General features: G+C 42.0%; 3 protein-coding genes and 1 non-coding gene across 5 annotated transcripts; 2 read left to right on the top strand and 2 right to left on the bottom strand.

Annotated features, from left to right (window-relative positions):
* Window positions 1–24,267: 24,267 nt before the first annotated feature.
* LOC124045487 (ragulator complex protein LAMTOR5-like) lies at window positions 24,268–30,602 on the top strand. Its single transcript, XM_046364808.1, has 5 exons — window positions 24,268–24,358; window positions 25,619–25,816; window positions 25,907–25,968; window positions 26,774–26,891; window positions 30,185–30,602. Exons 2-5 carry the CDS (start codon window positions 25,743–25,745, stop codon window positions 30,243–30,245), a joined length of 315 nt encoding a protein of 104 aa, XP_046220764.1. The 5' UTR covers window positions 24,268–24,358; window positions 25,619–25,742; the 3' UTR covers window positions 30,246–30,602.
* A 1,073-nt stretch (window positions 30,603–31,675) lies between these two features.
* Window positions 31,676–80,001, top strand: LOC124045486 (monocarboxylate transporter 5-like). 2 transcript variants are annotated; one of them, XM_046364806.1, is made up of 10 exons: window positions 31,676–32,519; window positions 38,067–38,203; window positions 44,896–45,046; window positions 45,389–45,521; window positions 46,017–46,160; window positions 47,962–48,123; window positions 48,306–49,001; window positions 65,952–66,163; window positions 73,649–73,742; window positions 77,327–80,001. In XM_046364806.1, the coding sequence occupies exons 2-10, from the start codon at window positions 38,181–38,183 to the stop codon at window positions 77,551–77,553; spliced, it is 1,842 nt and encodes a 613-aa protein (XP_046220762.1). In that variant the 5' UTR covers window positions 31,676–32,519; window positions 38,067–38,180; the 3' UTR covers window positions 77,554–80,001. The 2 variants fall into 2 exon arrangements, with proteins under 2 accessions (XP_046220762.1, XP_046220763.1); XM_046364807.1 differs by having other exon boundaries at window positions 31,676–32,531.
* LOC124047034 lies at window positions 58,306–58,360 on the bottom strand. The gene has a single exon (XR_006841084.1). It is a non-coding gene; the product is annotated as a U7 small nuclear RNA (small nuclear RNA).
* A 13,564-nt stretch (window positions 80,002–93,565) lies between the features above and the next one.
* On the bottom strand, window positions 93,566–97,550 carry LOC124045485 (RNA-binding protein 15-like). The gene has a single exon (XM_046364805.1). It carries the CDS (start codon window positions 97,392–97,394, stop codon window positions 94,800–94,802), a length of 2,595 nt encoding a protein of 864 aa, XP_046220761.1. The 5' UTR covers window positions 97,395–97,550; the 3' UTR covers window positions 93,566–94,799.
* Between the last annotated feature and the right edge of the window lie 10,402 nt (window positions 97,551–107,952).

Raw genomic sequence — 107,952 nt, 5'->3', positions numbered from 1 at the left:
TTGATTTGATATAGGGAATAGGGTGCCATAGGGCTATGGTCTAAAGTGGTGCACTATATTGGGAATGGGCTGCCATTTGGAACACAGAAGATAACAGAACTTCAGATAAGAAAAGTGTGAAATGGTTACAAACATAAAACACCTTAGTAGAAAAAAGTAAATATGCTTTGGAACAATGTTAATGAACAGTCATTGTCTAATCTCGGGAAATAGCTGATACAAGTCTGAGTCACCATCACCCTTGTTTCGTAATTGAACAAAAATTACATTTGTATATCATCAAATAGTCTTAGGGACAAATTAACAAAAACATAAACAGTGGAATAATATTCCAAAGTGTGTTCCGTGTTTGGGGTTTTTTCACATGTAAATATAACTTAATTTTCTATACATACTGTATATGTAGGGGAGAGTAAGGTAAGTTGTGCCAATCGGTTAACAAGTCACAGAATACGTTGCATGGATTCACTCTGTGTGCAATAATAGTGGTTAACATGATCTGTAAGGACCCTCAGTCGAGTGATACATTTCAAGCACAGTCAAAAACCAGAGAGGTTTCTCAATGCCTCACGAAGAAGGGCACCTATTGGTAGATGGGTAAAAAAAAGAAGCAGATACTGAATATCCCTTTGAGCCTGGTGAAGTTATTAATTACACATTGGATGGTAAATCAATACACCCAGTTACTACAAAGATACAGGCATCCTTCCTAACTCAGTTGCCGGAGAGGAAGGAAACCACTTAAGAATTTCACCATGGAGCCAATGATGATTTTAAAACAGTTAGAGTTTAATGGCTGTGATGGGAGAAAACTGAGGATGGATCAACAACATTGTAGTTACTCCACAATACTAACCTGCATGACAGTGTGAAATAAGGAAACCTGTACAGAATAAACATATTACAAAACATGTATCCTGTTTGCAATTAGGCACTAAAGTAATGCAGAAAATGTGGCAAAGAAATGCATGTTCTGTCCTGAATACAAAGCGGTATGTTTGGGGCAAATCCAACAGAACACTGAGAACCACTCTTCAAATTTTCAAGCATGGTGGTGGCTGCATCATGTTATGGGTATGCTTGTCATTGGCAAGGACTAGGAAGTTTTTTAGGATAAAAAGGAAAATAGAGCTAAGCACAGGCAAAATCCTAGAGGAAAACCTGGTTCAGCTTTCCAACAGACACTGGGAGATGAATTCACCTTTCAGCAGGACAATAACCTAAAACACGAGGCCAAATATACACTGGCGTTACTTACCAAGAAGACATTGAATGTTCCTGAGTGGCCTAGTTACCGTTTCGACTTAAATCAGCTTGAAAATAGATGGCAAGACTTGAAAATGGCTGTCTAGCAATGATCAACAATCAACTTGACAGAGCTTGAAGTATTTTAAAAAGAATAATGGGCAAATATTGTACAATCCAGTTGTGCAAAGCTCTTAGAGACTTACCCAAAAAGACTCACAGCTGTAATCGCTGCCAAAGGTGATTCTAACGTGTATTGACTCAGGGGGTTGAATACTTATCTTGTCAAGATATAGTAGTGTTTTAATTTCCATACAAAAACATTAAAATATTCACATTTTCCTCAGACTTTGACATTAGATTATTTTGTGTAGATTATTTGACAAAAAAGAAGATAATGAAATACATTTTAATCCCACTTTGTAACACAACAAAATGTGGAAAAAGTCAACAGGTGTGAATACTTTATGAAGGCATTGTAGTTTTAAGATTGTTTTATACATCAATTAGGGTCTCTATAAGATACAATATGAGGTCCTAAACCTAGCATGAAAGTGCATCCTTGTAGCTGTCTGGCAAGTTGAGCCAATGGCTAATCAATATACCGCATACAAATGATGATCACATTTAGACAATTTTATATGTAATATGCATAGTATTTTGAAGACACCTCCCATTCGTGTGATTAGCCAGGTTCAAATTATGAAAAGCCAAGTGTTTTCTTCCAGGCGTAATGCAAAGGAATTTTTCGCTGGGATATGAGGTTACAACAGGGCCTGAGCCGATGGTGTGTTTTTTAAAAGTGTTAGAAATGTGGCCCTATGCTCAGTGATGCTGACTGTTAAGAATAGCTCAACATACCCCAATTCACCCCTAGTACTCAACGAATGACATCGCTTCTCAGAGCAACACGTTGTTATAATGGTGGACCATTTGCATTATCTTATCAAAATGTCCCATGTTTCCTTTTGGAAACTATGTAGACTAGCTTGCCATCGCCAAAGTTATTTCAGAACAGCATTCCACAAGAACATGGCAATCAACATATGAAAAAAAAAAGTTAGGGCTCTATTCAGTCAGATCCGCTGTAGCGGTTGTGTCGGAGGTGGAACTGCATTAGAGCCGTCAAATCCACAAGCGGCTCCTGACACTATACCTAAAGCGGACATTGCCATTGGCTGCACGGAACATTAAGCTAAACCCCCTTGCAGAATGTGAGATGTAACCTACACCTTGATTAGGCTGACAGAAATCTTCATTGTTTTGTTTAATGATTTTCAATCTTAGTGTCAATATTTCTAAAGCCCTCAAATTCAACTCTGGACATTGAAGTCAGTTCCACTGCTTTTTTTTGTTTGTTTCATTGTTCTCCTCTAATCAGGGAATGATTCAGACCTAGAACACCAGGTGTATGCAAAGCAGGTAGAACAAAAAAACAGCATAGTAAGAGTTGTATACCCCTGGCCTATAGCCCACACTTGCTCATTCTAAACTTACGTGAGTTGGACGGGTGTGGCTTCCTGACAATGATCAAGCACAGCTGCTTAACGATTTTGACAGATCCAAGCAGATACACCTCCAAAATATTAGCTACGTGAACTGAGGTCAAATTTGTTTTATATTGGATATTTGGTGGATATTCAGTCCTCTTGTTATATAGCTATTGAACCCAGCCAGACTTAACTCTGAAAATGCTATATTCTGAATCAGGGGAGGATGGACAAAAATCCTCTTAATTTGTTTAAATGTCTTTTATTAAAATTTTGAAAAGCTTTCATTCTTCAATAGCTCTTACACAAAGCCATAACTATGAAAACGATATATCAGGGGAGGATGTTGACATTTCACTTTTTTTTTTAGGGTGGTTTTCCCTCTTCAAAAGCTCCTACACAAAGCGTGCTGTCTATGAAAATGATACATTTTATAAAAATAAGTGGATTTTGTCCAGCCTTTTCCTTCATTTTCATAGTCTTGGCAAGATTATAAGATCGTATGCCGAAAATATGTTGTTCTTCGATATAAAAGTGGATTTCTGTCATTTTCATAGTCATGGCACGCTTGTCAAAGAGCTATTGAAGAATGAAAGGCCCCCCCCCCCAAAAAGCTGTTGATTTTGACCATCCTCCGCTGATTCACAATATATCATTATCATAGTCATGGTGCGCTTTGTGCAAGAGATATTGAAGATTAAAATCTGAAATCTTATTTCAAAAATTGGGTGGATTTTTCTCCTTCCACCCGAGAGAAAACCGAATAGCCACAGAATATCCAATATAAAACTAATTTTACCTTGGTGCTATATGCCAGTGTCTGCTATTGCCTTAGCGCTAGGCCTAAATGTCCCAGACAATATGTAGTATTGTTACGTTCCCCAGTTTCTGTGTTATGGTTTTGTTATGTGTGTGTTTCAGGATGGATTCCTGAAATTCCCTCAAGCAGCTGATTGCTAATTGGAGCTGACCCTGCACTCTCGCCAATTGATACAGCTGTCTGTAATTACAGACTCATTCAGAAGCTAGAAAAGCCAGTGTTCCTTTGTTAGGAAAGAGCTGAGGCATTGGTTGTTTCCTCAGATAGAGCTGGGGGTTGATAGCCTGTTTTGGTTGTTTCTCCGAAAGAGATTTGGTATGTACTATGCTAGTTATTGCTGAGAAGAGCTGATGGTTATGTTCTTTGTTAGTTTGCTGCTCAGTCAACTTATTTCATGACCTGTGTTATTTTTTTGTTAAATTGTTTGGAAAATTCTGTTTCATTTGTACCTGGGCGTGAAGGCACCTAGGGAGTGCTTAGGCAAGAGGCGCGCGGGCATACATAACCTGTAGTAGTCACTGTCTATGCACACTAGGTAAGACCTGGGCAAACCACCCCCTGTATTTTGGTTAGCGCACCAGGTGGTACTAGTTAGATAAGTAGTGGGTAGGCAGGTAAAGTAGGAGAGGGGGCTTTGATATTTACTTTCTTTGCTTGTTCTGTTCAGCCCCCTTCCCCCAAATGTACCATGTGCAGTAATACATTTCCAGTAAATGGTAATTCTCTGCTTTTGTCATCCTTACTCTCACTTACAATCCCACACCTCTTTCACTCCACGGGGAGTTGAGTTGTAGCAGGGTGTTGCTTTCCCTCTTCCTAGAGGCGTATGTAACAAGTATATTGACCAATCGAATATAACACAAAGTTATCTACAAGTCATTAATGAACAATTGGTCTGTAATCAGGCATTGTTTATCAGTTCATTAAACAAAAGGAGATCTACTGCTTCAGTATGTCACCCTCTGCAATGTAAATAAAACGCAAATATAACTGGGAATATTTTATCTGAATTAGAAAATGAGTATATACTGTATATTCTAAATAGTTTACAGTGCTATGTAATTAAATTATTCCTAAGTATGTTTGTCTTTGGCATCATTAAAGTGAAGGCTGTCATTTTATCAAATCAATTCTCTGTAATTCATATTACGTGATTAAACTAAACACGCAAATGTAATTAACTAGGAAGTCGAGGCACCAAGGAAAATCTTCAGATTAAAGTTATAATTTTCGTAACATAACTATTCAGATATTTTAATATCTGATCAATTATTCTTATTAATGAATTATTCTTTACCTCACGTTAGTCTCTTTCCAAACATTGTAAATTGTTGGTTATCTGCACGAACCCAGCCTTTACTATGAATCATTCATACATCAATTGTCTTAATCATTTATTTACTAACTAAATAATCACAGAAATGCATAAACAAACAGATATGGTTACAAGGAAATGATAGGGGAGGTTCCCTAGTGGGCTAAGCCGATAGGACGACTTGGTTGACAAAGGTAAGTGGGTGTGGACTGAAAAGGCAAAGTACAGAAGGAGTCACTACACAGTTGATAATTATATTAATTGAAATGCTAATCCTTTGCACATGAACGCTCACTCATTCGGGTATAATTGCAATCAATATATATATTTATGCCCAGTGTGTCGTCATGATCTCTGTTGGAGAGTCAGTTCATCATCGTCTCTCTCTCTCTGCCTCCCTGAAGATCAAAAGTATTTCCGTGGTTAGAACGGACACTTCAGAGTACTATTCAGAAATGTTCTCATAGAATAACTTTTGGCGGTTGTCGTTCTTCGCATCCCAGGTTGACATCATTTCTAGCTGCAGACTTTTAATTAGTATCTAAGATTTGCTCTTATTCTGTTGGGATTGATAGTCTCAGAGTTGAACCATTTCCACCTGTGTAGCCAATGCTCCACGTGGTATGGTTAGGAATTCAACTACCATTGTAACCTTAGCGGACATTGATTTTTTTTTTGTGGTCTGAACTCAACCTGCGCCCCATCGGTGTCCATCGAGGTACGCGTGGTCTGAAGAGGATTTCTTCAGGAGGGTTTTTTATTAGTAACAGTAGAAAAGGGCTGTTCCATGACGCCAGATCATGTCTGTGCTCACGGGGGCAGGCCATTGACTAGGTTCAATTTTAAAGGGAATACAATTCTCTTTCATCAAAGGTTTAACATTACCTTACATCATTTCACAAATAGTTTCCTCATTACTCATTCATTTTATAAAAGACTTAGATGCAAACCTCATAACGGAGGCACCTGTATAAACAGAGTTATGATAATGTATTGGCTGTATTCTCTATCATGAGGTCACAAACATGAAACAACATGGACCAGGTCGTAGCTGGCTTCTCCACCGACCGTTTACACATTCTCCAAAACATGGATATTGTTCAGTTCTCAAGTTCTGTGATGTAGAAGAAGTTCCTTTGTTCTACTGTGAAACTCTCTCTCTCTATATATACTGCATGGCCAGGAGGAGAGAGTCTCCTCCAGGAATTTACGGCCTGAGATAACAGAACCTGGGTGTAGGAGAGAGAGAGGGGGAAGCCACGATCTATACGCAGAAAGGGTCACGTCATGACAGTTGGTATACACTGTATTGTAATCTGTCACAAAATCCTCTTCCCTATTGCAGGAGACAGGATTTGAGTTTCATTATATTAGTGGCAGTGGCGGTCAGTGGTAGCCTAGTGGTTAGAGCGTTGGACTAGTAACCGGAAGGTTGCAATTTCAAACCCCCGAGCTGACAAGGTACAAATCTGTCGTTCTGCCCCTGAACAGGCAGTTAGCCCACTGTTCCTCGGCCGTCATTGAAAATAAGAATTTGTTCTTAACTAACTTGTCTGGTTCAAAAAATAAAAAATAAAAAGTGCCGTTTATGATGAGGGAGGACAAAAAAAAAGCATGGCCTTATTTCTATTACAGCATATTGGACGACTGTCATTCATATTCTATTCACCCAGTTCAATGTAACATTGTTAGGTTTAGGCTACTACATGATACTCATGTGGTAGTATTTTCCCAATACCAATCATGAGGTTGCTTCAACCTAGCCTATGAATGAAAGTTTACAATGTACACAAGTCAAGAGAAAAATTTGAGATGACAGACAGTGACACATGGACAGAGAGTGACACATTCAATACCGCCTTGCACACTCTTGCCTGGATCTAGCTGATTTGTGTGTAATCATTAATCCAACAGTTTCAAACGAGAGTTTCTATTAAACAAATTCCGGGTATTTTTTTTATTATCCCCGTTTCATTTGCTTCTGTTTAAGAAACGTTTTTCAACAGAATCGGTGGAATGACCCCTGATCACGTGTGAAGCACATTTCACTTTCTTAGCAGCCACGTTGTATTCAGTCTCTCACCTTTTCACTCCGTCGCGTGTGGGCTTCAATGCACAATATCAGCTGTATGTGACCATGAGAAAAAAACCTGCTTCGTTGTCACCTATATTAGCTAAAGTAACGTCCTAGTCAACATAGCTAATAAAACTAATGCGTTAGTAAACCCGCTACAATCATGCAGTAACGTTACAGTGTATAGTCAGTAAGCAGTTTAACATTTACACCACTGGGCCCCGGTGGCAATAAATTAATAAAACCAAAAGTATTTAATGTTTACATACCCTACATTATTCATCTCATATGTATATACTGTACTCTATCATCTACTGCATCTTTATGTAATACATGTATCACTAGCCACTTTAAACTATGCCACTTTGTTTACATACCCTACATTACTCATCTCATATGTATCTACTGTACTCGATACCATCTACTGCATCTTGCCTATACCGTTCTATACCATCACTCGTTCATATATCTTTATGTACATATTCTTTATCCCTTTACACTTGTGTCTATAAGGTAGTAGTTGTGGGATTGTTAGGTTAGACTACTTGTTGGTTATCACTGCATTGTCGGAACTAGAAGCATAAGCATTTCGCTACACTCGCATTCACATCTGCTTACCATGTGTATGTGACAAATAAAATGTGATTTGATTTGAGTGATTGCTTCCCCCATAAGAGCACAAAACGTGTACATTTCTCAACATCTTTGAAAAGCGAGTAAGGAAAAGAGCTTTTTTTTTTGTCTTAAAGGAACACTGTTGTATTTTGAGACAGCTTATTCAAGCCTAAGTAGCCAATAGGCAGAGGGTAGCATCATTTGTCAGATTCTTTGTTATAATGGTATGGGAATCATAATGCATTTTATTTTGTAATAGTTTTTTGCATCAAACAACAACAATATTTAAAGCCTTCTCCTTGTCTGGAGGACACGTGGATACACAGATTAATGCCAAGCCCTGCATGTTTTTTTTCCAGATGTCTCATGGAATGTAGGCCTACATTGAACAGCACACATTGGCTGCTACTGTAGGCTGAATGATAGCTGTTCTATTTCCATGTTAAAATGTTATGGGATGCATTTTCTCCAATGTTTTTGATGGTATGCCACTCTGGTAAGCCTACATTATGACCAAATAGCCACAGTAGCCTACTTGGCCACTGTTAAAACTGTAACATAAAGCAGGTACAGCCTCAGTGTTCACAGTAAACGTGCGCTGGAAGTTGCACAGAATTTTCACAACATTCAAGTTTGACGTAAGTGCTGAAAAAAAGGAGGGGGAACTTTGCTTGTAACTGCGTATGCATGTCGCACGTGGCTAGTCGAACACCGAACTTTTCATTGAGACAATGCTGAAACATCAATCCCTGGGTAAGTCAGTGCCACATGTTCATTGGTAGGAGAAATGAAAATGAAAGAAAAGTTATCTGGCTAGTTCAGCAGGCTTTATTTGACGACTTATCGTTAATTCCGTCTCCTTGTCAAAGAATGAGCACCTTTTTTTCCCCCTCCTGTCGTTTTTAAATAATTTTATCATAATAGTAATCATATTTGTCAGACAAACATTTTACTGTGCATGAAGTTTAAAATGCATTCTGTCATTATTAAATAATGTAATAGGTATGTTAACATTTTAGAATTATTTTAACACACAAAAAAACATTTGATTAATACAAATTGTAAAGTCCCAATGGAGTCAAAAACCAAACGTGCCTGTGTTTTATATACACTGAGTGTACAAAACATTAGAAACACCTGCTCTTTCCATGACATGGACTGACCAGCTGACTCCAGATGAAAGCTATGATCCCTTATTGATGTCACTTGTTAAATCCACTTCAATCAGTGTAGATGAAGAGGAGACAGATTAAAGAAGGATTTTTAAGACTTTTGAAACATGCATTGTGTATCTGTGCCATTCAGAGGGTGAATGGACAAGACAAAATATGTAAGTGCCTTTGAACGTGTGTGATTCAGAGGGTGATTGGGCAAGAACGATTTAAGTGGCTTTGAACCGGATATGGTAGTATGTGCCAGGCGCACCGGTTTGAGTGTGTCAGGAACTGCAACGCTGCTGGGTTTTTCACACAATGGTTTCCTGTGTGTATCAAGAATGGTCCATAAAGCCAACTTGATACAACTGTGGGAAGCATTGGAGTCAACATGGGCCAGAATCCCCGTGGAATACTTTCAACTCCTTGTAATTATTTTATATTTATTTAACATTTACCTAACTAGGCAAGTCAGTTATGAACAAATTCTTATTTACAATGACTGCCTACCATGCCCCGACAACTGAGGCTGTTCTGAGGCCAAATGAGGGTGTAACTGAATATTAGGACGGTGTTCCTAATGTTTTGTACACTCAGTGAATGGATGGAATAATCCTGTGATATTGTGAAAATAATGACGATGATAATGGCCTTTTAGTGTATGCTGTTCGAGAAGACGGCTGAAATTTCAGTCTGTTGTGGTGGGATGGAGTTTTGGCCTGCCTGGTGACATCACCAGGTGGTAAATTGTTTAATAGACAAAAAAGAAAAAGTTCCAAACCTCTCTGCCAACAGCTAGTTTTCAGTTTTTCCCTCCCTACTCAGACAGTCCTTGTTTGAGAAATTGTTCTTTGCCTAGAAGATGTTTCTTTTGACCATTTTAATTGAAAACAATCAACAGCAAAGTACTTAACTGTTATGGCTGCAATCCCGATACCGGGATCGTTATGACAACTGCCAGTGAAAATAGAGGGCGCCAAAATCAAACCACAGAAATCGCATAATTACAATTCCTAAAACGTACATGTGTCTCATATCATTCATATAATTTTAAAGCTATTCTCGTTGTTAATCCCACCAAAGTGTCCAATTTCAAATAGGCTTTTCAGCAAAAGCACAACAAACGATTATGTTAGGTCTCCACCAAACCACAATAAGCACAGCCATTTTCCAGCAAAATGTAGCATTCACAAAAACCAGAAATAAAGATAAAATGTATCACTAACCTTGAATTATCTTCATCAGATGACACTCATAGGACTTCACCACAGCCGCAAAGATGGCGTCAACATAAACAAGAAATTACATGATAAATATTCCCTTACCTTTGATGATCTACATCAGAAAGCACTCCAGGAATCCCAGGTCCACAATAAATGTTTGTTTTGTTCGAAAATGTCCGCTATTTATGTCCAAATACCTTTTGTTAGCTCGTTTGGTATACATATCCAAACGCTAACTCTGGTCAGCGTTATATCGGACAAAAACTTCAAAAAGTGATATTACCGGTCGAAGAAACATTTCAAACTAAGTACAGAATCAATCATTAGGATGTTTTTAACATATAGCTTCAATAAAGTTCCAACCGGAGTATTCCTTCTTGTCTTCGTGAGCCATGAGGAAAAAGTGCAATCACAAAATGGCTGCTTGATGGACATCTGCTATATTCTGCTCTCATTCACTCTCACAACAACATAGAAGCCTCATTATAATTTATATTGATGGTTGACCCCTAGGCAGTGCAACATCATTCATATCTCAAGGGGATTTCATTGGTGACTCTGGTGAATACATACAAGCTCAGATTTCTGACTTCCTGTTTTGATTTCAACTCAGCCAATATCAAATCAAATGTATTTATATAGCCCTTCGTACATCAGCTGATATCTCAAAGTGCTGTACAGAAACCCTACAGAAATATGAAATAAGAGTTCTGTTATACTCACAGACATAATTCAAACAGTTTTAGAAACGTCAGAGTGTTTTCTATCAAATACTACTAATAATATGCAAATATTAGCAACTATGACTGAGGAGCAGGCCGTTTTATATGGGCACCTTTCATCCAAGCTACTCAATACTGCCCCTGCAGCCATAAAGTTAATCAAAACTGATTCGTAGGATACCCCTCTGACTTCTAGGTAAAAGGATACTCTCTCTGTCTATCTTTAGGAAAAATGCAGCAATAACAGAAATCATCCAGAGACGTGAACCCTGTCGTCCTGGTTACTGGGTAAAGGTCAACACATGCAATATGAGCAGAGGTCGAATAACAGGAAGGATAGGGATCACCATAACAAATCATTGCCTAAAGGCTGATGGCTACCTCGAGAGCAAAAACACAGTGATATGATTAGACAAAAACAAAATGATTTACACACTGAGTCATGAGGCATAGACTGCTGTAGGCTATACACCAGTGGCGGTTGGTGCTATTTAAGACGAGGGAGGAAGATGTTACTGACATTTGTTTTTTAAATTATGACCCTGGCTTTATTTCCATTACAACATATTGGATGACTGTAATTCATATTCCATTCACCCAGTTCAATATAACAACAATAGATTTAGGCTACTACATGACACTCAAATGTTTCCTAAACCCATAATAATGAGGTTGCTACAACCAAGCCTATGAATGAAAGTCTACAATGTACAGTAGGTGCACAGGTCGAGGGAAAATGGAGTAATCAAGGTGCCTGTGCATGTATTGAATTTGATCTTGGTTGTAATCATTAGTCCAACAGTTGCAAACTGCAGGTATGTTTATCAAATCTAATTTTATTTGTCACATGCGCCGAATATAACAGGTGTAGGTAGACCTTACCATGAAATGCTTACTAACAAGCTCTGAACCAACAATGCAGTTTAAAAATAATAATAATAATGAGGGAGTATACAGGGGGTCTATTGCAGTGGTAAAGGTTAGTCGAGGTAATTTGTAGGTAGGGGTAAAGTGACTTTGCATAGATAATAAACAGCGAGTGACAACAGTGTCAAAACAAAGGGGGGGGGGTGTTAGATGAATTTATTTCTTATGTGTTCATTAACCAATTAAATTAAAACACTCTGTCTATTTCCAAGAATTTGTAAGGTTCTTATTTGCATAAAATGGACAGAGACCAAGCCACCAAAAATTTGCCAATAGCTACTATTACTACAAGTCCAAGGTCTCTCCCCTCCCTGGGTGGGGACAGAATAAGGAACACAGTATTCCAGCCGGTCTGATGATAGCTCCATTAGTTTCTAACAAGGAATATAAAGTCCTTGTTCTAATTCTTGACTAAAACTATACACATTATATTCAGTGTTATGATTATAATAAGATTCATACATTCATACAGTGACAGAGTAGTATTCTGTTTAGTTATAGTTCTACGTTAAATGTACACATCATTTAGTCATTATTCATAAAAATCCCATAACAGGGGGTCAATGCAAATAGTCTGGGTGGTCATTTGATTAGTTGTTCAGCAGTCTTATGGCTTAGGGGTAGAACCTGTTTAGAAGCCTCGTGGACCTAGACTTGGTGCTCCGGTACCGCTTGCAGTGCGGTAGCAGAGAGAACAGTCTATGACATGGGTGACTGGAGTCTGACATTTTTTGGGGGCCTTCCTCGGACACCGCCTAGTTTAAAGGTCCTGGATGGCAGGAAGCTTGGCCCCAGTTATATACTGCACTACCCTCTGTAGTGCCTTACGGTCGGATGCCGAGCAGTTGCCATACCCAGGGGGTCATGCAACTGGTCAAGATGCTCTCAATGGTGCAGCTGTAAAACTTGGGGACCCATGCCAAATTTTTTCAGTCTCCTGAGGGGGTAAAGGCATTGTTGTGTCCCCTTCACAACTTTCTTGGTATGTTTGGACCATGATAGTTTGTGAGTGATGACGACACCAAGAAACTTGAAACTCTCGACCCGCTCCACTACAGCCCTCCTTTTCCTGTAGTCCACGATCATCTCCTTTGTCTTGCTCACATTGAGGGAAATATTGTTGTCCTGGCACCACACTGCCAGGTCCCTCACCTTCCTATAGGCTACCTTATCGTTGTCGGGGATCAGGCCTACCATCGTTGTGCCGTCAGCAAACTTAATGATGATGGAGTCGTGCTTGGCCATGCAGTCATGGATGAACAGGGAGTACAGGAGGGGACTAAGCTTGCACCCCTGAGGGGCCCCCGTGTTGAGGATCAGTGAGGCAGATGTGTTGTCCAGGATTCAGTTGCAGAGGGAGATGTTTAGTCCCAGGGTCCGTAGCTTAATAATGAGCATTGTGGGCATTATGTTGTTGAACACTATGCTGTAGTCAATGAACAGCATTCTCACATAGGTGTTTATTTTGTTCAGGTGGGAAAGGGCAGTGTGGAGTGTGATTGAGATTGCGTCATCTGTGGATCTGTTGGGTCAGTATGCGAGTTGGAGTGGGTGTAGGGTTTCCGGGATGATGATGTTGATGTGAACCATGACCAGCCTTTCAAAGCACTTCATGGCTACCGACATGAGTGCTACAGGGCAGTAGACATTTAGGTAGGTTACCCGAGTGGCACAGCAGTCTAAGGCACTGCATCCCAGTGCTAGAGGCGTCACTACAGACCCTGGTTCGGTTCCAGGCTGTATCACACCCGGCCGTGATTGGGAGTACCATAGGGCAGCGCACAATTGGCCCAGCGGCGTCTGGGTTAGGGTTTCGCTGGGGTAGGCCGTCATTGTAAATAGGAATTTGTTCTTAACTGGCCTGCTTAGTTAAATAAAGGTTAAATAATTTTTTACAACTTTGCTTTCTTGGCCACATGGACAATGGTGGTCTGCTTGAAACATGTAGGTATTACAGAGGTTCAAAATGTCAGTGAATACACTTGCCAGTTGGTCGGCGCATGCGCTGACTACATGTCCTGGTAATCTATCTGGCCCCGCAGCCTTGTGAATCTTGACCTGTTTAATTAAAGGTCTTGCTCACATCAGCTAACGGAGAGTGTGATCACACAGTTACACCAGCTCTGTCAGGAGGAATGGGACAAATTCCTTCAATTTATTGTTGGAAGCTTGTGGAAGGCTACCCGAAACCTTTGACCCAAGTTAAACAATTCAAAGCCAATGCTACCAAATACTAATTGAGTGTGTGTAAACTTCTGTCCCACTGGGAATGTGATGAAACAAATAAAATATGAAATAAATTCTCTCTAAAATTATTCTGACATTTCACATTCTTAAAATAAAGTGGTGATCCTAACTGACTTAAGACAGGGAAATTTTACTCTGATTGTCAGGAATGTCAGGAATTGTGAAAAACTGAGTTTAAATGTATTTGGCTAAGGTGCATGACTGCTGCAGCCTACACATTATATACTGCTGTAGGCTATACACTATAGACTGCTGTAGCCTATACACTATAGGCCAAACACATGCATTTGGGAGATAGGGAATAGTTAGATGAAACTTGTAGATAGGAAAACTGTTCACCATTGTTATGAGACTTTATGTGCGGAGTCGGGATATACTCATGTCCTGACTGAACTCCAGTGACTCATCCCATGTTATAATGGTTTTAGCTTCAAGTCCTACATTTTCCTTACATTTACATTTACATTTAAGTCATTTAGCAGACGCTCTCAATCTTGAGTGGATGGACACACCAGCTATCTGACCATCCAACATAACTGATATCTGATGGGGGAGCGTGTGACATGTCTGCTGGAGGTCAAAGTGTACTATCATGTGTTGTACTTTTTTTCAATCACCATTCACTCCAGCCGCTAATCATCAGTCTGTTTCCCTGCACGTTGACATCTGTCTGCCTGAAAGCATCTGGTTCAACTTGGGTAACGGTGACTTTTCTCAGAATGTGTCTACGTGACATAATGGGTGATCTCTAACAAACAAGGTGAAGAACCAACCAACCAACCAATGGACAGGCATGCATGAACAAAGACTTGGTGATGAATTTATCATTTTCAAATGATAACTTCTACGGGTTAATGTTTAGTACTCTCACAGGACACAGGAGAAAAAGATATTATCATTGCTTATTAAAGTTATACATCAATCGGAAGGAGATGTGTACACTATACGGGTCAACTGAATGAAATGACACATTAAATCACATTATGTGTCACATGAGCCGAATACAAACGAGTGTAGACGTTAAAGTAAAATGATCCAATGGTCCTTCTGTAGCTCAGTTGGTAGAGCATGGTGCTTGTAACGCCAGGGTAGTGGGTTCGATTCCCGGGACCACCCATACGTAGAATGTATGCACACATGACTGTAAGTCGCTTTGGATAAAAGTGTCTGCTAAATGGCATATATTATTATTATTATTATATTATAGATTATTATTATTATTATTTATAAAGAAAATGGTGAATACAGGAATAAAATAAAATACACACAAATGTACTAGCTCCAGGTTTTTATTTGATTTATTTAACTAGGCTAGTCAGTTAAGAACAAATTCTTATTTCCAATGACTGCCTAGGAAACATGGGTTCAGGGGCAGAACGACAGATTTGTACCTTGTCAGCTCTGGGGTTTGAACTTGCAACATTGCAGTTACTAGTACAACGCTCTAACCACTAGGCTACCCTGCCACCCCATTAGGTAATAGGTAATTGAGGTAGATATGTAAATGAAGACATGTTAAAGTGACTAGGTACGGTGCCATCAGAAAGTTTTCACACCCCGTTACTTTTTTCCCATTTTGTTGTTGTTACAGCCTGAATTTAAAATGGATTAAATGTATATTTTGTGTCACTGACCTACACACAATACCCCATGATGTCAAAGTGGAATTATGTTTTTTTTTAATGTTTTGAAATGAATTGAAAATGAAAAGCTGAAATGTCTTGAGTCAATACGCTTTCAACCCCTTTGTTGTGGCCTAAATAAGAATTTTAAACACACTGCAAGGACCATAGAGGTTTTCCAATGTCTCGCAAAGAAGGGCACCTATTGGTAGATGTATAATAAAAATAATACAGACATTGAATATCCGTTTGAGCACGGTGAAGTTATTAATTACACTTTGGATGGGGAACTCTATGTCCTCAATACAAAGCTTTATGTTTGGGACAAATCTAACATAACACATTACTTAGTACCACTCTTCATATTTTCAAGCATGATGTGGCTGCATCATGTTGTTGGTATGCTTGCCAAAGATAAGAAGTTTTTGTTTTTGTAAAAAATCATCTGAATAGAGCTAAGCACATGCAAAAGATTTCTGGTTCTCACAGACCTGTAACTAAGCAGCTTGGTTTGAAGAAATCAACTGTGGGAGCAATTATTAGGAAATGGAAGACATACAAGACCACTGATAATCTCCCTCGATCTTGGGCACCACGCAAGATCTCCCCCTTGGGGTCAAAATGATCACAAGAACGGTGAGCAAAAATTCCAGAACCACACGGGGGGACCTAGTGAATGACCTGCAGAGAGCTGGGACCAAAGTAACAAAGTCTACCATAAGTAACACACTATGCCGCCAGGGACTCAAATCCTGCAGTGCCAGACGTGTCCCCCTGCTTAAGCCAGTACATGTCCAGGCCCATCTGAAGTTTGCTAGAGAGCATTTGGATGATCCAGAAGAAGATTGGGAGAATGTCATATGGTCAGATGATAAAGGATAAAGAATGCTGAGTTGCATCCAAAGAACACCATACCTACTGTGAAGCATGGGGGTGGAAACATCATGCTTTGGGGCTGTTTTTCTGCAAAGGGACCAGGACGACTGATCCGTGTAAAGGAAAGAATGAATGGGGCCATGTATCGTGAGATTTTGAGTGAAGACCTCCTCCATCAGCAAGGGCATTGAAGATGAAACGTGACTGGGTCTTTCAGTATGACAATGATCCCAAACACACCACCCGGGCAACGAAAGAGTGGCTTCGTAAGAAGCATTTCAAGGTCCTGGAGTGGCCTAGCTAGTCTCCAGATCTCAACCCCATAGAAAATCTTTGGAGGGAGTTGAAAGTCTGTGTTGCCCAGCAACAGCCCCAAAACATCACTGCTCTCGAGGAGATCTGCATAGAGGAATGTGCCAAAATACCAGCAACAGTGTGTGAAAACCTTGTGAAGACTTACAGAAAACGTTTTACCTATGTCATTGCCAATAAAGGGTATATAACAAAGTATTGAGATAAACTTTTGTTATTGACCAAATACTTATTTTCCACCATAATTTGAAAATAAATTCATTAAAAATCCTACAATGTGATTTTCTGGATTTTTTTTTTCTCATTTTGTCTGTAATAGTTGAAGTGTACGTATGATTAAAATTACAGGCCTCTCTCATCTTTTTAAGTTGGAGAACTTGCACAATTGGTGGCTGACTAAATACTTTTTTGCCCCACTGTATGATGAGTGTAAAAGTGTGTGTGTGTTTTTTTTGTATGTGTGTGCAAATCTAGTGTTTTGTGTGAGAGTGTAGTGTGTGTGTGAATGACTGTGAATATAGTGTTTATATATAGTCTTGTGAGTGTGCATAGAGTCTTTGCAAAGATAGGGTCAGTGCAGATAGTCCGGTTAATCATTGAATGAACTATTTAGCAGTCTTATTGCTATTTAGAAGTCTTATTGCTTGGGGGCAGAAGCTGTCTCGGAGCCTGTTGGTCCGAGAGCCGATGCTCCGGTACCATTTGCCGGACTGTAGCAGAGTGAACAGTCTACGGTTTGGGTGGCTGGAGTCTTTGTCAATTTTTCGGCACGCGTGATATAAAGGTCCTGGATGGTAGCGCGGTCGGCCCCAGTGATGTACTGGGCTGCCACATCACCCTCTAACTCTTTGTGGTCGAGGGCGGTGCCTTTTCCATACCAAGCGGTGATGCAGCCAGTCAAGATGCTCTCGATGGTGCAGCTGTATACATTTATTTGGGGGGGGGGGGAATCCAAGGACCCATGCCAAATCTTGTCAGCCTTCTGAGGGTGAAGAGGCGCTGTCGTGCCCTCTTCACGGGTGTGTGGACCATGTTAAGTCCTTAGTGATGTGGATGCCAAAGAGCTTGAAGCTCTCGACCCGCTACACTAAAGCCCTGCCTATGTGGATGGGGGCGTGCTATCCCCTCTTTCTCCTATAGTCCACAATCAGCTCCTTGATCTTGCTGACATTGAGGGAGAGGTTGTTGTCCTGGCACCACACTACTAAGTCTATGCTTTCCACTCTGTAGGCCTCTCTGTCTCATCATCTCTTTCCTCTCTGTCTCATCATTGTCGGAGATCAAGCCTACCACAGTTGTGGTGTCAGCAAACTAGATGATGTGCGTGGACACACAGTCGTGGCTGAACAGGTAGTATAGGAGGGGACTGAAAATACATTTGATGGACCAGCTTTTCAATTCTTTCAATTCAATTCTGTCTGATAGATGAGACTTGTTCAACAAATCTCATCTATCTTTCTGGACAACTTTCTGTAAAAAGTAAAGATAAACACAAAAAAAAGTAACTAACTAGCCTAAGCCTGGTTGAAATGTTGCTCTTCTCCGTCTACGCAATCTTACATTTACATTTACATTTAAGTCATTTAGCAGACGCTCCTATCCAGAGCGACTTACAAATTGGTGCATTCACCTTACAGGAAGAATGATATGATTCGAAACCTTGCATAGCAGTACTGTTGCGTATTTATAGGCTACTCATGAATGCATGAATCAATTTGCAAAGCCTATATGGATATTGACTTCATAAATAGAAATATATTTATATTATTTCATGTAGATATCTGAGGGAGGCTGAATCCTGAATCCTGAGATGAGAGTTCTTCAGTGTGAACTTATACTGTAAGTGAACACAAAGAGAGAGACATTGTTGACGTAGCAGGCTGTGTCACAGCAGTTGGCTAGCTTGGCCAGCCGGCTTTGTCCAGATTGCAGATAAGAATCAACATCCCTTTTCAAATATTTACCAGACACTTCTGTTGAGTTGAATAGAATATGTGTTTTTATAGCACCATGATAAGGACACAGATTGGTGGTGGCTCAGATATGATCCTATCATAGAAGATAACTGCCAAAATAAAGGAAACACCGACATAAAGTGTCTTAATTAACTCAGGAACAACACCCGTGTGGAAGCATCTACTTTCAATATACTTTGTATTCCTCATTTACTCAAGTGTTTCCATTATTTTGGCAGTTACCTGTACCTAAAAGCCCTGTCGAGCATCAGTTGAAGATAATTCCTCCCTCACCAAACATAGATGATATTTTCCTCCCTCGCCTATCATAGGTGATATTTTTCCTCACTCACCAAACACAGGTGATATTTTTCCTCACTCGCCAAACACAGGTGATATTTTTCCTCACTCGCCAAACACAGGTGATATTTTTCCTCCTCGCCAAACACAGGTGATATTTTTCCTCCCTCACCAAACATAGGCTAAATAATTATGCACATGTCATGTTGAAAGATTGATTTGTTGAGAGAAGACTTTCAAATCAAATCAAATTTTATTTGTCACATACACATGGTTAGCAGATGTTAATGCGAGTGTAGCGAAATGCTTGTGCTTCTAGTCTCGACAATGCAGTGATAACCAACAAGTAATCTAACTAACAATTCCAAAACTACTGTCTTATACACAGTGTAAGGGGATAAAGAATATGTACATAAGGATATATGAATGAGTGATGGTACAGAGCAGCATACAGTAGATGGTATCGAGTACAGTTTATACATATGAGATGAGTATGTAGACAAGTAAACAAAGTGGCATAGTTAAAGTGGCTAGTGATACATGTATTACATAAGGATGCAGTCGATGATGTAGAGTACAGTATATACGTATGCATATGAGATGAATAATGTAGGGTAAGTAACATTATATAAGGTAGCATTGTTTAAAGTGGCTAGTGATATATTTACATCATTTCCCATCAATTCCCATTATTAAAGTGGCTGGAGTTGGGTCAGTGTCAATGACAGTGTGTTGGCAGCAGCCACTCAATGTTAGTGGTGGCTGTTTAACAGTCTGATGGCCTTGAGATAGAAGCTGTTTTTCAGTCTCTCGGTCCCAGCTTTGATGCACCTGTACTGACCTCGCCTTCTGGATGATAGCGGGGTAAACAGGCAGTGGCTTGGGTGGTTGATGTCCTTGATGATCTTTTTGGCCTTCCTGTAACATCGTGTGGTGTAGGTGTCCTGGAGGGCAGGTAGTTTGCCCCCGGTGATGCGTTGTGCAGACCTCACTACCCTCTGGAGAGCCTTACGGTTGAGGGCGGAGCAGTTGCTGTACCAGGTGGTGATACAGCCCGCCAGGATGCTCTCGATTGTGCATCTGTAGAAGTTTGAGTGCTTTTGGTGACAAGCCAAATTTCTTCAGCCTCCTGAGGTTGAAGAGGCGCTGCTGCGCCTTCTTCACGACGCTGTCAGTGTGAGTGGACCAATTCAGTTTGTCTGTGATGTGTATGCCGAGGAACTTAAAACTTGCTACCCTCTCCACTACTGTTCCATCGATGTGGATAGGGGGGTGTTCCCTCTGCTGTTTCCTGAAGTCCACAATCATCTCCTTAGTTTTGTTGACGTTGAGTGTGAGGTTATTTTCCTGACACCACACTCCGAGGGCCCTCACCTCCTCCCTGTAGGCCGTCTCGTCATTGTTGGTAATCAAGCCTACCACTGTTGTGTCGTCTGCAAACTTGATGATTGAGTTGGAGGCGTGCGTGGCCACGCAGTCGTGGGTGAACAGGGAGTACAGGAGAGGGCTCAGAACGCACCCTTGTGGGGCCCCGTGTTGAGGATCAGCGGGGAGGAGATGTTGTTGCCTACCCTCACCACCTGGGGGCGGCCCGTCAGGAAGTCCAGTACCCAGTTGCACAGGGCGGGGTCGAGACCCAGGGTCTCGAGCTTGATGACGAGCTTGGAGGGTACTATGGTGTTGAATGCCGAGCTGTAGTCGATGAACAGCATTCTCACATAGGTATTCCTCTTGTCCAGGTGGGTTAGGGCAGTGTGCAGTGTGGTTGAGATTGCATCGTCTGTGGACCTATTTGGGCGGTAAGCAAATTGGAGTGGGTCTAGGGTGTCAGGTAGGGTGGAGGTGATATGGTCCTTGACTAGTCTCTCAAAGCACTTCATGATGACTGAAGTGAGTGCTACGGGGTGGTAGTCGTTTAGCTCAGTTACCTTAGCTTTCTTGGGAACAGGAACAATGGTGGCCCTCTTGAAGCATGTGGGAACAGCAGACTGGTATAGGGATTGATTTAATATGTCCGTAAACTTTATTTAAAACATTAAATAAGTGTAAATGAAATATGTTATGTAGGGGAGAGTGGGGTAAGTTGAGCCAAATGCATATGTTGAGCCACCCTTGTTTGATTTGACCAAATATTTAGGAAGAGGCCATCATTTCATGGAGTCTGTGAAGGAAGAAAACACATGGGAAAAGTGGTAAGCAAGTTAAGTCCCCAAAAAGTATTTTCGCCAAGTCAAATGTATTTGTGTTCGAGGTTTCATGATTGTATCTAAACCAAAGTAGACATTTTTAAGATTGTTCTATACATCAGTTGGGGTCTCTATAAGCTTCATTATAAGGTCATAAACCTAGCATGAAAGTGTATCCTTGTAGCTGTGTGGGCTAATATAGTAAAAATGTTTGCCTTGGGTTAAGTTGAGCCAATGGTTGAGCAAACGGCAAGTTGAGCAAATTTAAGTGTTTTCTTCCCAGGCGTAATATAATGCATTATTGCTGGGATATGGGTTAGCAATAGGGCCTATGTTAAACATATTTTTTTAAGTACAAAGTGTTTGGTCCTTCTGTAGCTCACTTGGTAGAGCATGGCGCTTGTAACGCCAGGGTAGTGGGTTTGATCCCCGGGACCACCCATACGTAGAATATATGCACACATGACTGTAAGTCACTATTGTAAAGTGACTGTTCCACTGGATGTCATAAGGTGAATGCACCAATTTGTAAGTCGCTCTGGATAAGAGCGTCTGCTAAATGACTTAAATGTAAATGTAATGTAAATGTGTTATACAACAGGTGGGTCTAGTCCTGAATGCGGATTGGTTAAAACCGCATTCCAGCCATTGTCTATTCCACAAGTTACCGCCGGCTAAATCTATTACGTTAAATACCTATTTGCTCTGTTCCATTTGACTGCGCAATACGCTGTCTCATCAGCCGCAATTTATAAACTTGATCTCCACTATAAAAACATTTGGACATTATCTCATTGGATAAAAGCGTCTGCTAAATGGCATATATCATATATATATCATTTATTTTAGACTAACATTTAGTTTTCAACAGCAGAGATTTGTATAAACCTTGCTTGTTTCAATTTTCAAATTCGATCTTTAGCTGTCCCATAGTAACGAGCGTGTCGGGAGTCTGGACGAGACAGACAGGCAGGCAGCTTTTCACAGCCAGTTGAAATCATGGATACATACAAATGGCATATATATATATATATACAAAGAAATGTCTATTGGAATAAAGGTCAAATGGAATAAAGGTCAAGTGAAACGAAGTGCAGATAGTTTGCAGTCTTTCCAGCTTCAGTTTGAAGTGATTGTGTTTTCTAGGTTGTTGGCTAGCTCCTCTGAACAACAGTGTCCTGATGAGAGAGCACATTTTCTATGCCAGGTTAAATCACACCTCATTAGCGCATTGTTATGGATGTATCCAACTAAATGTCACTAGAAAACAGCTTAAACAAATGAAACTACTGTTGTTATTGTCTGCACTGTTTGATGTGACTGTAAGTTAGCCGTAATTGGCTAGCTAGCAAGCAAGGGATAAGAATGTTGCCAGCCAGTATGGCAATGGAACATTTTGTCCATAGATACAGAACAAAAAGACTGAGCGCCTGGGTCACGTCTCTGGCAACCAAACCGATAGAACGAACAACCAGCCGGCTTGGGTAGCAAACCTAGATTTGTGTCGGGATTATATCTTGTGTAAATGTATCCGATGTGAAATGGCTAGCTAGTTAGCGCTAGTGGCGTTTCAATCGGTGACGTCACTTGCTCTGAGACCTTGAAGTAGTGGTTCCCCTTGCTCTGCAAGGGCCGCGGCTTTTGTGGAGCGATGGGTAACGATGCTTCGAGGGTGACTGTTGACGTGTGCAGAGCGTCCCTGGTTCGCGCCCAGGTCGGGCGAGGGTAACGGACGTAAAGTCTACACTGTTACATAAGAATGAAATAGTATGAATAAATTCATCAAAATAAGATTTTTAATTAAGATATGTCAATCATTATTTGAATGTGTTGGTAACCCATTGTATAAAAGTGATAATGCCCTTGAAGCCGGGGTGTTTGGAGTATATATTGACACAGTTTGCCGACCCTCGACTTCGTCTCTGGCCCAATAACACCCGTGCCAATATATCCTACAAACACCGGCTTCTCGGCCGTTATCACCTAATTAAACCTGTGTTTAAAAGATGCTTACGATGATTAAACGTTTTTAAAAAGCCATTGTTATTGTGTTGAATTGTGTTAGGGAAATAAAGAGAAACATGGTTTTAAAAAAGTAGTGGTAATATTCCCTTCTGTGCAGAAAAGTGTAGTTGGCATAACTTACCCTGTCCCGTGGCTCAACTTTCCCCATTTCCCCATAAGTTGTGCCAAGAGAGAACTTTTTTTGAACAAGCTATATTTTCGAAACTGTAATGTTTACATGAATTCTGATTATTTCCAGGGATACACAACATCCTGAAATATTTATAGATATATTTTTTTGGAGAGAATACTATATTTCCCTTGATGGTGTGATGCTGAAAATTTTGCTCATCTTACCCCACTCTCCCCTAGGCTAAAGTCGATACGGCAGGGTAGCCTAGTGGTTAGAGAATTGGACTAGTAACTGAATTGGACTAGTAACTGAAAGGTTACTGAGCTGACAAGGTACAAAATTTGTCGTTCTGCCCCTGAACAGGCAATTAACCCACTGTTCCTAGGCCGTCATTGAAAATACAAATTTGTTCTTAACTGACTTGCCTAGTAAAATAAAGGTCAATTTTTTTATATTTTTTTATTAAAACATCAGGGTGGCTGATGGCACTGCAGTCCCAGAGTGCTCTTCTCGTTTTGCTTACTGTAGCTAAATGCACAGTGTCAGCGAGGCTGTAACTCAGCGTGGGATATACACAGTATGCTCATCTATTTTAATAAAAAGGGTCAAATTAGAGTTTGGAATCATTTTCACTGAGTGAATCACTCTGTGATGTATGCACATTTTGTTTATTTATCAATCACTTAAGGCCTAGTTGGTAAAGGATATCAATCTTCACTGGTTCTCAAACATCTCCTCGGGGAGCCTCAGACTTTTCACAATTTTGTTGTAGCACTGAACAAGCTCAGTCATTCATCAATTCAAGGGCTTGATGATTAGGTAACAAGTTGACTCAGGTGTGCTAGCTCTGGAATAGATAAAATACATGGAACGGCTGGGGGATCCTGACTGAGGAGAGTGAGATTGAAAAAGATGACGGAAGCGGATGTTGATGTGGAGCGTGAATATAATGGCGGGGTAATCAAGGAGAATTGGAATATTGTCCAAAAGATTAGAAAACTGAGCAATTAGCATACAGTGATGAGAATGTCCCTTCTTATCCCGTAGGAATCCATTTTCTTGATGAGGAGCAGCTGATTGGATTACCAATTTTGAAGAATCTATTTGATTATACCCAAACTGGTGGAGAGAGTTTTGGGTAAAGTGAAGGCTGTGAGGATCACGAGAGGCCGGCTTGTTTAGATTTTGTTTTTGTTCATCTGAGGAGCAGAAAATATGTGTGTTGCGTCTCACCAGATTTGAAACGTTTGATGTGTCCTGTGTGTCTCTTCGGAACAGGGCACGTCTACAGGGGGTAATATCTGGCGTCTTTTGGGAAGTCGACGTTACAGAGATGGAAAATATTCCTGGAGTGATTGATGTTTGTTGGATGAATCGTATGGTCAATGAGGAGAAAGTGAAGAGTATTTGTTCTGTTTTTTATTTATTTAAATGGAGTCTCCCTACTCAAGTGCAGTTTGGCTATATAAACTACAGAGTCAGAGCATGTATCCAAAGGCCAATGCAGTGTGATCACTGTAAAGCTTTTGGACATGTTTTAAGTGTTTGCAGAAGGGAGAAGCCAAGATGTGGAAAAGATCATATCCTGTGTTTAAAAGTAATGAAAATGTAACATGTTGCCACTGTGGTGGGAACCATGAAGCCACATCTTTGGAACAAGCCACATCTTTGGAATGACCAAGAGTGAAAGAGAATGAGATGGCCAAAGACAGGGCTGTCCAGAGCATTTCATATGCAGTGGCTGTTAAAAGGGTTGAGGTTTTGAATGGTGCTCCTGAAGAATCCATGATGGCAGACAGACCTTCACTGAAGGCTGCAGGCATTGTCATTCAGCAGCATGACCCAGATATGTTAAAGGTTAAGTAGATGGCCTTTTATAGCTATGGGGATTAATGGCACTGCCATGGTGGAGAGGGAGTTCAGGAAAATGCATATCATTGTGGATGCGACGGAATGGTTCCAAGGACTGAAAGAACTTCTCAGTGGAGGAGTTGCATGGAGTATTGTCACAAGCCATACCACCCTGTCAGGTCATAGAGCCTGAAAAGGGAGATATGGAGATTTTAAGGAATAAGTGAGGGTTTTGGTTTTGTAAATGTGTTTTTTTTTGTTTTATTTTGGGTGGTTTAAGTTTTCCCTACCACGTATGGGTTATATTTTTTGCCTTGGTTTTCTCAACCCTGTCCAGTTGGTGGCGGTAACGCACCTTTTTGGGTTGTAGTCTGCCATAAAACCTACAGAAGAAGGGTCCTGAGGAGAGGTTTGAGAACCACTAATGTAAAGTGGGGGTAGCTTACCAACAAGAGTATATTGTTGTATGTATATTGCTTTTGGGAGAGAAGCAACTGTTCTTATTTTGTAAAGTTGTGTTCTTTCTCCACCCTCCTTTACATTCCAGGAAAAAATCAAAAGGAATCGCGTTTGGTGTAATTTAGCCTTCGATGGTTTCCGTAGGAATGCGCATCAGCTGACTGACTCGAGAAAAGTCAGAAAGCAGACAATCACAAACAAATTATCGGTATATGTCCCAGTTATTAATTGCAGATAACGCTATCATAACCATGGAGTCGACTCTCGAGCAACATCTGGATGACACGTAAGTGATTATTTGATCGAAAATTATTTGATTGTACCAAATCGTTAAATTATGTGAAAATATTCCTCAAATGTTGTTTTGATATGATAGCATGAAGAATCCAGCCATTGTCGGAGTTCTCTGCACGGACCAACAAGGACATATTCTAGGCTGTAAGTAAAGTCCTCATTTCTTGTTGCTGTCTTTTTATGTATCTGATTATTCAGCAGACAAAATGTTTAACTGACGACCACACGCAGTCGTCGTCAAATCAATAACATTTATTTCACAATGCCCTGTATCAGCAGTTGTCTCTGTGCCTATGCAGAGATACCCAGAGAACCATAGCGACTATGGACAAACTCCCTATTAAGGCAGGAACCTAGGAAGCAACCTAGAGGAACCAGGCCCCGAGGAGAGGCCAGTCGTTTTCAGGCTTTGGCGATAGAGTATATGACCATTAAGGCCAGATCGTTCTTCAAGATGTTCAAACGTTCATAGGTGACCAGCAGGATCAAATAATAATCCGTGGTTAGAGGGTGCAACACATCAGCACCTCAGGAGTAACTGTCAGTCGGCTTCCAGGACAAGGTACTAAGTAGCACATCCGGTGAACAGGTCAGGGTTCCATAGCTAGTCATTCGTCATTGGGGGAAATGCTGCTAGCTAGCTAAACTGTTTTTCAGCCTATGTCTGGTAACTGCCTCTAACATTTTAACACTTCAACAGAAGACTAACTGAATGTTTGAAAACTATGAAAATATATCCTTGAAATGGCAACAGTAACAAATATTAGACAATGCAATTCATCAAATAATAGTATGCTTGCTAGAGCTAAATCCTGTTATCTCTGGTGATGCCTAGCAATTGTGTCAGGTCCACTTTTGATACTAGGTAACTTATCACAAGATCAGCCTACATTTTGACATTCCATATGACTGAATCGGAGTCTACTTTGTCTCCTTGTGTTTATTTCAGGTCGTGGCTCTCTGTCTGATGAGCATGGGGGAGTGGTATCTGTACTGGCCAGACAGGCAGCCTCTCTCACCAGAGACCCTACAGACAGTCCCACAGTGTGCCTGGAGTCAGATTCAGGGTGAGGAATCGCATCAAGTTAATATTAGGGCAAGTTTGTTTTGCATCGCTTGGTGCCCCGGGTGGGTGGGATTTCACTTTAGGATCATCATGGGATTTGTAGTTCAGGATGACAGCTACATTAGCAGCTAATTTAGTATTTCATTTTTGGGGGGGTGGTAAAATGCATCAAATCAAGTTTTTATACAGCACATTTCAGACATGGAATGCAATGTGCTTCACAGAAAGAGAGAAAAAATGCACAACAAACATGAGGATTTAAAAACAAAATAATAACAATACAAACAATGGCTAAAAAGGTGTTTTAAAATAGATCTTTAAAGATGTCCACAGTTTTGGACCATGTTCTCTAGCAGGCTATTCAAGAGGCTGGGGGTGTAATAATTAAAGGATGCCTTTCCATACCTCTTGGGCATGGGCTTTGGGATAGTTAAAAGGCCAGTGCCAGAGGACCTGAGGGACTTACTGGGTACATAACTTAAAAGCATGTCTTGACATGTATCGGGATGTGCAATCTGGGATTGATTTTAAAAACCAATAGTTTTGCATTTTTAAGATTCTTCTAACAGGCAGCCAGTCCAGAGACTTTAAAACCGGTGTAATGTGTGCTCTCCGTCCGGTCTTTGTCAGTACCCGTGCTGCAGCATTCTGTGTTTTGCAGTTGACCAATGGCTTTTGGTAGACCAGACAGGAGAGCATTACAGTAGTTTAATGCTGCACCATGGCAATGTTCCTCAGGGAGTTAAAAGCTATTTTGGTCACATTCCTAATGTGGTGTTTGAAATTTGAGTTCAGGATATAAAATGACACCTTGGTTTTTTTTTAGCTGGTGTTGTATCTTTATTGCCCGTGAATGTACAGCCAGATTCTCTGTGCTTTGGCTCAGACTATTTTTTTTTTTTAAATCTTTTATTTATTTATTATTGTTTATTTTTGCTGTGCTGGTTACGAGAACTGGTTCAAACAATTTCTCCAGAATTTTTGCTATATAGTGGAAGGTTGGAGATAAGCTGAAGAACAATAGCTTGCGCTTCTGTTTTGCAAATAAAAACTGTTTTGAATATGTTGGTGGGGATCGGATAGAGAATGCAGTTGAAGGCTTAAGTTGTGATAACTTTCCTGAGCATGTCTGTGTCAACTGGGGGGGGGGGGGGATCCATAGTGCCTTTGCGTGGTAGGTTAGGACACGTCATTAAACTTCTCATCGGGTCTTGTTTGACTGATACCCAGCCTAATGTTTGTTGTCTTATAGGTTTGCGATGGTAGGATTTTATCTGGCTATCCATGGTCGAGAAGCACACTCAAATTATTGTGATTTATTAGTGATCAAGTTCGATATGCCAGACAGGCTAATCTTTCTAATTGACTTGTTATATACGCCAAGTTGCTCACTCAGAATATCATAATGGACCTGCGACTTTGACTTTCTCCACTTCCGCTCTGCCTTTCTACAATTTCCCTCTTAATGCATTTGTTTCCTCACTCATCCAAGGGCCTCTCTGTTTGGATGTGGACTTGTTCAACCTTACTGGAGCTATGGCATTAATGGTTGCCTTTCATTTGCTATTAAAGTTATCAACTAAATCATCACAAGAGGAAGGTAGAATAGGTGATGGAGTATTGTTCATACTCAGGTCTGTAGCAACTTCACAGGTAAACTGGCGTTTCTTAACGTGTTCAGTATTAACCTGCGCTATTGGCAACAATGTAGTAAAAAAAATCCACAGTGATCAGATAAAGCAACATCAACAATGGAAGCAATGTCAATAGAAAGCCCCTTGGTAGGGTGGGCCCAGTAAGATGTTGGATAAATCTAAAAATCTGTCGTTCTGCCACTGAACCAGGCAGTTAACCCACTGTTCCCCAGTAGGCTGTCAATGTAATTAAGAATTTGTTCTTAACTGACTTGCCTAGTTAAATTTAAGTCTACACTTGTTTGCAAAGCATGTGACAAATAAAATGTAGATTTGTCCAGTTCATTGACTGTGCTTCCACCTTGTGGATATCATAAGTATGTGCACAGCTTCATATTTATTTAACTTAACTAGGCAAGTCGGTTAATAAGAACAAATTATTATTTACAATGGCGGCTTAGGAGAAGTGGGTTAACTGCCTTGTCGGGGGGGACCTCGCCCAAATGTATACCCCCACTGGAAAATATAAATGTACTGTTTGAAAATGTAAAGAAAGAAAATACGCTATTGCACATACCCCCAGTTTGGGAATACCTGCTCAACATGTAAATTCTTTATGGAAATATATTCATAGTTTTATCATTGCTAATATTCTTGACTGTTCTACGATCTTCTAATAAGAAAGTTGTTAAAACCAATCGGTGTGTGCATCTTTTAAGGTCTTTGTTATAATCAGTCATTTGTACCCCCCCCCTAGCGTTTTGTATACTTCCTGTATGTATACTTTGTTTTCTGCAATTTAAAAAAAGAGCTAAAAATAAAGCTATCTAGTGGAAACAAGACGCGAGGCAAAGGAAAACCAAGTGAAGCAGTTTTTGGTGACAGTCAGGTTTGAAATCGGCGTATTATATGTGTTATGGTTTGCATATTATCACAAAGTATTACTAGGTAGTGAATTCAACTGTAAGCTAGCAAGGAAAGTTAGCCTACAATTTTAAAGCTGGAAGCTTAGCTACCGGTATTGTCTTACATTTATATAAGTGTTCTAGCCTGTATGGACATTTTGTTTTTGCGAACAGTTTCAACATTTCATGTTGCTTTATTCGAGTGTGTTAGATGCTGTGCTGCAGGAGTGGACTGGGGAGCTAATGCAGCGCCAACAACTCTAGCAATAAATTGGTACTTGGAGCAGGCACTTTGCTCTTCACGCTATAAAGAGGCTGTGCTGAGAGACTAACCTCTCAATCACGTGAGACATTTAACAGCAATACCGACCGTAAAACAAATTCCAGTTTTTAAAGTACCTATATTTCGGTATACCGTGTAACGCTAATGGACAGGTGGGAGCTGCTATCCTACTTTAAGACTCTTCATTAATATGGGCCCTGGTCTTTCAATACCATAGGCAGGTCACATGACATGTTTGCTGTGGCAACTGTTTCCTCATCTCTAAAACAATGCGAACAGTAGTAATACTATACTGCTTTTAATAGTGATGTTTATTTGCATACTGTTGAGTATTTTTGTTGGTTAGTGGTTTTGAATATTGCATTTTATTTAGTCATGTCTTGATTTGAAATGCAATTGATTGGCCACAGGCTTTTTACTATGGTAAACATTTTCATTGATTGTTTCTCTTCCCCCCCCACCCCCAACACAGGAATATTCTAGTGAGATCACATGGAGCCATCACTGTAGCTGTTCACAAGATGGCGTCATGAGGTCACCTAATGAAGATAGACGAGGCTGTTTTGTAAATCTGTTTGTCCACTAATGCTAAATAATCATACCCAATATAAAGTCTGGATCTGGGAGGTCACATTGAAGTTGCAGAATATTTTTTATGTGTTTTCTTTTTACTGTTTGGCCAAGAGTCATATTTAAAAGTAAAGTACATACATACCATTTGAGTTGTGTTTTGTATATGTTCAATAGGGTCTGATCTGTTTTTGGGGGCGACTTATTTCTTATTCAATAACTGGTTAATAATTTTTTTTGGGACATCTGAAATCAGGTCTGATTTTTCAAATCCATGTAGAAATATTGTATATGTTCATATTAAAAGCAATGTCACAGTTTGTAATGGTGTCTATGATTTCTGCAAAGTCGGGATTTGTTGTGTTTGTACTGTGCGTGTCTGGACTTAAACTCTTTTTAGTGTGGTATGTTTTCAAGTATAATGAAAAATGGGATACTGCAGTAAACTTGGCCTAGAGGTGCTGAATGTGGTAGTTGGTACTCTGTACTTCTATATTGTACTGCAGTATCTGGTTTTTAAATGGGGGGGGGGGGGGGCTCGTGTCGTACGGTATGTCAGTCTTCTAGGATTTTTAACTGTAGGGTGAAGCCTCTTCGCCCCCCCCTGATGCTGGTCTTGTCAGTTTTCCATTTCCCCCACTAAAGGGTTGACAGTAAGGGTTGCACCTATTGCCTGGGGCAAGTGAGCTGAGTGGTCATACAAGTTGAACCTGCTCTGTGATTGGCCCATTAGGCAGGTGATCTACCAAAATGCAAAGAATTCCAGTAAGTAAATATGACCTACAAACCTACAGGAGTTGAACATTGATTCTGGGCCAAGCCTCCAGTCCCCATTACAGCCAGAAGACTTACACCACCCTCACCTCTCACCAATCTAAAGGCCACCCTAGACTCGGAACACACTGACCTTTTTAATGCAGCTAATGTCAGAGGTCATTGTCAGTGATTCATTGTCTCTGTACCAAATAGCACTCTATTCCCTATATAATGGGCCCTAGTCAAAAGTTGTTAACTATATAGTGACTGGGGTGCTATTTGGAACACAAGGTGTTGACTATAGCACACTGCTCACTGACTTAACTTAGGTGTGTGTGTGATGCATCACATTCCCTGTAGTTTTATATATTCAAATACTGGAAAAATAAAGAAAATATTTACCCCGAGTTAACAGATGGAATTTGGTCACAAGTTCCTTCATAAAATGAGTTTCATGATGCCTCTGTGTGTGAGATGTTTATAGATGGGTCTGCTTTATCATTTAGCTCTCGCATTCGCTCTTTTTATCTCCCTCGTTTTAATTCGATCTATGTTTTACTACAGTGAGCAGGCATGTGAACTGAGTATCTCTTCACTGTCCCAGCAGGTGCACATGCTTTCAGTGAACGCATTTCCAGTTCAATGCATTTCTAGGGCATCTCAGGTCGATAAACTTTAACTGGGATCCGGTCAGTTTAATCTTCTGACCTTCGTGTCCATTTTCTCCTTTAGATGTTTCAGCATTTCTCTTGGCATCCTGCTGAGGAAATTCTGTGCAAATAATAGGCCAAAGTGTGGAAGGAACGTATTAGTTTTAAAACCTAGTCGTTATATGGTTTTATACCATTTTAATCTCTCATTATTACACAATTGGCTTTCAGGTCATACAGACCTTGCGCCAAAGTTCCTCTGCAGTGGATGGGATGTCCCGTTACATGCGGCGAGATCACTGCAGTCAGCGATAACGCCTAGGCTGGCTGTCAACCTGTAGAAAGACCCTCTATCTCCGATCATCTCTATAATCTCTAACTCTTAACATTGTTCGTGCTCATTCTCAATTTTTAGCCTTTATTAACATGCTGTTTTGACAGAGCAGTGAGACGTTTTTATACCCCTTTGGGAGGTTTTCAGGGCGATCGTTACGTGCCAGTCACGTGTCAGCCAGCCCCTGTGAGAGCTACTTTGGTTCACGCGACCCTTCTCAATAAATCGCAAAAGTTCTGTTGAACTCTGAGGGGGAATACACACAGTTAAATAAAGTTATGGCTCATTCATCCTCAAAGGAACGGGTCCTGCAATGTCGATGTATATGTCAAGGAAACTTCAAGTAGAAGCAGCCTATTAAGTGCACTATCAAAAGGACAGTGTGCACCTAAAATGTAGGCATCTCCCATCTAGCTCTTCGAGCGCAGAACACCATCGATATTTCTTACTATTGGAGATCAAGAGGAAACTACTTCAAAATCTGATGGAAGATTAAGGTATGCATATAAGTATGTTAAATACTGTAATTTCAGTTTTCATGAATCAATAGCTAAGTGTTCTATACTTTTTTTGCATTTCTGTATTTATTTTTATAGGGCTTTGGGGATATGGTTTTATTGTTTAAAAAAAAGTCACAAATACATAATCATTTATATGAGCCTATTTTGTTTTCTTGTTGGCTGTAGCCTACTGTTAATGATTGCTGCTACACACTACGTTTTATTTGTTGTCATTTCAATTTTGTGCGCTTTGGAGTTCACGGGCACTGCACCGATGTAGTTTGATCGAATCTATTAACCCATAAGTCCTTTATTAAATTAATTAGCGGTGACAATTAGTCGTGATTATCCATCTTGTGTGAAATACTTGGGGGGGGGGGGGGGGGGAATATATGTTCATATGGTCTTACATAGTAACTGGGATCTGGCTAAATGTCATTCAGTTAAAAGTCCCAAAAGTGATGTGCCAATCCCAGATTGCCCATTTAATGTTCAGTTAATTTCTGTGTTCTTCACCTGGTCACCTGGTTGTTATAAGGTTACTGTAACTGAATTCAAACATACGTTTATGACCTGTGTGTTTCTCTAACTGAATTCAAACATACGTTTATGACCTGTGTGTTTCTCTAACTGAATTCAAACATACGTTTATGACCTGTGTGTTTCTCGAACTGAATTCAAACAGCTAGTGGGTAGTGAGTTATCTATTTTTCCCCCCAAACAGAGTTGTGAATGTAGGTAGGGTGAGTGAGGGGCCACAATGCAACAATAAAACTCTGATCTAAAAGAGAGCAACTGGTCCAGCAGATTTGTATATGGTAAGAGACCTCTCTATGAGTTTATATTTACAATACTGCAGTGGTGTATGGTCCAGACCTCGGTTCAAATAGTATTTTTTATTTTATTTTATTTTTTTAACTCTCCCAGTTCAAGTCTATTTAATTATTTTACCAGGCAAGTCAGTTAGGAACAAATTCTTATTTTCAATGACATACTTTTTTTAAAATACTGCCTTGTTCAGGGGCAGAAGGCCATTTTTATTTTATTTTTTACCTTGTTAGCTCGGAATTTGATCTTGCTAGTCCAACGCTCTAACCACTAGGCTACCTGCCGCCAAAAGTGGAACCAATATAAAACCCTGACCACCTGGCAGGTGAGGACATGCAAACACAACGTATTTTAAAGATTTCAAATAGTACTTGAATACTTTGGCGTATGAGTTCACAATACTGTGGTGTGTGGTCGTTCCATTCTCCTTTTCAGGGATAATAAACTAAGCCAAAATCTTTTTCACCTAATCACCAAGCAGCTTCTTAGCAACTTAATCTCACCATTCCTCATGACTAATGCGGATTCAAGAATGTGAGAGTTTGCTATTAGTATTGTGTTGTATTACTATAATATGGAGTCATATGGGGAGGCAAAGCTACAGTAGTTGTGGCTACAGATTTATTTTATTTTATTTTTTATTTCACCTTTATTTAACCAGGTACAAAGTTCTCATTTACAATTGCGACCTGGCCAAGATAAAGCAAAGCAGTTCGACAGATACAACGACACAGAGTTACACATGGAGTAAAACAAACATACAGTCAATAATACAGTATAAACAAGTCTATATACAATGTGAGCAAATTAGGTGAAAAGGGAGGTAAAGGCAAAAAAGGCCATGGTGGCAAAGTAAATACAATATAGCAAGTAAAACACTGGAATGGTAGTTTTGCAATGGAAGAATGTGCAAAGTAGAAATAAAAATAATGGGGTGCAAAGGAGCAAAATAAATAAATTAATTAAATACATTTGGGAAAGAGGTAGTTGTTTGGGCTAAATTATAGGTGGGCTATGTACAGGTGCAGTAATCTGTAAGATGCTCTGACAGTTGATGCTTAAAAAGCTAGTGAGGGAGATAAGTGTTTCCAGTTTCAGAGATTTTTGTAGTTCATTCCAGTCATTGGCAGCAGAGAGATATACTAGACTAGAGAGATATACCTGCTGGAGCGTGTGCTACAGGTGGGAGATGCTATGGTGACCAGCGAGCTGAGATAAGGGGGGACTTTACCTAGCAGGGTCTTGTAGATGACATGGAGCCAGTGGGTTTGGCGACGAGTATGAAGCGAGGGCCAGCCAACGAGAGCATACAGGTCTCAATGGTGGGTAGTATATGGGGATTTGGTGACAAAACGGATTGCACTGTGATAGACTGCATCCAATTTGTTGAGTAGGGTATTGGAGGCTATTTTGTAAATGACATCGCCAAAGTCGAGGATTGGTAGGATGGTCAGTTTTACAAGGGTATGTTTGGCAGCATGAGAGAAGGATGCTTTGTTGCGAAATAGGAAGCCAATTCTAGATTTAACTTTGGATTGGAGATGTTTGATATGGGTCTGGAAGGAGAGTATACAGTCTAACCAGACACCTAAGTATTTGTAGTTGTCTACGTATTCTAAGTCAGAGCCGTCCAGAGTAGTGATGTTGGACAGGCGGGTAGGTGCAGGTAGCGATCGGTTGAAGAGCATGCATTTAGTTTTACTTGTATTTAAGAGCAATTGGAGGCCACGGAAGGAGAGTTGTGTGGCATTGAAGCTTGCCTGGAGGGTTGTTAACACAGTGTCCAAAGAAGGGCCGGAAGTATACAGAATGGTGTCGTCTGCGTAGAGGTGGATCAGGGACTCACCAGCAGCAAGAGCGACCTCATTGATGTATACAGAGAAGAGAGTCGGTCCAAGAATTGAACCCTGTGGCACCCCCATAGAGACTGCCAGAGGTCCGGACAGCAGACCCTCCGATTTTACACACTGAACTCTATCAGAGAAGTATTTGGTGAACCAGGCGAGGCAATCATTTGTGAAACCAAGGCTGTCGAGTCTGCCGATGAGGATGTGGTGGTTGACAGAGTCGAAAGCCTTGGCCAGATCAATGAATACGGCTGCACAGTAATGTTTCTTATCGATGGTTAAGATATCGTTTAGGACCTTGAGCGTGGCTGAGGTGCACCCATGACCAGCTCTGAAACCAGATTGCATAGCAGAGAAGGTATGGTGAGATTCGAAATGGTCGGTAATCTGTTTGTTGACTTGGCTTTCAAAGATCTTAGAAAGGCATGGTAGGATAGATATAGGTCTGTAGCAGTTTGGGTCAAGAGTGTCCCCCCCTTTGAAGAGGGGGATGACCGCAGCTGCTTTCCAATCTTTGGGAATCTCAGACGACACGAAAGAGAGGTTGAAAGATCTGTGGTCACAGAGCTTGTTCGTACAGTAAATCCTTAAAAAGGAAACTGATACATTATCTCAAGCTATTGTATTCAAAACATACAATGATCAAATATCTTAATTTGAGTTGTTTGCTCTCAATATTGGAAAACCCTTGAGATGAGAACAATTACTCTGAAATGAGAGAATCTTTCATTTTCCAACGAAACAATGAGTTCAACAGGTTTTGTTCTTTTAATTGAACTCTTATGGTCACCTGACCAATATCCTGTTTCAACCTGATCTACTCCAGGACAAAGCAATCAACATGCCTAGTAATTAATTGCAATTAGTTGCCTGTTAAGCCATTGTTGACGCAACACTCCAAAGGGAGTTGGATGCTGTAACTGAACCCACTGGGCATAGCCAATGTCAATTCGACGTCTATGTGATTACAAAGTGAAGGCAAAAAAAATGTCAATCATATCATTGGACTTCGGTTAAAAGTTGGGTGATTAATTATTTTATTTTTTTAACAATTCTTGAAATGAGTTTACTTTGGTGACTATTTGGTATATCCAATTTATTTTTCAGGAAAAAAAACATTGAATTTTAATTGAAACAACAACGTGGAAACAACAGCGATTCATCCAGTTTCTGCCCAGCGAGAAAGCTTCTAACTAACATTTTGGCTGACCTGAAGGTTTCCATCATAGGGTTCTTATATAGATAGACAGATGAGACCAGAGCCCCTTGGGAAATTAATATGCTAACTTAGCTATCCAGACATGCTAGCTCTTCACACAGAAGATGGATATGGTAGCTGTCCAGACATAGCACACAGCTAGCTATGTGGCGTATAATGTGACATACTATAGTATGTGTCAATAACTAGCACGCCTCCACCCCAGGGGTCCTAGCACTGCTCAGAGACAGAGATACTAGCAGCCTCAACCTCAAAGCCCTTAGTACTGCTCAGAGACAGAGATACTAGCAGCCTCCACATCAGGGCCCTTAGCACTGCTCGGGGCCAGAGATACTAGCAGCCTCCACATCAGGGCCCTTAGCACTGCTCGGGGCCAGAGATACTAGCAGCCTCCACATCAGGGCCCTTAGCACTGCTCGGGGCCAGAGATACTAGCAGCCTCCACATCAGGGCCCTTAGCACTGCTCGGGGCCAGAGATACTAGCAGCCTCCACATCAGGGCCCTTAGCACTGCTCGGGGCCAGAGATACTAGCAGCCTCCACATCAGGGCCCTTAGCACTGCTCGGGGCCAGAGATACTAGCAGCCTCCACATCAGGGCCCTTAGCACTGCTCGGGGCCAGAGATACTAGCAGCCTCCACATCAGGGCCCTTATCATTATCTCTGAGTTTCTATGCAGTGCTAAGGGCTGGAAACCCCTGACACACCCTACAGTCCCACCCCCACAATAGCTCATCCTCCTGCTTCTGAGCTCCTCCCTGGTATAACCCGACAGACTGAGCTCCAGGTCTGTGGTGGTTCAATACATGTCATGCATGCCAGAGGTGACATTTAGCTTACTTCAGCCCTGGCTTGCAGGAAGGAAATCCAATCCGGCATGATCTAGTTTGAACCTGCTCGCGCTCTTAAAGCAAAATGTAGAGTAATATTAAGATGCACTGTAATGACATGACAGTTTTTGTAGGACAGCTTCAACTGACTCTCCAATTTGATTTGAATAATATAACAAAACACAGTCTATAGATTATCATCATTGAATCTATAGATAATCATCATTTTTCAACCATTTTGGCTGATGAAAGAGTGCTATGGTCAGACTATTGCTTTAGATCTGTCTGTCCCCCTCGCCTACCTTATGTCTGTCTCTCTGTCTGTTTGTCCAGAGATGTCTCTGCTTTTTCAGAGTTTCTCAAAGAAAGATGGTCATTGTGCTAGTGGTCATCGTTGACATCTAGCCGAGTGTTTTTAAAAACGGGGTTCTTGCCCCGTTCATTATCTCAAGACTAGTTAGTCCTGATCCCTGTCTCCTCCTTCGTGATCTGTTCGATCTATTTGATTTCCCTGAAAGGAATCTGGAAAGGCAAGAAGAAAGTTGCATCATTCTGCAAAGGTGGTCATTGTGAGAACTCAATCAAATGGATCTCATTTAAATACTGTGTCTTCGTGCTTACGCTTTGATGGGTGGTTATCTGTGTACAACGCTTGCTGACTTCAACTTCAGTCAGGGAAAGTTTTTCTCTCAAGACAAGTCACACGGTTGCCATGAATTTCATTTCATTTAGCTTTTATCGAACCATAAAAGACCTTGAGGTTAAACATTTTCTAGGGTGATTTTCAAGTTATTTCTAACTTGTGTGTATGTTGTTACAGGTGCAAGGCTAACCTTGACACAGCTGTAGATGTATCTCCCTATCCAGACACACCAGAGGATGACGCTACAGTAGACAACAGATCTTTTGAATTCTCTCTGCTGCTGCTTTCACCATGCTACCTAAAGAACACAACAGGTAAAATGACACCTCCGCCTGTATCTGTACCTGTACCCACTAATGACTGTAGAGATCCTATGGCTGCTTTTAATGAATCTAATTACCAATAATAATATGTATAAAACAGTATAAATCAGGTCCTTAGGAAACTATGCAGTTATTTATTTTATTTTTATTTTTATTATTTCTTACATTGTTAGCCCAGAAAATCTCAAATGTTTTTACATACAGCCGGGAAGAACTATTGGATATAAAAGTGATGTCAACTTACCCAAAGCAGATCCTTTGTTTTTTAACTAGGCAGGTCAGTTAAGAACAAATTCTTATTTTCAATGACAGCCTAGAAACAGTGGGATAACTGCCTTGTTCAAGGACAGAATGACAGATTTTGTCAGCTCGGGGATTTGAACTTGCAAATCGGGGATTTGAATCACTAGTCCAATGCTCTAACCACTAGGCTACCCTACCGCCCCATCTGAGCTTCACCCTGGACATGGGATCTTATCTCAGAGGCTGACCCAAAACAACGTGGTCGCCGCAGGAGAGGCAGACAGAGTGGCCTACTGGTCAGACTCAGAAGGCGAGCACAGCATCCACCGCTTCCGAGCATATTACTCGCCAATGTCCAATCTCTAGATAACAAGGTGGATGATATTAGGGCACGAGTTGCCTTCCAGAGAGACATCAGAGATGGTAACATTCTCTGTTTCACGGAAACATGGCTCACTCGAGATATGTTGTCAGAGTCGGTACAGCCACCCAGTTTCTTCATGCATCGCGCCGACAGAAACAAACATCTCTCTGGTAAGAAGAAGGGCGGGGGTGGGGGTGCCTTATGATTAACGATTCATGGTGTAATCACAACAACATACAGGAACTCAAGTCCCTTTGTTCACTTGACCTAGAATTCCTTACAGTCGAATGCCAACTCATTATCTTCCAAGATAATTCTCTTTGATTAGTCACAGCCGTGTAACCCCCCTAAGCAGATACCTCGTCGACCCTGAAAGGACTTCACTGGACTCTATGTGAACTGGAAACCATACATCCTGATGCTGCATTTATTGAAGCTGGGGATTTTAACAAAGCTAACCTGAGAACAATACTTCCTAAATTCTATCAGCATATCGAATGCGTGACACAAGCCTCTAGCATTCTGGATCATTGCTACTCTAACTTCTGTGAAGCATACAAAGCCCTCCCCGCACTGCCTTCGGCAAATTTGAACATGACTCCATTTTGTTGCTCCCAGCCTATAGACAGGAAACGCCCGTGCTCAACCAGCATCATGTTCTGATCAGCTTGATCGACCTGTTTGCGCTCTCTTTTTCTCTGTCTTTCTCCTCTGTTTCTCTTTCTCTCCCTCTCTCTCTTTTTCTCTGTTTCTCTCTCTCTCTCTCTCTCTCTCTCTCACTAAAGGGTTCTACTTTCAGCTGGTGCTCAGGCGCTAGTGTCAAACGCACATTAGTTTGCAGTTCCGTCATGTAAAAACTGGCACACCCTGGATAGTTTCGTCAATTTACATCAGCTCGCTTGTACTGAGATGGGAGGGGCGGTAATATTTGAGGTTTGTCCTTAAAAACAATCACAAAAGTGACAATTTTAAGACTCACAAAAAGCAGGTTTTAACAGTAACATAGTTGAGAGTGGAAGTGCAGCCAATCCAGCAGTGACACACAGGGCCCATGGAAGTGGATGTTGTATTTCAAAAACATCAAAAATAGGAAAGTAGCCTATGCATAAAGGGGTTTTAAATGGTCTACTGAAAGTGCGTTGAGTTTTCTTTTTGCCTTCATGCTTTTTCATGATTTACAATTCACCTGCATACTTCATTTTGCTTGTTCAAGAAGGTTATCCATCCCCATTTTCAAAGAGCGCCCCTCGTCCGATTACCAAAGATACGCTCCTTAAAACTATTCAGTCCTCCTAAAATACCATATTAATGGGGGTGAAAAAAATAGGCAACGATACAGGAGCCTAGTATTTTGTATACAGTGCATTCGGAAAGTATTCAAACCCCTTGACTTTTTCCACATTTTGTTACGTTACAGCATTATTCTAAAATGTATTAAATTGATTTTTTCCTTATCAATCATCTACACACAGTACCCCATAATGACAGAGAAAAAAACTGGTTATTCTACACTTTTGCACATTTATAAAAACAAATAAGGGAATATGACAATTATTGAAGTACCCTTTACTCAGTAAAGGCATACACAGTGTTGCAGAGATGGTTGTGGAGATGGGAGAACCTTCCAGAAGGACAACCATCTCTGCTGCACTCTATCAGAGTGACCATCGGGTTCTTGGTCACCTCACTGACCAAGGCCCTTCTCTCCCGATTGCTCATTTTAGCCGGGCGGCCAGTTCTAGGAAGAGTCTTTGGTAGTTTCAAACTTCTTTCATTTAAGAAACGAAAGGGGATATCTAGTCAGTTGTACAGCTTAATGCATTCAACTGAAATGTGTCTTCTGCATTTAACCCAACCCTGCTGAATCAGAGAGGTGTGGAGGGCTGCCTTAATCAACATCCACAGCGACCAGGGAACAGTGGGTTGGTTAGCTGCCTTGCTCAGGGGCAGAATGACAGATTTTTACCTTGTCACCTTTCGGTTACTGGCCCAACACTCCTACCCGCCAGGCCACTTGTCACCCCCTTCCCCAGACCTGTGCCTCGACACAATCCTGTCTTGAAGCTCTACGGACAATCCCTTCAACCTCATGGCTTAGTTTTTTTGCTGACATACACTGTCAACTGTGGGACCTTATATAGACAGGTGGGTGCCTTTCCAAATCATGTCCAACCAATTTGATTTACCACAGGTGGACTCCAATCAAGTTGTAGAAACATCTCAGGGATGATCAATGGAAACAGGATGCACCCGAGCTCAATTTCGAGTCTCATAGCAAAGGGTCTGAATAATTATGTATGTTTAATACATGTTTTTTTTTTATCTAAAAACCTGTTTTTGTTTTGTTATTATGACTTATTGTGTGTAGATTGATGAGGGGAAAAAATATTTAGTCAATTTTAGAATAAGGCTGTAAGGTAACAAAATGTGGAAAAAGTCAAGGGGTCTGAATACTTTCCAAATGTACTGTAAGTAATAGTAAAATATGTTTCTTTGGAGAAGCGCATCTTTGGTAACCAATTTTGAGAGGTTCTCTTTGATGGGGATGGATACTTGACCAAGCCAAATGAAGCATGCAAGTAGGGCTGGATACTTGACCAAGCCAAATGAAGCATGCAAGTAGGGCTGGATACTTGACCAAGCCAAATGAAGCATGCAAGTAGGGATGGATACTTGACCAAGCCAAATGAAGCATGCAAGTAGGGATGGATACTTGACCAAGCCAAATGAAGCATGCAAGTAGGGATGGATAACTTGACCAAGCCAAATGAAGCATGCAAGTAGGGAAGGATAACTTGACCAAGCCAAATGAACTATGCAAGTAGGGATGGATAACTTGACCAAGCCAAATTAACTATGCAAGTAGGGATGTGTGTGTATGTTTTAGGATGTGCAGTATATTTTCAATTCAAGGCACTCTGACGAATAGCACAACATACAAAAAAAATATATTTATATTTTTCCCTTTCATGTGATTAAAAACCAAGCCCTCCATAGGATACCTTTAACCTAGGCCTAACTACTGTAATGTGTCAGGTCGTTGGCTTTTCCATAAAATGTGTTTAAATGGTCTATTCATCAAAGTGCCTTGAATTATATAAGGGTCGCATGAGGCAAAGTACCAACCGAGATCAACAGACACCAAAAGGAAGTGTGGTCAGGGATCAGACAGTATCCATCACTTACAGTGGGGCAAAAAAAGTATTTAGTCAGCCACCAATTGTGCAAGTTCTCCTACTTAAAAAGATGAGAGGCCTGTAATTTTCATCATAGGTACACTTCAACTATGACAGACAAAATGAGAAGAAAAAAACTCCAGAAAATCACATTGTAGGATTTTTAATGAATTTATTTGCAAATTATGGTGGAAAATAAGTATTTGGTCACCTACAAACAAGCAAGATTTCTGGCTCTCACAGACCTGTAACTTCTTCTTTAAGAGGCTCCTCTGTCCTCCACTCGTTACCTGTATTAATGGCAGTAAGTAAATGTTTTCCTTAATAAAGCAGCAGTCAGTGCTAGTGCTACTCATCTCATATATACTGTACTCTATACCATCTACTGCATCTTTGCCTATGCCGCACGGCCATCGCTCATCCATATATATATATCCCTTTACATTTGTGTGTATAAGGTAGTTGTCGTGAATTTATTTGATTATTTGTTAGATATTACTGCATTGTCGGAACTCAAAGCACAAGCATGTTGCTACACTTGCATTAACATCTGCTAACCATGTGTATGTGACCAATAACATTTTATTGGATTTAGTGAGAAAATACAAGTGCAAACTGCTAGGTGCTATTGAGGACTTGTTGTCTAACTGGGATATATGTTCCTGAGGAAGGACGTTGTTAGCAGCTGGGTTGGGCTGGCAGGAATCTTGGAAATGTGGAGGTGTTTCTTGGAATGCTTTTGTGATTAATTTACAGAGCTTCATCAACACAACCAAACATTGGCCAGGCTGACTTACATTGCAGACTGACATACCAGCTAACCACATCATATGATATACAGATGTAGGATCTGAATTTGAGCCAGGTTGCTACAGCAAAAGAAATAATCATGCAGCAACAGAAAATGTGGATTATAATTTAATTAAGCAACATTTTTGTAGGGGTTGATATGTTCTTCGTACAGGAAAATCAAGTCTGAAATTTCATAGGTAAAATGTCATAGTTCAGAAGCCTTTTAAACCTTAGGTAAGCTCTCCTGAAACAGGGTGATCAAATTAAGATTCTATATCTGTAGCAATCAGATGTCCAACAATGCGTCTGCAAAGTAGTTGGAAGGTACTGGTTTCAGGTCAAGTTTGTTTGCATGTTAAAGTGTTTTTTGTCTGGTTTATGGAGCGACCAAGTCCCGGCTTGGGCGTTTGTCCCAAATGTCAGCCTATTCTCTTTATAGTACACTGGTCCAAAGGGAATAGGGCTCCATTTGGGACGCACTGCTAGTCATTATCACCACACAGTTGGCTGGCAGTCATTATCACCCCACAGCTGGCTTAGACAGATTTAAAGAGTCATGAACAAGTCAATCTCCTCAACCACTCCTAATTCCAGGGAGAACCTCACGACACAAGGCTACGGATTCATGTTAGCAAAGCTGGGGTTTTACTTACTTACACACACACACACACACACACACACAAAGCTGGGACCTTGTCCTTGCTGGTGATCCATGGACACACACACAAAATCATATATAGCTAGATGGGTGATAAATGATAATTTACAGTCTCTAAGAAGAACTCCCAACCTCTCAGTATCCTTAACTCTCTATCTATAGCGTCCCTTGAGTAAAGCGCTGTCAGTAGCATTGCACTTGGCCAGTGTCTATAGGAAATGTACAATATCCTGGGACAAGTATAGTGTTGCTGACAGCGCTTTTACTCAAGGGACTCTATAGATGGTGCGTGTTGAAATATTAACGTGTGCTGCGACATACAGGCCGAGTTCCCTGGGTGGGAGGAGTTTACACATTTGAATTTAGACCATTCTATAGGTCCGAGTGTGAAATCTTCAAATTCACCCACAGACAGTCGGACCAAGGAGATCTACTGTACTTCAGACACGTTTTGTAAACACACCTAAAACACTAAAGTGCTTGTTAACCTGTTAACCTGTTAACTAGGGCCGGGACGATACCAGTATCGCGATACTCGTTAGTATCTTAGCAAAGAAATAAAAACACGAAGCGGACTTAACTTGTTAAAGAAACATCCCTATTGTTGGCAAACAAACATCATTATGATGTCATCCAGACATTATGACATTATGATGTCATCCAGAGTTACCTGTATTTATTTTCCAGGTTATAGAACACAATATGTTACATACAGAAGGTTTTTTTTTTTTAAAGGACCAAAGAGTTTGGTCTGCTTTGTGTTTTTCCATTTTTGCCATGAAAATAATAATATGGTACCGGTATCGTCACAGGCCTTAATGTTAACAACCCTGAAATAATCTGCCCAGGGGCTCTGTCTGCACTAACCAATAGGAGTTAGTAACCTCTCCTTATCCATCACTATTACCAACCGGAGTGGGGGGGGGGGGGGATTAAATAGTAGTCACGGTTGATGACTTTAAAACTATTCTTTAACATATGAAGACATTGCAGTGTCTCTGGTAGCTACTGTACAACTAAAGCTTTGTCAGTAGAGGTCAAATTAGATCAAATGAGCCACTACTTTGAGGTTTTTGTATTGATTACATACAGTACATTTGGAGTATGACTTATTTCATAAAACAAATAAAGTGCTTTTCTGACCACAGCTTTTCATGTGCAATATATACCAGTACAGTATACAGTAGATGATATAATTCTATACCGAACATTTTTCTTACGTTCTCATCAAGCGTTTAGCTGAGATTTACTGTATGGCTCATGATTAGGATTATTATAAGAATGTGCTGTGGCTGAGTAACTAAGCCCATAGATGTGGTGGTTTACAGTCCTTTGAAAGTGTTCCATTATGTTTTTTTTGTAAGCATTACATTGTAACATTTTACTTTGAAAGTGTTCCATAGCTATTGTTTACTTTGAAAAGTGTTGCATTGTTGTGGTATGTTTGCAGCGAGCCCAAGGCTGCCAAGCTCAGCCTGTTCAACAGAAATAACGCCCTGAATGCCTGTATGAAGAAAGAGGAGAATAAAGAGAAGGAGATTCATTATGAGGATTCCCCAGATGGTGGCTGGGGCTGGATGGTTGTACTTCACTGCTTCCTGGTACGACTTCTTCTTTCCTCATCTTTGAGTGTTTGGAGGTTCACCAAATGTTTATCTATTGGACATGTTTCTAGATTATTTATTTTTTTAAATATATATATAATTGTTCATATGTTATACAATTATGCAGAGTTAAGGTCAATTTCATTTAGATTCCAGTCGATTCGTAAAAGTAAACCGAATTCCAATTTGGAATTTCAGTGTACTTCCTGAATTGACTGCAATAGAAAGGGAATTGACCCGACCCCTGCCCTCCAACCCTGCATGTTGTAGTGTGGCAGATCTTGCGTGTGTGTATGTACACGTCTGCCTACCTGCCTCCCTCTTTCTGTCTGACTCCAGGTAAATGTGCTGGTGATGGGGACCCTGAAGACGTTTGGGATCTTCTTCGTGACATTCCAGGATGAGTTCGGAGGGTCGGCAGAGAGTATCAGCTGGATCGGCTCAATCATGTCTAGCCTGCGGCTCTCTGGAGGTCAGCGTTCACATGACATGAAAACACTCAGACTACTACTGTATCACAGGAGTTTGGTGGCACCTTAATTGGGGAGGATGGGCTCGTGATAACGGCTGGAGACGGCTGGAGAGGAATGATTGGTAACGGTATCTAATACATCAAACGCATGGTGTCCAGGTGTTTGATGCCATTCCATTTACTTACTCCATTCCAGACCTTATTGTGAGCCGTCCTCCCCTCAGCAGCCCCCACCTTACTGTATCTGTGTGTGTGCGTGTGTTTAATTCTGATGTGTGCAGTGTGCGTATGTGTGAGGTCAGAGTTCACATAAAACCAAAGTCTGACCACATCACTCGTCCCTCTGGGTCTGGGGTCTGGGGTCTGGGGTCTGTGGGTCTGGCTCTTGTGTTGCATCACTGACAACATCTGACACCTGTCTGTCCTACTAAGAGCTTTGTGAATGGATGAATTATGGGATACATTTTCATGTTTTTCTGTTTGTTCCTGTGTTAGGTCCCCTGGCCGCTGTATCGTGTGCGAAGCTGGGGAACAGAGTGACCTCTATAGCTGGGGCTGTGCTGGTCAGTGTTGGCTTCCTCATGAGTGTCTTTGCCACCAGTGTGGTATTCCTATACATCAGCATGGGGCTGATTGTGGGTAAGTTATCAGAGGTTAAAAGAGGTTAAAAGAGCTACAGAGCAGACTAGGCTGGAGTCCAATATACGTGTAAAATACTTGAAAGTACTTGTCTTTAGGTATCTGATGTACTTGAACTGTGTTTTTTTTTCTGTCTTGCATTTTTATTTTGGTATTTGGTGACAAATCATGTTTTTAATGAAAAAAAAATAGGAATCTGTCTGAATCTGTGATGATCATAAAATACATTATCATAAATATACTGTATGACCAAAAGTATGTGGACATCTAATTCCAAAATCATAAGCATTAATACGGAGTTGGTCCCTCCTTTGCTGCAATAACAGCCTGCACTCTTCTGGGAAGGCTTTCCACTAGATGTTGGAACATTGCTGCGGGGACTTGATTCCATTCAGCCACAAGAGCATTAGTGAGGTCAGGCACTGATGTTGGGCGATTAGGCCTGGCTCACAGTCGGTGTTCCAATTCATCCCAAAGGTGTTTGATGAGGTTGAGGTCAAGGCTCTGTGCAGACCAGTCAAGTTCTTCCACACCGATCTCGACTAACCATTTCTATATGGACCTCACTTTGAGCACAGTGGCATTGTAATGCTGAAACAGGAAAGGGCCTTCCCCAAACTGTTGCCACAAAGTTGGAAGCACAGAATCATCTAGCATGTAATTGTATGCTGTAGCGTTAAGATATCCCTGCACTGGAACCTAGGGGACCTAGCCCGGACCATGAAAAACAGCCCCAGACCATTATTCCTCCTCCACCAAACTTTACAGTTTGGACTATGCATACAAGCAGGTAGTGTTCTCCTGGCATCCGCCAAACCCAGATTTGTCCGTCGGACTGCCAGATGGTGAAGTTGAGTGGCTGCTGCCAACATACTGACTCAAATCTTGGATGTAATAAATGTATCACTAGTCACTTTAAACAATGCTACTTTATATCATGTTTACATACCCTACATTACTCATCTCATATGTATATACTGTACTCTATACCATCTACTGCATCTTGCCTTTGCCATTCGGCCATTGCTCATCCATTTATTTATATGTACATATTCATTCCTTTACACTTGTGTGTAAAAGGTAGTTGTGAAATTGTTAGATTACTTGTTAGATATTACTCCATGGTCGGAACTAGAAGCACAAGCATTTCGCTACACTCGCACTAACATCTGCTAACCATGTGTATGTGACCAATAAAATTTGATTTGAAGTGTGAATTGTGACTCCAGAGAATGCGTTTCCACTGCTCCAGAGTCCGATGGCGTTGAGCTTTACACCAATGCAGCCGACGCTTGGCATGGTGATCTTAGGTTTGTGCGCAGCTGCTCGTCCAAGGAAACCCATTTCAGGAAGCTCCCGACGAACAGTTCTTGTGCTGACATTGCTTCCAGAGGCAGTTTGTAACTCTGTAGTGTGTGTTGCAACTGAGGACAGACGATTTTTACTCGCTACAGCACTTGTCATTCCAGTTCTGTGAGCTTGTGTGGCCTACCACTTTGTGGCTGAGCTCCTCGACGTTTCCACTTCACAATAACAGCACTTACAGTTGACTGGGGCAGCTCTAGCAGGGCAGAAATTTGACAATCTGACTTGTTGGTAACTATGACGGTGCCCAAGTCACTGAGCTCTTCAGTACCGGCCATTCTACTGCCAATGTTTCCCTATGGAGATTGCATGGCGGTGTGCTCAGTTTTATACTCCTGCTAGCAACGGGTGTGGCTAAAATAGCCCAAATCCACTCATTTGAAGGGGTGTCAACATACTGCTGTCTATATACTGTATGTCATGTAACCCCTCTCAGGCCTGGGCTTTGCACTCCTGTACCAAGCCACCTCTGTTGTCACGGCAACATATTTCCGTAAGAGGTTAGCGACGGCATACTCCATCGGGCGGTCTGGGATGGGCTTGACCTTCGCCCTCGCCCCTTTCACTCAGCTGCTGCTGGATCAGTATGCCTGGCAAGGTACTGACACACACACAGATATACACACACACACATATACACACAGGCCTCTGGGATATATATTATTATTATTATATATATTATACATCTGTTATTGGGATGTGAAAATGATTTAATTATTATGGGAATATCATAATGCTCTTCTGGAATGACCCCGTAACACCCCTATGCTCCTCCCATAGGAGCTCTGCTGATCCTAGGAGGCCTGATGTTAAACCTGGTGGCCTCTGGGATGCTGCTAAGACCCATCCACATTAAGCCTGCACCACCCCCTTCCTCATCCTCATCTTCATCCATCCAAAAAAGCCCTCTGATAGATCCAGAGAAGGAGAAGGACCGCCCTCAGAATGGATGCTGCTTTAACAGATCCACAATGTTAACCAATGGCATCACCAAATTAGACTCTTCTCCTTCCAGTCCACAACCCCTGCATTGGGACACTGAGACCTCAGAGAAGGTCTCCACACATGGGTTGGGTCAGAGCAACTACATCCCCCCACCTCCACCAAACCCTGAACTGACCAAGCTGGTACAAAACAGCGTGAACAGGCACGTTCAGGAGGCATCCCCTCCCACAGCCACCATAGACAGCCCCAGCCTCATGGAACAGAACGGTACCATTAGCCTAAACGGTTCCGCTGTGTTTGGGTTCTCCTCACCTAATGGTTCTACCACTGTGGATGATCACATCCCACCGGCTGTGAAAAATAACAGAGTCCTAGACTTCTCCCTGTTGAAGAACCCCTTCTTCTGCATCTACACTTGGTCCGTGGTATTCAGCCAGCTGGCTTACTTCATCCCCTACTTCCACTTGTCTGCCCGGGCCAGGAACCTGGGTATAGATGCCATGGATGCTTCCTTCATCATCTCTGTGGCAGGTGAGTCTCAGACAGTCAATCAACCTTCCCCTGAGACAAGGCTGTACACATTCGGTCACCCTACAGGGCAAGTAGGCTGTGGGATTTAGGACACCCTACAGGGCAAGTAGGCTGTGGGATTTAGGACACCCTACAGGGCAAGTAGGCTGTGGGATTTAGGACACCCTACAGGGCAAGTAGACTGTGGGCATTAGGACACCATACCGGGCAAGTAGGCTGTAGACATTCGGTCACCCTACAGGGCAAGTAGGTTGTAGGGTCAACAGACATGTCTCAGGGCTTTATCAACCCACAGAATCTCACTTTTTCACAACATTTCCACAGTGCAAACAAGCAAGGATGGTGACCAAAGACAATAATCTCTCAGGATACTCATACTTTTACCCTTGATGATTAAACAGTTGAATTTGAATATACCTTGTTGTATATAGGGTAGTAATAACACCTTCCCTAGTAAAGGGAAAGACCTAGTCAGATGAAAATTACAGGCCTCTCTCATCTTTTTAAATGGGAGAACTTGCACAATTGGTGGCTGACTAAATACTTTTTCCCCCACTGTATATGGAGGTGTATACATGGAGGTGTATACATGGAGGTGTATATACATGGAGGTGTATACATGGAGGTGTATACATGGAGGTGTATACATGGAGGTGTATACATGGAGGTGTATACATGGAGGTGTATACATGGAGGTGTATACGTGGAGAGGTATACGTGGAGGTGTGTATATATGGAGGTGTGTATACATGGAGGTGTATATATGGAGGTGTGTATATATGGAGGTGTATATAGAGGTGTATATGGAGGTGTATATATAGAGGTGTATATGGAGGTGTATACATGGAGGTGTGTATATATGGAGGTGTGTATATATGGAGGTGTGTATATGGAGGTGTGTATATATGGAGGTGTATATATATGGAGGTGTGTATATATGGAGGTGTGTATATGGAGGTGTATATATGGAGGTGTATATATGGAGGTGTGTATATGGAGGTGTGTATATGGAGGTGTGTATACATGGAGGTGTATATATGGAGGTGTATATATATGGAGGTGTATATAGAGGTGTATATGGAGGTGTATATATAGAGGTGTATATGGAGGTGTGTATATATATAGAGGTGTATACATGGAGGTGTGTATACATGGAGGTGTGTATATGGAGGTGTGTACATGGAGGTGTATACATGGAGGTGTATACATGAAGGTGTATACATGGAGGTGTGTATATATGAAGGTGTATACATGGAGGTGTATACATGGAGGTGTGTATATATGGAGGTGTGTATATATGGAGGTGTGTATATATGGAGGTGTGTATATATGGAGGTGTGTATATATGGAGGTGTGTATATATGGAGGTGTGTATATATGGAGGTGTGTATATATGGAGGTGTGTATATATGGAGGTGTGTATATATCGAGGTGTGTATATGGAGATGTGTATATATGGATGTGTGTATATATGGAGGTGTATATATGGAGGTGTATATATGGAGATGTGTATATATGGAGGTGTGTATATATGGAGGTGTGTATATATCGAGGTGTGTATATGGAGATGTGTATATATGGATGTGTGTATATATGGAGGTGTGTATGGAGGTGTATATATGGAGGTGTATATATGGAGGTGTATATATGGAGATGTGTATATATGGATGTGTGTATATATGGAGGTGTGTATGGAGGTGTATATATGGAGGTGTGTATATATGGAGGTGTGTATATATGGAGGTGTGTATATATGGAGGTGTGTATATATGGAGGTGTGTATATATGGAGGTGTGTATATATGGAGATGTATACAGTGCTTTATTCAGACTCTTTTTCCACATTGTTTCTATACAGCCTTCCTCTAAAATGGATTTAAAAAACAACAACAATTTTCTCATCAATCTACACACAATACCTCGTAGTGAAAAAGGCAAAAACAGGCTTTTATAAAATCTTTGGTATTCAGACCCTTCACTATGAAATTTGAAATTGAGCTCACGTGCATCCTATTTCTGTTATGCTGGTGAATGAGGACCCAAAAGCGACTTAACAGAAACAGAGTCTTTATTCCAGTCTTAAACAAAAACGATAATCCTGGATATTATCTGAGGTAAATACAAAACAGGAAAACTGAAATCCTCTCGTCAGTAGAGAGGAACGACTGGAGACGCGACCACAGACTGCAGGTCGCTTCGGGAAGGCATCGGCCGTAGCTGACAATGACACCTGCTCACACGCAGCATCTGAAGAAGGCAAAAACACGACAGGGCGGAACAAGGACACAGAACAGCAAACATCAAACAAGGATCCGACAAGGACAGAAGCGGAAAACAGAGTGAGAAATAGGGACTCTAATCAGAGGGCAAAATAGGGGACAGGTGTGAAAGAGTAAATGAGGTAGTTAGGAGAATGAGGAACAGCTGGGAGCAGGAACGGAACGATAGAGAGAGAGCGAGAGAGGGAGAGAGGGAGGGGGAGAGAGAGGGATAGAAAGAGGGAAAGAACCTAATAAGACCAGCAGAGGGAAACGAATAGAAGGGAAGCACAGGGACAAGACATGATAATCAATGACAAAACATGACAATTTCCATTGATCATCCTTGAGATGTTTCTACAACTTGACTGGAGTCCACCTATGGTACATTCATTTGATTGGACATGATTTGGAAAGCAACACCTGTCTATATAAGGTCCCACAGTTGACAGTGCATGTCAGAGCAAACACCAAGCCATGAGGTCGAAGGAATTGTCCGTAGAGCTCCGAGACAGGATTGTGTCGAGGCACAGGTCTGGGGAAGGGTATAAAAACATGCCTGCAGCATTGATGGTCCCCAAGAACACAGTGGCCTATATCATTCTTAAATGGAAGAAGTTTGGAACCACCAAGACCTTTCTAGAGCTGGCCGCCCGGCCAAACTGAGCAATTAGGGGAGAAGGGCCTTGGTCAGGGAGGTAACCAAGAACCTGATGGTCACTGTGACAGAGCTTCAGAGTTCCTCTGTGGAGATGGGAGAACCTTCCAGAAAGACAACCATCTCTGCAGCACTCCACCAATCAGGCCTTTATGGTAGAGTGGCCAGACGGAAGCCACTCCTCAGTAAAAGGCACATGACAGCCCACTTGGAGTTTGCCAAAAGGCACCTAAAGTACTTTCAGACCATGAGAAACAAGATTCTCTGGTTTGATGAAACCAAGATTGAACTCTTTGGCCTGAATGCCAAGCATCACATCTGGAGGAAACCTGGCACCATCCCTACGGTGAAGCATGGAGGTGGCAGCATGGGAATGTTTTTCAGCGGCAGGGACTAGGAGACTATTCAGGATTGAGGGAAAGATTAACCGAGCAAATTACAGAGAGATCCTTGATGAAAACCTGCTCCAAAGTGTGCAGGACCTCAGCCCGGTGCGAAGGTTCACCTTCCACCAGGACAACAACCCTAAGCATACATTCAAGACAATGCAAGAGTGGCATTGGGACAAGTCTCTGAATGGCCCTGTGTGGCCCAGCCAGAGACGGACTTGAACCAAATCGAACATCTCTGGAGAGACTTGAGAATAGCTGTGCAGCAACACTTCCCGTCCAACCTGACAGAGCTTGAGAGAAAAATGGGAGAAATTCCCCACATACAGGTGTGCCAAGCTTGTAGCATCATGTCCAAGAAGACTCAAGGCTGTAATCACTGTCAAAGGAGCTTCAACAAAGTACTGAGTAAAGGGTCTGAATACTCATGTAAATGTGATATTTCTAAAATAAATATATATATATATTTTTCTAAAAACCTGTTTTTGCTTTGTCATTATGGGGTATTTTGTTTAGGTTGATGAGATTATTATAATACATTTTGGAATAAGGCTGTAACGTATCAAAATGGAAAAAGTGAAGGGGTCTGAAAACTTCCCAAAAGGATTGTATGGATGGGGTATTTTGAGGCCTATATGAAAGGGTATTTTGAGGCCTATAATATGAAAGGGTATTTTGAGGCCTATAATATGAAAGGGTATTTTGAGGCCTATAATATGAAAGGGTATTTTGAGGCCTATAATATGAAAGGGTATTTTGAGGCCTCTATGAAAGGGTATTTTGAGGCCTCTATGAAAGGGTATTTTGAGGCCTATATGAAAGGGTATTTTGAGGCCTATATGAAAGGGTATTTTGAGGCCTATATGAAAGGGTATTTTGAGGCCTATATGAAAGGGTATTTTGTAAACCCAGTGCAAATGGAAGGATAAGTCGCCATCATCATTAATGAAGGTATTTGAAGGCAAATATAACAAATTCACAAAATATGAACACTGAGTTACATTATAATGATGCACACATACATATTTATTTATATTATGAAGACACAAAAGATGAAGACTGAGTTTTATTATAGTTTTATTATAGGTGGAGTTCTCCTTACCTTATGCCCATTCCCATGTTTCTTTTTAAATATAATAATTGACTGTGAACATACCATGGACAAAAACTGACATTTGTGTCGTTGAATGTTGATCCCGACTCCCTAGTCTGTCTCCCGACCGTATTCTGTCAATATCCACTAGGTCATTCGGGAAACTTTTCCTTCTAATGACAGAAGCGCAGAAGACGATGCGGTACTGTTTTGGTGCGTTCATTTTAGTCTGACAGAGGTGCCAGGTCAGCGCCAAAAGACGACGCGGTACTGTTTTGGTGCGTTCGTTTTAGTCTGACAGAGGTGCCGGGTCAGCGCCAGAAGACGACGCGGTACTGTTTTGGTGCGTTCGTGTTAGCCTGCCAGAGGTGCCGGGTCAGCGCCAGAAGACGACATGGTACTGTTTTGGTGCGTTCGTTTTAGCCTGCCAGAGGTGCCGGGTCAGTTTTAATCTCGTACAAAGGGAAAACCAGAACGAGCTTTCCGTCTTTGTCCTCTTCAAGTCTGCCGAGTTTGACTGCGCTCTGACCCAATGAGAATGGGGGGAGGGGATCACCAAGGGTGACCAATCATATTTCAGGGGAGGCTGATGACACCTCGGGGCCTCCCCTTCGTCTCGCTCCTGATTGAAATGAGTGAGGGAGAAGTGCGAATAGGCTGTGCGAATGTCTATAGACCGCATCGCTGAGCAGAGGACATGCAGTGCGTCAGAGCAGGGCCGGACTAACGCATTTGGGGCTCCGGGGGACCTACTCCCCAACCCCCCAAAAATAATAACAACATTGTTTTGGGGAAAGCAGATTGTTTTTGTAAAACAGCTAGATTCCTGCATTTCAACACATATCCCCCGTGGCAATTTTGCCTATGTGACCAATAGAGCATGACTGGCAAAGTAATTGATCCAAACGACCTCAAGCTGTTGGCAATCAATCTGGAAAGCCAGTACAGTAATTGAATGAGCCGAGTGTTCAAATCTTTCTATGAACATATGCAAGATTCAAAATGTCCAGTTTTCCGTATGCCTGGTCATGTAGAACGAGCCCAGCCGACTACCTAGTTTTCTTTGCAGTGGTTATGAGATGAGATTCTATTTTAGAAAATGATGCAAACAGGGCACTGTGTTTAGAGGTAGAACCAGCTTTATGTGAAGTTGTGGTTGGGTAGATTATTAGAAATAGTTTTTTTTAGAAGTGAGGCAAAAAAAAAAATTGGCCTCAGCTATAGTTCTTGTTCCTCTTACACTATTTATTAATTATTTGTGAGTACTGTAGCAGCGCAGACTCAGACCCTAGCTGCAGTAGTCTTATGTAAAACGTTCTTATATAAAACCTGAACTTTGGCCCAATGGCCCGAGCCGTCGAGTTCAGCTCAGTAGTATCTCCATTGATGAGGCTGAGGCCACTCTGTATGAAAACCAGGCTTGCGTCCTAAATGCTTCTCCAGTATCTATATAGGACCCTGGTCAAATGTAGTGCAGTATATAGGGGCACACCCCAGTATAAACATCTTTCTCCTCTGACCAGAAGGCTAGCCTAGCTGTACACACCACGTGCATACTGTAGCTAAAGCCAGATGGCTGAATGTGCTTTTGAACTATTTCAAGTACACACACACACTTACATTTGCATTAGAATAATTTAGCAGACGCTCTTGGAGTACCATGTTAGTAGTTGGTATGGATCTGTGCAACACCGCTTGGTATGGCAACTGCACTGCCCTCGATCGCATGGCGCTACAGAGGGGGGGGGGTATGGACTCCCCAGTACAATCACTGGCGCCGAGACCCCCATGCCATCCAAGACCACTATATCAGGCAGTGTGAAAGGAAAGCAGGGAAAATTGTTAGACTCCAGCTACCCAAGTCATAGACTCTTCTCTCTGCTTCCGCATGGCAAGCGGTACCGGAGCCACATCTCTGACACCGACAGGCTCTTGAACAAGTTCTATCTCTTAAACATAAGACTGATAAATAGCTAACAACATGGCCACACGGACTATCTGACTTGATGATTACTTACAAACCCTTAACCAACAATGCAGTTTTAATAAAATAAGTATTAAGAAAATATTTACTAAATAAACTAAAGTAAAAAATAAAAAGTAACAGCAAAATAACAATAACGAGACTATATACAGGTAGTACCGGTACTGAGTGAATGCTGGGGTACAGGTTAGTCGAGGTCATTTGTACATGTAGGTCAGGGGTAAAGGGACTATGCATAGATAGTTAGACTCAATGTAGAACTAAATATAACATAAGGTTGAACAAACACACACACACACACAGGGCCGGGACCATACCAGTATCGGAGATAGTTGTTAGTATTGTGGCAAGGAAAGAAAACACAAAGCGGATTTAACGTCATTAGGAAAACACACCTGGTGTTGGAAACAAACATCATTATGATGTCATCCAGACATCATGACATCATCCAGAGTCACATGTATTTATTTTACAGGTTATAGAACACAATATGTTACATACAGAAGGTTTTTAAAGGACCAAAGAGTTTGGTCTGCTTCGTGTTTTTCATTGTTGCCATGGAAAAAAATATTGCAATACTTGTATCGTCCCAGCTCTAACCCACACACTACAAAAAAACACCACACACCACACACACACATTCATACTGACTCTACACTCACGAACACACCCTCACATACAATCATCATATAAGCTGCTGCTACTCCGTTTACTCATGTATCCTGATGCCTAGTCACCTTACCCCTATACATATTGTATCTGCCTCTATCACTCCAGTATCCCTGCACATTGTAATATGGTGTTGGCACTGACCCTGGAACTGTCCCTGTATATAGCTTACCAGTATTGCATTGTTGGGAAAGAGCAAGAAAGGTCTTTCAATACTATTAAAGGGAATATGGTACCTTTTTGGGTCTAAACCCCATGTGTCTTCAGTTGGCGTGATGAATGTGCTATATTGGTGAGTTGTGATTGATGGGTAACTAGTTCAGCCAAACGTTTTCCCAAGAGAATGTCTGTTACAACAGTCCTTTGCTCTGTGTGTTGTAATGACTGGAGATGTATCTTGTGACAGACTGTCATATTGAGCAGATAGCTAGCTAGTGCACACAATTTGGTTCTGGCTTCTGAGAGGGAATGGGAGTGGTATGTGAATGAATGTAGGTCTAACACAGAGTCGATGTGGGCCGGGAACCAGTCAGTGAATGCCGACCCCAGACAAAATCAACAGTGGGTATGGATGTCTCTATTTCCGTCTTGAACCCAAAGTACCTCTAAACGAGCAGAGGGTGCCCTGGAGAACATAAATGGATGGCCTATGCTCCTCTTACTTTGTGTATTAAAGTAAGTGAGTCTGAGCCTGTCTGTGAGCAGGGAAGATAGCATTGAGTTATTCTCAGCACACATGCTTTCTGTCTCACATTCTGCTGCCATGTCATGTTCCATGCTCCCAGAAAGCACACACACAGACAGAGAGAGACCCACACACGCCACAACAAACCCAATATGTCCCCCAGCCTCCCTTCCCACCTCCATAGAAAGAGGTCCTTTCAGCTAGCTGAGCTCAGACAGAGAGGAGGGCCACCATAGTCCAGACCATAGAAATATAATTAATGGAATGCACATTCCCATACCAGTCCATGTTTATGCGTTCTATTATTTACATTTCTATGCTCCAGACCAGGCCTAGTGTCAGGCCACCATCGGCCAATCCACTGGGGTCGCTAGGCAACGGCTTAGTGTGTAAAAGCGGTTGCCGTGGCGACAGGAGGGCATTACGATTTATAGATTTTTTTTGTCCAATGTTGAAGTGCCTGGTTGATATTGGTCCCTCATAATCATTGAGGTGGTGATGTTTACAAAAGAGATGGGGAGATGAGCCAACAGAGATGGTTTAGTAATGAGAAGACTGGGGGGAAAGAGGACTGACTAACGTGGTTTAAAACCCTCCAACATTTAAAAAATACTATAGTATACTATGGTACAAAAACTAGACTATTCACTGTAGTGTTTTTGCGGACTTTACTGTAGTATTCACTGTAGTGTTTTTGTGGACTAAAGACCTCACTGTGTTAAACCCTTTAACTCAGAGCATAGGCCATCCACTAAGGTTCTCCATGCCTGGATACAGCCCTTAGCCGTGGTATATTGGCAATATGCCACAAACCCCTGAGGTGCCTTATTGCTATTATAAACTGTCTAGCAACATAATTAGAGCAGTAAAAATATGTAATCCCAATCAGCATTCGGGGCTTGAACCACCCAGTTTATAATGTAGTATTTGCAGACTTCAGTATACTGTAGTATTTACTGTAGTGTTTTTATGGATATTACTGTAGTATTTACTGTCAGGATTTGGCCAGGGTTGTTCCGGTTTTTGGTCACTAGATGCAGATGCCCCCATTGTGCCTTTTGACCTTTTGTTTTCCCCTGATCCCCATTATTATTTGCACCTGTGCCTCGTTTCCCCTGATTGTATTTAAACCCTTTGTTTTCCTCAGTTCTTTGCTCTGTGTTTGTATGTTAGCACCCAGCCCTAGTACTCTGTGAACTCTTGTTGATCCCGGTGGACTCTCTTGTGGAATTCTGTTTTTTTGTTCTTGTTTGTTTGTTTTTGAGTATCTTTTGAGGCTTTTTGTGCTATACCTTCCACCTTGTGGATTTACCTTTTTTTGTCTTGGAGGATTACCTTTGTTCTTGTGGAATTCCTTTTGAGGTTGTGGAGTTACATGTTTTCCTGAAGAACTTCACTTTTTACTTCATTAAATACACCATCTCAAGTACTGCTGTGTCTGCCTCATCTTCTGGGTTCTGCTGACTATTCGTGGCTCAGTTGGTTAAGTGACTGTTTCTCACTCCGGAGACCCGGGTTTGTAACCGGGTCCTGACAATTTACTATATATTTTTTTTTGACATAGAAGTGGAGGGTTTCTCTTTTCAGGAAACCTACTGGAGAAACTCTTAAAGAGCTAATTTTCTAGAATCGGTATGTATGACTGGGGTCTGAACAGATAGTACAATGCTTCTGCTTTTTTTTAATAACCTGTAGGGAACACAATACTTGGCATGCAGGTTTCTCACCTCTGGGTGCCACAAATTGCGAAACAGGGGAAGGAAATGAGCAGGGTACATGCAAATTCAATGCTGTAGCATTTACTATAGTTAAAGGGAAGTGTTTTTGTGGACATTACTGTCCACATTACTGTTTTTGTTGTTGCAGATAACACTGTAGTATTCTACAGGATACTACAACATTCTATAGTAAGTACTACACATGATTGAGGGATACAGTTTACTATAGAATTCTATAGTAAGTACTGTAGTATTTTATAGAAAACTGTAGTATTTTTTTTCATGTGGGCTGCTTTAACAGGGAAACCTCACTAGCACTTTGTGACACCTGCCGATATAAAACAGGCTTTATAAAATACATTTTATTTGATTAAATGTCTGTTTGAAGTGAGAGGAATTGAAAAGCAATCCTTCTGCCTTGTAGTTGGACCTTTAGCTTGTTAAGGGTTATCGCTGGGAGGCGTGTAGCACTATAACACATGCCTGTCTTTGCTGGCTGGATGACTGACAGAGGTGAGAGCCTCACAAACATCTTGTGACTTCCCATTCCCAAGCCGTTTGGCTTCCAGGAAGTGGAGAGAGGGAGAGAGATCCTGGTTCCAAATCTGTTTGTAGTATTTACAGGTAACTGTAGTATAAATACTGTAGTAATGAAAACTGTAGTATGCAGTGCCTTCAGAAAGTATTCACACCCCTTGACGTTTTTGCAGATGTTGTGTCACTGATCTACACACCCCATAATGCCAAACTTGAATTATGTTTTTAGAATTTTTTTTTAATGAATTAGTAAACAAAAGCTGAAAAGCTGAAAAGTCTTAAGTCAATAAGTATTCGACACCTTTGTTATGGCATGCCTAAATAACTTCAGGATTAACAATTTGCTGAACAAGTCACATAACAAGTGGCATGGACTCACCGCGTGTGCAATAATGGTGTTTTTAAAATATATATTTTTTTTTACCCCTCTACCAATAGGTGCCCTTCTTTGCAAGGCATCGGAAAACTTCCCTGGTCTTTGTCGTTGAATCTGTACTTGAACATCCCTTTGAAGATAGTGAAGTTATTATATAATACTTTGCAGAGCCGTGAAAAAAAGTTTCTCCCATTCTAATTGTCTCTACTTTTGTATATTGTTTGATACTGAATGTTATCAGATCTTCAACCAAAAGATAAAGGGAACCTGAGGGAACAAATAACACAATGACATACTTATTTCATTTATTTTATGGACAAAGTTATCCAACATCCGATGCCCCTGTATGAAAATGTAATGGCCCCCTTACACTCAATAGCTGGCTGTGACACCTTTAGCTACAATGTCTGCAACCAAACGCTTCCTGTAGTTGTTGATCGGTCTCTCACATCGCTGTAGACGAATTGTGGCCCTCTCTTGCATGCAGAACTGCTTTAACTCAGCGACTTTTCTGGGTTTTCAAGCAAGAACTGATCGTTTCAAATCCTGCCACAACATCTCAATTGGTATTAGGTCTGGACTTTGACTAGGCCATTCCAAAACTTTGATTTTTGTTGCTTTCTATCAATTTTCATGAAGACTTGATTGTGTGTTTTGTATCATTGTCTTGCTGCACTTCAGCTTCAGCTCATAGACGGGTGGCCTGCCATTCTCCTGTAGAATTATCTGATACAGAGCAGATTTCATGGTTCCTTCTATTAAGGCAAGTCGTCCAGGTCCTGAGGAAGCAAAGCAACCCCCAAACCATCACACTACCACCATGCTTGACCGTTCTTATGACGCTCTTAAGATGGAATGCCGTGTTTGGTTTTCGCCAGACATAACGGGACCCATGTCTTCTAAAAAGTTATACTGTCCATAGAACATTCTTCCAAGAGTTTTGATAATCATCCAGGTGCTTCCAGGTGCTTTTTTGGCTAAATTTATTCAACTTTTTGGATGACATGTGAGAGACAACTACAGGAAGCGTTTGGTTGCAGTCATTTCAGCTAAAGGTGGCACAACCAGTAATTGAGTGTGAGTGGGCAATTACTTTTTCCACACAGGGGACATTGGGTGTTTCTTAACTCCGTTTAATTAAATAAATAAATAAACTTTTTTTTTTTTTTGGTTGTTATTTGTAAACTCAAGATCCCTTGATTTAATACGAAGTTTTGGTTGAAGATCTAATAACAGTCCGTTTCTATGGAAAAATAGGGAAAATCAGAAAGGGGGCCAAATACATTTTCACAGAACTGTATAGGATCTATACTTGGCATACAGGTTTATAACTTATGGGTGGCACAACTTGTGATATGGGGGAGGGGAATGGGTGGGGTATATGCTAATTAAATACTGTAGTATTTACTATAGTTTCAAAAAGTGTTGTGTTTTTGGACACTGTAGTGTTTTTGCATATATTACTGTAGTATTTACTACAGTGCTTTTTTTGCTGATAATACTGTAGTATTTACTATAGTATTCTACAGTATACCACCACATACTATAGTAAGTACTACACGTGATTGAGAGATACTACAGTAGTGTAGTATTCTACAGTATAATACAGTTTAGTATAGAATTCTATAGTAAGTAGTGTAGTATTCTATAGTAAACTGTAGCATTTTTTTCATGTGGGGTCTTGAGTTGTCATAAGTTGCAAGATGGCACAAACTGATCTGGGACCAGGCTAGAGAGAGAGAGGCAGCTCTATTGAAACCCATTGTCCTGCGTTTCTTCAGAAACAGCTGTAAAAAATAATAATAATAATAATCTTCCACCAACCTGCTGTGAGTAAAACAAACAAAAAACACCAGGGCTAGTCTGTTCTCCGGAGGGGGAAGAACCTCAGGGCTAGTCTGTTCTCCGGAGGGGGAAGAACCTCAGGGCTAGTCTGTTCTCCGGAGGGGGAAGAACCTCAGGGCTAGTCTGTTCTCCGGAGGGGGAAGAACCTCAGGGCTAGTCTGTTCTCCGGAGGGGGAAGAACCTCGGGGCTAGTCTGTTCTCCGGAGGGGGAAGAACGTCAGGGCTAGTCTGTTCTCCGGAGGGGGAAGAACAACGTCAGGGCTAGTCTGTTCTCCGGAGGGGGAACAACGTCAGGGCTAGTCTGTTCTCCGGAGGGGGAACAACGTCAGGGCTAGTCTGTTCTCCGGAGGGGGAACAACGTCAGGGCTAGTCTGTTCTCCGGAGGGGGGGAAAAATGAAATTAGTTACCCATGGCTCATTGGTCAAAGCCTATGGGGAAATGAATGGGGTCTTAGGAGGGTTGTGGGATAAATGCTGAAAATTAATTCTGAGGTTAACATAGAAGAAAACATATCAGATCTCCTAAGCCTATGTGACACTATTAGTCAGTTAACATGACCTTTATGAATTATGAAGGCGTCATGTTTTGTTCTATGATATACTAAACTCAGCAAAAAAAGAAACGTCCTCTCACTGTCAACTGCATTTATTTTCAGCAAACAACATGTGTAAATATTTGTATGAATATAACAAGATTCAACAACTCAAAAGTAAAAAACTCAAAAATCAAAAGTACAGTCAGTATCTGGTGAGGCCACCAGCTGCATTAAGTACTGCAGTGCACCTCCCCCTCGTGGACTGAACCAGATTTGCCAGTTCTTGTTGTGAGATGTTACCCCACCCTTATCCACCTGCAAGTTCCCGGACATTTCTGGGGGGATTGGCTCTAGCCCTCACCCTCCGATCCAACAGGTCCCAGATGTGCTCAATGGGATTGAGATCTGGGCTCTTTGCTGGCCATGGCAGAACACTGACATTCCTGTCTTGCAGGAAATCACTCACAGAACGAGCAGTATAGCTGGTGGCATTGTCATGCTAGAGGGTCATGTCAGGATGAGCCTGCAGGAAGGGTAGCACACGAAGGAGGAGGGTGTCTTCCCTGTAACGCACAGCATTGAGATTGCCTGCAATGACAACAAGCTCAGTCCGATGATGCTGTGACACACCACCCCAGACCATGATGGACCCTCCACCTCCAAATCGATCCCGCTCCAGAGTACAGGCCTCGGTGTAACGCTCATTCCTTCTACGATAAACTCGAATCTTACCATCACCCCTGGTGAGACAAAACCGTGACTCGTCAGTAAAGAGCACTTTTTGCCAGTCATGTCTGGTCCAGCGACGGTGGGTTTGTGCCCATAGGCGACGTTGTTGCCAGTAATGTCTGGTGAGGACCTGCCTTACACCAGGCCTTCAAGCCCTCACTCCAGACTCTCTCAGCCTATTGAGGACATTCTGAGCACTGATGGAGGGATTGTGTGTTTTTGGTGTAACTCGGGCAGTTGTTGTTGCCATCCTGTACCTGTCCCACATGTGTGATGTTCGGATATACCGATCCTGTGCAGGTGTTGTGCCACTGCGATGATGATCAGCTGTCCGTCCTGTCTCCCTGTAGCGCTGCCTTAAGGGTCTCACAGTAAGAACATTGCAATTTATTGCCCGTCCTCATGCCTCCAGCATGCCTAAGGCACGTTCAGGGACCCTGGGCATTTTTCTTTTGGTGTTTTTCAGAGTCAGTAGAAAGACCTCTTTAGTGTCCTAAGTTTTCATAACTGTGACCTTAATTGCCTACCGTCTGTAAGCTGTTAGTGTCTTATTGACCGTTCCACAAGTGCATGTTCATTTCATTAATCGTTTATGGTTATTGAACAAGCATGGGAACCAGTGTTTAAACCCTTTACAATGAAGATCTGTGAAGTTATTTAGATTTTTACGAATTATCTTTGAAAGACATGGTCCTGAAAAAGGGCTGTTTCTTTTTTTTTGCTGAGTTTATTAGTCAGTTAACATGACCTTTATGAATTATGAAGCCGTCGTGTGCTTCAAAACTCACAAAAAGTGACTTTAGCTGATGAAGATCTCCTAAGCCTGTGTTTACCTCAGACATGATTTTTTGTCATTTATCTACAAAACCCTATTAATTTCCGCATAGGCTTTGACCAACCAGCTATGGCGAAGTGAACCTCTGTTGGCGCCTCTCTATTAAGTCATATGTTTGATGGCCTTTCTTGAGACCATGAGCCAACTACACTCATTCTGATAAAGGCTGTTGACGTTGTCAATCAATAAGACTAGAAAAGCTTTAAAAAAGCTATCACTCAACTTTTTCTTCCCAGAACCTCACACTGTGATAACCCTATAACGCTGCAGAGTATCTGAGCTGGGTAGCCTAGTGGTTCGAGCGTTGAGCTAGTAACCGGAAGGTTGCAAGTTCAGATCCCTGAGCTGACAAGGTACAAAATCTGTTGTCCTGCCCCTGAACAGGCAGTTAACCCATTGTTCCTAGGCTGTCATTGAAAATAAGAATTTGTTCTTAACTGACTTGCCTAGTTAAATAAAGGTAAAAAACAATTAGTCCACTCACTGCAGTACTCCATCAATAGTGGAAATCACTGTGGTTTGGCATCCCATTCCCTATAAATGGCATCCCATTCCCTATAACAGTAGTGCACTATATAGTCAATAGGCTGCCATTTGGGCTGTAGACTAGCACTGATCTGACTGCGTGGGATGGGGGACCTGTTTACTTTATCTAATTGATCAATGGGATGATGCTGCCTGCCTGTCCAGAGCCATTTCTGAACCCAGGGACAATACAGCCACTGCAGCAGCTATCACATTCACATTGACTCCAGGAGAGAGAGAGGCCACAATCCTGAATGGCACCCTTTTTCATTCATACATACATACATACATACATACATACATACATACATATATATATATATATATATAGCACTATTTTTAACAAGGGCACAATAGATCTGTGTTCACAAAGTTCTGTACTTTATTGGGGTGGCAGAGTAGCCTAGTGGTTAGAGCGTTTGGACTAGTAACCGAAAGGTTGCAAGTTCAAATCCCTGAGCTGACAAGGTACAAAATCTGTCGTTCTGCCCCTGAACAGGCAGTTAACCCACTGTTCCTAGGCCGTCATTGAAAATAAGAATTTGTTCTTAACTGACTTGCCTAGTTAAATGAAGGTAAAATAAAAAAAATAGGGAATAGGCTGCCATTTGGTATTAACCCATTCTTGATGCATAGTTATTATCAGCCACTAGAACTAATGAATTCAAAACATAATCAATAGCTACGATGTGACAGATGATCAAGAATACAGTAGTTGATGCAGATCTTATTAGATTTGTAAGTCGCTCTGGATAAGAGCGTCTGCTAAATGACTTAAATGTAAATATTTGTTTTGCTGTCATCTATTGATTTGTCTACCAGATTCAGCCGTTGGCGTAAGCTGTTGTCGTAAGCTATTGTTGTTGTCGTCAGCGGTTGTCGTCAGCCGTTGGCGTAAGCTGTTGTCAGCTGTTGTTGTCGTAAGTTGTTGTTGTTGTCGTCAGCGGTTGTAAGGGCATTATGAAGGAACACTCGGTTGCTTATGATAAGCCACTGCACTTATTAACCTCTGTATCTTGCTTTACCTTGAGTAGGAAAACAGTATAGAACCCTGCAGATAAAAACATCACAAATAGAAATGACGAGACTGTCATTCTTTATTCTACACGCAAGAGAAGTTTGTTTACTCCATTGCTGTCATAGTAAAGCCAAACATCACAATGAGTGACAAGGAGTTGTAATAATAGCACAAACAGACTGGCACAGACTGGTAGTGTTCCACTACGTGGTGTCCTGCTAAATGGAACGTGTTCCTGGACATTCTCTCCAACACGAGACGGAACACGGAACTCCAGATGGGAACTCTGTGGGAGACTGAGTGGGAGGAGACTGAGATGGAGGATGTCACAGATGTCACACATCATGTTTGAAGACTGCTGCTGTACTCTCTCGCTCTCTCTCTCTCACTCTCTGTCACTCTCCCTCTCTCTCTCTAATAGAGGTTGGTCTCTCGCTTTCTTTCTCTCAAAAAGCTGATTGATTTACTGATTGATTGAAACCTGGACAAAGGCACTACTCACTCAACAGCCCACCCACCTTTAAATAGGACAGGTACATGAGTAATGAAATGATCTGTTGATGACAAAGAACATTATATAAAATCATCATTAAAGTCATCAATAGTCTTGATACAGACTAATACAGATGTTTCTCCTCTCCCTCTCTTTCTCCTTCACCCTCTCATTCTCTGTCCCCTCTCCTTCTCCCTCCCTCCCCTTCTTCTCTTTCTCTGTCCCCTCTCCTTCCTCCTCCCCCTACCCCGTCTCCCTCCCCCACTCCTTCCCCCTACCCCCTCTCCTTCACCCTCACTCTCCCTCTCCTTCCTCCACCCCTCCCTCCACCTACCCCCTCTCCCCCCACCCCCTCCCCCTCACCCCCTCTCTCCTTCCCCCTCTCCTTCTCCCTCCCTCCCCTTCTTCTCTTTCTGTCCCCTCTCCTTCCTCCTCCCCCTACCCCCGTCTCCCTCCCCCTAACCCCCCTCTCCTTCACCCTCACTCTCCCTCTCCTTCTTCCCCCCTCCCTCCCCCTCTCCCTCCCCCCCACTCCTTCCCCCTACCCCCCCTTCTCCTTCACCCTCACTCTCCCTCTCCTTCCCCCTCTCCTTCTCCCTCCAGGGATCACAGAGACTATAGCCCAGCTAGGCTCTGGTTGGCTAGCGGATAAGAACCCGTTCCATAAGTACCACTATCACAAGGCCTACCTGATCCTGTGTGGAGTGGTAAACCTGTTTGCCCCACTGGCTAACACCTACATGCTGCTCATGGTTTACGCTGTCTTCTTTGCCATCTTCTGTGGCGGTTACATGGCACTGCTACTGCCTGTCCTGGTAAGGAAACAACACACACACACACACACAAGCCTAATCATACAATATATCAATATCAGTGTTTGGGTCCATGATCTGCGGGAGCTACATGGTACTGCCCGTCCTGGTAAGGAACCAGTCCGTCAGGGTTGGTGTCGATTTGAAGAACTTAAGTCAATTCACGGAAATTCCAATTTAATAATATTTTTTAAATTGCATCTTTTCTATGACTTCTCACTGGGTAATTAGATTATAGAATTTAAGAAAATAACTTGCACACTGCTGTGACCTTACTTACGCAGTGTCTCAGCTGAGAGACAATTCAAGGTCAATACTTAATAATGTACTGTTGATACTGGCACAGCGTGCAAGCTCTTAGTTTCTTTCAAGGTGACCTAGATACCACCCACCAATCAATGAAGATAAAGAAAGTAACCATACAGGGGAGATGAGCGATTTCTTGAGAAATTGCTAGTACCATTTGTTCCATAGCGATAATGTTTTCCGATTCGGATTTAGAATGCAGCCCTAGTGATATATATTGAGAGAGAGAGAACAGTTTTTTTTTTAAAGTGCTGACCAACCATTCTTAACAGGATCTTTGAAGGATCTGTTCACTGTTTGCTGATCTATCCCTTCCCAGTCTGAGAATGTAAGTAATGTCATGAATATAACTATTGTTTCCTGAAGGAGGGAAATGAGGTACAAAATACTATGGGAAGACTTGCTGGAAGCCCCGCCTTCCACAGGCGTGAAGCTCGGATTCATTCCCTCAATTTAATACCACTTCACTGAGCCCAGGAACTGTCGGTGTAGGGCCAAACACAAACATTGTGTTTTACCTTGTTTCAGAGAACGTTAAGAAACAACATTCTTCCTTCGAGGGAATTTTACATTTTATACTGGACCATGACCTCAGTGTGCATAAATTAGAATAATTTGCTGATGTCAAACTTTATTTGAAAACATGATACATATTTTAAAAACGGAGAAACAGTGCTTTCAAATGATATGACATACAATCAAATCAGTCAAGAATTATTTTTTTTTTAATGTGTAACTTAAACGAAAATCTATGTTTTTCTCCCAAACAACGTGCCATTTACAAAACTTTCTCATGACAATAGAGAAATCAGAATATAAATACCTTTTACTGTGAATGAGTTACAGATGTTTTAGTGACCGGTGGTATTTGTCTGGAATCCTATGTAATGTTCTGTGAACTTCTGGGTCTTCTGCAAAACATTGTAGGAGTTGATCACCTGGATCAACCGTAGCCTAGTGGTTAGACTTGTCAACCCCACCCATCTGGGGCGGCAGGGTAGCCTAGTGGTTAGACTTGTCAACCCCACCCATCTGGGGCGGCAGGGTAGCCTAGTGGTTAGACATGTCAACCCCACCCATCTGTCGATTGTAATTATGGATTCCAGCAGACTGGTGGACCATTTCCCTATTCCAGACACCATCTTGTTGGACTAGCCTTGTTACTGGAGTGGAATCATTTGCATTGTGGAAATTGGAATGGCAAGCGACAGTATGTGTGTCTCTACACTGTATAGCCGATACATTGCCCACTATCCGACACCAACACATATCTCCACCACTCGGTTTGACGCTCCCACTTTTTAAAGTACTTAAATGCATCAGGCAACTGTTTCCAGTTTACCGTACAAGTCCCAAATGCATTGGACCCCTGATCTCTGACTACTTACGATGCATAAAATTTGTCGAACAAACTTTTTAACCTTGGTTTTCATATGTCTAATTCCTCAACCACACGACCATCCCGTCTGCTGGTGTAAACTTTGACGTCTAAGTGTAGCCTGTGTCAGATGAAGCAAAACATCATTTTAATCCCCACCTTGTCTTCCGTTTCATATACTGCTTGAATCCTGATTGCCCCTTTGGATTTGACCATGTGTTCATCAATAGCTATGTGTTGGTTTGGCTGATAGAGCTTTTTACAAGTCTGTTATCAGGTGGTGCAGTAAGTACTGCAGTTTTCAAATCCTATCTGTATTATCCTCAGTGGCAGGATCCATGACGTGTAAAGCAGCCAACAGAGCTTTGAAGTGATTAAGCAACATGAAAGATCTAGTCCAAGAACCCCGAGAAGACTTTGTACCCCAGTATCAATGAAGGTCAGGCAGTTCGGTAAATCCCGTGTAAATGAGTAGTCCAAGAAACAGGTCGAATTATGTAGGTGTAACCTTTAGCCACGCTCAGAGGGAATCACCATAGGACGGGCACTCCAAAACAATACCCCAACCCGGACTATTTGTGAACCCACAACCTCTCCCTCCAATGCCTGTGTGACAAACAAGAAGTCTATCTCCCTTAAGTCTTTCCTGAGTGGTCGACAGGATTGCCTGTACCCTGCCAAGATCTAAACCAACTGGACGTTCAGGCCTGAAAGGGATGGATTCCGGTGCCGGTGTAATCAACATCATACGACTGAAACGTGCTATCAGGCAAGACAGAGCGTTTACGCTTACAGGGACGTGGAGCGCGAACAGAAAGACTTAGATTTAAGGCGAGAGATATCTAAGTACACAGTACCAGTCAAGAGTTTGGACACACCTACTCATTCAAGGGGTTTTCTTTATTTTTTACATTGTAGAATAATAGTGAAGATATCAAAACTATGAAATAACTCATATGGAATCATGTAGTAACCAAAAAAGTGTCAAACAAATAGATTTTAGATTCTTCAAAGTAGCCACCCTTTGCCTGGATGACAGCACACTCTTGGTATTTTCTCAACCAGCTTCATGAGAAAGTCTTTAAAACTTTAAAACTCCAGGTTAAGATATAAGCCAAGTATATTTTTATCTGACTTTGGTTCAGTTCATGTTGCTCTTCACATTACTGTATATGTTTATTTGTCACAGGATACAGAAGGGGTAAACGGTACTGTGAAATGGTTACTTCCAAAGTAGCAATATCAAAAACAGAAAGTGTCCAGATAAAAATTGTAATTATTAGATGACGCTTACCTTACACACTTGTCTAAATTGAAGGGTCATGTGAAGGAAATGCTATAACCACCCCACAGCCACATCTAGCTAAGTAGATGGGTCACTATTGTCTAGGCATGTACACACGTCAATGAAAATACAATAGATGGTCTTATTCACCCCCAGACACACCTGGCTAACTCAACTCGCAAAGTGAAGTCTTTTGTTTACATATGTAGCTAGCTAGATATCTAAACAACGAACCGGCATAATCCCAACTCATACTACTACCAATACAAACATTGTCATAGCTGTAGTATGAATCTCCAGGTAGCTAAAAAGCTAACCAACTTGGTCTAATGTTAGCTAGCTAACATTAGGCTATAACTAGCAATAACTAGCAATTCAAATGGATTTCTGATTCTAATAATATTAATTCACAGATTGTACATGTAACGTTTGCTAGCAAGCCAGCAAGCTAAAGTTTGCTAGCTAGTGAACGTTATACTTTAGCTTGCAATGAAAATTACTTTCTGACAAAATGTTTAACGTATAATATCTGAAAATGTAACTAGACGGTTACCGGTATACATGGATGAATGCTTCACGGCAGACTGGGACCATTTAACTTTTGGCCAGCGTTGTGTCAAGTCACTCCGGTTCACACTGACCGTGGAATGTGCAGAAAGTAGCCCGCCACTTTTCCAACTGATCTGTTGATACCGCCTGCTAAATTCAGGGCATCAATGTTGTTGAGAAAAGTAGCAAAACTTGTGGTTCTCAATGCAGCTCACGTTATAGACAGAAGCATGCTACATGACAGACCAATCCAAACTCATTTCCCGGCATATCCAGCCTATCCATTATCACAGCCAATCATAGCTAGCTGGAAGGTTCCTGTCTTTCTTTCATGGCTAAACCAACTAGGCTCGTAATTTAACAATTTAATAAATATTTACGGATGGAATACACATTTGTTATTAAAGCACATGAAAGTTCACATGTTCCAGAAGGCATTTCTGCCAAAAAAAAAAAAAATTTGATAAAACATTTATTTTACATTCAAGTGCCTCTCCTGTGAAGTAGTGACTTGCGACATACACCTAGTTTCCTGAAATGAGTCACATTTGAGAAAACATATAATTGCATAACTGAAGTATTAGGACCAATTTATTCATTTAAGTAGCAAACCAGCTAGACCAGGAACATTTAGTTACCAAGCTGACCACCACAATGCCATTATTTATAAGCTATTATCATAAAATATAGCCATCCAATTTTCCTTCACAGCACCACTCTCTCTTTTGGCTGGCTAGCCAAGGATAAAATATAACCATTTGCCAGTCACTTTTTTTAGCTCTAATATCTAATGACAAATACATTTTATTTTGTACAGTTATCAAAGAAAACGGTAACATCAAAAAGACAAGACGAGTTAAATGAAGTAGGCTACCTTGCTCCGTCTTGGGTGACTGACTTGACCAACACAGGCTAACTAGCCATCCTAGTTAGCAAGCAATCTTGCTAGATAGCCAACACTACATTTCCGATTCAAAGCTTTTCATGTACTTTAAAAAATATCGATGTCATTGATCAGATGATATTAATTTTTACTTTAGAAATGGTCAACTCACTTTCAAGCTGATTCTACTTTTCAAGTCTACTCAGTGTGATAGCTAGTTAGGTCACCAGGCTCAAAATGTCATTTCAGAGTCATCTTGTCTTTCAGAACAAATACTCTAAGATGTAAATATTATCATTACCAACATAAATATGTATTATACAGTTTATTTACCTTATTGTTGTCCAAATCTGAATGATGGCCTTGCCACATTTTGTTACAACCTGTCAGATTGAGAAAGGGAGAGGTGCGTCCCTCTGGCAGCAGTATCAAATGAGCCAATTTTTCCTTTTGAGAGAGAGCCTAATTCCTGCCCCTTAACCCATAAACCAATCATATATTATTAATGCAGATATCGTAACCAATCAAAAGGAGATTTTGTGAGAAGAAAAAGGTATTTTTATCACAGATATATTGACGTGACAACCATCAGAAACATATTTCCTATTCTTTTATGGACGGCTGGAAAGGGTTAAAGTCAGGTTCACAGAAGATTAAGAAAACGTTCCATTAAAACAACAAGAACACATTAGTAATGTTCAAAGAACACTCTAAGAATGTTGTTTTAAAACACAAATTCCGTTCTCAGCGTCAACAAAGCTCTCTCTTTCCTCCATCTTGTTAAGTGTGTTCAGGTGTGATGGCGATGCCCACTAATTGGCCACACCTGATCTTAATAATAATGAGTGCTTGTTTCCTTTTAAATGGGGTCTGTTTGAGAATACTAAAATGAACAGCTTTGTTTGAGTTAAAAGAAACATGGTCTCCTAGCTTCATCCTGTTGGCATGGTGGACTCCGCCATGGATAACGTCTGAGAGCGAGAGTTGCCCCGGCTTCAGCCCAAAACTGTCTACTGCCCTGATCCCTCCTGGGAACAAACTTGGCATGGTGGACTAATTCCATGGATAAAGAACAGAACATCATAGGTTCAAATCTCACTGATGCTGTGTCACAATACAAAATAAATGTGTTTGCATTATTAATGCCCAAGCAAGGTCATTTCCATGTGGCCTGTGCTTTGGAGTCCAAAAGAGTTAACCCAAACTAGCAGTGTTATTAAAAGTCTTACTGCAACATGTTCTCAGAACGTTATTTAATTACCTTCAAACAACCTAGAATTTACATTCTCAGAACGTTAATAAAACCTTTCAGGGAACCATAGTAAAATGTTCTCAGTACCTCCCTGCAATTTAAAAATGTACGTTTCTTAGAACAGGCTAAATTTTAAGAACAGGCTAAATTTTAAGAACGTTTGAAAGACTTTCAGTTTTACCAATCAGGAAACTGATGGCTTCATTCCCAGAACAATTGTAACCAAGTGTGCTTGCTGGGAACCATGTTAAGTTTGGCATTGATATCTTAAAAATAAGCAAACTATTAACCATTAACTTTTTAGACTATGTAACGCTAATGCTTAAAATAATCATCAAAAATCTTCTCATGGACTAAAAGTCAGATTCAAGCCAAATGTGGTATTTGGACTCATCATAATTATCCCTAAAGAGTTTGATAAAATAACATTGATGCTTTCGAAAGAAGACCACACTATACCTGTAGATACTAATGAGCACATACATGAGCACAAAAATGCTCAAAAATACTTAAAATACCTTCTTCTCACTAACCTTAGGACCAAATGACAACAAATGTGGAAAGATATCAAAGATCCCAAATGTGGAAAGACACCAAAGATACCATTGTACATGTCTCAACTTACTTTGAAAAAAGCTAAGGGATTGTTTAAAAGAGGATATTACATGTCCATTTAAACCACTGTAAATCCACTCCACAGTGGCCTGTCAACTTGACACTTGTCGTCGCTATCATGGATGTCCCAAATATGACCCACACTGCATTTCGTTAAGATATCTCAAAAAACAAGGAAACTATTAACAACATTTGTGTAACGCTAACGCTCAAAATCATCTACAATCATCTCCTCCTCATGAACCATGTGTCAGATTCACTCCAAGTTTAGCATTTAGACTCTAATGGGAAAAATGGTTGCTGCATTAAAAAAATGTCTGTTATTGTACATTTTAGATGCAAGTTAGCACATGTGCTAATGATAAAAATACTTTCAAAATGTTGTTCTCGTGAACTATAAAGCAGATTGATTCCAGATTTGTTATATAGACTCAATGGATTAGCCTCTAATGAATTTGAGAATGATTAGTCGCTGCACTCAAAGTCAGCCAAGCTACACCACTAGGCGTCACCATAACACACCAGGGCTATAAGAACTGAACCCTTGGTTGTGTGAATTTCGAATTTACAGTATTCATACCTCTGAGTCAATACATGTTAGAATCACATTTTGGTAGTGATTACAGCTGTGAGTTTTTCTGGGTAAGTCTCTAAGAGCTTTGCACACCTGGATTGTACAATATTTGCCTATTGTTTTTTTTGTTTTTTAAATGTTCAAGCTCTGTCAACTTGATTGTTGATCATTGCTAGACAGCCATTTCTTGCCATAGATTTTCAAGCTGATTTAAGTCACAATTGTAACTAGGCCACTCAGTAACACTATTATTGCATACAGAGTGAGTCCATGACACTTATTATGTGACTTGTTTTTACAATTGTACCTGCTGAACTTATTTAGGCCATAACAAAGGTGCTGAATACTTATTGACTCAAGACATTTCAGCTTTTCATTTAAAAAAATTCAAAAAATGTCTATAAAAATAATTCCGCTTTGACATTATAAGGTATAGTGTGTAGACCAGTGAGACACAATTTCAAATGAATCCATTTTAAATTCAGTCTGTAACACAACAAAATGTGGATGATGTCAAGGAGTGTGAATACTTTCTGAAGGCACTGTACTAAACCTGGGTTTGTGTTCCTACCTAGATAGTTTGGTAACAAACACTAGTTCGTTTTTGACTGGTGGTGTAATGTTTCTTTGTTAATTCTTTCCTCAGGTGGATCTGGTAGGGCAAGAGAAACTCAACAACTCCATGGGATTTTCTATGTTCTTCGTAGGCCTCGGCTGTCTGACAGGACCTCCTCTCGCAGGTGAGGGAGTGTTACACACAAGAAAGAAACGTGTGCACGTGACAATAAAAACGTGGAACTTGAAACACACGCATTGCATGCATGCACATGCGCGCACACACACACACACACAATGACAGATGAGTGATTTATTTTTCTCACTTGTAGGTGTGTGTGTGTGTGTGTGTGTGTGTGTGTGTGTGTGTGTGTGTGTGTGTGTGTGTGTGTGTGTGTGTGTGTGTGTGTGTGTGTGTGTGTGTGTGTGTGTGTGTGTGTGTGTGTGTGTGTGTGTGTGTGTGTGTGTGTGTGTGTGTGTGTGTGTGTGCGTGTGTGTACGTGCGTGTGTGTGTGACCACAGCTGTTCTTAACTAACTGGTGAAGTTTGAGTAGATTAGCTAACATGTGTGTTCATGTTTCGAAAACAGAAACAGCCAAGTGAAAATCAACCTATAGTTAGCCGTTTGTGGGTTGATTGACAGAAATGCATAGCGATGCATTTCATCAGCCCTTCTAGGCAAGCTAAGCCATAGAAAAACATTGTCGGGCTTCCCGAGTGGCGCAGTGGTCTAAGGCACTGCATCGCAGTTGCTAGCTGTGTCACTAGAAATCCTGGTTCGAGTCCAGGTTCTAAAAAATGTTCTAAAAACAAAAAGGCCACGCTTACACCTAAGAGCCCGTATTCGTGAGTAGGAGTGTTGATCTAGGATCAGGTCCCCTCTATCCATGTAATGTAGGAGAGGGGTAAGGGGCTTGTAAGCAAGCATTTCACGATAAGGTCTACACTTGTTATATACGGCGCATGGGACAAATAATATTTGATTTGATTTGAGGTACTATTTGAACTTCCAAGTTTCAAAATATATTCGCCACGTACACAGGATACAACTTGTGTAAAACAGTACAGTGAATTTCTTAACTCCGGAGCTTTTTCCCCAATAATGCAGTGTTAATAATATAGATAGTAATAGAAGGTATAATAAAACATTAAAGTAATAATAAAAACTACACAGGAAGTTACGACGACACGATTGACACAGAGAGAAGGGGGGGTTGGTTTGGGGGAGGGGTGGGAGGGTCTCCCACTTTGTCAGGCTGTCCTGAGAACTGAGAGGGGATCTGTATTCCAGGGTCTGAGAGGAGATCTGCATTCCAGGGTCATTGGTGTCCGGAAATAGCATGCTGCTGTGTTTGCCATTCATGCTGCTAGTCCTGCAGGATGAATTCAACTCACCATGACCTGGCACCATGACCTGGCACCCCCCGCTTCCCTCCCCACGACCAGCTAGCTATGTTAGCTGTGTTAGCGTTCCCCCTCCAGCTTTATATGACGTGGCGCAGCGGTCTAAGGCACTGTATCTCAATGCTAGATGTGTCACTACAGACCCTGGTTTGATCCTGGGATGTATCACAACCGGCCGTGATCGGGAGTCCCATAGGGCGGCGCACAATTGGCCCAGCGTCGTCCGGATTAGGGGAGGGTTTGGCCGGGGTAGTCTTCATTGTAAATAATAATTTGTTCTTAACTGACTTGCTTAGTTAAATAAAGGTAAACAAACATATATACAGACTGTGTGTTAGCTATCCAATTCCTGCTGGAATGGCTAGCCCTAGCTGTTCTCTTCCCTTCAGGCTGGTAACCTAAAGAGCCATAACGATGAACTACAGATCTAACATGGCCAAAAATAGAGCTTACTTATTCAGGACGTGATGTACCATGTCTCCATCTGTTCCATTCAGATATTACCACCACTTTTAAATTATATCGTGGGTCCTTAAATTTAGAGTAGCCTCGTGTAGAATGTATTTCAGTGGTTTAGAACCCCCCCCCCCCCCCCCATGTATTGTTCAGTTGGCATTATGATTAAAAGAGTGCCGTTAACTCTGACATATATCGTCATGTGAGACGTATGCTGTTATTGAATGACGTTACTAACGCGCTCCCTTTGCTATGGTGTCTTCTTTCATTATAACGTGTGGTGTCGGGGGATGTCAATTTCTCTCTGGTATTGCTGACGTTATTAATGTGTTTGTAAAAAAATAATCTAAAATGAGGAGCAGGCCACAGTATGTGTTGTATATTGAGGAGCAGGCCACAGTATGTGTTGTATATTGAGGAGCAGGCCTCAGTATGTGTTGTATATTGAGGAGCAGGCTGTTGTATATTGAGGAGCAGGCCACAGTATGTGTTGTATATTGAGGAGCAGGCTGTTGTATGTTGAGGAGCAGGCCACAGTAGGTGTTGTATATTGAGGAGCAGGCCACAGTATGTGTTGTATATTGAGGAGCAGGCCACAGTATGTGTTGTATATTGAGGAGCAGGCCTCAGTATGTTGTATATTGAGGAGCAGGCCACAGTATGTGTTGTATATTGAGGAGCAGGCCTCAGTATGTTGTATATTGAGGAGCAGACCACAGTATGTGTTGTATATTGAGGAGCAGACCACAGTAGGTTGTATATTGAGGAGCAGGCTGTTGTATATTGAGGAGCAGGCCACAGTATGTGTTGTATATTGAGGAGCAGGCCTCAGTATGTGTTGTATATTGAGGAGCAGGCCTCAGTATGTGTTGTATATTGAGGAGCAGGCCTCAGTATGTGTTGTATATTGAGGAGCAGGCCTCAGTATGTGTTGTATATTGAGGAGCAGGCCTCAGTATGTGTTGTATATTGAGGAGCAGGCCACAGTATGTGTTGTATATTGAGGAGCAGGCCACAGTATGTTGTATATTGAGGAGCAGGCTGTTGTATATTGAGGAGCAGGCCTCAGTATGTGTTGTATATTGAGGAGCAGGCCACAGTATGTGTTGTATATTGAGGAGCAGGCTGTTGTATGTTGAGGAGCAGGCCACAGTATGTGTTGTATATTGAGGAGCAGGCCTCAGTATGTGTTGTATATTGAGGAGCAGGCCACAGTATGTGTTGTATATTGAGGAGCAGGCCACAGTATGTGTTGTATATTGAGGAGCAGGCTGTTGTATGTTGAGGAGCAGGCCACAGTAGGTGTTGTATATTGAGGAGCAGGCCACAGTATGTGTTGTATATTGAGGAGCAGGCCACAGTATATTGAGGAGCAGGCCACAGTATGTGTTGTATATTGAGGAGCAGGCTGTTGTATATTGAGGAGCAGGCTGTTGTATATTGAGGAGCAGGCCACAGTATGTGTTGTATATTGAGGAGCAGGCCACAGTATGTTGTATATTGAGGAGCAGGCCAAAGGCTGTTGTATATTGAGGAGCAGGCTGTTTTATATTGAGGAGCAGGCTATTGTATATTGAGGAGCAGGCTGTTGTATATTGAGGAGCAGGCTGTTGTATATTGAGGAGCAGGCTGTTGTATATTGAGGAGCAGGCCAAAGGCTGTTGTATATTGAGGAGCAGGCCAAAGGCTGTTGTATATTGAGGAGCAGGCTGTTGAATATTGAGGAGCAGGCCACAGTATGTTGTATATTGAGGAGTAATTATTTTTCTGTGTCCGTTGTTTCTCTCATTGAGGAGTGATGTTATTGGCCTCCTCCCTTCGCGGTGGTGTCTTCTGTCCTTTTAATGTGGATGTCCATTTCTCTCTTTTCATTGAATGACTTGTCTTCCCTTTGTCTTCCATCCTCTAGGTTTCCTGTATGACTACACACAGACCTACGACTGCTCCTTCTACCTAGCGGGGGTGTGTTACCTGCTCTCCTCTGTCTCTCTCTTCCTGGAGCCTGTGGCGAGGAGGTGGCAGAGCAGAAAGAGGAGACGCGAGGCCCGCGATGTAGACACCAGCCGGAAGACTAACGGCTGCTTCTGCCCTGAGCTTCCTGTCCTAAAGAACAGCAACAACAATGGCGTCGTCTAGAAGGTAGTTTCACCCCAGCTAGCACATTTGGTTCCTTGGAAGTTCGTATGCAAAATAACCATAGGGCAATCACCATGCCTTAACAATCACTACGGGAGCAGTATGCTAGCTGGGGGACATTACCATACTCTCCTTCATTAAGCCTGGAATCATGTAGATGGAGGGAGGACAGGGTTGGCATCCTGTTCCTAATATATGTCATTTAGCAGACACTTGATAATTATTCAAAGCGACTTACAGTAAAGTGAGTACAGACATTTTGGGGATTTGTGAGCCCAGCGGGTATCGAACTTGCGACCTTGGCATTACTAGCACCATTGCTCTTACTGAGACACACATAACCATGTAGAGGGAGGGAGAGCAGAGCTGGCTGCTTCCCCTTTCTCTCTCCTTCCTTAAAACAAGCATGTGCCAACTGTGCCAGTTACCCAGCTTTTGGGTGGACTGAAATGACCCTGCTGCTTTGGCGAAAGCCAAGGAATACCCAACTGACTGACTGACTGTCTGACTGAGGAGAAAGCCAAGGAATACCCAACTGACTGACTGACTGTCTGACTGAGGAGAAAGCCAAGGAATACCCAACTGACCGACTGTCTGACTGAGGAGAAAGCCAAGGAATACCCAACTGACTGACTGTCTGACTGAGGAGAAAGCCAAGGAATACCCAACTGACTGACTGTCTGACTGAGGAGAAAGCCAAGGAATACCCAACTGACTGACTGTCTGACTGAGGAGAAAGCCAAAGAATACCCAACTGACTGTCTGACTGACTGTCTGACTGAGGAGAAAGCCAAGGAATACCCAACTGACTGTCTGACTGAGGAGAAAGCCAAAGAATACCCAACTGACTGTCTGACTGACTGTCTGAGGAGAAAGCCAAGGAATACCCAACTGACTGACTGTCTGACTGAGGAGAAAGCCAAGGAATACCAAATTGACTGTCTGACTGACTGTCTGACTGAGGAGAAAGCCAAGGAATACCCAACTGACTGACTGACTGAGGATAAATTATTATGACCACAGCAATGTTACTGTAATAGCTTAAAAATGGTTGTAGATATAACGAAGACTTTTCCTTCAGTCCATAAAGACAGGCAGCAAACGGAGAATCCTGTTTTGTAACTTTTTGAATACAAGACAAATGTACACTTATTCTGCTCGGCCACATGTTATCCCTCATGTTCTCATGGCATCGCCTGACGCCTGCTACACAAATCTCATTGTAGTGTGGACTAATGTGGCTGGAACACTTGACGTCATTTTTCTGAGGAATTGAACAACACAACAAACTTGTCTACACAATCACATCCTATATTCATCAGAAACGGTACACTTCTGTGTTAAATACAGTAGAACGTACAGTACAACGTACAGTACACCCACGAATGAGTCTTGGGTTCCGTCCCAAATGACACCGTATTCCCTATATAGTGCACTACTTTTAACCAGGGCCCACAGGGGTCCCATGGGGGCTGGTCAAAAGTAGTGCACTATATAGGGAATATAGGGTGGGGTTTTTTTGGCACGCAGGGCCCTGTACACAAAAAAATGTTGAGATCATGTTATATATGATATGGGTTACTGTATGTACCATATAGATGATGTACCATATGTCTGGTATATACAGTTCATTCAGAAAGTATTCACACCCCTTTGCCTTTTTACACATTTTGTGGAATTAAAATTAATTTTATTGTCCCTTTTTTTGTCAATGATCAAATGTGAAAGAAGAAATAAATACATAGATAAATATTCAACCCCCTTAAGTCAATACATGTTAGAATCACCTTTGGCAACGATTACAGCTGTGGGTGATTTCGGGTAAGTCTCTAAGAGCCTTTTTGCAAAACTTCAAGCTCTGGTTGTTGATCATTGCTAGACAGCCATTTTCAAGTCTTGCCATAGATTTTCAAGGTGATTTAAGTCAAAACTGTAACTTGGCCACTCAGAAATATTCAATGTTGTCTTGGTAAGTAACTACAAAGTATATTTGGCCTTGTGTTTTAGGTTATTGCCCTGCTGAAAGGTGAATTTGTCTCCCACTGTCTGGTGGAAAGCAGACAACCAGGTTTTCCTTTAGGATACTGCCTTTGCTTAGCTATATTAAGTGTATTTTTATCCTAAAAAACTCCTTAGTCCTTGCCGATGACAAGCATACCCATAACATGATGCAACCACCACCATGCTTGAAAATATGTAGATTGTAACTCAGTGTTGTGTTGGATTTGCCCCAAACATAACACTTTGAAAAAGTTAATTTCTTTGCCACATTTCTTGCAGTTTTACTTTAGTACCTTATCGCAAACAGGATCCATGTTTTTAAATATTTATATTCTGTACATGCTTCCTTCTTTTCACTCTGTCATTAGGCTAGTATTGTCGAGTAACCAAAATGTTGTTGATCCATCGTCAGTTCTCATATCCCAGCTATTAAACTCTTTAAAACTCTGTTATCACCAAATTATCACCATTGGCCTCATGGTGAAATCCCTGTTACCTTCCTACAGTATCCGGCAACTAAGTAAGGAAGGACGCTTGCGTCTTTGTAGTGACTGGGTGTATTGATACACCATCTAAAGCGCAATTGATAACTTCAGCATGCTTGAAGGGACATTCAGTGTTGGCTTTTTATTTTAATTATCTACCAATAGGTGCCCTTCTTTGCGAGGAAATGGAAAACCTCCCTCGTCTTTGTGGTTCTGTGTTTGAAATTCCCTGCTTGAATGAAGGACCTTACAGATAATTGTATGTGTGGGATACAGAGATGAGCAAGTCATCAAAAATAATCATGTTAAAACACCATTATTGCACAGAGTAATTGCATGCCACTTATTACGTGACTTATTAAGCAAATCTTTACTCCTGAACTTGTTTAGGCATGCCATAACGAAACGGGTTGAATACTTATTCTAAAAACAACATTTCACTTTGAAATTATGGGGTATTGTGTGTAGATCAGTGACACAAAATCTCAATTTAACCCATGTTAAAAAATTCAAGCTGTAACAACAACAAAATGTGGAAAAATTCAAAGGCTGTGAATCCTTTCCAAAGGCATGTAAGTGTTCCCACCTAGACCATTTTCTACCACCAAACCGTTTAGCCCATCCCACTAATCAAAGCCCAATTTCACAATACTACACAAATGTCTTAATGAACAACGCAATATACTGAACCACTGCACCATGCAATATACTGAAGCACTGCACCACGCAATACACTGAACGGCTGCACCATGCAATATACTGAACCGCTGCGCCACGCAATATACTGAACCGATGCACCATGCAATATACTGAACCACTGCACCATGCAATATACTGAATGGCTGCACCACGCAATACACTGAACCGATGCACCATGCAATATACTGAACTGCTGCACCATGCAATATACTGAATGGCTGCACCACGCAATACACTGAACGGATGCACCATGCAATATACTGAACCGCTGCGCCACGCAATATACTGAACCGCTGCACCATGCAATATACTGAATGGCTGCACCACGCAATACACTGAACCGATGCACCATGCAATATACTGAACTGCTGCACCATGCAATATACTGAATGGCTGCACCACGCAATACACTGAACGGATGCACCATGCAATATACTGAACCGCTGCGCCACGCAATATACTGAACCGCTGCACCACGCAATATACTGAACCGCTGCACCACGCAATATACTGAACCGCTGCACCACGCAATATACTGAACCGCTGCACCATGCAATATACTGAACGGATGCACCATGCAATATACTGAACCACTGCACCATGCAATATACAACAATGGACTGCTAGAGATATCCACTCATAGCAGTGCATTTGGAATGTATTCAGTCCCCTTCACTTTTTCCACATTTTGTTACATTGCAGCCTTATTATACAATTTATTAAATTGTTTTCCCCTCATAAATCTACACACACTACCCAATATTGACAAAGCAAAAACAGATTGAATTTACCACAGAATGCACCGGAGCTCAATTTTGATATCTCATGGCTAAGGGTCTGAATACTTATATATATATATATATATTTGCAAAAATGTCTAAACCTGTTTTCGCTTTGTCGTTATTGGGTATTGTGTGTAGATTGATGAAGAAGAAGAAATGTAATTGAATCCATTTTAAAATACGGGTGTTTACGTAACAAAATGTGGAGAAAGTCCAGGGGTGTGAAGACACGTTCTGAAGACACGGTAGTTACCACAAAGCTGTTTTTGAGTCAGCAAATGTAGATCTGGGTTAGCGTTAGCATCTCTGATTCACAGGTGCTCAAACAACAGTATTAATGTACAGTAGTATTTTCCAATACGACACACATTCAACATCGTAAAGGTATCATATTACCATTCAACTGGATCTGGAGTTAGTTCAAAATAGTTCACTATTAGTGTAATCATGAGAGACCTATTTCGGTATGTATGGTATACCACTGAGGGGAGATTACTTTGTACACAGACCCTAATTTAGGTTAGCCTGGTCCCAGATCGGTTACTTTGTGCCATCTTGCCAATGTTTGGCATGCCACATGACAATCACACATAGATGTTGTCAAGGACCAAGCTGGGTGGAAGAGTATATCACATAGGGTGAAATACCTGGGTTTACTTGGTATGTAACACGGTGGACAGCCATGCTGGTTGGTGCTGTTGTACTGTGTAAACTACTGACCAAGTGCTTTTAAAAGACAGACAGTTTTTTTGCTTCGCCTGAGTACCTGTCTGTTTTTGTTTTATTGCCAATGAAGGGATAGGAAAGGGGGGGATACCTAGTCAGTTGTACAACAGAATGCCTTCAACTGAAATGTGTCTTCCGCATTTAACCCAACAACTCTGAATCAAAGAGGTGCGGGGGGGCTGCCTTAATCGACATCCACATCTTTGGTGCCCGGGGTTAACCGAGTGACAAGGAGTTGGCAGATTGGCACTCAGGTTGTATTATTTGCTTATTATTGCCCAGATAATATATCTTCTTTAGATGGTACTACCCATATACCTTAGTAAGGCTGGTACAATGAGGAAATGAAATGCTGTTGAAGGCTACTTCAGGCATATGACATGGGAGAGCTATGACATGGGAGAGCTATGACATGGGAGAGCTATGACATGGGAGAGCTATGACATGGGAGAGCTATGACATGGGAGAGCTATGACATGGGAGAGCTATGACATGGGAGAGCTATGACATGGGAGAGCTATGACATGGGAGAGCTATGACATGGGAGAGCTATGACATGGGAGAGCTATGACATGGGAGAGCTATGACATGGGAGAGCTATTCTGCCCTACCAAGCAAAAAGGCAGTAACTGCTCATAATGTGGAACTGAGAAACATGTATTTTATTTCTCTTGACCGTACCTGTTTTTATTTACTTTATGCAGTTACTGCTAACCATTTTCTCCAAAACACAATATGAGGCAGGATACTTGTCCACATGATTAAGCATGTATTTAATGACATTAACTCATTTTCGACCAAATGAGCAGTCACTGTCTTTTTGCTCTTTAGGGCAGTGTTCTATGGGAGTTTAGTCTGTCGTTTAAATTCTGTTATCTACAAGGTTTTATATGTTGTTCTTTTGTTACCATAGTGATTCCCCCATTCTTCACTAAATGTTCCTAAGTATATATTGTGTACTGTATGTACCTAGTTCAGTGTTTTTCCAATGAACAACAATGATACCACGAAACAGAATGTAAGCTCGTGAGATCAGGTTCGTATGAGGCTATGTTCCTGAGAAACACTGAACTGGTCCTTTGAAAATTGAGTGATAAACATTTGTTTTTGTTTTCTACTGCCCTCTAGTGGCGCTAAAAAGCTTGAACTCAAAGAACACTTCATCAGTACCAAATCGCTCTTCCCCCTCAACTCACTCTCACAAAGCTCATCAACCTGCCTGCACAACTCTGTGTGTATCGTCTCAGCACATTCTTCCATTTACCATTATTCACATGCGGCAGCTCTGCTCGCTCCTAAAATGGATGGGTTCTGTGGGTTCTGGTCAAACGTAGTTTTCTATATAAGGAATTGGGTTCCATTTGGGATGTGCAATTAGTGTGTTCACTTCCTGTGTGTTCACTTCCTGTGTGATTTAGGGCCACTGAATGTTATGGTAAAATGTATATTTTGATGATTTAAAAGTAGATCTCTTTATTTTGTTAGTCTATTCTTTACTGTCTGAACCCAGTGTTTTTTTTAGGAAGGAACTGTGGTTTAAAGCAATATCCTGAAAAAGCTATTTTGTCCAACAATTGTTTTCAAGAAAACAGGAACAAATGCAACCCTTAAACTCAACAAGTGCTTAAATGTCATTTTTGTAACACCTAGAAATATATTTGATATTGTATTCTGATTACAATAATTTCATGTTGGACAAGACTTTACATTTTATATATATTGGTTTCAGGTGTCATTTGATTAAGGCTTACTACATGTCTAACCAATCATATTCCTAATAGTTACTACGACTATCATCTAAACGCGTTCTTTTTGTATGCCTTTTAACTGACTGTACAATCAGCTGCAATAAAGTGACACGTGACATGGATGGTGAGGTTTGTTAAGATTCTTTTCTGCTTCTATTCAGGACACCTGGAGAAAAATAATTCTCACACACAAAGAAATTGCACAAAAATGTACTTTTTATTAAGAATGAATGAATAATACAAAAACAAATGTATATCGGACCAATATGATAAGTAACATTTACATTCTCTTTCATCTCGTATGGTATCAAATTCAATTGCTTTAAAATACAATAAATACTCTTTGGGAAATTTAAAGAGAGAGGTAAACAGGATTTGGATTGTTCAAATCAACAGCACTGAGTTTGGAAAGATTCCATTATATAGGGAGTAACACTTTGTCTGAATTGCAGTATAAAAATAAAAACTACATGTTTTACTGTCACATACACCGGATCGGCGCAGTGAAATGTTTTGTTTTACAAGGTTAGTCATAGTAGCATGGCACCCCTGGAGCAAATTAGTGTTAAGTGCCTCGGTCAAGGGCACATCGGCAGATTTTTCACCTCGTCCGCTCAGGTATTCAAACCAGCAATCTTTCGGTCATCGGCCCAACACTAGGCTAACTGCCGCCCCACTTTAAAGTATTTCATTAAGCCCAGTACTTACAGTCCGAGGTGTCTTGGATGGTCCAGCGGCAAGATACTCTACAGGGAACAAGCAGAGAATATAATACAACAGAATAGATGCTTTATTGTCCATTCACATCCCTGCCGGACACACATGTAGAGAGGCACAGGGTCAGCCAGAATGCAGCGCCTTGCACATGGGCACAACGGCAGATGGTCTCGGGTCTTTACCTGCAGCCATTTTGTTTCCAGTTCAGCTCCTCATATTTTTTTTTTACAATCCTGCCACAGGATTTGAACCCGCAACCCCTCCATCTGCCTTTATACACGATATATTTTCATCTGGAACTTACCATCTCAGCCTTGGGGCAATCTGTTGTCACATCTGTTTTGATCTAGAACAGGAAGTCATAAAACATGGTGGTTATCTCTGCAAGTGTAATGTTCAATTTGAGTAGTTTGAATGAGCCTCCCTGGAGAGTCAGATGGGTGGGTGACTATTCCATAGGTTCCAATGCACCAGGCTACATAAAAGTATTACATAATCATCCTTTCAGCCACAGAGTACTACAACTACTACTGTTAGCAGGTGCTACTACAACACAGTAACTGTTAGCAGGTGCTACTACAAGACAGTAACTGTTAGCAGGTGCTACTACAACACAGTAACTGTTAGCAGGTGGTATTACAACACAGTAACTGTTAGCAGGTGCTACTACAACACAGTAACTGTTAGCAGGTGGTATTACAACACAGTAACTGTTAGCAGGTGCTACTACAACACAGTAACTGTTAGCAGGTGGTATTACAACACAGTAACTGTTAGCAGGTGCTACTACAACACAGTAACTGTTAGCAGGTGGTATTACAACACAGTAACTGTTAGCAGGTGCTACTACAACACAGTAACTGTTAGCAGGTGGTATTACAACACAGTAACTGTTAGCAGGTGTTACTACAACACAGTAACTGTTAGCAGGTGGTATTACAACACAGTAACTGTTAGCAGGTGGTATTACAACACAGTAACTGTTAGCAGGTGCTACTACAACACAGTAACTGTTAGCAGGTGCTACTACAAGACAGTAACTGTTAGCAGGTGCTACTACAACACAGTAACTGTTAGCAGGTGGTATTACAACACAGTAACTGTTAGCAGGTGCTACTACAACACAGTAACTGTTAGCAGGTGCAACACAGTAACTGTTAGCAGGTGGTATTACAACACAGTAACTGTTAGCAGGTGGTATTACAACACAGTAACTGTTAGCAGGTGCTACTATAACACAGTAACTGTTAGCAGGTGCTACTACAAGACAGTAACTGTTAGCAGATGCTACTACAACACAGTAACTGTTAGCAGGTGCTACTACAACACAGTAACTGTTAGCAGGTGCTACTACAACACAGTTACTGTTAACAGGTGGTATTACAACACAGTTACTGTTAACAGGTAGTGGGGTTAACATGGGCCAGGAGAGAGGTCCCAGAACTAGGATGTTTCTCGTGAATTTCTCCAGATTAAGGTTGTATGGTTAATTCAACATTTTCACCACCGCCTCTGTTTACAACGGTAGTGTAGGTGGTATATAGGAGGGGACACCTTCTCTCACAATACCCAGGAGCGTAAGGGTTTACAAAACGTGCAGAGAATAATAGTGTCGGAGGTCACATGGTGCTGCTTGGATACGGTGGACATGTTTTGTTTTGGGAGTTTAAATTCAATACATACCTTTTTATTTAGTCTTACAGAGACTGTAACCACTTAGTTGCTTCATAAGTGTTTATATTCATGACAGTGTGGAATTGGTGAATAGACCCAGTGCTTCCTGACACTACTGTAGACCTATGGCTGTGGCTGTAATGTAACAAGTAGTAATATAATAATTTGTTAGTGAATCGATTACAGCCAATGGAGGTGTAAAATCATGTTCGGTTTTATTTTAAGTTGCCTACCAGAATAGACTGAATGGATTGTAGGTGCTAGGTAAAAAGAGAGGAACCACTTATATATGGTATCCTACTTACTGTAATATAATATTGGCATCACCAGGGTCTCCTATTCCTGTCATTTGTGGGGGGCGAGTTAGAGGAATCTTAGCTGGGGCTGGGCTGAGGGCTCCGGCTCGAAATGGACCTCAGCCATCAACCATTATTTTGGGGACAGCTCAGATATTAGCAAAACATATCATTGTCTCGGGCTCAATTTCATGTTTTAGTCGTCTTTTGGTCTCGTCACCAGTGGTTAATGCGTCTGACTAAGGACTTTGGCATGTCCTTCGTCGTCAATTAATGACTCCTTCTGGAATAGGCCTGGCTACTTTGTGGAAGACTGAATTCATCCGGGTGAAAATGGCTCCCGGCTGTTGTCATCAAACATTGTAAAGGTTGTTGGTCAACTAAATTGATGTGAGGACAATATTAGCATTACATGTCAGTATGTTTTTACCATCTCCTCTTTAGTCATTGTGAGAGTACCACATGTTGTATCTGAAAGTGGTGACATGCCGAATGGTGCTTAGTGGAAAAATGTCATTGCTATTTTCCTAATAGGTATAATCCAATCTTTGTTCTATTTTCCTAATAGGTATAATGTTGTTCTGAAATCTCAAAGTAAATCTGACTTGTATTGAAACTGCGTGTGATTTTAAATGCGGAAAAGCTATGACATTTTTACATATTAACATTTGTAGTTTATTACCTAAAAATGGATCATGGCAATTGATCTGGGTCTCTCAGGCAGACCCTGACATTTTTATTTTATATGAAACCTGGTTAACTGATAAAACCCTGGACTCTGAGGTTGCTATGGATGGTTACAATGTGTTTAGGGCTGATAGGAAAGGCAAAGGGGGTGGCGTTGCTATTTACACAAATACTCTTCTTTCTGTGTCTCTGTTAAAGGCGACCTCCAGTCCTAAACTATTTGAATTGTTGGCTTTAAGTCTTCAGTTGGGTTCAAACTCAAAAATAGCAGTTATAGGAATCTATCGTCAGCCCTCCACCTTGAAGTGTGTACTAAACGAACTCACTGATTTAATTGCCATTTTTACTACCCCAGACGTGTTGATTGGTGGAGATATTAATCTTGCATGGGTAATGCAGGATGCTGACTGTTTAAATGATTTTTGTACTAATCTAAATTTGACCCAGCTGATGACAAAGCCTATTCGTCCAAATTGAAAAGGAATCGACTTTGACTGACCTCATATTCACCGATACTCCAGAGAAATATAATGGGAGTGGGGTATTTGCTTTGGATATTAGTGACCACTGTCCCATTGTATGTGTCAGGGATATACGGATGCCTAGATCCAAACCTCGTTTTATCAACAAGAGGAATTTTAAACATTTTAATGAAGGCCTTTTATTGTGACCTTTAGTTTGGTGACTTTGATTGTATTGCATTTATACCTGACCCAGAGTTGGCTCTGAACCACTTCTCAAATGTATTGTAGATAAACATGCTCCCTTTAAAAAGCTGATCATTAAACATAGGTATTGCCATTGGTTCAGTCCAGAGCTATCTGAAGTCATACAGAACCGAGATGCTGCCTGGGCCAAAGCTGGATCCACAGAGTCAGGCCCAGACTGGCACTTAACAAATCAGATAAATACTTAATTTCTCTTTCACAGCCTTTCAGGCGATTGAGAAATCTGTGTGTAAAACTAATTTAAAAAGCAAATTCAGATTATTATGTTAATACACTATCTGATGTACAGGGAACCCAGCTAAATTCTGGAAAGCTGTTAAATCACTGAAGGGTTTTGTGTCCTCTTCTCTCCCCCAAGAAACTAACTCAGATTCTGTCCCTATTACTAGAACATTGATATCTTTAATGCATTTAATCACCATTTTATCTCTGCAGGCTTTTTATTTGAATGTATTTCAAAGCCAGCTCTTGAAAAGTGTAGTTTGGATGTTGAGTTTGGTGTAGTGTCGTTTAGAATGATACTGAAAATGCTGAACAGGAGTTTTATTGTTGGAAATTCACTGTTAAGTCCTGGATAACATTAGACAACAACAAAAAATCCACAGGTGCTTATCATTTGGAGCCTGTTCTGCTTAATTGTGCAGCACCCATTAATGCTGGCTCAGTAGCCCACATTTTTTTACTTCACATTGTTATCAGGCAGTATTCCAAAAGCCTGGAAATCTGCATATGTGCTGCCACTCCATAAGGGTGAGGATACAAATGATCTTGACAACTATCGCCCCATAAGGGTGAGGATACAAATGATCTTGACAACTAATCGCCCCATAAGGGGCGGCAGCGTAGCCTAGTGGTTAGAGCGTTGGACTAGTAACCGGAAGGTTGTGAGTTCAAACCCCCGAGCTGACAAGGTACAAATCTGTCGTTCTGCCCCTGAACAGGCAGTTAACCCACTGTTCCCAGGCCGTCATTGAAAATAAGAATATGTTCTTAACTGACTTGCCTTGTTAAATAAAGGTAAAATTAAAAATTTAAAAATAAGAAATAAGGGTGAGGATACAAATGATCTTGACAACTATTGCCCCATTTCAAGACTAGTATTGTTTAGCTAAGATTCATGAATCCTTGTTTAATGTACAACTTAGTTATTTTTATCTGATAATTGTATTTTCAATATAAACCAAATCAGGGTTTAGGCCTGTGCATTTTACTACCACAGCAACTATGCTAGTTGTTAATGATATTGTCAATGCCTTGGATGCTAAAAATCGCTTTGCTGCCTTGTTTATTGACCTGTCAAAGGCTTTCAACACTGTTGATCATTCTGTTTTGCTGAAGAAATTATCAAGAGTCGGCCTGGGCTATACAGCCTGTTTATGGTTTCAGAATTATCTTAGCGACAGAACTCAGCCCGTCTTGATAGATGGGGTTAAATCTGAATTATCTTAGCGACAGAACTCAGCCCATCTTGATAGATGGGGTTAAATCTGAATTATTTTGAGATTCAAAAAGATGTTCCTCAGGGTTTGATTTTGGGTCCATTATTGTTCACTTTTGTATATTAATGACATAGGAAACACTTAACACTTGTAACATTCATCTCTATGCAGATGACACAGTGTTGTATTCCTGTGCCACCTCGGTGCTGCAGGCCATTCGTGAACTTCAACATAACTTCAACATAACTTTGATTTTAACTTCAGAATTGACCATACAGATCTTAAATTGGTGTTAAAATACAAGTAAAACCAAGCTCATGTTCTCTAGGTCACAAAATGTTGACCCTGAGGACCTGCATATGTGCGCTACAAATGGATCCCAAATTGAGCTTGTTTCTCAATATAAGTATCTGGATGTCTGGATTGATGACAAGTTGTCCTTCGTTAAGCATATAGAAAATCTGACTAAGAAGCTAAGATTGTTTGTTTTTTTATATTGAAGAAAATTAATGCCTTAGTATTGAAAATAGGAGAAAGATCAAACAACACTTCTCCCTGTACTGGATTTTGGTGATATTGTTTACATGCACGTGGCACAACCCTTGGCTGCAGTCTACCATTCAGCAATACGTTTTATAACAGAGGACAATTTTAGGACTCATCATTGTAGTCTGTATAGAAAATGTGGGATGGACCTCTCTGTCTGTAAGAAGAGAGCTGCATTCTCTTTTATTTATTTACAAAGCAATCTGACAGAAACATCCTCTATATGTAACATCATTAATTAAGATAGGAATCAGAAGTTACAAAACCCGTTCTCAGGAATGGATAACACTAGAGATCCCTCCAGTCTCCACAGATTTGTGAAAATCTGCATTTTGTTGCACTTAATTTGTGGAACAATCTGCAGAGTTCACTGCAGTTAGTTGTGCTGTGGCCACTCAGTTTAAATTATTGATGTAGAACCTCTATGTAGTTGAATGCGATTGCTTGTATTAAATATGTTTATTTTGTTATTGTGTACTGAATGAGGTTTTTATATACATATGTGTATGTTGTGTTATCATTCTGCTTTTATTGTAATGTATACAGGGCTCTCTTTGTAACAGAGCTTTGTAATCTGGGTCTTGCTGTTTAACTAAAGGTGCAATAAATCAAATATACATACCTCTGCTTCTTCCAGACTTATAATAAAGGCCAGGCAGCAGACTCCTTATTCCCCAACAGGGAGTGATAGCAACAAGCTGTCTCTCTCCATGCCATCAGTGTAGTGTAGTGGCTACCTATGGCTCTTACAGTAGTTACAGCAGCCTCCTCTGGTCTTGCAGTTCCTCCATGATCCTCGAGAGGTCATTTCTCCAGTGGCAATGTCTTTTTTCTCAGCAACAACGGCAGGTGGGATTTAATCTCTGCTATTATTGCACTTGTACTGAGGGGAGGCCGTGATGCACTCATACTGGGTAGGAGCTATAGGGGATAAATATGAAATATTTCTTCATTTGGATAAGAGGCCTTTTGGTTGAACTGTCACAAAATAAAAACAAATAAAAAATATATATATGGATCCTTTCACGACGTGGAAAATGTTGAGTCAAACTACTCACTTGATCTTTTCTGCTTAAATTCCCCTTGTTCACGTGAAATGTGAAGTAGATGATGTCGGATGTTATTCTGCGGTCGTCGTGGGAAACCGTAGCAGAACAAACATACTCCTGATCCTCTTTCAGGAAAAAGATTCAATCAATAAAACCACAGCGACAATAAACAATATTCCTATTCATGACAAGGGGGCGATCTTCCATCCATTCACTGCATACATGGGAGTCAAATCATAAACTGAAGAAATCTAAATTATGATGGCAACAATTAATCATTCTTCTGTGAGATGTTGACAGGTCACTTGGAAAAGGTCACAGGTCAGTGCAACAGCTTGCAGTGGTACTGTAGAGCTGCTGTGCGAGTTAAGGAACTGCACCCAAAGAGGTGCATTATGCGTGGCAGCCGGTGACAGGACCTCTGCTTGTGTAGGGAACCGTGGACAAGGCGGAGCCACAGACACACCCCAGGCTGTGGTGAACTCAAACAGACCAGCATTGTAGAGGACAACAGTGAAAGGCATGGGGGCATGCTGCAAATCCAGCCTGTGAAGACTCAAACCTTGTAGAGGACAATGAAATGAAAAGGAGCTGCTACTGTATTCCAGCTCCATTCTCCCACATACTGCACTAGTGTGTCAGCCTGCCACTGTTCCACACAGCTGAGCAGCAGGACATGGGCTGGTGGTTGAAAACCAGCAGGACACAGACACAGTGGGCACAGTGGGAGGCTCCTCCATTGATCCTGTGATTCCTGCCCCACTGTGTACTGGGTTCACCTGCTAGGGCAGTAGGACTAACACGAGGAGCCCGGCCCTGGAGGGGTAAAAAAAAAGGTACTGGGTTCAAAAGGTATGCTATTAATTAGCAACAACTTCTGAACAACTCCTGTTAGCTAAACAGATTACCAACAGCTCCTAAAAAAGGAAGGTGTGTATAAGAGAACACACACAGGCGATCATCAGTCTCTAACAATCAGCAAAGAGGTGTTTGGTTCGCTTCTCTTGTGCAACAATTCAAAGTGATAAACCATTTCCTGTTTGGAAACACAATAGATGTGGTAGTCAGAGCAGTTCCCTCTGTTCAATTCATTTCCAGGGCAGAAACAGGTTTCCCTCAAATGAAACAATTTATTGATATTTAGAGGACTAATAAGTGCGTAAATGCACGTTCTCTTTGAGTGGTTAAACAACTTGGCAGTAAGACGAGTGTGGGAAGAGGATTTTCCATTTCTTGTCTTCCCAATGAAATCAGGTAAACAAGCACAAAGCGAGAGGGTCCTAATTATTCCACTTTAAACAACACAAAATGACACCACAACTTAAAAGCTGCCTTCTCAGTGAAAATGTAACAAATACTAAGTAGTTTCCTTCTCTTCAGAGTTTCCTGTAAAGGTTTTAAAGCCATAAAAAAAGTCCACAGGTGAGGCAGTGAACTTGGGAGAGAAATACATATTTTTTTTTCTCAGACAATTTTGTCAACAGATAAAACTAAACCAACCTCATCTTAAAACTTCATATAGTCATATAATGGTACCAACAGTAGGCTATAAAAATATAACTGTTGGCTGACAAAGGGGAAAACTGTGGTTAAAAAATAAAAAAAATCCTACAAAATAATAGCACAACTTATAAAACGTACAATCCCCCCCAAAAAAACTAAATGATCCGTTTATATATTGAATACCTTTTTACTTATTATTAGGTTTACTGTATATTATTTGTTAGCAAATAGCATTAAAATATTGTCATATTCAGACAAACTTGGCGACAGAGCATATTGATTGAATGAAACCGGACCGACAAATAAAAGTCTGTTTTTTCGCTAGTGTAATCTTATCACACATTATAGGTCAAAGGTTATAGGTCACAACGTACTACCAAGGGTCAAGTGGTGCTAAAGACAATGTACACAATAAAATCTACCCGTAGCATCTCTCTTAGTAGGCTATATGTTTGTCGCGTCATTGCATTGATGGACCCATCTATATCAGCTGGGCAAAAATCACTTCTAAATTCCTCATTCAGCCTCTCAATATGTCCAAATATTACTGGAGTCGCTTAAACATTAAAACACATCTGAAAACCGATTGAACACACTGTATTTAAGCTACACCACAGCCAAGTTAAGAATTTACACTCAGCAACTAAAACCCATGTATAGGTGTTTCAACCTCCATTACACATTTTTGTCACAATCCACTTTGTAGTGTTCCATTAACCATTCCATGAACACAGGATTTTCAGGTGAAACCGAACCAGTTACACAGGTTAAAACACCAGGTGTAACCGAACCAGTTACACAGGCTAAAACACCAGGTGTAAACCGAACCAGTTACACAGGCTAAAACACCAGGTGTAACCGAACCAGTTACACAGGGTAAAACACCAGGTGTAACCGAACCAGTTACACAGGGTAAAACCAGTTACACCAGTTACACAGGGTAAAACACCAGGTGTAACCGAACCAGTTACACAGGGTAAAACACCAGGTGTAACCGAACCAGTTACACAGGCTAAAACACCAGGTGTAACCGAACCAGTTACACAGGGTAAAACACCAGGTGTAACCGAACCAATTACACAGGGTAAAACACCAAGTGTAACCGAACCAGTTACACAGGGTAAAACACCAGGTGTAACCGAACCAATTACACAGGGTAAAACACCAAGTGTAACCGAACCAGTTACACAGGGTAAAACACCAGGTGTAACCGAACACCAGATAGCCTACCGTGCATATAGGTACATTCAGATACATTCAGATTTCTATGTTTAGAACATGTTCATGTATCAGAGAAAGCCAGTAAGGACATATCCAAACATTAATGTCCTCAATAATTTTTTTTATGAGAAATCCAAACGGAATGATTTATAGCCTCACCATACCAGTCAAAACAGGGCCTGATGGTATCTTTCTCAAAATGATTTATAGCCTCACCATACCAGTCAAAACAGGGCCTGATGGTATCTTTCTCAAAATGATTTATAGCCTCACCATACCAGTCAAAACAGGGCCTGATGGTATCTTTCTCAAAATGATTTATAGCCTCACCATACCAGTCAAAACAGGGCCTGATGGTATCTTTCTCAAAATGTGACATTTAGAATAAAGAAATGGTTAGTGAACAAAGGGTTTTGAGGTGACTATTTTGCTAAAAAATATATAATTAACTTTAAATGACGCCAACTGATTGTAATAAGCATAAAGTAGTATAACATATACATAATACAACCAAACACTAACAGCAGAGCAAATCTTAAGAGAGAAGTTTCAACTTTTACAAACAGCGGTTGGTTCAAGTTTTCCTAAATGAAAACAAAAAAGGGGCCATTATACCTCATTTTAAATTACAGTAGATTTTTCATTTTATTTATAGAATGTCCCCCCTTTTATAATATTCCAGCAGAATTGTTTCTGCAAACACTGGCTAGAAATGATCACACCCTTTATAAAACAGGGTTCCAAAATTACACATTTGTTGACTTTCAGGGGGACATTTTATACTTATTTTGGTGGGAAAAATAGTGACATAGCCTATCCTCCCCATAACCCTACTCTCTAGTAGCACCCCATGAGGCAGAACTCAACACACAGCATGCAATAGTAGTTTTTTTTCTTATTTTTTTACAATATCATTGATGTTTTGCTTCCTCTATCTGATTGTAGTTATGATGGCCCTCGCACCACGACCATCACCAGATAGTCCTCGTCGGTTTTGGCCAGAGCTTTAGCCGAGGCATCAATGAACTGCTGTGAGAACTCACAGGGAGGGAACGCATGGAGAACACCCTGGTGGTCCTTATCCCGGCTGCCTCCAACGGGCAGGCTGATGACTCCAGCTGCCTGCTTCTGTTTCAGGTAGGACACCAGATTGCGGAGAGGACGCTGGGTGGAAGCTGCAGGGTCCGTCGACGACACCTCCTCGCCACCGGAACCGGGAACCGCCAGGAGGACGGCGTAGCCGCCGGGGCCGGCCGCTTTGATGCGTCTGGAGACCTCGTCCAGCTTGGGCTGGTCGAGGCGGAGACGCTGGGTGATCTTGAGCTCCCCAACCTGTCTCCCAGTGGGGCCGTCGACGAGGAGGTCCTTGGCCACGCCCTGGTGACCCTCCAGGAGGTGCATGTTGGCGGGGAAGTTGCTGTTCTTCAGGAGGAGCATGCCGTGCCAGGCCAGGCTCAGCTTGGATGACTGACTGCCTTTAGAGCCGCCCTGGTCTGAGGAGCGATCCCTCTTAGCTCCGGGTCCTTTGCTGCTGCTGTCGCCGGCTTTACGTTTCCGCTCCCCTGCTGAGGATGAGAGGCCACTGCTGGAGGCCCCTCTTTCGGCAAGACTCCCCTGGCTCTTTAGTCTCCTGTCCCCCCCGCCAGGATGCTCCAGACTGAGGCGACGGTCTCGTCCAGGGGAGGGTCTGTCGTCGCCGCCACGAGGGGTACGCTCTGAGTCACTGAAGCGGCCCCCGTTGGGGCTACCATCTGGGGTTGGACCCCCTCGGTGTCGGCGTGCCGTGCGGTCAGTGCTGTCAGGAGAGACGTCAAGATGGCGACCGTCATCCATAAGGTGTCGTTTCCGTCTTGGGTCGCAGCCGCGCCCTGCCAGCTCTCGCTCCAGAGACCAGGGCTCCCTCCCTCCCGGCCGCCGGTCCCGCTCCAGCGGCTCAAAGGTCCCGGGACGTACCCGCTCACGCATAGCCGGGATGGGGGGCCACTCGGCCCCGGGGAAACCCAGTTCTCTCTCTCTGAAGTGGAGCAGTGGTGGAGTCCTGTCCCTCAGGGGCTCAGCTATGGCGCGGTGGATGAAAGCCTCTGCCACCATGTCGAAGGAGGGTAGAGGAAGAGGCTGAAGGAACTGCTGCTGGTAGTGGTGCTCTGTGTCTGCAAAGTCCACCCTGAGTCTCCTCTCGGGCCCCCCCAGAGGGAAGCCACGCATATGCGTGCACGCAGCCTGAGCAGCGTCAAGGCTCTCGTACTGTATGTAAGCCCAGGTGTCCCCCTTTCTGTAGTCAATGGTCCTTATTGTACCAAAGCGGTCAAACTCTCTGGCCAATGCTGCTAGGGGGACCCAGGGTCCGAGCCCACCCACCCATAGGCGTGTGGTGGGGGTGGCCTTACCATAGCCAATCTTTATGGGGTTACGGCCCACTATCTTCCCAGACATGGTGAGTTTGGCGCGGTGGGCCATGTCGAGATTCTCAAACTTGAGGAACCCGTATGTGCTGGTTTGTCCCCGTGTGGGCTTAATATCCACCTCTGTTATCAACCCAAACCTGTCGAAGGCCCGTCTCAGGTCTGTCTCTGTGACAGTGATGTCCAAGTTGCCCAGAAACAGTGTTCTGTTAGCTCTTTGGTCATCCTCTGGGGAGATAAAATCCTCATCGCGGAAAGCAGAAGCTCTCTCTACAATGAAAGCTGGACCTGGGCGCACCCTGGCTTCAAACAGGGCAAACTCCCTCTCCCGCTCTAGGTCTCTGGGCAAAGGAGGGGGTGGGGGAGGAGGGAGGCGCCCAAGGGCCAGCTGCTGTAGTCTGTAGTCTCTGTATCCAAGCACAGATGGGGAGAGGGGTCTCTGGGTGTGTAAGTGTCTGTGGCCTGGGGCTCCAACATATGGGTCTCTGTCAACTCGCTCAACTGGAGAACGGCTTCTCCTCCTGTTAATGTACACTGCATCGATTTTCAGAGGTCGGTCATAAAGTACTAACCTACCCCGGGCGTGTTTAGCAGCTCTGGCATCCTCGGGCTTTCTGAAGTTGACAAACGCAATTCTCTCGTCGTTGCTGCGGCTTATTTTGACACTCACGTCCCCGAATTTTTTGAATTCGTGGAAAAGTCCATCTTCTATGTCTTCATCGCTCAACTGGGTGCCCAGTTCACTGATTTTGAGAGTTTTGTACTCACTCTCGTTGTTGTTAGGTGGAGGCGGAACACGCTCGCCGCGAGCATTAGTCCTTGCCGCGGCTAAATCGAGTGTCAAACCCAGGTTGTGGTTCTTACCGGTAGAGGTTGCAGCAGCAACGGGATAGCTATGGTTACTCCCACCGGTTCGACTCGATACATGTCCATCAAAATCCCGGCCTCTCTTGTCACCCAACAAACTCCTTCTCGTAGATCCTCCGTCACTTTTAGTCGAGCTATTCCCATTATTACTCCCACTGGAAACCGAGATAGCCCTCATTTTCTTGCTGGGCGGGTGGCCTCCTCCCCTGTCTCGGATATCATCCAAAGCCCGAGAACGCTTTTTAATCGGTGACCTTTCTTTGCCTTTCATTGCAGCTCACCATACAACGATTATGACTTGTCTTATATTATTTATGTATAATGTCTTGCAGTAAATCAGTGAAAAGGTGAATTCCGATTATCACTGACCCTGCCGCAAATCAACAACATCCGCCATTTTGTCTAGAATTCTATCAGAGCCCGCCCCTTCGAGCTGATTGGACTGAAAACTGTGTGGAAAACAATCACCATGTTTACAGTGGATGTCAGTCAAATCCGAAATAACAGAAACTCTAAAAATATTTGTTTTGGTTAAAAGTTGTTTAGCATACAGCCATGCGTTCTATATTTAGTTATCTATGTTTTAAAATAACTATTATTATTGATCATAATAAAGTGTACTACACATTTTTTGTAAAACACTGCACAGAGGAGGAATACAACACCATTCTATTTTGCGCTAGGTTTTTAAAAGGCATGCATTGTGAGAGTTTTTTTTTAATGAATTGTATAAAACTATTTCAGTGGGGTTAGAAATTGACAATATTTTTTTAATTTCCAATTTTCTCTTTCTAAAGCGGTACTTTTGCAATCTCTCCACATGATGGTGCCATCTGAGTAGCATACTAAAACTTACTTATAACCATGCAGTGGTTAGTGTCTTGTAACCATGCAGTAGCGGCTTAAGCAAATACATTAACTACTGTATGTGTTGTGTTTTTCAGAATATACTTAAAGTGCTTTTGGTCAAAATGTTTATAAGACAGCCAATAGTCAGTCTCAGTAGGCCTATATCGGCCTGTATGTGACAGGGTATGAACCTTAGTTTTGGTCAGTGTTTCCCCTTGGGATGGGGTCGATTGTACTAAGTAGGCAGGCCTATGTGTTAACTGGTTATCATTGTTTGTTTTTTCCAAGATTGACATACACTACAGGACCAAAAGTATGTGGACATACCTTCAAATTAGTGGATTCAGCTATTTCAGCCACACCCGTTGCTGACAGGTGTATAAAATCGAGCGGATGGCCATGCAATCTCCATAGACAAATATTGGCAGTAGAATTGCCCGCACTTTGCTACCAAGTGGCGCAGCGGTCTAAGGCACTGCATCTCAGTGCTAGAGGTGTCACTACAGAAACTGGTTAGATCCCGGGCTGTATCACAACCGGCCGTGATCAGGAGTCCCATAGGGCGGAGCACAATTGGCCCAGCGTCGTCCGGGTTAGGGGAGGGTTTGGCCAGGGTAGGACGTCATTGTAAATAAGAAATTGTTCTTAACGGACTTGCCTAGTTAAATAAAGGTTCAATCAAAATAAGAGCTCAGTGACTTTCATGTGGCACCATCATAGGATGCCACCTTTCCAATGAGTCAGTTTGTCAAATTCCTGCCCTGCTGGAGCTGCCCCAGTCAACTGTAAGTGCTGTTATTGTGAAGTGGAAACGTCTAGGAGCAACAACGGCTCAGTGGTAGACCACACAAGCTCACAGAATGGGGCCGCTGAAGTGCATAGCGCGTAAAAATAGTCTTTCCTCAGGTGCAACACTCACTACCCATTTCCAAACTGCCTTTTGAAGCAATGTCAGCACATTAATTGTTCATTGCGAGCTGCAGGAAATGGGTTTCCATGGCCGAGCAGCCACACACAAGCCAAAAATCACCATGTGCAATGCCAAGCGTCAGCTGGAGTGGTGTAAAGCTCACAGCCATTGGACTCTGGAAACATGTTCTCTGGAGTGATAAATCACGCTTCCCCATCTGGCAGTTCAACGGATGGATCTTGGTTTAGCTGATGGCAGGAGAACACTACCTGCCCGAATGCATAGTGCCAACTGTAAAGTTTGGTGGAGGAGGAGTAATGGTCTAGGGCTGTCTTTAATGGTTTGGGCTAGGCGTCTTAGTTCAATACCATAACATTCTATATGATTCTGTGCTTCCAACTTTGTGGAAACAGTTTGGGGAAAGCCCTTTCCTGTTTATGCATGACAATGCCCCCATGCACAGAAATGGTTTGTCGAGATTGGTGTGGAAGAACTTGCCTGACCTGCACAGAACCCTGACCTCAACTCCATCACACACCTTTGGGATGAATTGGAATGCCGAATGCGAGCCAGGCCTAATCGCCTTACTACATTAGTGCCCGACCTCACTAATGCTTTTGTGGCTGAATGGAAGCAAGTCCACACAGCAATGTTCCAACATCTAGTGGAAAGCCTACCCAGAAGAGTGGAGGCTGTTAGAGCAGCGAGGTGGGGGGGGGGTGGGGGTGTAATGAGATGTTCGATGTTTTGATAGCAGTGTTTTTTGATACCTAGTAAGTCTTAACTAGGTATTAACTTCACCCCCCCCTCCATTCAGATCAGCTGCTAAATCTATTCTACCCTTTCTTCTCTCACCTTTGAAATAAAACCCAAAGCAACCTGACACTTATAGCTGAGCTCTCTCTCTCCTTAATTCTATTACCTCTCATGTTGACAGTTACAGTAGGGCCCTGTAGGCCTACACCGCATGCTGGCAATTATGAGCTTATAGGTACAAAACTGTTAATGCCGATTAATCACACCAAGCTTCTCAGAGTAGGATTGCTGTTATAGGATAAGTTTACCCCTGCCCTTATGTTGTATGATTTTTTTATTTTTTATCTCAAATTATAATAATGCTAAATTGATCCTAGATCTGCACTCCTAATTTGAGATACTTAATGATTACTGGCCTAGATCACAGCAGTTAATTGGGGGAGGACGGGCTTGAATGGAATGGCTGGAACGTATTGAATGGAATGGTATTGAATGGAATGGTATTGAATGGAATGGCTGGAACGGTATTGAATGGAATGGCTGGAATGGTATTGAATGGAATGGCTGGAACGGTATTGAATGGAATGGTATTGAATGGAATGGCTGGAACGGTATTGAATGGAATGGCTGGAATGGTATTGAATGGAATGGCTGGAACGGTATTGAATGGAATGGTATTGAATGGAATGGTATTGAATGGAATGGCTGGAATGGTATTGAATGGAATGGCTGAAACGGTATTGAATGGAATGGTATTGAATGGAATGGCTGGAACGGTATTGAATGGAACGGTATTGAATGGAATGGCTGGAACGGTATTGAATGGAATGGTATTGAATGGAATGGTATTGAATGGAATGGTATTGAATGGAACGGTATTGAATGGAATGGCTGGAATGGTATTGAATGGAATGGCTGGAATGGTATTGAATGGAATGGCTGGAACGGTATTGAATGGAATGGCTGGAATGGTATTGAATGGAATGGCTGGAACGGTATTGAATGGAATGGCTGGAACGGTATTGAATGGAATGGCTGGAATGGTATTGAATGGAATGGCTGGAACGGTATTGAATGGAATGGCTGGAACGGTATTGAATGGAATGGCTGGAACGGTATTGAATGGAATGGCTGGAACGGTATTGAATGGAATGGCTGGAATGGTATTGAATGGAATGGCTGGAACGGTATTGAATGGAATGGTATTGAATGGAACGGTATTGAATGGAATGGTATTGAATGGAACGGTATTGAATGGAATGGTATTGAATGGAATGGTATTGAATGGAACGGTATTGAATGGAATGGTATTGAATGGAATGGTATTGAATGGAACGGTATTGAATGGAATGGTATTGAATGGAACGGTATTGAATGGAATGGTATTGAATGGAATGGTATTGAATGGAACGGTATTGAATGGAATGGTATTGAATGGAATGGCTGGAATGGTATTGAATTGAATGGCTGGAACGGTATTGAATGGAATGGCTGGAACGGTATTGAATTGAATGGCTGGAACGGTATTGAATGGAATGGCTGGAACGGTATTGAATGGAATGGCTGGAATGGTATTGAATTGAATGGCTGGAACGGTATTGAATGGAATGGCTGGAACGGTATTGAATGGAATGGCTGGAACGGTATTGAATGGAATGGCTGGAACGGTATTGAATGGAATGGTATTGAACACATTAAACACATGGTTTCTGTATGTTTGATGCTATTCCATTCACTCCATTCCAGCCATTACTATGAGCTTTCCTCCCCTCAGCAGCCTCCTGTGGCTTAGATGCCTGATCATGAGCATGATGTGAGAGGTCAGAATAGCAGCACAGACACGGCATCACTAGTTTATGATTCAGGGCAGTCAAGGTACGTCTGTGGCACAGATCAAAAGCTTGGTGTACTTCTTGAAACTACGGTCGGAACGACAGCTTTGCAGATTTAATGACACGTTCAGAGGTATTTCTTTGGGTAATGAGGTCAATATATGTATGTACAGGCGCCAGTGACAGCCCTCACCCAATGACCCCGAATAAAGAGCCTGTGTGTGTGTGTGTGTGTGTGTGTGTGTGTGTGTGTGTGTGTGTGTGTGTGTGTGTGTGTGTGTGTGTGTGTGTGTGTGTGTGTGTGTGTGTGTGTGTGCGTGCGTGCGTGCGTGCGTGTGTGTGCGTGTGTGCGTGCGTGCGTGTGTGTGTGTGTGTGTGTGTGTGTGTGTGTGTGTGTGTGTGTGTGTGTGTGTGTGTGTGTGTGTGTGTGTGTGTGTGTGTGCGTGTGTGTGTGTGTCGGACATGGATGAGGAACGTTTGTCGCACACCTAGGACCTAAGCCACCACTCTATGGTGTGTTTGATGGATGACACTGTTGCACTAATGATAAACAGCAACGCAGGGTAGGCCTGCATATTTTAGCCTGGTTCACTGAGTTAAGATACACTAGCTCCTGTACTCCTGAGTTTACTTGGAATGCAACTTAAGTAACTAATTCAATGAGCTCTACACACTTTTTTCCAGTTAAAATAGTTCATTTTCACTCTGACTGACTAGGCTTTAGAGAAATGTTGAGTCATCTTGTCTCCAGAGTATTTTGCAATGAATAGGGACAGATGATGGACTACTGTCATTTTAATACAAAGCGTTTATAGTACTCACTGTACTGACTGGCGTTTTTTACAATCGCCTGAAGTAAAGCAAACGTAATGACACATTTTACATGTCAATTTCACTGCATCATCCTATGTAATGTTAACTCTTGTCTGTTTTTTTATAGTTTAACACCTCTATTTTGAGAGTCTGATACCTCAACTTTAAACATTACAGTAAATGTTACTTTGAGAGACCACATGACTCATTCATTGTGAGTCGGAGGCCTATACGCTATTACACTATTTCCTCTTCTTGGTTTCCACAGGCCATTCATCCGTCTCCTTAATTTCTGCTCTGCTCTGAAGTCTCCTCTTATCTCTTCCACTTCATCTGAGGTTTAATCAGTGCTGGGGCTGTGCAGCTGGAGAGTGAATGCCGGGGTGTATTCATTGGGACAAGGGAAAACGTTTTAAAACAGTCTGAAACAGAAAATGAAAATGTGAATTTCTTATTGCACAAGTCCAAGTAGTCGTCCCTCCCTGTTTCCGTCTGCTTTCTTCCATTTGGTGCCTAATGAATATGGCGCTGCTGCTGTCTCCTAGGGTCTGGCTGGAATTTGAAAGCTGTATGTGGGTGTGGAAAGTGTCTCTGACGGGTTTGCTTTTCACTCCCTCTACTATGCTCAGCTCCTCTATTGAAACCACATGTCGGCTTACACAAAACAAGGCACAGATCAGGGGAGGCCGGGAGGGGACTGGCTGGCATCTAATCTGTTCCAGCATTGCTGTCATAGCACTGAAGTAATGAGAGGGAAGGGAGGATGGGAGTAAGAGAGAGAGCACCAAATATTTGCCCATAGCAATCTAACCACTTGGGGAAGCAAAGTAGCTTTGAAGGATCTGTCTTTCACTGTAAATCATTTTCAGATCAGAGAAGATGCATTACCAAAAAAAATCTCCCAGATTGTCCGGTATGGCTAGCTGACACGTATTGGGCATCTTGTCATGTTCATCATCTTGTCATGTTCATCATCTTGTCATGTTTACCATCTTGTCATGTTTACCAGATGGGGTGGTGCCACGCAACTCTACAGTTCAGAGCAGCACCAGCCATTGATGAGAAGACATTACACACAGAAAGAGCATGTAGTTATCTTCATCTTCCTCCAATCAACCACACCATCCTGCTGCATCCTACTGCTGGCTTGTTTGCCTCTGAAGCTAAACTGCCCTGCAGGGTTGGGCATGTTCAACCCTTGGATGGGAGACCAGATGCTGCTGGAAGTGTTGTTGGAGGGCCAGTAGGGGCCACTCCTCCCTCTGGTCTAAGGAGACCCCAATAACGGTGGTGTATAAAAATGACAAGGCCATGCATTTACCACCAATCCCTTCTTATACATTGCTCTCCATTACATTTATTTTTGTATGGGTCATTATCACAGTATACATGATCCCAATATTAGCGCCAAGACACCGCTAATTTAAAAAATAAAATGTAAAGTGGATTGTGAGGGTTTATTGGCGCATTGAACCATGCCTTTAGTTTGAAAACCACCTGGATATGTTTATATATATAATATATGCCATTTAGCAGACGCTTTTATCCAAAGCGACTTACAGTCATGTGTGCATACATTCTACGTATGGGTGGTCCCGGGGATCGAACCCACTACCATGGCGTTACAAGCGCCATGCTCTACCAACTGAGCTACAGAAGGACTACCTGCGTAGCTCAATGACGTCATGTCTGAACTCCAACATCTTTGTGCACGTTCGGCCATTGTCTCCATGAGTTACAATAACTCATGGAGGCTTTCCCTGGGTCATTGAAACCCATATGTAATGTGGAAAATCATGCCACACCACCACTGTGTCAAGTCCAGGGCCTATCAGTATACAGTAATTAATCACCTCTCCATAAAATACTCCTTGTGATAAAAAATAAATAAATGAAGAAACGACCAGGGAATTATAACCCCAATTTCTTCATAGCTCATCATTCATTTGAGTTTTTGGGTTGACCCTCTCTGTTGCCAGATGTGAACTAGGTAGACCCTGCATTCTCAATACAGAGCGGGGACTCTGGAGGGATGCCTGATAGCCGGCCTACACTTCATCATCAATGGCATAGTGCAGTCGCTCAGTTAGTTTTTCATTAATAGGCCTACCACTTTAAACTGATGCATGGGGTGCCATCCGAAGGCCTCTTGATGTGAGGCCAGCTATACTGCTACATACACACCACACACACACACAGAGCCCTTCCCTCAGCACACCTCAATGGACAAACCTGGACGTTGTGTAGGAATATTGTTTATTCTGTACTTCCTTCTTTTCACTCTGTTAATTAGGTTATTATTGTCGAGTAACTACAATGTTGTTGATTAATCTACAGTTTTCTCCTATTAAAGCCATTAAACTCTTAACTGTTTTAAAGTCACCATTGGCCTCATGGTGAAATCCCTGAGCGGTTTCCTTCCTCTCTGGCAACTGGAAGATATAGGACGGACGCCTATATCTCTGTAGTGACTGGGTGTATTGATACACCATCCAAAGTGTTAACAACTTCACCATGCTCAAAGGGATATTTGATGTCTGCTTTTTATTTTGACCCATCTACCAATAGGTGACCTACTTTGCGAGGCAATGGAAAACCTCCCTGGTCTTTGTGGTTGAATCTGTGTTTGAAGTTCACTGCTCGACTGAGGGACCTTACAGATATTTGTATTTGTGGGATACAGAGATGAGGTAGTCGTTTAAAATAATGTTAAACACTATTATTGCACACAGAGTAAACTTATTATGTGACCTGTTAACCAAATATTTCCTCCTGAACTTATTCAGTGTTGAAAGTGTTGAATACTTATTGACCCAAGACATTTCAGCTTTTCATTTTTTTTAAATAAATGTGTAAAATGTTCTACAAACATACCGTACATTACCAAAAGTACAGTACTGCAGATGTTTTAGTAACCTTCCCCAGATCTGTGCCTCGACACAATCCTGTCTCGGAGCTCTACGGACAATTCCTTCGACCTCATGGCTTGGTTTTTGCTCTGGCGTGCCCTGTCAACTGTGGGAGCTTATGTAGACAGTGGTGTGCCTTTCCAAATCATGTCCAATTAATTGAATTTACCACAGGTGTCATGCAGGTGAAAGAGGACCCAAAAGCGACTTAACAGAAACAGAGTTTATTAAAGTCCAAACAGGGAATAACAGAAATCCTCTAGACTTGTAGAGGGGAAATAACTGGAGAAGCGGCCACAGACTGCAGGTCGCTTCGGGTAGGCGCAGGCCGTAGTCGACAGAGACACCTGCTCACACGCAGCATCTGATGAAGGCAAAAAACACGACAGGACAGGGCGATACACAATCACAGCAAAAACACGACAGGACAGGGCGAAACGCAATCACAGCATGGTGAATACAATACAAGGAACCGACGGGACAGGAACGGATCACAAAGGAATAAATAGGGACTCTAATCAGGGGAAAGGATCGGGAACAGGTGTGGGAAGACTAAATGATGATTAGGGGAATAGGAACAGCTGGGAGCAGGAACGGAACGATAGAGAGAAGAGAGAGCGAGAGAGTGAGAGAGGGAGGGGGAGAGAGAGGGATAGAAGGAGGGAAAGAACCAAATAAGACCAGCAGAGGGAAACGAATAGCATGGGGAGCACAGGGACAAGACATGATAATAAATGACAAACATGACAGTACCCCCCACTCACCGAGCGCCTCCTGGCGCACTCGAGGAGGAATCCTGGCGGCAACGGAGGAAATCATCGATGAGTGAACGGTCCAGCACGTCCCGAGACGGAACCCAACTCCTCTCCTCAGGACCGTAACCCTCCCAATCCACTAGGTATTGGTGACCCCGTCCCGAGAACGCATGTCCATGATCTTATGTACCTTGTAAATAGGTGCGCTCTCGACAAGGACGGGAGGGGGAGGGAAGACGAACGGGGGTGCGAAGAAAGGGCTTAACACAGGAGACATGGAAGACAGGATGGACGCGACGAAGATGTCGCGGAAGAAGCAGTCGCACAGCGACAGGATTGACGACCTGGGAGACACGGAACGGACCAATGAACCGCGGAGTCAACTTACGAGAAGCTGTCGTAAGAGGAAGGTTGCGAGTGGAAAGCCACACTCTCTGGCCGCAACAATACCTTGGACTCTTAATCCTGCGTTTATTGGCGGCTCTCACCGTCTGTGCCCTGTAACGGCAAAGTGCAGACCTCACCCTCCTCCAGGTGCGCTCACAACGTTGGACAAACGCTTGAGCGGAGGGAACGCTGGACTCGGCAAGCTGGGATGAGAACAGAGGAGGCTGGTAACCCAGACTACTCTGAAACGGAGATAACCCGGTAGCAGACGAAGGAAGCGAATTGTGAGCGTATTCTGCCCAGGGGAGCTGTTCTGCCCAAGACGCAGGGTTTCTGAAAGAAAGGCTGCGTAGTATGCGACCAATCGTCTGATTGGCCCTCTCTGCTTGACCGTTAGACTGGGGATGAAACCCGGAAGAGAGACTGACGGACGCACCAATCAAACGACAGAACTCCCTCCAAAACTGTGACGTGAATTGCGGGCCTCTGTCTGAAACGGCGTCTAACGGGAGGCCATGAATTCTGAATACATTCTCAATAATGATTTGTGCCGTCTCCTTAGCGGAAGGAAGTTTAGCGAGGGGAATGAAATGTGCCGCCTTAGAGAACCTATCGACAACCGTCAGAATCACAGTCTTCCCCGCAGACAAAGGCAGACCGGTAATGAAGTCTAAGGCAATGTGAGACCATGGTCGAGAAGGAATGGGGAGCGGTCTGAGACGACCGGCAGGAGGAGAGTTACCCGACTTAGTCTGCGCGCAGTCCGAACAAGCAGCCACGAAACGGCGCGTGTCACGCTCCTGAGTCGGCCACCAAAAGCGCTGGCGAATAGACGCAAGAGTGCCTCGAACACCGGGATGACCAGCTAACTTGGCAGAGTGAGCCCACTGAAGAACGGCCAGACGAGTGGAAACAGGAACGAAAAGGAGGTTACTAGGACAAGCGCGCGGCGACGCAGTGTGCGTGAGTGCTTGCTTAACCTGTCTTTCAATTCCCCAGACTGTTAACCCGACAACACGCCCATAAGGAAGAATCCCCTCGGGATCAGTAGAAGCCACAGAAGAACTAAACAGACGGGATAAGGCATCAGGCTTGGTGTTCTTGCTACCCGGACGGTAAGAAATCACAAACTCGAAACGAGCGAAAAACAACGCCCAACGAGCTTGACGGGCATTAAGTCGTTTGGCAGAACGGATGTACTCAAGGTTCTTATGGTCTGTCCAAACGACAAAAGGAACGGTCGCCCCCTCCAACCACTGTCGCCATTCGCCTAGGGCTAAGCGGATGGCGAGCAGTTCACGGTTACCCACATCATAGTTGCGCTCAGATGGCGACAGGCGATGAGAAAAATAAGCGCAAGGATGAACCTTATCGTCAGACTGGAAGCGCTGGGATAGGATGGCTCCCACGCCTACCTCTGAAGCGTCAACCTCGACAATGAATTGTCTAGTGACGTCAGGAGTAACGAGGATAGGAGCGGACGTAAAACGTTCTTTTAGAAGATCAAAAGCTCCCTGGGCGGAACCGGACCACTTAAAACACGTCTTGACAGAAGTAAGAGCTGTGAGAGGGGCAGCAACTTGACCGAAATTACGAATGAAACGCCGATAGAAATTAG

This window comes from Oncorhynchus gorbuscha, linkage group LG10, assembly GCF_021184085.1.
Source record: "Oncorhynchus gorbuscha isolate QuinsamMale2020 ecotype Even-year linkage group LG10, OgorEven_v1.0, whole genome shotgun sequence".
In the NCBI taxonomy this organism is placed as follows: Eukaryota; Metazoa; Chordata; class Actinopteri; order Salmoniformes; family Salmonidae; genus Oncorhynchus; species Oncorhynchus gorbuscha.
Note: the sequence above shows the minus strand (reverse complement) of the source record. Positions and strands in the feature narration are given on the sequence as shown.

Bases quoted from the DNA above. Each gene is read 5' to 3' on its own strand.
- LOC124045486 (XM_046364806.1), top strand. From the start codon at position 38,181: ATGCTACCTAAAGAACACAACAG. The intron at 45,522-46,016 runs GTCAGCGTTCAC...TTCCTGTGTTAG, and splicing joins TAGCCTGCGGCTCTCTGGAG to GTCCCCTGGCCGCTGTATCG. The intron at 48,124-48,305 runs GTACTGACACAC...CTCCTCCCATAG, and splicing joins GGATCAGTATGCCTGGCAAG to GAGCTCTGCTGATCCTAGGA.
- LOC124045487 (XM_046364808.1), top strand. From the start codon at position 25,743: ATGTCCCAGTTATTAATTGCAGATAACGCTATCATAACCATGGAGTCG. The intron at 25,969-26,773 runs GTAAGTAAAGTC...TGTTTATTTCAG, and splicing joins ACAAGGACATATTCTAGGCT to GTCGTGGCTCTCTGTCTGAT. The intron at 26,892-30,184 runs GTGAGGAATCGC...CCCCCAACACAG, and splicing joins TGCCTGGAGTCAGATTCAGG to GAATATTCTAGTGAGATCAC.
- LOC124045485 (XM_046364805.1), bottom strand. From the start codon at position 97,394: ATGAAAGGCAAAGAAAGGTCACCGATTAAAAAGCGTTCTCGGGCTTTG.